The following is a 112,715-nucleotide window of genomic DNA, read 5'->3' on the forward strand; positions in this document are numbered from 1 at the left end:
AAGTAACCTGGCAGCCTAGGGGAGGACTGGACAGAGTGGGGAGGACAGAGGGGAACTGATTCACCACAGGGAGGGCACAAAGTGAGTGAATGAATGAGTGAACCAATGAATGAACAAGATGGAATTGGTATCAGGAAGGAATGAGACCAGATGGTATCAGATAGTATCAGGGAGCAGAGACCAATGGGCCCAGTTTGTATACAGTCTTACCAACCAGATCAAGGAGGTAGGATCAACGGTGCTTTCCTCTAAAGAAGCACATTTCTGGCCAGGCGCGGTGGCTCACGCCTGTAACCCCAACACTTTGGGAGGCCAAGGTGGATGGATCACTTGAGGTCAGGAGTTCAAGACCAGCCTGGCCAACATGGTGAAAACCCATCTCTACTGAAAATACAAAAATTAGCCAGGCATGGTGGGGGGTGCCTGCAATCCAAACTACACGGGAGGCTGAGGCAGAGAGAATCGTTTGAACCCACAGGAGGCAGAGATTTCAGTGAGCTGAGATCACACCACTGCACTCCAGCCTGGGCGACAGAGCGAGATCCCGTCTCAGAAAAGAAAAAGAAGGAAGAAGGAAGAAGGAAGAAGGAAGAAGGAAGAAGGAAGAAGAAGAAGAAGAAGAAGAAGAAGAAGAAGAAGAAGAAGAAGAAGAAGAAGAAGAAGAAGAAGAAGAGGAGGAGGAGCAGGGGGAGGGGGAGGGGGAGGGGGAGGAGGAGGAGGAGGAGGAGGAGGAGGAGGAAGAAAATTTCCAGGAAGAAGCAGGCTATGGAGATCAAGGCAGGCAAAGGACAGAATTTAGGATAGTGCATCAACTGGGTCCAGCCAGGAAGACACATGTGTTTATCTCCTGCAGCATCAAAAGCCACCCAGGAGACAGCTCAGTGGACCCTAGCAGTGGATTCTACATGTCTGCAGAAAATGAGCAGAAAACAAGCCAGAATTACAGCTATCTGCAGAGAGACTACATCCAGGAGGTCTGACGACTCAAAGTAATCACTGCAGTCTGACTTCTACCACTGACAGCCTTCCCATACATAATTTAAATGCGTAATTATAATACCATTGCTTAGTTAATGGACACCAATTCGTGCAGGAGCTGCCACAAACAGTAATAAACCAGCTGTGTTAGAAATGGATCACTTATCAGTGCGTGCCCAAGCCTCCTAATGCCTCATGATGTTTAATAATTAAATTGTGACACCCTTGAACCTGCAGCTGACACCATGGATCACAGTGGAATTCTCCAGATGGAACGCAGCCACACCTCGGCTTCCGTGCTGTGCGCTGCCACTGAGGACGCTCAATACCATCGAAGCCGTCAGATAGAGGCGGGTTATTTCCCTGTGCCCTGCACCTCCCTTCTGGCAAGTCCCCGGGAAGCAGTGGCCACAGATGAGCTGCTGCTCTCTTAAAGACTGAGATCAGGCCAGGCGCGGTGGCTCACGCCTGTAATCCCAGCACTTTGGGAGGCTGAGGTGGGTAGATCACCTGAGGTTGGGAGTTAGAGACCAGCCTGGCCAACATGACGAAATCCCGTCTCTACTAAAACATACAAAAAATATTAGCTGGGTGTGGCGGTACGCACCTGTAATCCCAGCTACTTGGGAGGCTGAGGCACAAGAATCACTTGAACCCAGGAGGAAGAGGTTGCAGTGAGCCGAGATTAAGCCACTGCACTCCAGCCTGGGTGACAGAGCAAGACTCCATATAAAAACAAAACAAAACAACACACAGATCAGGTGGCCGGGCATGGTGTCTCACACCTGTGAGGCTGAGGTGGGAGGATCGCTTGAGGCCAGGAGTTTAGGACTAGCCTGGACAACATAGTGAGACACTGTCTCTACACAAAATATAAATAAATAAATAGATAGATAGATGATAGATAGATAGACAGATAGATAGATAGATAGATGATAGATAGATAGACTAAAGTAATAGTCACAGATCCACTATCTTGGGGGAGGAAAGACATTCACACAGAGAATCGCTGATACATACTAGACTACACAGAGATAACCACAGCAGGTGGCACCATAAGTTCTGCAGTGATGGGAGGACAGGGTCATTTCAGGAGATGAGACCGGCAACCTCGTGGGAGAAGATGGCCCTGAGCTGGGCATGGCAGAGGGGCTGAGGAGGAAGCGTACATGTGTGTGTGTGTGTGGTATGTGTGTGCACACGTGCACACCTGTGAGTGTGTGTGAGAGAATGTGTGTGTTGGGGATGATTACCAAAGCCTTCCTGGCACATAGTAGGTCTTTTTTTCCACAAACAGTAATGTGATTATTGGGAGTAATGGTGACTGTCACCGTGCTTCTCACAGGCCATATTTCAAAAGGTCGACGGTGGCTCCGTTTCTTCTCTGAGACTTCAAAAGTCCTTCGAGAGTGAGTTCCCGTCTCATTCCATGTCCAGAATGAAGACAGATGGCCTCTTGGCACCCATCTCTTTGGCATGAATGATGTGGGGAAACATGAATGGAAATGGGGAGCTGTTGCTGGCACCTGGAAGTCATCTTGTCCGGATGGAGCCAAGTCACATGGAAGCGCCTCCAGTTATTCTTTATACATTCTTCTGAGGTTTCACTGCTTGTCCGCACAAGACTTTAATAAAATGTGGCATCTAACTGAATAAAGACTATCCTCTTGGGTGTGTGTGTCATGACAGTACTATTTATGGAGGACCTCCTATGTAGAAGTTCTTGCACTGTTTTACGTAATCATCCCCTTTCATCCTAACGATCACTCCTGTGAAGTATGTGTCCTTATTTTCATTTCATTGTAGAGAAAACCAAGGCTCTGAGACATTAAGCAATGTGCCCAAGGCCACACAGCTAGTAAGTGGCTGGGTTTGAACACAAGCCTACAAAACACGCAGTTTCTTATTTGTATTTATTATCTCATCATACTGTCATTTCTTCAAAATGCAACTCAATCTCATAAAATGTCGGTGGCAGAATCTAGGTGGAAGGTGCCCTGGTAGTCATGGTAAAATTCTTTCGACTCAGCTGTATATTTGAAAATTTCCATATTACAATATTAGGGGAAAAAATACTTGATTTCCAGGTGTTTTTTCACCTGGACAAACTTGAGAACTTTGGAAAAGCTGGCTTCCCTCCTCGAGTTCTAGTTGGTTGTGTTGGCTGGGTGGGTCCTGGCACCCTCCACTCAACATCCGCCTGCATATTAAAATGGGTCCTACTAGGACCCTGGGTGGCCCAGGCGCTTCTGACACATGCCACAGACTTCCTCTGTACAGTAGAATAGATTTCCTTTGGGAATTAAAAAAAAAAAAAAACACCAGGAGTTTTCTGGTCGAATACCACTCTAGGAGACCTTCTGGAATTTTCCTTCCAAGTTTCTTCTACCAGATCAGCAAGAAGGATTCAACTTGGTGTCTCTGTGTGTTTGCTGTCTCATGCTGCTTATAAACTGCTTTGCCTTTAGCAATTCCCCTCAGTTATCTTGTTCTAAGGCTACCATTAAGAAGGAATCACTGTTGTGGAGGAACTCAGAGGCACCTCCAGCTCCCGTTAGCTGGTGCCTTAATGCCGCTGATGCTAGGCTCTGACAGTAATTACTTTGCAAGTATAATGAGATACTTATGGGTCCATCAGGTGCCCAACCCATAGCATGATATGAAATATGAAGAGTTAGGCTGGTGGGTAATTTACACAACTGTCTACCAAGTCTCTCCAGGATGATTAAGAAAAGGAAATGCCGGATTGAAAAGATGCCAAGCTTCCAGAGCACATTCATGTGGCTCAATTGACAGTGACAACCATTATCGTCATCACCATCATTGCTGCTTTTAACGGTTAATGACAAAAAGCCCTCACACACGAATGCAGCACTTTGCAATGCACAAAACCCTCTTGCACTCATGCTCTCCAGCGCTCCTCACTGCCATCTGGGAATCTCCACTTTGCAGATGGAGAAACTGAAGCTCAGACGATGGCAGGGACTCGCCCTGCTAGCCCTGCCGAGAGAGGTCTGCTTTTGCCTCCCTGATTCTGAATCAGATACGGTCAGAACTTCTTTCTTCCCCTGGGCTCCTCAACCTGGCGCCCTCACCGCCCACTTGCGGGCCCCTCCTGCCCTCTTCCGCTGCAGACGGACACTGAGGCAGGGCTCTGATTGGACAGCTTGGATCATGTGCTCATTCAAGAGCCAATCAGCAGCAGGGGGCTTGGCTCGGCATTTGCCGTCCTCAGGGCAGCTGCCTTATTATTATTATTTTTTATTATTTTGAGACAGAGTCTCACTCCTGTGCCGAGGCTGGAGTGGATCTCAGCTCAATGCAACCTCCACCTCCTGGTTTCATGTGATTCTCCTGCCTCAGCTTCTCGAATAGCTGGGACTACAGGCGCCCGCCACCATGCCCAGCTAATTTTTGTATTTTTAATAGAGAGGGGGTTTCACCATGTTGGCCAGGCTGGTCTCGAACTCCTGACCTCAGGTGATCCACCCGCCTTGGCCTCCCAAAGTGCTGGGGTTACACGTGTGAGCCACCGTGCCTGGCCTGCCCTAGTTCCTATTGGGAGTATGGGAAACTCTTTTTCCAAAGCAGCTTGCACCTTGGTCTTCGCACCCCGCCCTACTGAAGAAGGCTCCCAGAAACCAACTTTGCTGAGCCCAGAATGGCCTGGCTCTGGCAGATTTGCCCCCAAGACTGCAAGTGGGTGGCAGCGCTCCCCCAACACCATGTCCCTTTCTGTTTCCTGCTCCTCGCCCTGAGGCTTCCTTGCATTCCTGCAGTCAGTTCCCAGCCCTACTTCCGCGCCAGGACCCCAATTCCCTAATTCCCTGGCACGAAGAGCTGCGTGGATGTTCCCTGCACTGGTCTTGTCCCCAGATGTGGCTCCTTGGACCATCCAGCCCCACACCCGGCCTCTTCTTTCTCACCAGCTGCAGCGGCCAAAAGGCTCCAGCAGGCCTTGTACCTGGTTGGCCCAGGCTTGGCTTTGATGGACCAGTGACCCAAATAAGTGACCTTGGAGAGGTCTTCCCAAAGGTGGCGGAGACCATGTTCTTGAAAGTTGGGAGTGGTGTTGGCTTGAGTGTGGGGCTGAGATCTCACCAGTGCTAGGGTCCAGGCTGTGAAATGAGGCATAGGATGAGAGAGGTTCTGAGCCACAAATGGGGTCCATACCTAAGAGGATGGGAGCAACCCAGGGAAGGATTTGGAGGAGAGGCATGTGTGGAAACAGAGCCTGGATGCTGAGTCCCTGGAGGTCAGAGTGGGCCCTGGGGCACTGGGAGCTCCTGGCCCTGCCACTGATGCCAATTGGGGTGTCAGTCTCCCAGTAAATTCAGTCTGTCCACATCTATTGCTGACACAGCGTTTAGAGAGGGCTCAAATTCAGATAGAATTTGAATTCCCTCTTTGTCTCTCAAATGTGTGAATTTTGGCAACCGAGTTCCTCTCTCTCTGAGCCCAGTTTGCCCATCTCAATATTGTGTGTGATCATACCCACCTCACTGGGCCACCAGGAGGAATGAGTGAAGCACCTCATGCCAGATGCCTGGCCCCGGCCTGTGTCTGGCAGGGACTCACGGCTGCTGAAGGGTCATTACTTCCCCCCAGGGATTTCTAGAGAGGATCAGGATGCCACGAAGGATGCTACTGGAAGCAAGTCACACAGAAGCCAGAGCCCTGGGCTTGCCTAGCAGCACTGGACATGGGGCAGGGAACGAACCTGAGCCGCACTTCTCAGAGGGTGGGCATGGTGTTGAAAACGATGTGTGTAGGAAGCTGGGCCCCGCCCCAGAACCTTGAGGGGCAGGAGGAGCATTGAGACATCCTTGGGTGGGGTGAGGCAGGGGGGCGGGAGGGGGGAAGATGTCCAATCCCTTAGCTGGTGGCAGACTCCTGAGCTGGCAGAGAGCCCTCTCCTTGAAAGACTGTCATGCACAGGCCATCAGGAGGATCACAAAGTTGTTTATTTCCCCACCTATAAGAAAAGATGGATGATGCAGAGTGCCGAGAAATCCCAGCCATTCCCCTGGTGAACGTACTGGAGCCCCACAGGAGCCTAACAGGCTGCGTCTTTAGCAAGGGATTTTCCTCTATTTCAACAGAACTGCAATTTCCCTTCCAAGTGCTCCCCGCGGCATTCGGTCACGCTGCTTCTGGGGAGAATGTATCGTCCACTTCTGTGCTATTCTACAGCAGCCATGTCCTTAGAACACAGAAAATCTGATTGGCCAAAAAAAAAAAAAAAAAAAAGTACCAAAATGTCAAATTTCATACAATCAGGGCAAGAATTGGTCTTCTTTTGGCATTTGGACTGGCTGCCCCCTAAAAAATGTCTTTCTTTCCTTGGCCCTTAGCAAGGCCCAGCCCAGAGGCAGAGAAAGGGGGCGACACTTAGCCTTTGCATTAAAAAATGAGCAAGGTTTTCAACCAAACAGTTGAGCAGTTGGACTCATTTTTTAAACACCAAAAATACGTCAGATGGACTTACTCATCTGGCTCAGCTTAATACATATTGGCCTAATGCTACAAACAAATGCCTAACATTAAACGAGTCTGAGAGTACAAACAAGCAGAGGCCACAGTCACTGGCAGCAATGATTTGGCCTGGAGGTGCACCCGTGGCTGTGATGCAGACCAGCCCTCAGAACCAGTACTCAGAGACGAAGATGTGGACGTTGACAACATTTCGGTGGGAGACCACGCCCCCGACCACATAGTTCATCTCCAGCTTCAGGATGGCATGAAATGGGCCCACGATGGGCCGTACCTGGCGCACAACACCTGCGGAGAGAGCAGAAGGTGTGCCGGAAGTTAGAAGGCACTGCAGCAATGTAGAGATCTGGGAAATGGTTTCCCTCAAGGAGTTTCAGAGCTAGAAGGGGGCTTAGACCTCGTGGAGCCCCATTCTGTGCCAGATGCTTGAGTCCCCTGAATAACATCCCCTTCCAAGTGGTCACTTCAGGCTCTGCTCCCGCCTGCAGGGACTGGTGAAAGTGAACTCACTACTTGCTAAGACAGCCTTTCCATCACGCACTGCCCAACCCGGAGGAAAGCTGTGGGTGTGGGCTTGGAAACTGGATGGCTCTGGGGTCAATGCCAGCTTCTGAGCCCAGGTTTTCTGCTCTACCACCATTTACCTGACAGGTGTTTTTTTGTCTGTTTTGTTTTGTTTTGTTTTTGCGACGGAGTTTTACACTTCTTGCCCAGGCTGGAGTGCAGTGGCGCAATCTCGGCTCACCGCAACTGCCACCTCCTGAGTTCAAGCCATTCTCCTGCCTCAGTCTCCCGAGTAGCTGGGATTACAGGCATGCACCACCATGCCTGGCTAATTTTGTATTTTTAGTAGAGACAGGGTTTCTCCATGTTGGTCAGGCTAGTCTCAAACTCCTGACCTCAGGTGATCCACCTGCTTCGGCCTCCCAAAGTGCTGGGATTACAGACATGAGCCACCACACCCGGCCTACCTGACAGGTTTTAAGGGAGCCTAGAAAAGGGCCTGGCATGGAGTGAGTGCCTGACAGAAATCTTTCTCCCTCCTTCCAACCCACTGTGCCCAGTTCTGACCCCTGAGAAGAAACGAAGCAGGTATATCCTCTCCCCTAGGACATCTGAGGATTGCAGTGGGCCTTGCATCCTTCTGCAAGCAGAGAATTCCCAGTTCCCCATGGGACATGCCTCTGGACCCCCTGCTGTGCATGCCTCTGTGGAGGGTGACACCTGAGCTCACTGTTCAGTGTTTGTGATAACATGGAAGCAAGAAGTGGCTGGAGTAACAGAAGATCAGAGCAGCAGTGGAGTCCCCAGGGCAGTCAAAAGGAGGATGGGTGGTGGAGGGAGACTGGTATCAGTTCTGGGGAAACAGCTGGGGGTCACAGGGAGCTCTGCCTGTACCAGGGTAGGGACCAGGCAAACACCATGGCCAAAGGACAGGGCACAGACAAAGCTCAGCCACGCCAGGGAGGAAGAGGAGCAACCCCAGGCATTCTGCAGATTCCAGGGGAGCAAGAGAGTGGGTGCCACAAATCTTCCCCAGCCTGGGCCTGCCATCTCCATGGCCCCCGGCCAGGCCTGGCTGGCACTGCCTTCCCTCTGCAGGGCACCCACAGGCTCACAGAGACTCTCCCATACTCTGTACGGGGTGAGAGTATGGGACAGTCTTCACTGCACTGTGGAGAGGCTGAGGCCCTTTTGAGGCCAAGGTTCCCCGGCAAGTCAATGGTGCCATGCCCCTGCACTGCATGATCCAGATGCCCAGCATCTGCCAAGGCATCAGCTCCAGCTGCGCAGGGCGGCCTTCCCGCCAGAGCAGAGTGCTCAGCAGATCCCCTTCGCATGCACACATGTGCTCAACAGGCGCTGGGACAGTTCCCAGGGTTCCAGACATCACGAACAGGATGCTGGCTTCAAAGCTGCTGGAAGATCTAGGATGAAAGGTACGCGCCATTCTCTGATGAAGGGTTTGCACTGTCCAGCGGGGGTGGGAATGGAGGTGGGGAGGGCTGGGGAGTCAGGACAGGTTTCTTGGAGGAGACTCCCCTTTTGCAGAGGAAGCTGCACAAGCCAAGGCTGCAGGCTGCTCCCCAGTGTCTGCGGCCAAACAGGCAGACCTACGGGTGCTGACATTTGTGAATGAGCCGCCAAGGCCCCTTCTCTGTTCCACATGTTCTGACAGTAGGATTTGTCGAAAGTGGTGTGAAGGGTGCGGATGTGGGGTAACTACCTAACAACTGGTTCTCTGATCATACCATAGGCCAATTTCTATGGCCAATTTCAGGTACCACGTGGCATCACTGAAAGTGGACTCGTGGAGAGATGTGCGCAAGCAGCTGTCCAGAGCTGGTGTGAGCGGTGTGAACCGGTGTGAGCTGGCTCTGAGACACCTGCTTGGATGCTCTGTGAAGAGCAAATATGGAGCCTACAGCTTCACAACCACACGTTGAGAAATAGCTACCGGCTGTTTGCCACAAACGGCTGATTCCAGGCTGGATTCCGCGAACAGTTCCTCTGCAGGCTTAGGAAACGTGCACGGGGACAGCCTATCTCCAGCTCTTGGTGCCCAGGACACAGCAAAGGTTCAGGGGAGAACTGAGAGGTCAGGAAGGCCTTCGGTACGAGCGGCTGGTTCCTGGTCGGGAACATAAGTTCACGCTCAGAAGGAGAATCTGAGCGCAACGTTCCCTCTTTCGCTCTCTGGGCTTATGTTTCAAAAGTGAAAGGCCCAGCAGCCGGGGTGGAATTTCAGGCTGTTCCCTAAGCAAACACGGGCTTTAGCTCCGATGGAGAGATAAGCGCAGGCTTCTGCAGGCTGTCAGCACCCTTGCTCTGCCTGCTACGCGGTGATGACATGGCAGCTTTGTCCTGCTTGAAAGCCCATGAACATCTTCAGCTCCCGGCAAAAGACGCGGACTTGTCACCACCCAGGGCTTGCCAGCAGGCCCTGGTGACCGGGTCGCTCCCGCCCGCCCCTCCCTGCGCTCGGTCTGCCCACCAGGGTCAGTGTGGGCTCACGGGGCTGAACCCAAACACACCCCCGTGGATCCCCTATATGTCATATTTTTCTCTCCCCAGGCCTGAGGCCACCAATGGCGCCCCCGCCGCCACAGTGACCTGCCAACTTCACTGGTTCTAGGCGCAGAGATGGTTCTTACCACCTTTCCTGGCATTCAGAGGTTTGGGGCTTGAAGGAGAAGGGCGAGAGGCTGGGTGAGCCTGTGAATCACTGTAGGGAGGAATGGCAGGCGCCGCCACAAACTACACAGTCAGATACGTCTTTGTTTCAGCTGGGTGCGGTGGCTCACGCTTGTAATCCCAGCACTTTGGGAGGCTTAGGCAGGCAGATCACGAGCCCATGAGTTCGAGACTAGCCTGGGCAACGTGGCAAAACCCCGTTTCTACAAAAAATACAAAAATTAGCCAGGCATGGTGGTATGTGCTTGTAGTACCAGCTACTCAGGAGGCTGAGGTGGCAGGATTGTTTGAGCCCGGGAAGGTCAAGGTTGCAATGAGCCAAGATTGTGCCACTGCATTCTAGCCTGGGTGACAGAGCAAGACCCTGTCTCAAAAAAAAAGGGATCTGTTTCTGTCATTATTATATTTCTGTATATTATGTAGTTTCATACATGATATATAACTATTATACATATAAAACATATTATAAAACACTAATATATTATTTAAAATATAAAGTATGTCAAATTTATATAAATGTATTTTAAATAGTTTAGATAAAGTGTATTTTACAAATTTACATATAAATTTATATAATTATTTATATATAATTATATTTACACATAAGTGTATTTACATGTAAATATAAATGATATATAATATCTATATTCTTATAAAATGTTTATATTTACTCTAAAATTTATATATAAAATATAAACATGATAAAATATGTAATAATACCATATTATTAAGTTGATATATGTATACATGTATCTTAAATGTCTATATTTAAATATACCTTCCTGGCTGCATGTGGGATCGTTAATATTATCAGCAGTTCCGATGCACAGAGGGTCTGCGCACACGATGTGTGCCTGGCACTGGCTAAATAAGAATGTAGAGAAACCGAAGCTCTGTCCTCGGGGGTCAGTCTGGGACAGAGAAAGAAAGAAGAAAGTGCTCATGCAGTGAGCTCCGTGTGGGACGGGGACCTGCCACAGATGTTCTAAATAGGCCCTTTGAGACCTGCAGGATACAAACTGACCTGGCTCCGTGATAGGACCCCAGATGGGTTATTTGACCTTCCTGAGTCTCAATTTCCTCTTCTGTGAACAGGGATTAAAAACAACAACCTTTGGCCAAGCGTAGTGGCTCATGCCTGTAATCCCAGCACTTTGGGAGGCCAAGGCGGGCGGATCACAAAGTCAAGAGATCAAGACCATCCTGGCTAACACAGTGAAACCCCATCTCTACTAAAAATACAAAAAATTAGCCGGGCGTGGTGGCACATGCCTGTAATCCCAGCTACTAGGGAGGCTGAGGCAGGAGAATGGCGTAAACCCGGGAGGCGGAGCTTGCAGTGAGCTGAGATCCGGCCACTGCACTCCAGCCTGGGCGCCAGAGCGAGACTCCGTCTCAAAAAAAAAAAAAAATCTAGCAACCTCAAAATCAGAAACAAATCAAACTCAATATCATCCTTTTTCTCTCCACTGAGAAATGACGACTGGCTATCAAAAAGCATTCCGATATTTAAAGTGATCTGACTCCCAGTCAAAGCGTGGCTGAATTCTTAGAAACATACCGCAGGTGTTAAGTATTTCTCTTGGGCTGATTTATGAGAGGGAAGCCCTGAACGTATAGAAAATGGTTGTCCCTAAATACATCGCACCAGGGTACTTCATGAGGTTTTAGTCTCTACAATGGCTGAAGACTGGAGCTCCAAGCTGACTGTAAACAGCTGCGTGGTGAAACAAGAAAGGAAGCGCTAGGGAAAAGGGTGCTGCGCAGGGGAGGGGAGGCACTAGGCTGAATCACTGCTGGTCAGATTCGGGGCCTGGATTTTCTCGGGTTCTTTGCATTTAACAAGTTATTACGGTAGAACAAATAGGAATGCTGCGAGGGTCAAACAGCAGACTGTACGGGTGCACACAGCGGGCACTCAAGGAAAGTGCACCCCTTCCTGCCCTTCCCAGATCCGCTTCTCTATCCCTCCCCTCTGACCTGAAGTCCACATTGCATCTCCCAGTCTGTGCACAACCCCACTCAACCCAGGACCCCCTTTCCCAGGCCATGCCCTATCGGTGGACCTGCCCACACTCTTCCAGCCTAGCCACATTTTCCTAGCCTTTGGTTTGGGGAACAGGTTTCCTCCATCCCCAGGCTAGTTCGAGCATGACTTACACCTCCTTGCCCTCACCTCGACTGAACCCAGGCCAGTGGCCAGGGAGGACTTCATGAAAGAGGACTTAAACAGTTCAGCTGGTCCTCAGTGCCTGACACATAATAGATGCCAAATAAATGTCTGCAGAATCTTTCTGATACCGCTTTTATTCATAGCTTCCTAACCACCCATCAACCCATCCATCCACTCACCTATCCATCTATCCATCCATCTTCCCACCCACTCACCAATCCATCCACTCACCTACCCATGGATCCAACCATCCATCCATTCACCCACCCCTCAACCCATCTGTCCATCCACCCACTCATCCATCCATCTATCCACCCACTCATCAACCCAACCATCCACTCACCCATCCATTTATCCATCCATCCATCCATCCATCCATCCATCCATCCATCCATCTATCCATTCATCCATCTATCCATCCATCTATCCATCCATCCATCCATTCATCCATCTATCCATTCACCCACCCATCAACCCAACCATCCACTCACCCATCCATCCATCCACCCATCCATCCATCCATTCATCCATCCATCCACCCACCCAACCATCCACTCACCCATCCATCTATCCATTCACCCACTCATCAACCCAACCATCCATCCATCCATCTATCCACCAATCCGTCCACTCACCTACCCATGGATCCAACCATCCATCCATTCACCCACCCCTCAACCCATCTGTCCATCCACCCACTCACCCACCCATGAATCCATCCACCCATCCATTAAAGGCTACCCACCCATGGATCCACCCATCCATCCATTAGAGACTACTCTGCATAGAAGAGCTTTAAACAGGAAGCTTTAAATTGGGTTTTGAGGAATAAATCGGAGTCAACGAAGCAGGAAGGACATGTGCAAAGCCCCAAAATATGAAGGTTCAGGCCAGTTCTGGGAACAGTATCAATCTTGGGGAGAGGCAGGCAGATGAAGCTGAGCCATGTGCCTCATCTGGTGCGGGACTGCCCCAGGACCTCACTTTGTCAGTCTCAGAGAACCAAGTAACTGGGTCATCTCCTGGCTGCCTCCCCATCACCAATTCTATACCACTGTTCTTTCAGAACCACCACCAACTTCTCTATCACAGGAGGCAAGGGAAGGAGGAAGAAGTAGCAAGGAACACTCACTGCCCATATGCAGTGCATCGCAAATGTGAGAGAGCTGCCACCAGGGGCCCAGTTCCATCTATCCATTTGATCCTACAGACTCTGCTTTGCCATGTCTCATGTGCCAGACACTGGGACCAGCTGGACTGCTTCATAGAAGTCTTCATAGAAGTCTTCTCTGGGTCCCCTGTGTCACCTGGCACCTGGTCTCTTTCTGCTACAACACTGCATCTGCTTACTGCAGGGGATGCTCACAGCCCGCCTGCCTGTTTAGGGATAGCGTCAGCTCATTTCTGCCCCACCAACCCCGTGGCCTTCTGCCACGATCGCATTGTAAGATGACGGCAGCAGAAGAAGAAAAGAGAGTGAAGGAAGAAGGAAGAAGGAAGATCAGTCCCTGAAGCCTCACAATCTAGGAACGAAGGCAACACTTTGTCCTGAAGGAAAGGGGAGCCACTGAAGGCTCCAGGCGAGAGCTGTTTCGTTGGAAGGACCACCCCAGCAGTAAAAGGCAGGACAAAGAGGTGCATTTTCATCACGCCTGGCTTGTCTGTCTTACCTGCAGGGGTGTTTGCCTCCCACCTTTCCGAAGCCCCAGAAAGAAAAAAAGGCCACGGTGCTGAGTTCAATTGTGTTAATCTTCCAAATCCTCATCCCTGGCATTTCTGCTTCAGGTCTCAGACGCTGCTGGTATCCCTTGGCGTGTCTGTGCCTCTTAAAGATATAATTAAGCAGTTTTTTTTCCCCCGTTGAAAAATGTAGGTCCCCTCGGGCGCTTCACTTTCATGTCTTGGCTCTGCTTTGTAAGTTGCAGCTGATGTGCTGGGGATCCAGGATCCTGAACACGAAATGCTTAGGTCCAGTGAGGAGACCTTCGCTGCCTCTTGGGCTCTGTGGTCCACATTCTCTGCCCCATCTGGAAGGCATCTTTCAGCTCTGCTATTTGACGTTGCACTTGATTGCCTCTCCATTGTTTGAAATGATGAAAGTCAGTGGCGGCGGGGTGGGGTGGGGGGCGGTGTCTCTCTGCCTGAGTCCCATATCTCTGACTTTAGACATCGGTCTATAAACAGACCTAGAGTTACAGCCTCAAGTTCCTAGGTGGCTCTGCACTGACCAGCTGTGTGACCTTGTGCAAGTCATCTTCCCTTCTAAAGTGCAGCCTCCAACATGAGGCTTGTGATTCTAGCTGACAAAGTGTAATGGAGTGTACAGGGCTGTCAAAGAACATTTTAGCAAACGAGATGATGAATCAAGAGACGGTACAATATCTCATACCAGTGGAAATTAACTGTGGCCACCATGTGGGGCCAGCCATGAGCAGAAAGGAAGGGAAGTGTAGGGCTATGTGGACAAGGTACTGGAACAGAGAGGCCAGGAGCTCAGAGGAGACCCAAGCAGGCTTGCCCATCACAAGCACCATGGGCAACCGTGGTGCAAACAATCACCAGGCCTCAGTAATTCACCCCAAGAGGCTCCACAGTTCCTGCAGGCGAGGATGAGCAGCATAGACCAACGGCAAAGAGGAAACATTGAGAACACATGGGGCCGGGCCTGTCATCCCAGCACTTTGGGAGGCCAAGGAGGGTAGATCATCTGAGGTCAGGAGTTCGAGACCAGCCTGGCCAACATGGCAAAACCCTGTCTCTAAGTAGCTGGGCATGGTGGTGAGCGCCTATAATCCCAGCTTCTCGGGAGGATGAGGCAGGAGAATCACCTGAACATGGGAGGTAGAGGTTGCAGTGAGCCAAGATCGCACCACTGCACTCCAGCCTGGGTGACTGAGCGAGATTCTGTCTCAAAAAAAAAAAAAAAAAAAAACAAAAAAAAGCATGTGGAAATACTGTCAGCACTCACAAAGCCACCAACTAGAGTGTGGATGGGCTGGAAAGAGGCCACACAGCAGGGGACATGGGAGGAGACAGAGAGACCCTACGTGCCCACAGCCGCATTCAACCCCCATCGCAGTTAGTGATGAGACACGGTCGCCCTCCTTTTCCTGGGGAGAAAAATGAGTCTCTACGGGTAGCACCTTCCAGATCACGGAGCAAACAGGCCACAGGTTTCTGTCCGGCTGGGACTGACCTCAGAGCCCAGATCTTCCCATCCCACTGTATCTCCTTCCTCCTATCTGCAAAATGACGTGCAGGACACTTCCTGACTGTACTGCCCTCAGCAGAGTTGTAAACACACGGCAAAAACAGCAGAAAGCAATTAGAGAGAATCGCATCAGGAGCTGGTGGTGCAGTCGAAACCTGGTCTTCTCTGCTTGCCTGAGAAACGCCGTAAAAGCGGGGAAGCAAGGGGGACAGGTGTCTGGGCTGCATATTTAAAATACCAAGTGTCAGTCAACATGTCTCAGCAAAACTCATCATCCGTATTTCTTGATTGTTATAAGTGTGCTCCTTCCGCAGGTCTCCCGTGAGCTACATCAGACGGTTTGGAGGGGGCAGCTGCAGGTAGCTGAAAGAAAGACACAGCTCCCAGGGTGCAGCTTTCCCCTCGGGGAGAAATATGAAGGGAAATGTCAGCTTTGGACTAAAGCTCTTCAGCCTTCGCCTGTGACGTGGGAGCTAACATTTCTGCAGTGCTTCGTCATCACAGAGCTCGCTCACATCGACTGTCTCTCCCCTCATCGCAAACGCAGGCGGCGGGGGCCCACGGGGGAGAAAATCTGGCTCTGTGTGGTTACATGAGTTGCTGACAATCACACAGCCAGCAAGCAGTAAACCAGAACTGGAGCCCAGGCCCTGGACCACTGCCCCTTCCACCAAGCTCTGTGGCCTTGCCAAAGGGAGACAAGGTCTGGGAGAGTTCTGGAAGGATCTGCTGTCTGAGGCACCTCCTTTTAGGAGAAATGAACATGTGACTGAGACAAGCGGGATAAGAAAGCATTTCCCTCTGTGTGTCTCCTGCGCCAACCTCAGCCTCCATCCACCTACTTGCTGGGTGGGGTCCTCCTGGGCCCCAGAGCCAAACTTTGGTCAGTCCACTCCAATCTCTGCAGACGCCTCTCCCAGACGGACAATTCAAACCCAAGCACACCGAACACTGACCCACGCTCCTCCCCTAAACCCACTTCCCTTCCTCCCCTACCCCCACCCTCCAGGCAGCTACCCCCAAGCCAGGAACTTGGAGTCGCCCTTGACAGGCCCCTTGCTCCCATCCCTCAGGTTAAACCATCACTGAGGCCAATGGATTCTATTCTCAAAGGTCTCTAGACTCTCCTCCCTTCTCTCCCCACAATCCCGCCCGGCCTTAGTTCCGGCCTCATCGCATCTACCTGAATACGTGTACCACCTTCATTTTCACCCCTCCCATGCCCCTTCCCACCGTGCTCAGAGCCGGGAGGCAAATCCAACCATGGGGCCCGCTGTGGCTCTGCAGGGGGCTCTTCTCACCCTCCACCCTACCCCCACCCGGGCTCACAGCAGGTGAGACGCACCTTGCTGAGGCCCATGGCCCCGTCCAGCCCAGCTCTCAGCACACTGCCCCAGCCACACTGAATCCCTCGCAATCCCCCAAGGTGAGGGGGCCACGAAGGGCAGGATGAGTTCAAGTCTTGCCAACTTGACTCAAAGACCTGGGCACACCAGAGGGGCCAAGTCCTGCCCTCTGCCTTCGGGAGTGAAGGCTACTCTGCCTCCTTCTACAGACACAATGAGGGTCTGGAGGGAGGGAGGGGAAGACAGGCCGGCCTGGCGGGCAGCCCTTGAGTGCAGAGAGGGGGTCCTGAGCCCCACACCTGCAAGTCAGAGCAGAGCCCTCTCTTCTCTGTTTATCTGACAAGCACGGAGCGCTTGCTGTGGGTGGTTGCAGCATTGGGTGCTGGGGTTACCAACATCGCCCGGCCCTGGTCTGGCTCTTCACGGGCTCTCAGCCGCTGGGAGAGCAGGCACAGGGGATTGGGGCCGCAGAGGCTGATAAAGGTAAGCAAAGCTCCTTTGGGAGAGCTTCAGAGAAATACGCACCCCAAATCAGGTACTGGTGCTCACGGAAGCTTCCCCAAGGGGTTAACCTTGAACTGACTGAAGAACGAGGTGCCCAGCAAGGAAAAGGTGGTGGGAGGGTGCTCTGTGGGGAGGGGGGAGAGACACGAGGCCGCTTGGTGCTCTCAGTTTCCCTGAGCAGATGAGTAAAGGAGGGAGGGCGAGGGGAGAGGCTGAGGAGAGGGGCAAGCCAGCCATGCCCCTTCTCTCTCCTGGAGCCATGGGAGCTACTGCTGGAGTTCAGCAAGGAGGGGACAGGTGAGGTTGGCGGAGAACCATCACTTTCTTCTCCTTTTCTCCTGAGAGGCCCCATGAATGAGCCAATTCAGGACAGAAAGGGGCCCCCTGCTGCAGGGCCACGGCGCAGAGCCCCCCCAGGCTGGAGCAAGGCCATGTCCCCAATGTCCCTTTTCCAGGCTGTCATCCCAGAGGCTCGCAAATCTTCAGAAAGATGACTGTCTGCACTGCCACAGACTGAACACTGATGGTACACCTACGCTATGGACCATGCTCCACGTTGTCAGGATGCAGAGGCGACAGCTGAGATTTCAGGACCGGGTCAGGCCTCACAGAGTAGAACTCTGCCCTCTCCGAAGTTGCTGGGGAAAGTCATGACAGCAGGAACCCCACAGAGTCCCAACACGATGTGCACATTCCTAAGTCATGTCACCTGAGCCTGGAAGCTCTTGTGTGCCTCAGTTTCCTCATCTGGAAAATGGGGATAATGATCTACAGGGTTGCTATGAGGAGCAAGTTATATATATACACACATACATGCCCAGAAGGGTGCCTGGCACACCACAAGGGCCACACAGGCTTTGCTGTTAATTGAAGGACTGTGATAGCTGGGGTTCTAGCCTTGGCCACAGACGGAACGTTCCTAGCAGAGTCCGCCTGGAAACACCTGACATCCGCCCCACCCCCACCCTGCCCTGTGCTGGCTGGGTAATGGCAGGCACTGAGGTCCTTTCACGGATTTAAAGACAGTCAGGAAAGACAGTCAGGAGAGGCCGTCAAAAGATTCATACCATCATCATTCTTGTTTTTTGTTTTTTTTTTTTTTTTTTTGCTAATTTTGCACAACATGCCTTTACTGCTGTTTGGCTAAAACATTTCATTTTTTAAAAAGAATAATTTATGAATGTGCCCAGTGATATTAAAAGCTTTTCAGAAGGTGCAGACCAGCAGCCTAAGAGGGTCACAAATCATTCCTGTGGGAGGCTCTGGAGACTAAGAGGCTGTTCCCAGCTCCTTTTAACCCCTTGGTGACTCTGGAAGTCAGCAGGTGTGTGGGATCCTGCGGCCAGTGATGGGCACCTGCCGGGGGCTGGGTTGGGGTGACCCCAATGGGTGCATCTGTTCTGTGTGTGTAAGAAACAAGGACAAACAGGGTAACAAGAGGGCAGCCTTGCATGAATGAACCCCTGGAGGCTCTTCCGTCCAGGAATTGTTCGGTGGAATCGAAAGTCAAGCAGAAAAACTCCCAGTGCCACAACTGCTGGTGTTTCCCTGTTTACAACACCCCTCCCCCGGCACAAGCACGGCAGACTTTCTAGAAGGAGTTCCCCAGGCACGGCCACTCTGGCGCTCTGCCATTCCCTCTGCCCAGAGCCCTCTTCCTCCAGATCTCTGTATGGGCCACTTCCTCAACTCCTGAGTCTTTGACAAATGTCACTGACCACCAGATTTAAAGCTGTACCGCCATGCTGCACCCCGCCTCCCCATCCCCTTCCCCTGCTCTGCACAGCCCTCACTGCCATCTGACCGTGTATATATTATGCTTGTTTCTCATCTGCTCCTACCCTCTGGAATAAAAAGTGTATGAGGTAGGCATTCATGTCTGCCTTAGTCACTGCTGCATTCCTCAGAGCAGGGCCTGCCCCCAGGGATACACACATTACTCGTTGGGAGAATGAATATGAGGAGAGTTGCAAAAGGGGTTCATCCGGGGCCGCAGGAGCACAAAAGAAGGAGCTGCACACTCTGCATGTGGAGGGCATCCAAGAGGAGGTGACAGCTGACATGGGCTTTGAGGGATGAATAGGAGTTCACCAAGAGGAGAAGGAAGTGAATGTCATGGCTACAGTCCAGGAGAGGGGAGAGGCCATGGAATATTTGAGATCTGAGGCATGGGCTGGAGTGGCTGAAGCAGAGTGGAGGGAAGAGGAAGGAGTAAGATGCAAGTGGCTCTGCAGAGCCAGAGGGCCAGTGGGCGGATCCGGGTGCTTCTCTCCAGCCTGGAGCCCAGGCACCCCTGAGCGCTGAGCCCCCAGGGGTAAGCCCCACTCTAAGAGATGCAGCAGTAACCACAACTGGCAGACAAGCACAAATTCCCTACCTTGTACACTTTTTATTCTGGAGGGTAGGAGCAGGCGAGGGAGATGGGAAGCTCTGGGCTGAGGACATCTCTCTGGCCAGGCAGCAGGGATGGATGTGAAAAGTGGGGCTTAGAACACAGCAGTCACAGCAACACAGGCTGTGGGTATGGGAGTGGGTCCACGCCTTCCAGCACCAGGAACCAGTGGCCAGGCACATTTCGCTGTGATACGCACGCGGATTACGAGAAGGGAGATAATCTAGTCAGGCTCTGTGATGTGCTCGTGAATCTCACATCCCGGTGACGACATCTGGGAGGCGGGATACCTGCAGGTCTGAGAAGCAGCCCACATGCCTCGCAGGAGTCCCCCAGAAGCTTACAAGAGCAGCAGCACATCAAGGTCCCAGAATAGGGACCTCTGTCCCTGCACTGTCCCTAGACCCTGTCCACATGGCCTGGCCCAGCCCTGCCTACTGGCTCCCGATGCTGTGGTTGGCCTGATGTCACCCACCATCAGGCATCACTGGGACACCATCCTGCCTGGGCCCTTGGGCTGACTGCAGGGTGAGCGGATGCCACCCTTGCCCCGCTCCGGGCCCTCCCCTACTCCTTCCGAAACACCTGCTTATCCCCCACCACCTTTCACCTGCCCAGCGTGCAGCCCTGTCTTCCCGCCCCTGATGGCTCAGGCATGTGTCCGTGGGGACCAAGCAGGCACAGGGGATGGAAATTCTCAGATGCCCGCCAGGTGCTAAGTCTTCCAGCCCAAACCTTGATGAGCACCACTGCCTTTGTGCAAGGCAGGTGTCTCAAGTTTGGCTTCCTTCCACCCTCCCGCTGGGGCCATGATGGTCCCGTCCAGGGTGACACTGCAGATGTGGAGCTGTGTCATCTCCCAACCTCTTTGGCTGCATCGTCTCACCTGAGCTGCACCAAAAAGGTCTGTAGAGAGGGGTGTAGCTGACCCCTGGGGGTTCAGCGGAGCAAGATGGCTCCCTCTCCCCACCACGCTGTCTCCTCCTGCAGGGGCGGCCATGGCAGGGGGTGCTGGGCAGGTTGTACCCCACCAATCCTTCCTAGCCAGGTCCTGGGCTGGAAAACCAATCAGGGGTGTGGAGTGCGGCACTCATGTGGACAGAGCGTCTCCTGGGGCTGAGGCCTAGAGCTCTGAATGAATGCTGTCCGTGTCACTGCAGGTCCAGCCCAGGCCGTCCGGGAGCCACCCACAGCAGGGAGGTTTCCGGGACTGGTCCCTGGGTCCCCCTGTGTGTCTCACTGAGGTAGGCTCAAAAGCAGAGGCTGTGCTCCATTCAACACAACCAAGCCCTCTGAGGAGTCTGGCCTGAGCCCAGGAGCTGCTGCAGGGACGGTCACTAGCTTCGTGACGGGGGTGACTTCTGAGAGTTTTGGTATCTGGGGAATTGGGGGTTGATAACCTCAAGGAGGGATAACAGCAGCTGTTTCAGAGGGGCTGTGCGCAGTCGTGCAGGGCACGGGGCCTGATGCCTCAGAGCCCACCTCTGCTCCATGGGGTCATGACATAGGGAGCAGAAAAGATGTGTGTTCTCCTTCCATCTCCCAGTCTCTGAGAGACCCTCCTCCCCATGCCCTTCACCTCCTGGAACCCTTGGCGACACCCCCAGCTCAAGATGGAGTCAGGCCGCAGCTGATCCCAGCCCGGAGGAGGCCGGGCCCGGCATCCTGGGAAAGAACTTGGCTGCCGGCCAGGGTGTGGCCCCCGGGGTGACAGGGCTGTGCCTCCCAGAATAGAGAAAGCGCCTAATCCCTGGGATTTGCCGTGAAAGCCAGGACAGGGCAATCACTCATCGTCAGGCAGGGACGGCTGTGCTGTTGTTTTTAGGTGGAATTTCTGAATCTCATTTGTAATGTGTACTGATCCCGGGCCAAACTCTCCACATGGGTTGCAGGATGCGGTCAGCAGCGCACATTTAACCCCTTAAGAGGTAATCATTTTAACGAGGTGATCTGGGCCCTGCTGGCTGGGACACTGGATGGTCTCAAGCCTTGACTGAGGCCTTGCCTGGCCAGGGGGAGAGGTGCAGCTAGGTAGATATCTTCCTTCACAAGCCCTTGTACTGGGGCTGCTGCATACAGTTGAGCAGGTTGTGCGCTACAAATAGACTCACCGGTGAATGGTGCTCCCTAGGTTTTGCAGTGCACAACACATTCAACTGTACATAGCAGCCCTGCCACATACCACTTCTCTCTCCCTCTGAGACATGAACAGGGATGACACCCACTCCTAAACCACAAGCACTTTCAGCTGTGGGAACTCTGGCAGGATGCTATGGATGCTGGTGGGGAGCTTCTCAAAAGCAGGATGCGAAGTCGGGATGTAGATTTGTTCTCCAGTACCCAGTGCAGGGCCTGGCATGGAACAGTACCCCAGGATGTTCTTGTTGAATGAATATGATAATTCAAGGATGATAGGACTTGGGAGGCCTGCTTGCTGACCTGCTTCCGGCCAGGCCAGCCTCACCAGCCCAGGCCGTGAGATCTGCCTATTAAATAGGTCCTGGGCAGTTGGAGCCACTTTGGGCTGGACGGTCCTGGCCCTGTCCCATGATCCTTGCTCTGGCCTGTTGTCCCCTAAGGAGGCTCCGGGCTCCCACCAGTCCTCCAGTTCCAAACTACTTCCTCCCAGCGGCTCACTTATCCTCCAGACTAGACCACTCTTATGTTAAAATAGGTACAAACATCAGTCCTTACTACCCTGCAAGGCAAATATTATCATGGCGATTTTACTGAGAAGAAAGCTGAGGCTCAGACAGGTTATGAAACTTGCCTAAAGTCACAAAGCCGGAAACAGAGAACAAAGCCGCAAGCCCAGGGCAGTCTGCCGCGGCCACACCGACTCAATCACGCTTTGCCTAAAAGGGGTCACCCAAGCCATTGCTATTTTTCAAATGGTAAACTTGAAATTGGGTAATAATCCTTATACACCCACAGATGGAATTTAAAATGCGATTTCCAAACATAAACCGTGGTAGTTCCCCTTTAAGCGGGGGTGTGAGTGCTGCAGGAGCGTGTTGACACGCTGGCCAAACTCAGAGGCTCCCACGACCCAGCACAGACAATGCGGGAAAGCGGCTGTCAAGTTCACTTTCACGGAAAAGCCTGGGTGTCGTGCCGGCTTCTCATTCTACGTCGCCTCGGCATGCATTCTGAATATGCGTTTAACTCTCACACCAGAGCAGGGTTCAGTCACCCTTGCTACGGGTTCCAGTTCTCCACCTCCTCCCAGTTCCTCAAGGTGGCTGACCCAGATGACTGCCTTACACCACCACCTCCTGGGGGCCCCTGCCTTATGGGACAGCTGGATACAACCCAAAGACCCTCGCACCTACCCCGACGGTACAGGTCTATGCAGCAGTGACTCCCATCCGCCACCGCATGACCTCAGGAAACTCCTGCCTGCTCCAAGCCCCCTAGTTGGAATTCCTCACGGGAAACCCGCCTGGATAACACCCTGGACCCCAGTAAAGGCTTTGGTCCCACAGGTCTCTCTCTGTCTCTCTCTCTCATTCTCTCTTTCTCATGCTGCAGGCGCTTCCCCTTCCCACTGGCCCTGCAAGGGGTGCTCCCCACCTCTCTAGGCCCTGAGAGTAACAAGCTGCTTCTGTTACTTCCTGTGTTGATCGCGCTGTCTTCTCTGCGTCTCACCTGACTGGCACACCAAAACCCAGCTTCCTTCCTGATCAGGGCTAGAATGTACAGCCACTCTCAAGACAGACAGCAAGGCCAAATTAGGAAGAACTGATATTTACAAAACATTTAGGTTTCCATCAGTATTTACATCCTGTGCACCCACTGTGTGCCAGGCACTGCTGGGAGCTTTCACATACGTCGTTTCATCTGATTCCATTAATGAGATGCAGAGTCTCCAATGAGGGCATTTCCTTCCTAAATGTAATATAGGTGACCATGTCTAAGGTGAGCAGCTGGTCATCCACCCTTCAACCGTGTGGCCTTCATCGCTGCCATGCTGCTTGGCCGGCCTTGCCGCTCCCAGGAGCTGAGGACCCAAACCCTTCAGCTTCTCTGAGGAACCCTGCAGCAGCTGAGCCCTTAGAGCTGCCTGGGGGGCTGAGAGGCTGGGGGGACGACACAGAGCTGACTTAAGGACCTGCTTGGGAAGTGCAGCTCCAACTCGCTGGCTGTGGGGCCCTGGGCCAGCGCTTCCTTTTTTCTTACATAAATGGCGATGCCTGCCCCAGGTGGCTGTCCCCCAAGGCTGCTCAAGGATCTAACAGCATATGGTGCTTGTGAAGGGCCTCTGGGCACACGATGGGTGGACGTACAGGGAGGCACCAGGTGATTCCAAAGCAAAACTGCCAGCAATGTCTCCAAATACTGTCCCTGGGCCCAGGGTAGCCTTGAGCTGAGGACACAAGGTCTGGTCTTGATACTACAGGACTGTCCTTTCTGCAAGCCAGAGAGTATAAAACATCTCAGAGATCAAACCCTGTGCAAACGCACTCACCACTCACACGCACCCACCCACCCACAAACACACACACTCCACACCCAGCCACACATGCACTAAGTCACACCAGAGGGCTTGCCCAGAAGCAAGTGTGCAGAGTGCAGTAGGTCTGGATGTCTTCTAAGACGTGTAGGTTGTCATTAAAGCCCATTCCCAGCCGTGAAGCTCCTGCCCCAGCCTAGAAACAGCCTCCCTAAATTGCAGCCAACCCCAGCATCTATCTGCACGGAGTGTGGCTGTGGCTGTCACTGGGGAATCATTGAGGCTGGGAGGGCTCCTGGAAAGGAGGCAGGTCTGGGGGTCCCAGGGAGCAGCCTTGTGAGTCGCCTGTGTGACCAAGGACGAGTAGGCCCTCGGCAGGTAAAGAGCCGGAGAGAAACCCTCCAGGACCCCGCCATTCCGCAGAATGGTGACATCTGAACCTCATCTTTTGACTGCCTGGACATACAGGGAGGTCTCTCCTCATCAAGGACTGGCTAAGGACCCAAGACCCCATGGCCGGGAGCACTGGGACTGTGTAAAAGGAGGTGCTTCACTACTTATCCTCTATGGCTGGGACTCAGACTCAACCACTGCTGACAGATGCCAGCCAGTGTAGATACCAGCTGGTATAGACCAGAATCAGGGCTTAACATAGGCCATGGGGATGGGGAGTCCCGGAGCTGGACAGTTCAGGTCTAAGCCCTATCCTCGAACACTTCCTGGCTGGGAGATCCTGGGGACTTAGCTCCTCCAGCCTCAGTCTTCTTACCTGCTGAGCGGGTACAACCTCAACCGCAACCTCAAGCTGCAGGAGGCCTGGCGGGTTAAATAAAGCAGCAGGATCTGGAAGCTCCATGGGCAGCACAAACCTCCCAGGGGACAGCACAGACCTCCCGTGGCTCCCATGGCCCCCAGGACAGCATCCACCAAGGCCGGGCCCTGCAGCCCCTTTCAGCCTCCCTCGACCCTCCCTGTACCCTGGATGCTCCAGTAGCCCCAAACTGCATGCTGTGCCTTCCCTTCCCGGCTCCCTGCCTCTCGTCATGCTGTTCATGGGCCAGCCACAGACATGGCTGTGAGTTTGGGTGTCCCACTTGTCTGGCTCACTCCTCGGCCTCAAGACCCAGAACGTGTGTGACCTATTCCAGGAAGCCCCACAGTCATGTCCATGTGACAGGAGGGGCTGGCCTGCAAAAAACTACAGACAACTCTGTAGCTGCCTGCAACCTGGTAGGCCCAAGGGTCAGGAGGTCCACGTGCAAAATGCATCCGTAGGCCAAAGAATTACTTCACCTGCAGGCCCTCTAGCGCCTCCTGGCACTGGCAGGATGTTAACAGAAATGTGGCCACAACCAAGCCTCATGGCACACAGATTTCCCGCCCTGGAGAAAGAGCGAGGGCGTTTTTGCAGGCCAGGCCCTCCTATCACACAGCCATGACCCCAGAGCAGTCAGGGGGGGCTTCTTGGAAGTGATCACACACATGCTGGGTCTTGAGGGTGAGTGGAGTGAGCCAGACACTCACGTGGCTGGCCTGAGAGTTCAAAGGAAGTAGAGATCTGGAGGCTGGAGGGGAGGTCTGAGGCTCAGACAGCAGCCACAGCCCAGGGGTCCGGGGATCCCGGGTTGCCCCGAGTTGCCTTTCTGTCTCATCTGCACACTGATGATACACAGCACGCCCCTGCTGCAGCCAGGGCTCCCCCATTAGTCATCACTCAGGAGATATTACCTGAAAGCTCTCTTCCCAGAGCACCCCGGATTACAGGCTACAGAGCTGAGAATGAATCCAGAGCCGGATAAGGAGGCTTTGTAGTGGCCTGAGAATCCCTGGGGCATTAATGGAGCATTTTTGCACAGGGCGAAAACGCATTCTTCATCTTTCTTTTGACAGCCGGTTAAAGAGGAATGCAAGGGGGCTTTACAAAGACAGCGGCGTGGGCTCTGCTGCGGGCTCCTCGATCCCCGCCAAGAACGGGTCTTTCAAGGCTACATTAGAGGAAGACCCGGCCCTTGCAGGCTCTTAGTGGACTCGGGGCATTTCTCCCTCTTCTGTTACTTTGGGAGGACCGAACACGGCGAGTCCCGGGGGCCTGTGCACTGATTGTTTTTCTGGGACATCCAAACTCACAGCAACTTTGCCCACGACAGCACCAGTCAACCCTGGGCACCTGCTCTTTGGCGGGGGCGGGGGTGCGGTGTCTGGGGAAGACTGGGCTCCAGGCCCGTTCCGGCCCCAGCTTTGAGTGGCCTCGGGCAAGTCTCTTGCCCTCTCTGGCCCTCGCTCTCTCCTTTGTTAGAGGAGATAATCCCACCACGTCACAGGGTCCTGGCGATGATGAAACCCTGGCTCCTGGTCATCGCGGGTGCTCACTAAGTGTCACTCCCTCACGTGCAAGGACACTCAGCTCAGTCCTCGCCTCCTCCAGGAAGCCCTCCTGATCCGGTGCCCAGTGTCCACACAGGGCATGGCCTAGAGCAGACAAGTGTTCAGCAAGCACCGTGAGTAGGCGGCGTTCCCTGCCGTGCGCTGCAGGCAGCACAGAGCTGCACGGGGCTTCCCAGGAGGCTCAAGAGCCTCCCACGCTCCCCTCAGGAGCAGCAGCCCTGGAAGCCGCTTTCCTCCTCTCCACCACCATCAAGAGTTTCTGTCTAAGTCACTGCTTGAAATCAGAACCGCACTGCTAAAAACAAGTCTGAAAACACCCCAGGCCCTGCGGTTTTTCAGTTGCACAGTCTCAGGCGGTCATTTAACTCAGCTCCCTCCTTTGCCCAAGGGAGACAATCATGACCCACTGTCGCTGGCAGTGTCTGTGAGGACTGGGGAATGCGGGGGTGAAGGTGCCCAGCAACGGTAAGGAGCCGGTGAGGTTTCAACCCCACATTTCCAGGGCTTCTTCAGGCTGGGCTCGAGTCCAACAGCGGAACCATCTATTGCCAGGTGGACAGGCCAGGAGCCATGTGCCGGGATGGCTGCCCCTAGGGACCAGGAAGCTCCTAGGACGTATGGAAGTTATTCTGGGCAGAAGAGGAGCGAGAAGGAAGTAGGGATATGGAAGCTCGGGGAAGAGATCCCAGACGGAGAAATAAGATCAGTGCAGTGGGGACAGAGAGAGGAGCCAGCCAGCAACGCAGCCTACGTCCCAATACGCAGGGCTTGCCCCGCTAGTCTCAGTCCTCCACCTGAGATGACATGGGCACCAGGTCAACTCCAGGAGCCCAGCCAGGTGGGGCATCCTGCACACGGACCGAGGCGCGGAAGAGGCAGGGGCCTCCCCAGCACACAGGGCTACAGGCACGACAATACCAAGGGCCAGGCTGGGGCCCTCCCTCACGCAGCCCCAGCCCGGAATTCCAAAGACCAGGGCACCCGTGACCAACTGTGCTGGGGGAAGCCGCTGGGTCCTTGTGGCCTCATCCACATTCCGTTCCCAGAAGCTCGCTGCAGGGACAGTGCCTGCGATCATCTCTCACACCCTGGCACTCTGTTCCATTGCCCACTGTGTCCCTGATTCACTGTGAGAAGACTGGAAGCCCACTCGCCCTTCCGGGCCTCGGTTTCCCCTCCTACAGAAGAAGAAGTTGGAAGAGATGGTCTCTAGGAGCCTCCAGGCTCTGACATGCCAGGATTTTCTGCCCCAGTGGATGGGAAGCTGAGAAACAGACACTCCCAGGTTGTTTCTGTCTGGAGCAGATGCAGCCAGAGAAAGGCACTGGTGGGCACTGGTTCCAGGCCCAGCAGCTGCCCAACCTCTTGGCCTGGATCACCCCAGGAAGGATGTAGGTGGGAACTAAAGACGCAAAACTTGCCAGGAGACTTCCCCTGAGAGAGCCTCCACAGGCCGTCAAGGCCTGTCTCTCTGTGCATGCCTATTTTGGCATCACATGTTGATGATCTGATATGGGGTGGCTTCTCCCTGCTGCTGAGATACAAAGCCCACAGGGGCTACGTGGTGTTTATCCCTCTCTGTATCTGCAAGGCTCAGCCCAGGGTCAGGCGCAGGCAGGGGCTCAGGAAGAGTTCAGAAATGGAAAGAATGAGGGAGTGAACTGGAAGGTCCTAGGATTCCACACTCCCATGTTCCAAGATCTGGAAATCACCTGAGGGCTGGGCCATGTCCCAGCCAGACCTGCAGGCCCAGCATCAAGCACAGGGCTGGCCCCTTTGGGCCGGGGGGTGGCTGTGGGCCAGTGTCAGGGTGCATATTCTACCCACCCAGTAGGGCAGGACGAACCCCTGATCCAACCTCCTCCTGCCTGCCCTCCTGCACAGGGTCCTGGAGGGCCCTCAAGGCTCTCTTCATCTAAACTCTCATTTCACAATGGGGGAAACTGAGGCCCAGAGTGGGGAGTGACTCAAGGGCAAGCAGCAAGTTTCACAACAGCCGATAACCGAACCATGTGCCTTCCCCTTGGAATCACGCGAGGGCTAATGCACCATTAATTGTAATTAACTAATTATTCCTGCTGCCAGTTAGCGCAGGAGGAGGCTGGCGTGGGGAGCCCCTCCAGTGACTCAGTCATGTTTACAACATGCAAACCCATTTAAAAGCTTGTAAAGGTGCTATAAATGGCTCTTTGGCAAGAGGGGAATAACGATTCCCTTTCTCCAGCTGCCGGTTTTAACAACCGTCACGGTTTGGCCGGCAAGGGCTGAGCTTCCAAGGTCCAACAGCGCCACCTGGAGGCCGCGCCCCCAAACGCTCTGCGCAGTGCGCACTGCCCGGTCGCCGGCTCTGGTTAGGGCCTCCCGGAATCCAGCGCCTAAGGGACTATGAAGCCCACTCCTCTCAGTTCACAATGGGGAAACTGAGGCCCAGGGGAGGGCAGGGACTGTCCGTCCGTTGCTCAGCTGCTTTGAAAGTGTTCAGAGTATAAATCTAAGTCCAAAATGGCAGATGCCACCGTTTTCATTTCCCATGACTGTAAATCTTTTCAAATGTGACGGTTCAGGAGAGGGGCTGTGAATGACAGAAACAAGTGTGCGGAGTGGAGTGGGCCTGGATATTTTTTCGCATGAGTACGTTGTCATTAAAGCCCATTCCTAGCCAGGGAGGGCCCTGCCCCAGCCTGTAAACAACTTCCCCAGCCTGCATCCATCAACAGGACTTCCACAGTCCCCTCATGCCCCAGCCTCCCTTCCCGCTCCCCAAACACCGGATCTCCAGGGAGAAAGAGCAGTGAGTTCCCCGTTCCGATGGGCTGTGCACACAGAGTGGCCTTGGTCCTCTTACCAACTGATGCGTGGGGAGGGGACGACTACTGCTCAAGGCCACATGGTGAGTCTGGCTAGTTCCAAGGCTGAGAGACCAGAGCTCAGGTCCTCTGATTCCTACTTTGCTATCCCTCCCATTGCACCCCAAGAATGACAATCCTCTTAGCTCCCACTGACCGCGGGACTGTGCCAGTCCCAGGACAAGCACTTTACTTGGGTGGTATCATTTGAAATTCATGGCTGTGAGAAGCAGAGCTCTCTGGAACCCATCCATTTTATAGGCAGGGAGACCGAGACCCAGAGGGGTCACCTAGAGAGCGGGTGGCACAGCTAGGGTGGGATCCCAGGCAGGAGCCCCCACTCTGGCCGTTCCTCCGGCTGAGACCGATTGGGAGCTGTGGTGGCCTCGGCTCTGGGCCCTGAAGGTTGGGTGGGCTTGGATCTGGGGAGGGGACTCAGATGGGAGTTGGGCTGGGCCAGAGAGGTTTGGGGGTGGACGGGGAGGGGTGCCTGGATAGAGCTGATATTCCCGGCCACTCACCCACGGTCATGCCGTCCATGTAGCGCTTGATGATGTCAAAGGAGTCCCGCAGGTTCCCTTCCATTATGTCAAAGATGATGTTAGCCTGGCTGGCAGGCTGCGGTGGCGTGATGGCCCGGAGGAAGATGATCTCTGCAGAGGCACAGCATGGAGAAGGGCTCAGCACAGCCTGGCCCCAGCCCCAGTCCCAGTAACTCCGCCCCAGGAACTTGCCCTCAGGGAATGAAGACCTAACCCAGGGCCCTTTCATGAGGCAAATTCAATGAAGCCAGAGATCCCCCGTGCGGGGAGGGTGGAGGGGGTCTGGACCTTCCTATATCATAGCCTATCCCTGTTTTATCGAGGTGGAAACTGAGAGATTTTGGATCTTCCTTGGGGACCCAGAGCTAATCAGAGGCAGGGCTGGTGAGAAGTCATCAGTCACTGTGAATATTCATGAAGGTGGGGGCCAGAGGAGGGAAGCGAGTGGGGGGACAGAGGGAGAGAGCAGGAAGGCCAGAGGAGTGGGCCCCTCTCCCATCTATAGTGCTGCGGGTCAGGGGGCCACCGCTCAGGGTGGCCTGGGCTCTCTGGGGGGTGCGTCCATCTCCCAGATCAGACAGTGAGGCAGGGCAGCCCCAGCTCTGGGCTGTCTGGGGGGAGTCCTCTCTGTGGGCCTCAGTTTCCTCACCCTGTAAGGTGAGGAAGGAAGCCAGCGGGGATCCACTAAAGGTCCTTTCAGCACTTAGGGTCAGGGTCTGGATTTCCTGGGCCCGAGATGCTAACAGGTGTCCCAACGGCACTCAGCTCCCTGCGATAACGAACACTCAGATCGGGGCTGGCCCGAGAGGCCACAAAACCAGCCACTGGGGATTTGGGAAGGATTTGTATGTGGTTTGGTGAAACCCCATCATTTTGCAAAAGGCAAATACCAGTTAGTTATTTTCTCTGACCCAAGTCTGTGCCACCCTGTGGCGATTCAGTGCCGTTCCTTTTCGGGAGGGGCAAGCCTGGGGGGCTGGGACTGGGGACCGCTCCTTGGGCAACCACGTGCTGGGGGAGCCTCTCCTCCCCCATCCCCCACTGCATGGTTGTGTCATGGTGTAAACACCGGTGTCCTCATGGCTGGCTCCGTTGCATGCCTCCCCTGAGAGGGTAGGAGGACCCCTTCTTATCGCCATGTCCCCAGAGCCTGACGCAGAGGGGCTCCGTCCACAGCTGCTGAATGAACTCATCATGGCAAACTTCTCTACAGGCCAGGGATGGGGACTCCCTAGAGGGCGGGGATGGCTGGGGACCAGGCACATGGGCAGCACAGCCCGAAAGCGAGGTGAACAGGGCAGTGCTCCATCCATAGCCCTCTGCCAGGCTTGGGAGCACGCAGCCCTGGCCCTGCTCCAGAGAAACGGTGCACTGATGGCAGGCTACACAACATGTCTACACTGCATGCCAGGAGCTTCCCAGAGAGCCAGGCCAGGGTGTGGGAGCACTGACTGGGTTACACCTGAGCTTCCTGCTTCCAGTCAGGCCCCTCCAGTTCACCTGGCCCTGGGTCAACAGGATGATGTTTCTATATGCAAACCTCACCCACTGCAACCTTCCGATGGTTCCCCCAAGCCTGGGGGTTGAAGGCCCAACTCCAATTTTAGCCTCCTGTTTATCCTTCCAGCCCACCTCCTGCCAAGCCTCTACCACTCCAGCAGAAAACCTTGGCTGAGTTCCTCAAACGCCCACACTGTCCCCCATACCTCCAGACCCTTCTGGCCACGTCCTGCTCCACTAGGCACCCTCCTTTCCCCTTCTCCCCCTTTCACTCGAATACCTCACCACCCAGGACCCAGCCTGGCCGTCACTCCTCCGGGAGGAGGCCCTCCCTGATTCTCCAGTGCTGGTCACAGAATCAGCGCTTAATGGCTCGCTGCAGAACAACTGTGACCCACAACAAAGACCCCTGAACGGAGAGCTGAGAAGAGGCATTTAGAGAGCGGAGAAGGGGCCAACAAATGCTGCCGTGCCGGTGGGTGCAGGCAGCGGGGGGCGATAAGCAGACGCAAAGAAAGTTCTGCATTTCCAAGCTCGGGCCACGTCTTACAAGGAATGGCTCCTGTAGGCCAAGCCCTCAGCTGAAGCCGAGGGGGGCCCTAGGGGGCCCTGGGACCCCCAGGCCCATTCCACTCACCTTCAGGGCGGGTGAACTCGCGGAAGGTGGGCAGCGAGATGACGGTGTGGGAGATGGTGTGCACGGGGTCGAACACGCACGTGACATCGTTGGGGCGGCAGGACTTGATGCAGCGGACCGTGTCTGTCTTCTCTTGTTGGAGCCTGAGGGGAACCACAGCACACGAGGCTGAGGGGGAAGCTGGGACAGCAGCTCCTACAGGGGCCGAGGTCCAGAGAGGAGGGGCAGGTGGCCAGGCCAGGGGCATCTGTCCCTGAGACAGCTCTGTCAGAGAACGACAGTGGTCTCTGCAGCCTGGCTGCACTGTGCGGAGGCTTCATGGCCCTTCCTGCAAACTGGAGCGGGACCTAAATGCCAGAAACACCCTCTGGCTTCCGTGGGCCCTGGCGGAGAAGCACAGCTCGGGAATTTGTCAGCTGCACGAACTGAGCATCAATAGCCACAACCGCAAAATAGAGTCACAGGTTCACTTGCCCAACAAATATGTTTTGAGTGCCAGGCGCCAGGTGCTAGGGACAGCAAAGTGAACAAGGGACACATGGTCCCGCCTTCTCAGAGCCCACAGTGAGGCTGGGCAGCAGGGTAATAAACGAAGGAGCAGACAGCGTCAAGCATGGTGCCCAGCACAGGAAAGTCGATTCCACATCACCAGGCGATGGGGAGGCAGAAGAGGCTAAAGTCTCAGAGGTCTGGGTTCCAGCTACTGTGCTAGATAGATTTTTAAAACCTCTTGATCATAAAATAAAACGCGGATACAAAATTACACAAAACGAAAGTATAGTTTAACGAGTTATTATAAGGCAAACGCCTTTATAATGACCACCCAGGTCAAGAAAGAGAACTTGGCCAGCCACCAAAGGCCCCACGACTGCCAGACAGAGCTCAACTCCTCCTGCTTCCCAAAAGTGACCCCTAGCCTGAGTCCCACGGCAGTCCCCTACCTGGGTTTCTTTATAGTTTTCTCACATAAGCGTGCATCTCTAGACACAGTCATTCAGACTTCTCCATCAACAAGTTTTTGCTCTGCCTTTTAAGTCCATTTTAATCTACAGGTTTCTTCTCCATTCCTTTATTTATTTATTTATTTATTTATTTATTTATTTATTTATGACGGAGTTTTACTCTTGTTGCCCGGGCTGAAGTACAGTGGCTCAATCTTGGCTCACCGCAACCTCCACCTCCTGGGTTCAAGCAATTCTCCTGCCTCAGCCTCCCAAGTAACTGGGATTACAGGCATGTGCCATCATGCCTGGCTAATTTTTTGTATTTAGTAGAGATGGGGTTTCACCATGTTGGTCGGGCTGGTCTTGAACTCCTGACCTCAGGTGACCCACCCGCCTTGGCCTCCCAAAGTTTTGGGATTACAGGCATGAGCCACCGTGCCCAGCCTCCTTTATTTTCCATACAACTTATCTATTAAAGAACCTGAAGAATTTGAGCTGTTGCGTCCTACAGGCTGGACTTTGTTGATTGCATCCTCATGGTGCAGTTCAGTGTGGTCCTCTGTTCCCTGGATTTCCTGGACATTGGCAGCCGAATCCAGAGTCCTGATTCCACGCAGGCCCAGTCCCTTTTGGCAAGATGGTAGGTGGTAGTGTGCCTTCAGTGAGAGCCACACAGTGACTGGCTGCCTGTCTGTGAGGACAGCATCTACTGATGCTCAAGGCTTATGCCCACTGATTCATCAAGGATTGCAAAATGCTGATAGTCTGGTTCTACCATTTCATTTCCATTTATTAGCTGGAATACTCCTGTAAAGAGATGCTTCCCTTCATGTGCTATTGTGATTTTTTTTTTTTTTTTTTTTTTTTTTTTTTGAGATGGAGTCTCGCTCTGTCGCCCAGGCTAGAGTGCTGTGGTGTAATCTCCGCTTACTGCAACCTCCTCTTCCCAGGTTCAGGCGATTCTCCTGCCTCAGCCTCCTGAGTAGCTGGGACTACAGGCACACTCTACCACGCCCAGCTAATATTTGTATTTTTAGTAGAGATAGGGTTTCACCATGCTGGTCAGGCTAGTCTCGAGCTCCTGATGTTGTGATCTGCCCACCTCGGCCTCCCAAAGTGCTGAGATTATAGGTGTGAGCCATAGCGCCCAGCCTGTTTTTGTTTTTAGTGAGAAATGGCTTATCAAGATCACAGTCTGGTTACTAGGGAGGCTCAGTGCTAGGGGGTTGGTCATTGTTTCTAGACCTCTTCAGTGGACATTTAAAAAAATAATATACACCAAGAGTTCATATTGATATCCAATTCAAAATAAGCACCATATGGTTTTTAATTAATCTCTTCTGTATTACAAAGGCATATTCTTTCTTCCACATCAGAATCCTGGTCCTCAAGGACATAGAGTATTCCATCATTATCCCACATTACCTCCACAGTAGTCTCAGGATGACCATTCTAAAGCTACCATGACTAACATAATTATTGAAAATAATTTTTGATATACTCTCCCTATTCAGCTCAGAGTTTTAAAAAAATGTGCTATGTCTACATTGACTGAGTTATCCAGTAATTCATACTATACTCTTTTCCTTATAACACTCATTTAGCTGTAGTTTTAGAAGTAACTGAAAGTTTAATGCTTGCATGGCCATAATAGTTTGTGCTCTTTGTACATGAAAGTCAGTTTTGCTAGGTATAAAATTCTGGCCTTACCTTTTCTTGAGTGTCCTTAATATGTTATTTATTTTATTTTAGCATAAAGTGTTGCTGTCAAAGAGTCTAATGAGAACATATTTTTTTTCCCTTGTAAGTCACTTACTGTTTTTGTTTAAATGTTCATAGTTTATTTTTCCCTCCTCTTCTTTCTTTTTGCTTTTTTTTTTTTTTTTCTGAGACTCTTGTTGCCCAGGTTGGAATGCAGTGGCGTGATCTCGGCTCCCTGCAACCTCTGCCTCCCAGGTTTAAGCAATTCTCCTGCCTCAGCCTCCTGAGCAGCTGAGATTACAGATGTGCACCACCATGCTAATTTTTTGTATTTTTACTAGATACTGGTTTTCACCATGTTGGTCAAGCTGGTTTCGAACTCCTGACCTTGTGATCTGCCCACCTTGGCCCCTAAAGTGTTGTGATTACAGGCTTGAACCACCACACCTGGCCTTCCTCCTTTTCTTTAAAGTACAATAATTACACAAGAATGTGTCTTGGTGTTGGTTGTTCTTGTCGATATTCTCAGGTGTGCTATATGTTTTCTCAATGTGAAATTTCAAATCTCTTTTTTAATTTATGGGAAATTTCTTTGAGATCATTTACAGTACTTTCCCCCATGGATTCAGCTTCTTCTGCAGGGAGTCCTATTATCTAAATGTCAGATCTTCTTATAGATTTTGAATATTTGTTACTTTTTCTTCAAGCTTTTCATCTCTTGTTATTTCTCCCTTGATTTCTAAAAATTTTGGCCTTTTCAACTTATATTTATCTGTTTATTCACTTTTGTGTTCCGTCTAGTTTAGTATTTACACCTAAAATGTTTAACTTTTTGTTCCTTTGGTCTATTACTTTATTTCTCAGTTTTCTTCTAATTCTGACTCAATTTTTCTTTTTTTTTTTTCTTTTTTTTTGAGACAGAGTCTTGCTCTGTCACCCAGGCCGGAGGACAGTGGCATAATCTTGGCTCACTGCAACCTCCGCCTCCCGGGTTCAAGTGATTCTCCTGCCTCAGCCTCCTGAGTAGCTGGGATTACAGGCACCTGCCAAACCATGCCTGACTAATTTTTGTATTTTTAGTAGAGACAGGGTTTCACCGTGTTGGCCAGGGTGGTCTCGAACGCCTGACCTCAGGTGATCCACCTGCCTCAGCCTCCCAAAGTGCCAGGATTACAGGTGTGAGCCACCGCACCCGGCCCCATTTTTCTTCTATGTTTTGTTTATTTTCTTAACACTTTTGGTTTCTTTCAAGATAGAATATTAGAATTTTCATTTAGTCTGGGCATGTCTTTCTGGTGTACTTTCATTACCCAGAGGGATATCATTCTGTCTCTTATTCTCTTTTTTGCTTATAATAGCTGTGCATTTGTTTGCTATACAACAGACTGTGTGGCTTAACCAACAGAAATGGATTGTCTCATGGTTCTGGAGGCTGAAAGTCCAAGATCAAGGTGTTGGCAGGTTTGGTTCCTTCTGAGGCCTCTCTCCTTGGTTTGTAGAAGTCTGACTTCTTACTGTGTCCTCCTCACATGGTCTTCCCTCTGTGCATGACTGTGTTCTAATCTCTTCTTCTTCTTCTTCTCTTTTTTTTTTTTTTTTTGAGACAGAGTCTTGCCCTGTCACCCAAGCTGGAGTGCAGTGGCATGATCTCAGCTCACTGCAACCTCCGCCTCCCAGGTTCAAGCGATTCTGCTGCCTCAGCCTCCCGAGTAGCTGGGATTACAGGCACCTGCCACCATGCTCAGCTAATTTTTGTATTCTTAGTAGAGAGGCGGTTTCACCATGTGGGCCAGACTGCTCTCGAACTCTCGACTTTGTGATCCACCCAGCTCGGCCTCCCGAAGTGCTGAGATTACAGGTGTGAGCCACCACATCCGGCCCCTAATCTCTTCTTATAAGAACTCTTGTTGTACTGGATTAGGGCCCATTCATATGATCTCACTTTTACCTTAATTACCTTGTTGAACGTGACCACATTTGGAGATAGGGACTTTAGAGGTATTAGGGATTAGGAATTCAACATATGAATTTGGGGGGGACACAATTCAGCCCCTAACACTTTGCACTGGTGTCATGGTTTGCATTATGTCCTTCCAAGAAAGATGGCAAAGTTCCATCCCCAGTACCTCAGAATGTAACCTTCTTGGGAACTAGTCATTGAAGATATAATTAGTTAAGATGAGGTCACACTGGAGTAGGGTGGGCCCCTGATCCAAGATGACCGATATCCTTATAAGAAGAGGGCTATGTGATGACAAAGACACACAAGATCATGTGATGACAAACGCAGAGATTGCAGCAATGTGGCTGCAAGCCAAGGAACACCAATGATTACCAAAAAACCTCCAGGAGCTGGGACAAGTCATGCTCCTACAGGAGCACTCTCCTACAGAAGAGGCATTCCCCTACAGAAGGAGCACTCCCCTACAGAAGGAGCACTCCCCTACAGAAGGAGCACTCCTCACCAGAAGAGGCATTCCCCCGGTGGTTTCAGAGGAAGTGCAGCCCTGCTGACATCTTGATTTTGGACTTCTGGCCTCCAGAACCACAAAATGATACATTTCTATTATTTTAAGCCACCCAGTCTATGGTACTTTGTTATAGAAACTCATCCATGGAATTTGAACTTGATGCTTTTGGGTTGATCCTCTTTAGAGGAAATTAGTTTCCCTGGAATTTGGGAGAGAGTTTCATTCACAGTTATCTTCCTGACTTTGCAGAGCTCACCTCCTGACATTCTTCCACATTTACCTGGCCCTTCTCTTCCCACAATGGTCTCTTTCCTACACAATTTCTGTTCCATTTCCAGCAGTCTCTCCCTCGACCTTAGGGGGAGCTGTGGTGGCAAACATTCAAAAGCTTCCAAGAGTGAGCCTGCGCCAGCCCCTCCCTCCCTCCCACTGGCTCTGTGCACACTCTGGCCCCTGGAGTGAGCAAAACGCCCCCCAGTTTCAGCTGCTGTTCCCTCAAAGCGCCTAGTGCACTGTCTGAGGATACCTGTTGATTATTTTGGGGTTCTGCCACTGTTTTTTCCTGCACAGATGCCAAAGTCATGCAGGTGGGCCTGAACAGTAAACCTTGTTTAGTTGTACATATTTTCCATGGAGGTTTATTTTCCTATCTAGTTGTCTGGGCGTTTTTTGGTTGGGATCCAGAGAACTTCAGAAATAATGCATCAGCATCTTTCCAGAGTCTCTATGCTACACGTTTTGCATATCTTTTTTTTTGAGATGAAGTCTCGCTCTATCGCCTAGGCTGGAGTGTGGTGGCACAATCTCGGCTTACTGGAATCTCCGTGTCCCAGGTTCAAGCAATTCTTCTGCCTCAGCCTCCTGAGTACCTGAGATTACAGGTGTGTGCCACCATGCCTGGCTAATTTTCGTATTTTTAGTAAAGACAGGGTTTCATCATGTTCACCAGGCTGGTCTCAAACTCCCAACCTTCAGTGATCTGCCTGTCTTGGCCTCCCAAAGTGCTGGGATTACAGGCATGAGCCACTGCGCCTGGCCCATTTTGCATATCTTATTTCATTGCAGCCTCACAGCCCTTTCCTCCTTACCACACTGCCTCCTCTAGCTAGTAAGATATCCTGTTCTGGGTTTGGGAATGGCAGAGCGGGCTCTGTGAGATGGGGCTAGAGCAACAGTCTCATTCATTCCAGGGATGCTGCCTCTCCCCAGCATTTGCTACAGTGCAGGACAGGGGTTCAGAGCACAGATCCCAGCCCAGGTTGCCTGTGTTCGAATCCCAGCCCCACTGGATACCAGCCGTGGAACTTTGGGCAAGTTCCTTCACCTTTCTGTGCCTCCCTGTCCTCCCTGTGGAATGGGGATATTAACAGTGCTTGCCTCCCTAGGCTGCTGTGAGGAATAAACGAATTACGTGCTTGGAACAGCACCTGTCTCATGGTCAGCACTATAGCTGTTGGAGTTGTTATTATTATCATTACAACTAAAATCACTCTTATTACTGTCTTTTCTCCTCAGGAGCTTGATTTACTAGTGACACAGCCAGGAAAGCACAGGTCTAGGAATCAAAAGTGATGTCAGTTCCACATGTGACCTTGGATCCCTCCAAACCCTCTGAATCTTCATCCCCGTTTCAGTGAAGAGCTACACGAGCACCCAGTTGCCTTCCAATGAATGAAGAAACCCACATTCACACTTACGGAGTGCCTACTCTGTATCAGGCGCTGCCTGCTGGATTATTTCAGGCCATCTTCAAAATCAACCATGAGGTGGGCCTTGAGGCTCTGAAAGGCTGACCGATGTATCCAGGGTCACAGAACTAGCAAATGGCAAGACGGAAATTCAACCTCCTGCTCTTATTTTGCTTTTCCTGCACGGTGTCCTCTCTCAGCAGCATGAGCTGGGAACATGGCTAAGGAGCCCCAAGGAGCTGCGGGACAGGGGTGAGGACTCAGGCCATTCAGCGGTCACTCCCACGGTGCGCTCAGGCACACACACAAACCTCGGTGGGGTCCCAAAATGCAACAGGACCCCTCAGGAGGCAGGGAGTTCCACCCACACAGGAGAGCCCCTCAGTGGGAATGTTGCAAAGGAGCTTCTGGAAGGGAGGAGCCACAGGAAGCTGTGGAGGGTCACTGGGTGGCCTCCAAAGCTCCTGAGAGGTTCCCCTCACCTCTTCACATTCCCACGCACATGAAGGCAAAGGTGTTCCTTCCGGCCTGAGTGATCCGGCCCATGACAAATGGATGACTGAATAGGACAAGAACCCCTGCTGTGGCTTGCTGGCTAAACAGAGGAGACCATTTTTATTTATTTATTTATTTTTGAGACAGAGTCTCACTCTTGTTGCCCAGGCTGGTGTGCAACAGTCCAATCTCGGCTCACTGCAATCTCTGCCTCCTGGGCTCAAGCGACTCTCCTGCCTCAGCCTCCCGAGTAGCTGGGATTACAGGCACTCGCCACCATACCCAGCTAATTTTTGTATTTTTAGTAGAGACGGGGTTTCTCCATGTTGGCCAGGCTGGTCTCAAACTCCTGACCTCAGGTGATCTGCCCGCCTCGGCCTCCCAAAGTGCTGGGATTACAGGCGTGAGCCACTGCACCTGGCCGAGGAGAAGATATTTGAACTAAGCCTTAAAAATGCTATCCATCCATCCATCCATCCATCCACCCACCCACCCACCCATCCATCCATCCATCCATCCATCCATCCATCCATCGGTCTGTCCATCCATCCATCCATCCATCCATCCATCCATCCATCCATCCATCCATCCATCCATCCATCCCCATCCATCCATCCATCCATCCATCCATCCATCCATCCATCCATCCATCCATCCATCGGTCTGTCCATCCATCCATCCATCCATCCACCCATCCATCCATCCATCGGTCTGTCCATCCATCCATCCACCCACGTTTATTCAGATGTTTACTGAGCTCCTTCTTCAGGCCAAACACTGCAAAGTTGCAAAGAATACAGAAATTAATCAGACACAATCCCCGCCTTCAAAGAGCCCGTCTAGAGGGGATGTTAAGAAACAGCCACAACACAATGGGGTAAATGCTCTGACGGAGGAGCCCGGGGCCAGGGGAGCTCAGGCTAACTGCATTGAGGAGGTCACTTCCGAGCCAAGTCTGCAAGGAGAATGGCAGTCCCCGAGCCGAGTCTGCAAGGAGAATGGCAGTCTTCAGGAGAACAGCATGGCACATGCTGAAGCCACAAGAAGGCAGATTCAGGGAAGCGCAAACCCCCCCGTGGGGCCAGGGCACAAGCACATGGATGAGCTGGAGCGGGGCAGGTGCAGCTCAAAGGGTGGGCAGAGGCCAGATCAGGCCAGGCCTCCAATGCCATTCCAAGGAGGCTATGCTTCATCTGCTAGGAAAAGACAACCACGGAAGGTTCTAAGGAAGATCAGACCATTGTAACCAGACTGGTCCTTCAGAGAGGCTCCTGGACTGCATCTTGGAGAATGCGTACTAGAATATGGGAGACTCGAGGCTGGTGCAGACCAGGCATGATCAGAGAGAGGGCCGGGAGACAAAGTGGCGAGGGCCACGGGGAAAAGGGCTTGTGCTCCCATGGCACAATCACAGCTGCCTCAGCACAAGGTGTGGGGCTATCTGTCTGTCCCGGTCCATCTTCCTCACTAGGCATCAAGGTGGGCATCCCCCAATCCCTGCTTCCATAGAAGAACGCTGCGGTCCTCTTTACTTGACCCCGCTGGGGTGTCTGCCTTCCCCGCTTGGATTTCTGCCTGGAGACGGTGTAAGCACAGTGTCACAGCCACAGAAATGCTAGTGACATAAGCCAGGGCTGGCAGAGTCATCTGTTCCCTGGACAGACATTGACAGAGCACCTTCGGCACGTCAGATGTTTTGCAAGGAGCTGGGAACACCGCACTGAATGAGACAGACCTGGTCCCTGCCTTCACAGGGCCTTCTGGAAGGTGGGGAAGACAAACGTGAAACGCAAGTCAACAGGAACCGCAGCCTGTCACAAGCACCACGAAAGAAAGGGGTCATGAGAACGACGGACAGAGAAAACAGAAGCCAGGGTGGCAGCGAAGGCCTCTCTGAGGAAGGCACATGAGCTTAAGCAACATTCAGGCCAAGGGTGCAAAGCACGGGCCAGGAGCCCGAGGCAGCAGAGCTTGCAGCACGGCTCAAGGGACGTGGGCAAGGACAGAACAAGTTAAGACCAGGCTGGAGATTGCATGCAAGGACTAAATTAGGCACGGCCTTCAGACATCTTAAGGATCTGGAGGCCTTAACCCAAATGGTAAGGAAGCCAGGAATGGTTTTAGGCAGAGGCTAAAAGATCATTCCAGCTGCAAAGCAAAGAATGAGCTGTAGGGGAGGTGAATGGACGCTGGGAGCAGCAGAGGCGGAGAGGTAACTGGCTTGGCTGGACCATGATGGAGGAGACGGAGGGAGGAAGGGTTGGTTAAGGCCCTCAGTGGAGGTACTGTGGCAGAATGCAACAGCCAGATCTGTGGAGTCAGTAAACCAGGGCTCGGATACCAGCTGTGTAATCTTGGGCAAATCACTTGCCCTCTCTGAGTCTCCATGAGGACGGCCACTTGCCTGGTAGGACTGGTGTAAGGGCCTTTGGAGGGTCCTGTGAGCACCACACGTATTGTGTGGTCCTTTGCCTCCCCCGGCACAGGGCCAGCATTCTCAGTGGGCGCAAACAACTTCACCGAGGCAAGAGCTGCATCCTAGAAGCCACAACCGCATTCCGTGTTTCTGCACTGCAGATTTGGGCTTCTGATCAAGACAAACAGAACACGAGGCTTGAATCTCAGGAGAGAGCTTTCTTGTCTCAGTGAAACGCTCACCTCCGGGGATACAGCAGAGAATCGGGCAGGGGCCAGCAGACCCGCTTCCTCGACCTAGCGTGGCCACAGCAGGTCAAGCAGCCTTGGCCAACCCTTCCCCTTCTCTCTGGGCCTCAGTTTCCACATCTGTAAAATGAGAGGGGACTGTGCTCAGCAATCTGAGGGCCCTTCTCCACCACCACCTTTATTCTTTGGGTTCAACACAAATGAAGATGAGTTAACACATGTGAAATGATGTGCCCGGCCCGGCCTCCCTGTCAGTACAGACAGTGGGCTCTGTGAACAGGGACCCCCGAGTACACACCCGCTAATGGGGAGCACTCCCCTCGGGGGTACCAGGCGGCGGCCAGTGCCCAGCTCACCCCCAGGTAACAAGCGGCACAGACTCCCAACCATGCCAAATAAAACCAAGGCACGCGAGGCTCACTGTGTGGGACGCTTGCTAAGACTTTATTAACGCCCCGGAGGGCAGGGTTAGGAAAGCAACAGGAGGGAGACCCCGCGACGCGAAGCGAGTGCTCAGAGCTCTGCAGACACAAAGATGAAAAGCTTGGCCACAAAGGAGCTGACGGTGCCGTGGCGATAGAGATCCATCTTGACGGTCAGGAGCAAGTCCCTGGGCTCGGGGACAGGCTTGGTGAGGGCCACCACCCCGCTGTGGGGGCTCACCTTCCGGGTGGTGAAAAAGCCCTCCTCATTGCCGCCGGTGATGGCCAGCTGCATGCTGTCCCCGGGGACAGCACTGGAGGGGCCCATGCGGAAAACCACCGCGGGCGCTTGGATGTTGGTGGGGAAAGAGAGGTGGTAGTAGGTTATTCTCAGAGGCAGCTTGGAGCACTCCCGATTCTCATGGCAAGGCAAGCGCTCACAGCGGCTGCAAGAAAAGTGGGCAGAGAGACAAGAAGAGGGTTAGGGCCGGTCCAGCAAGCGGAGAAACGGCAGAGCGCAGGGATGCGGGGCTGGCAGGCGGGGCCTCCCGCCGCCCCTCTGGCTGATTCAGCCAACACGAAGGGCGCCCCTCACTCACCTGCGGGAGGCGCTGTGGACCTCCAGGCTGCTGATTCAGGCACTAGCCTCTTCCAACACCGTCTGGGGCACTGGGTGGCTGGGAGACCAAGGGCTGTGCCCGGAGTGAGGTGCGTCCCCTCCTCACTGGCAGAGCCCCACCCCACGGGCACTCCACAGGCACACCTTTGCCCTTCCCAGGCCCTCACCCAGGCAGTGGCCAGGGCTACACAGGGATCTTGGGTGGGTCTCGGAGGTGACCCGTGAAATGACTATCTCTGCCACTAGCAAACAGAGCTGCTGCCGTTTACCAAGTGCTCAGCTTTTCCTCACCACATACTCTCTAGTGTGATCACTGCCACTACACCATGACAGTGGCTTCGGTGACATTTTTCACATGAAGACACTGAGGCTCAGACAGAATGTGGCCTTCCCACTTCCCAAGGTCACAAAGTGAGTGAGGGAGCCATATCTATGCTCAGCCAGTGAGGTCGGCTCCCAGTTTCCTGTCACTAAGCCCTTGTGTTCCAGGCCAGTACCTCTGGGTCCATAGGGCCAGTTCAGGGCTTGGATTGGAAATGGGGACAGATCCCAACTTCCTGCAATAGAAACAGAGACAGGTCCTAACTTTCTGGGTGGAGACAGGGGTGGGTCCTAACTTCCTGCAGTGGAGACGGGTCCTGTGATGGTTAATACGGAGTGTCAACTTGATTGAATTGAAGGATACAAAGTATTGATCCTGGGTGTGTCTGTGAAGGTGTTGCCAAAAGACAGTTACATTTGAGTCAGTGGGCTGGGAAAGGCAGACCCACCCTCAATCTGGGTGGGCACCAACTAATCAGCTACCAGTACAGCTACGGCACAAGCAGGCAGAAAAATGTGAAAAGAGAGACTGGCCTAGCCTCCCAGCCTACATCTTTCTCCCGTGCTGGATGCTTCCCGCCCTCGAACATCAGACTCCAAGTTCTTCAGTTTTGGGACTCGGACTGGCTCTCCTTGCTCCTCAGCCTTCAGATGGTCTATTGTGGGACCTTGTGATCATGTGAGTTAATGCTTAATAAACTCCCCTTTATATATACGAATTCCATTAGTTCCATCCCTCTAGAGAACCCTAACTACTACAGATGTGGGTACCAGGAGTGGTTCTAGAGGAACAGAATATTAAAGATGGAGTTCTTTCATTGGTTTTGGGGTTTCTGGAGTTGGCTGGTTAACGATTAGACCCAAAAATGCTAAGGACTCTACTTCTAACAGTATGGAGAACACTGATAGTCCTTGGCATGAACTGTTTAGAAAGTTACGCAAAATAAATGCATTTGAAACTCCTGATTCATCGCTCATGAGAGGCAAGTTTAGTGACTCTATACATAATACTTTTGATCATATGTGGAGAACCAAGGAACTTAATGAAGCTGGTTGTTTGCTCCTAAGTTCAGTGGACAAAGTGATGAAGGAAAATGATGAACTCAGGGATTCTATCTCCCGGCTTCAGAAGCAGATACTGAGCTTCAAATCTGCTAAGATTGCCCTGAGTGAGAGTCTTATCTCACGTAGAGGAAGAGCTGAAATTGTGGGAAAACAGACACCAGCTCTTATCATGCGAGTGGCTGATCTGCAATGAAAGATGCATGCACAGCCTCGCCAGGTGTCTACTGTTAGAGTGAGGGCACTGATTGGAAAAGAATGGAACTCTGCAACTTGGAATGGGGATGTGTCGGAGGAGCCAGATGAAGCTAGGGACACTGAGTCTGTAAACTCTGATGAACCTTTTTTGCCAGAAGAAATAGCTTAACAGCTTCCCCATCCCCAGTAGTGGCAACATCCCCTCCCCTACCCATCAGCCTTTCCACTTTTGTCCTAGAAGATAAACCCCGCTGCCTGAGGCAACAGTGATGGCCTCCTGTGAGGCAGTTGCCAGGGAAGATAATGTTGATTCTCCTCAGGAGCCACCCCTAACACCCCCGTTTGCCTCTAGACATATAACTAGACTAAAGTTGTGGCGGGCCGCTAGAGATGAGGTTGAGAGTGTGACCCATGAGGCAGTGAGCTACACTCAAAAAGAACTGCTTGAGTTTTCTAATTTATAGAAACAAAAATCTGGAGAACGGGCATGAGAATGGATAGCAAGGGTGTTGGAGAATGGTGGAAGGAACATAGCACTGGATCAGGCTGAATTTACCGACTTAGGCCCACTAAGCAGGGACTCTGCATTTAATGTTGCAACTCAGGGAGTTTAAAAAGGTTCTAACAGTTTATTTGCTTGTTTAGCAGAAATATGGATGAAGAGATGGCCCACTGTGAGCGAGCTGGAAATGCCTGGCTTTCCTTGGTTTAATGTAGAGGAAGGGATCCAAAGACTTAGGGAGATTGGGATGGTGGAGTGGATTAGTCACTTTAGACCTACTCATCCAAGCTGGGAGGGTCCAGAAGATATACCCTTGACCAATGCCTTTCAAAATAGATTTGTGAAGGCAGCACCTGCATCTTTGAAGAGTCCTGTAATTGCTCTTCTTAGTATGTCAGATCTAACAGTGGGAACCGCAGTCACTCAACTACAAAATTTAAATACAATGGAAATAATTGGATCCTGAGGTGGCAGTGGCCAAGTGGTAGCACTCAACCGTCAAAGGCAAGGTGGGTGTAGTTACTGTAATGGACAGCAGAGGCAAAGCGGCAATTGGAATAGTCTGACTCATGTAGAGCTCTGGCATTGGCTAATTAATCACAGTGTTCCTAGAAGTGAAATTGATAGGAAGCCTACTGCATTCGTACTTGATTTGTATAAGCAGAAAACTTCTAGGTCACATGGACAAAAGACTAATTTGAATTATAAAAACAGAGAATCATGGCCCCTCAATTTCCAGACTTGAACCAGTTTACAGACCCAAAACCCCTTAAATGAAGGGGAGGCCGGGTCCCCTTGAGGAAGGACCCCACTACATTACCAACAATTTATGCAGTGAATCTTTCTCCCATCTTTCCCCAAAGAGACCTCCGGCCTTTTACCAGAGTAACTGTGCACTGGGGAAAGGGAAATGATCAGACATTTAGGGGAATACTAGATAGTCTCTGAGCTGACGTTGATTCCAGAGGACTCAAAACGTCATCGTGGCCCTCCAGTTAAATAGGGGCTTAAGGAGGTCAGGTAATTAATGGAGTTTTAGCTCAGGTCTGACTTACAGGGGGTTCCTGGACCCATCCTGTGGTCATTTCCCCAGTGCCAGAATGCAAAATTGGCACAGACATACTTAGCAGCTGGCAGAACCCCCACACTGGCTCCCTGACTGGTAGGGTGAGGGCTTTTATGGTTGGAAAAGCCAAATAGAAGCCATGAGAGCTACCTCTACCTAGAAAAACAATAAATCAAAAACAATATCGCATCCCTGGAGGGACTGAGGAGATTAGTGTCACCATCAAAAACTTGAAAGACTCAGGGGTGCTGTGACTCCCACCACATCCCCATTCAACTCTCCCATTTGGCCTGTGCAGAAGACAGATGGATCTTGGTGAATGGCAGTGGATTATCGTTAAGCTTAGCCAAGTGGTGACTCCAATTGCAGCTGCTATACCAGATGTGGTTTCCTTGCTTGAGCAAATTACCACATCTCTTGGTACCTGGTATGCAGCCACTGACTTGGCAAATGCATTTTTCTCCATTCCTGTTCCAAGGCCCACCAGAAGCAATTTGTCTTCAGCTGGCAAGACCAGCAATATACCTTCACAGTCGTACCTCACGGGTTTATCAACTCTCTGGCTTTGTGTCATAATCTTATTCATGTCATAATCTTATTCAGAGAGACCTTGATCGCATTTTGCTTCTGCAAGATATCACGCTGGTCCATTAAAATTGGTGGCATTATGCTGATTGGTTCCAGTGAGTGAGAAGTAGCAAACACACTGGACTTACTGGTGAGACACTGGCATGCCAGAGGATGAAAAATAAATCCGATAATAAAATTCAGGGACCTTCTACCTCAGTAAAATTTCTAAGGGTCCAGTGGTTTGGGGCCTGTTGAGATATTCCTTCTAAGGTGAAGGATAAGTTGCTGCATTTGGCCCCCACTACAACCAAGACACAACGCCTAGTGAGCCTATTTCGATTTTGGAGGCAACACATTCCTCATTTGAGTATTACTCCAGCCCCTTTATCAAGTGACCTGAAAGGCTGCCAGTTTTGAGTGGGGTCCAGAACAGGAGAAGGCTCTGCAACAGGTCCAGGCTGCTGTGCAAGCTGCTCTGCCACTTGGGCCATATGATCCAGCAGATCCAATGTTGCTTGAGGTGTCAGTGGCAGGCAAGGATGCTGTCTGCAGCCTTTGGCAGGCCCCCATAGGTGAATCACAGTGGAGGTCTCTAGGCTTTCAGAGCAAGGCCCTGTCACCTTCTGCAGATAACTACTCTCCTTTCGAGAGACAGCTCTTGGCCTGTTACTGGGCCTTGGTGGAAACTGAATGTTTGACTCTGGGTCATCAAGTCACCATGTGACCTGAACTGCCCATCATGAACTGGGTGCTTTCTACCCATCTAGCCATAAAGTTGGTCATGCACAGCAGCATTCCATCATCAAATGGAAGTGGTATATATGTGATCGGGCTTGAGCAGGTCTTGAAGGCACAAGTTAAGTTACATGAGGAAGTGGCTCAAATGCCCATGGTCTCCACTCCTGCCAACTTGCCTTCTGTCCTCCATCCTGCACAGATGGCCTCATGCAGAGTTCCCAATGATCAGCTGACAGAGGAAGGGAAGACTAGGGCCTGGTTCACAGATGATTCTGCACGATATGCTTGCACCACTCAAAAGTGGACAGCTGCAGCACTACAGCCCCTTTCTAGGACATCCCTGAAGGACAGTGGCAAAGGGAAATCTTTCCAGTGGGCAGAACTTCAAGCAACGCACCTGGCTGTGCACTTTGCATGGAAGGAGAAATGACCACATGTGCGATTATATACTGATTCATGGGCTGTGGCCAATGGTTTGGCTGGATGGTCAGAGACTTGGAAGAAGCATGATTGGAAAATTGGTGACAACGAAATTTGGGGAAGAGGTATGTGGATAGACCTCTTTTGAGTCAAAAACTGTGAAGATATTTGTATCACATGAGAGTGCTCACCATATCACTTAAAAGTGCTCAGCAGAGGAGGATTTTAATAAGCAAGTGGACAGGATGATTCATTCTGTGGACACCACTCAGCTTCTTTCCCCAGCCACCCCTGTCATTGCCCAGTGGGCCCATGAACGAAGTGGCCATGGTGGCAGGGATGGAGGTTATGCATGGGGCTCAGCAACATGGACTTCCACTCACCAAGGCTGACCTGGATATGGCCACTGCTGAGGGCCCAATCTGCTAGCAACAGAGACCAACACTGAGCCCTCGATATGGCACCATTCCTCGAGGTGATCAGCCAGCTACCTGGTGGCAGGTTGATTTTATTGGACCTCTTCCATCATGGAAAGGGCAGAGGTTTGTCCTCACTGGAATACATATTTACTCTGGATATGGGTTTGCCTATCCTGCACACAATGCTTCTGCCAAGACTACCATCCGTGGGTTCACGGAATGCAAGCACTCACTTTACGGCTAAAGAGGTACGGCAGTGGGCTCATGCTCACAGAATTCACTGGTTTTACCATGTTGCCCATTGTCTTGAAACAGCAGATTGATAGAACGGTGGAATGGCCTTTTGAAGTCACAATTACAATGCCAACTAGGTGACAGTACTTTGCAGGGCTGGGGCAAAGTTCTCCAGAAGGCCATGTATGCTCTGAATCAGCATCCAATATATGACACTGTTTCTTCCATAGCCAGGATTCACAGGTCCAGGAATCCAAGGGTGGAAATGGAAGTGGCACCACTCATCATCACCCCTAGTGATCCACTAGCAAAATTTTTTCTTCCTATTCCTGCAACATTACGTTCTGCTGGCCTAGAGGTCTTAGTTTCAGAGGTCTTAGCTGCCACTAGGAGACACAACAATGATTCCATTAAACTGGAAGTTAAGATTGCCCCCTGGACACTTTGGGCTCCTCCTACCTTTAAGTCAACAGGTTAAGAAGGGAGTTACAGTGTAACTGGGGTGACTGACTCAGACTATCAAGATGAAATCAGTCTACTACTCCACAATGAAGATAAGTTAGAGTATGCAAGGAACACAGGAGATCCATTAGGGCATCTCTTAGTATTACCATGCCCTGTGATTAAGGTCAATGGGAAACTACAATAGCCCAATCCAGGCAGGACTACAAATGACCCAGACCCTTTAGGAATGAAGGTCTGGGTCACTCCACCAGGAAAATAACCGCGATATGCCAAGGTGCTTGCTGAAGGCAACGAAATACAGAATGGGTAGTAGAAGAAGGTAGTCATCAATACCAGCTAAGACCCATGTGACCAGTTGCAGAAACGAGGGCTGTAATTGTCATGAGTATTTCCTCCTTCTTTTGTTAAAAGCATGGCCAGGCGCTGTGGCTCATGCCTGTGATCCCAGCACTTTGGGAGGCCGAGGTGGGCGGATCACTTCAGGTCAGGAGCTCGAGACCAGCCTGACCAACATGATGAAACCTCGTCTCTACTTAAAATAGAAAAATTAGCTGGGTGTGGTGGCACACACCTGTAATCTCAGCTACTCAGGAGGCTGAGGCGGGAGAATCACTTGAACTTGGGAGGCGGAGGTTGTAGTGAGACAAAATCACACCACCACACTTTAGCCTAGGCAACGGAGGGAGACTCTGTCTCAACAAACAAACAAACAAAAAACAAACAAAAATGTTTGTGCATGTATACACTTGTACTAACAAAAATGTCTTCATTTTATTTCCTTTCTCCTTTATCAAGTGACATAAGATTTACTGAATTCACATCAGCATTTAAATATCGTTAACTTTATATAATAGTATTTAGGTTGGGGATTGGTGAGTTTCTGGTTGTACGAAGGATAGTTGTGTTATGTTAGGCATAATTATGACCTTATTATTGTCTTTATTTGAAGATTTTATATGATCTCAGGAGATGTGCATGGGTTCAAGTTGACAAGGGGTGGACTTGTGATGGTTAACACTGAGTGTCAACTTGATTGGATTGAAGGATACAAAGTATTGATCCTAGGTGTTTCTGTGAGGGTGTTGCCAAAAAAGATTCACATTTGAGTCAGTGGGCTGAGAAAGGCAGATTCATCCTTAATCTGGGTGGGCACCAACTAATCAGCTACCAGCACGACTACAGCATAAGCAGGCAGAAAAACGTGAAAAGAGAGACTGGCCTAGCCTCCCAGCCTACATCTTTCTCCCGTGCTGGATGCTTCCTGCCCTCAAACATCAGACTCATTTCTCTTCATTTTTAGGACTCAGACTGCTCTCCTTGCTCCCAGCCTGGAGATGGCCTATTGTGGGACCTTGTGATCATGTGAGTTAGTACTTAATAAACTCCCCTTTGTATATATAATGGAATATACATATATATGTATATATGAATATACATGTACTATATATATACACACACACACTAGGAGTTTCTGGGCTGGTTCCTTCTGGACAAAGAACAGGGCCTGGGGCACCTGCTATGTGCTTAGCAAATGACTAATGCACATATAATACATATACATATACATATACACACGTATATATATACATGTATATATAATATATCTAATATATATATTAGATATATGTGTGTGTGTATATATATGTGTATATATATGGATATATATGGATATATATAATGTGTATATATGTGTGTGTATATATATATAATGGAATATACGTATATACACACATATATACGTATATTCCATTAGTTCTGTCCCTCTAGAGAACTCTAAATAGTACAGGTCCAAACTTCTTGCGGTAGAGACAGAGACGGGTCCCAACCTCCTGTGATGGAGACAGGGACAAGTTCCAACCTCCTGGGGTGGAGATGGGGATGGGTCCTAACTTCCTTCGGTGGAGACGGGGACGGGTCTTAACTTCCTGTATAGGATGAGCACAGATTCCAACTTCCTGTTACAGATTCTAACTTCCTGTGACAGGATGAAGATAGGTATTATCTTCCTGCTACAGGATAGTAACAAGTTCTAATTTCTTGTCACAAGATGGGACAGGGGTCGTCTCCTGTGTCCTGAACTCCTAGCCCATCACACTCTGAAGGTGGCTGCCTTAAGAAGCAGGGCCCAGGTGCAGAGCCCCAGAGGACCTGGCCCAGGTGCTCCAGGAAGTCCCGCCATCTGGGCTGTGTCTGGATTCTGCAGTCAGGATCATCCTCTCGTCCTGGCTTTCCATCACATCTCCCTTTTGGCTTTTTAAGTTTCTGTGTCTCGTGCTGGGTTACTTGGACTTGCTTGAGGCATTTATTGAGACTGTCTCCTTTTACCTCCTCTTTCCAGGTTTGTCGGGACTGACAGGAGGCCTTGCATTTACTTGGCTAATGACCATTCCAAGCTCTTAGAAAGGACTGGCCTGGGAGTCAGGGGCATTGAAGGGGGAGTCCTGCCTGGGAGGGGCCCAAAGCAGAGGCAGGAAAGAAGGTGGGCACGGGTGCTGCTGGTGGCAGCCTGCCCCAGAGATGCCCAGGTCCAGGCCAAACAGGAGTGCTCCAGGTGATCTGAGAGCTCTTCCCCAGAGGGGCCTCTGAGGAGCTGCGACCGAAGCGTCCATGAACTGGGGGAGGAGCATGGGACCCGTGAACTGTGCTTCCGGTTGCAGGTGAACCGTACTCGCTCCTGCCACTGTCTCCCATCGTCCTCCCGCTCTACTGGCGGGAAGACAGATGCCCAGTGAGGACGCAGAACTTGCTCATGGCTCCATGGTGTGTAGTAAGGGGCAGGCTTGGCTTTCAAAGTCAGCCTGTCTTACTTCAAAGCTTTTACACACACAGTGTACACGCACAGGCACGCGCACACACACACACGCGCGCACGCGCACACAACCCAGCAGCTTCGGGACCAGCCTGGATGAGGCTGATCAGCAGGTGGCGCTAGAGTCGCCCTGGTGGGATTTCAGCTTCCCTGCGTCTCTCAGCAGGGCCGGTACTAATCAGGGGTGGGGTTTTGTTTTGCCACAGGGAAGCGTTCAGCCAGCACGCCGGAGGAAAGCAATGGGAGGTGTGCGTGATGTTCTGGTGCAGCTCACGCCGTCATCACACACAGCGAGCTGGTCACTCCTCCCTGGAGGCTCCCCCTCCAACCCCACACAGTCATTCCTCAGAGTACCCCAAAACCTTCTCTACACTAGGAGTTTCTGGGCTGGCTCCTTCTGGACAAGAACAGGGCCTGGGGCACCTGCTATGTGCTTAGCAAATGACTAATGCACAAAAATAAACACGTCCTTGATTTTCCTGGTTAAGTCCTGGCTTCAATGATCCTACTTCACTCTACTCGAACTTAATAAAACACCAGAAACATAACTATCTGGCAAACTGCCTGTCAGACTGGGAACGGCCCAAAAATCCCTTTTAGCCAGTGTGTCGAGGTCAGGGACGGGCTGTCATCACTGAATCTATTACAGAGCTGGGCACAGGCGAGCCCGTCCCGTCCCCGCCTGCCATGCAGGCCCTGGTTTCCAGACATGTCCCCTCGGCAGGCCACGCTTCCTGGGCCATGTCATGTGTTAGAGAACAATGTGCTCCAACTTGCCAGTTCAACATATTTGACCCTAACACCCCAAGCTCTGTGGAGATGATCCTAAGCCACCACGTACCAGAGAGAAAAGGCCGTCTAGGCCCCCTCCTTCTCCTGGGAGGCACAGCAGTTCTGGCCACCCCAGGTGCTTGTGGACATCCCTGCCGGAATTTTCGTGACTTTCACATGCTCGTCGTCCGGGAGACAAGCCCCAGAACTGGCCAAGGCAGGGGGGCCATCGACGGCTCTATCTCCGCCACCGTCACCGTGTTACACCCTCAGGCCCACAGCTGTTCACTCACGTCCCATTCCCAAGAAGCGGCAACCAAGGCCACCCGGCTTTGCTCCAGCTTTCTAGACCACAGGTCATCAGGGGCCAGCCCCACTGAGGGGATAAAGAGGATGTGTCCGGCCCCATCAAAGGCTGTGGGACAGCTTTGCACACTTCCTCCTGCGGGCAGGAGGGAATTGTATGGGGAGGACTGTAACAGCTTGGTCCTGTCCACAAGGCCGAGCCCTGTGGTTTGCGGCCCAGCTTCCTGGGTCATGCTCCAGTTACCAGCCCTCGGCCTCCGGGATGTTCCCCAGATGGAAGCCGTGTGACTGGAGAGAGAGAGAAAGCCGCAGAAGCGGACTCTGCAGTCCTGTCTGTCAAGGCTCCTGAGTGAGGCAGTCTTGCTGAGTTGTTAACCACAGAAGCGCTGGCCACAGATCCCTCCTCAATATGGCTCTTTTAGATTTTAAAAATTGCTTTCTGAAGTTTAGATGAAAAAACGCTTTAAGAAGTTTGGGTTTTTGATGAGCAGGAAAAGGGGCTGTAAAATACAAAACTCCAGTCTGAGGGGTTAGCAGTGCTGAGCGGCCGTGGCCCCTCCTTGCTATCAACCCTGGGAGTCCAAAGGCTGGAACAAGCCAGGCGCCCGGCAGGTCAGTCCCTTACTACACAGCACACAGGGCCCAGGTCTCCGGCTGAACTCCCCATTTCACCACGCGTGTCCATACTCCCGCCCCTTCTGCCTGATTCGATTCCCCTTCCACCTTCATGACGGCATGGCCCACTCCAGACAGCCCCCTGCCCACCCTCACACCCAGCCACGTCGGGGCCCCTCCTCCCTCTTAGCGCATGCTCCAAAGGCCGAGCCAGTGCGGGGACAAAGGCCTTTGTGGGCTCACTGTCTACCCAGGTGCCTGCACACAGTAGGTCCAGGAAGAAATGACTTTCTCCAGCACTGAGGGGTGGCAGAGGCTTCCACAGCCAACATGAGGGGTGGAGCTGGGTTCTGCCGATTTCAGCCATGACCTTAGCAGACATGGCCAACCTGCCCACCCTCGGGCTTAGAAGGCGCCAGGGCCCCTGTGCAGGGCAGCCTCCTCCTTGTCAAAAGGTGGTTTCATGACTGTGTGCAAGCTAGAAATCGAGGTCACAACCACAGCCAGCCTCCTGGAATCCTCAAGCCCAGGCACTGACAAAGGCTGGGGAGAGAGTGAACTTACAATGACAGACGGCTGCACAGCCTCCAGCTGAGGCCATGGAACTTTCTTAATGGCTCAGAGAAGCACTGTCACTGCCTGCCAGGCTGTTGCATAACCATGAGCTCTTCAGGATGCTACAGACTTGCAAACCCAGTTTTGGGGCAGCTTTTTCCTAACCCAAGCTCAGGAAGGAAACAAGATGTTGGGTTTTCAAGCAGACAGAAACCCATGCTGGGAAACAGCAGATCAGGGAAGCGGCCGGGCCAGCCAACGGGCCATCCCAATGCCAGGAAGAATATGGAGGGCTGCCAGGGACAACGGGGCCGCTCGGTGACCCAGAAGTCTTGCTATGCCATGAGCCAGGGCAGCTGCCCCTCGGGTCAGGCGGTGAACACTACCACTGACCCTCAGGTGGTGGGGGCAGCTGGCCAAGAACCCAAGGCAGGCTGAAGGTCAAGAGGCCAAGGCCTGGGAAACGGCTGGCTGCCTGCACTGCACACTAAGAGTGCTGGGGGAGGTCACAAGTCCACAGTCCTGAGATCTGTCCCAGCGTGGAGCTTTTCCTGAAGCAACTGACAGTAGCACTAAATGAGACTTGACGAATACAATTAGGGGTAAGGGGGATAGGAAGTGGGAACCGTGGTCTCAAGTGGACGCCGTGATGGCCTAGGAGTGAGTGAGCTTACAAAGACATAGGGGCACGCAGCCCCCCGTTTAGGATCTGGAATCTTTGATGCTGTTCCCACAGTCACCAGGCTGGATGAATTCTGGCTTTCAGGGAGGCACCTAACAACAATGTCCAACAAGTCACATCGGCTCCCTGACTTTGGACTGACATGGAGACTCTGTTACCTACGCATCTGAGTCAGAGCACGTTCTGACATCTGCATGTTACAGATGAGAAAACCGAGGCCCAGAGAGCTTGCCCAAGGCTCCACCTAGGAAAACAGAGGGCTGTGGTTTCTGCCTGGTTCTGTGCACAGCCTTGGCCTGAAAGCATGACTATAGACCCCAGATTCATTTGCAGTTACTCCTTTGACTTTCTGAGACCAGTGTCACTAGCATTTAGAGGCTTGAGGGCCAGGGATCAGGTGAGTGCCCTGTGTCCCTCATGGGAGGACACTGAGGTCACAGCCTGATAACCCATCCACCCGGGAGCTGGGTCACCAGGAAGGCCAACACAGACAGACGATGGCATGGTCCAGATGACTTACGTGGCTGCGGAGCGGCGATAGTTCTCAGGGCACTCGAAGACCAGGCAGCGGAAGCCGCCCTGGATGTTGAAGCAGGTCTCATTGATGGAGCAGTTGTGGATGCCAGTCACACACTCATCAATGTCTGCAAGAGACCCCCACAGCAGCACAATGAAGGCAGAGGCTGCAGGAGCCATCCCCATCTGGACACGGAGGAGCCCAGGCCTCCCATCAACTAGGGTTAGGGGTGGCGATCAGGCCATCCATGCCCTCCACTGGCTGATCTTCAGAGCAGTGTCCTGTGCCAGTTCTTACATTTATAGGATATTTACATTTATAGAGTGTTAACTTATCATTTGCAATCCATGGAGGGAGTGTGACAATGGTAAAAGTAAACACTGCATGACGGGTCCTGGGAGTGCCTCGCAAGGCAGGATAACTCACTGAATCCTCCTAAGAACTCAATGAGGCAGATACTGTTATGATCCTCATTTTATGAGGAGCTCACAGAGCTTTAGAGACCTGCCTGAGGTTACATATTTTATAAATGTCAGAGCCGAGCTTTGAACCCAGGCGGGCTGGTGCCAGAGTCCATGCACTAACCACCCAGGGCCTCTCTGTGGCTCCCAAGCCACAGCACCCTTACCCGAGGTGTGACTCAACCTCTAAGGAGAAAAGGGCAGGAGCTGCTAGCTCCACACAACAATGAGAAAAACAGGCTTCGAGGGATCATACGTCTTGCCCTGTATGATGGGGTTGGTGGCTGTTCAGGGGGGACTGGAACCACCAGGACTGGGACTCCTGAGATGGGGCCTGGGGCACCACACCGAGAGGCCCCTGGAGATGGGTGAGCAGCCCAATCCCCACAGACTCTGGAGCAGCCAAACAGCGGGGCTCAGGGGCTGTCACCAGCCCTGGGAGACGTCCATTAAGAGGTGCCAAATGCCTGAGCATCGGTGGCAAAGACAACACTCCCCAGCCTCAAAGGCCCGGCTCAGGAATGTGTTTACGCTGAGTCTGGGCGGGACCCCAGGCTGCGGTGAGGGAGCCTGGCCAGGAGAAAAGTCATTTGCTCCGTCAGAAATGCAGACACAACCGGGCTCAGGCCCGGGGCAAGCGGAGGGGGCCTCCCAGGAAACACCGCAGCTCCTGTCTGCCTTTCATCAAAGTCACCCACCTTCCTCATGACCAGAAGCTACATCTGTGGGACCCAGGAGGCTTCTGGAGCCCCAGGATCCACAGCCCTGTGTGGGGCTCCCGAGGCACTGGCTGGACAGCCCCACCTCCATGACTCAGCTTCTGGGCCCAGCGTGTACACTGGGGATCACACGCTCACAAACACCCACTCAGCACCTGCTGTCAGTGACTGAATGGATGGTCGTCGGATGGCTTTGGGTGGCACACACAGCCCCCTAGAGCGTTCATAAAATGGGGGCTGAATGCAGAACCAATGCCACTGGCCCCCATCACTTAGTCCATGCTGGAGCTGACCCACAGTCATGAGTGTCCCTGGGCCATCCCACACCAGGCCACACCATCCCCTGGCCTGGACTGCTTCCTCCCTGGTGGGCATCTTCCTAAAGAACTCTGTTCCAGCCTTTTAGGGGCTGCTGAGGAGAGCATAGGAGGGCTCAAGTGTTCCTGCTGGATGCAGCCGTCATGGGGCTCAGACAACCCAGAGGACAAGTATGCTGGGGCCTGGGTGTGGGAGACCAGGGTGCTGCAGACCCCAGGACACCCCTCGGATGGTGGGAGGGCCTCCTTTTCCTGAATGCATCTGTGCTGTGGCCCTTGGGTTGGGGAAGTACAGCCCCCGAGCCCGGCCTCAGCCCCACCACACTGCAGAGCCCCAAGCACAGCATGAGGGACACCAGGGCATTCCGCTTGCTCACCTTGGCAGTTGCGGCCGTTGGGGGCCAGCCTGTAGCCAGACGAGGGGCAGCTGCACTGGAAGCTCCCAGGGATGTTGATGCAGCGGTAGGAGCAGATGTGGCCCCCGGTGGGCAGGGCACACTCGTCGATGTCTGCAACGGCAAAGCCCACCTCAGCCTCAGTGTCCTGGCACCTGGCCATGGCTGCTGGCCACGCTACATTGCCCTGGGGGCTGCACTGGGGCCCGGGAGGGCAGCAGCATGGGACAAGCTGAAGACAAGAAGCCTTAGAGACCATCACGCTCAGAGAGGCGATGGGACTAGCCTAGGGTCACACAGCAAGTTCATGGTGTGAAGTATGCATGTGGCGGGTAGGGGGAAACATGGACCGCAGTTCAACAATAAGAAACACAGCTCAGCTGGGCGCACTGGCTCAGGCCTGGAATCCCAACACTGTGGGAGGCTGAGGCAGGAGGATTACTTGAGCCCAGGAGTTCGAGATCAGCCTCGGCAACAAAGTGAGACCCTGTCTCTACAAAAAATCAAAAAAATTAGCCAAGCATACTGGTGCATGCCTGTGGGCCCAGCTACTCAAGGAGGCAGAGCTGGGAGGATTGCTTGATCCCAGAAGATGGAGGCTGCAGTGAGCTGTATTTGTACCACTGCCCTCCAACCTGAGTGACAGAGCTGTCTCTGTCTCAAAAACAAACAAGCAAACAAAATATACACACACCTTACGCACGAAAACGGTAATCATCATAATTGCCCTTAATTGCCCGTAATTGCTATCATCTGGTTTAATCCTCCAATGATCTGGTGAGGCTGGAGTTAATCCCCATGTTACAGACGAAGAGTTAGAGCTCTGAGTCAGGGATACAGGTGGTCCGTGAGACCTCCCCTACCTCTCGGCCACACACCACCACCAAGCTCTGAGATGTGCAGCCCAAGGTCCCAGGGCACATCGCAATCACCACCATGCACATTATTAAACAACAAGTCAGGAGTGGTTTGCTGCCTTCCCACCCTCATGCTTAAGGATGGGAAAAGTATATTAGAATTTCAGTTGGGGGCCGGGCACGGTGGCTCATGCCTGTAATCCCAGCAATTTGGAAGGCTGAAGCAAGAGGATCACTTGAGCCAAGGAGTTCGAGACCAGCCTGGGCAACAAGGCAAGACCCCGTCTCTAATTTTTAAAAAATAAAAAAAATCAGCCAGGCGTGGTGGTGTACGCCTATGGTCCCAACTACTTGGGAGGCTGAGGTGGGAGGATCACTTGAACCCGGGAAGCTGAGGCTGCAGTGAGCAGTGATTGCACCATATCACTCCAGCCTGGGTAACAGAGCAATACCCCATCTCAAAAAAAAAAAAAAAAAAAAAAAAAAAATCTCAGTTGGAGGGAAAACAGCAAACTACCCACTAGCCTCCAAGGGTGGACATGGAAGGTTTGCCAGGTGACGAAATCCCAGCTGGCTCTTCCCGTGGATTTGAAAGTCAGAGGCCGTGCTGCTGTGTCATGGCGGGTGTCATGGCGGATATCATGTCAAAGGCCACAGGTGGTTTTCCCCCTCAGCAAGCAGGGGCGTCCGCACCTTCACAGGTGACTCCGTCCACATCACTGAGCTGGTAGCCCCGCCGGCAGTAACACTGGTAGGAACCGTAGACGTTGGCACACTCCTGGCTACACGGGCTGCTGCTGCACTCATTGATGTCTGAAATACAAAGCGAGGGTCACTGCTCAGAGCGACATCACATGTCCCTGCCTCCACAGCAGCCCTCAGGGTCAGTGAACAGAAAACCTCCTCTCCACCTCCCTCAGGTTAACACACTCGGAGAGGCGGAGGTCCTGGGGTGTGTGGCCGAGGGAGAGGTGTCATCACTGGTGACTCCAGACCCTCCCTCCCTGCCCCTGCCTGCTTTGACCACACCTTCTCCTGTCAGGACGGCAGCTATAGCCTCCAGCCTCAGCCCCTGGAAGCCAGCCCCCACCTGGCTGCCAGAGTCCATTCTAGTCCTCAAATGGAAATCTGATCCTGTGCTCCTCACTTCACCTCCAAGATGGCATCCTACACAGATGACGGCACTCAAGGAACGCCTCAGCCATCCAGCCCATACCCCAGTACTCCTCATACTCCAATGCACAGAACTCACTGGGCCACCCAGCAACTCTGAACTACTGCTCAACTGTCCCCTCTACCTAGAGCAGAGGTCAGTGAACCACAGTCCATGGGCCAAATTCGTCCCAACACTTGTTTTTATAAATAAAGTTTTATTAGAACACAGCCAGGCCAGGCATGGTGGCTCATGCCTGTAATCCCAGTACTTTGGGAGGCCAAGGTGGGTGGATCACAAGGTCAGGGGTTCAAGACCAGCCTGGCCAGCATGGTGAAACCCCGTCTCCACTAAAAATACAAGAATTAGCTGGGCATGGTGGCACGTGCCTGTAGTCACAGCTTCTTGGGAGGCTGAGGCAGAAGAATTGCTTGAACCGGGAGGCAGAAGTTGCAGTGAGCCAAGATATACCACTGCACTCCAGCCTGGGTGACAGAGAGAGACTCCGTCTCAAAATAATAATAATAAAAAAATAAAGAATACAGCCAGATTAATTTTTTTTTTTTTTTTTTTTTTTGAGACAGAGTCTCTGTTGCCCAGGCTTGAGTGCAGTAGCTCAATCTCAGCTCACTGCAATCTCCACCTCTGGGAGCCCATTATCCACTAACGTGGATACGAATTCACGCAACTCTCCCGCCTCAGCCTCCTGAGTAGCTAGGGGATTACAGGCATCCGCCACCATGCCCAGCTAATTTTTGTATTTTTAGTAGACACGGGGTTGCACGATGTTGGTCATGCTGGTCTCGAACTCCTGACCTCAAGTGATCTGCCTGTGTCGGCCTCCCAAAGTGCTGGGATTACAGGTGTGAGCCACTGCGCCCTGCCACACTCATTCTTTTACCATGGTCCTCTGGCCCCTTCTCTGCTACCACAGCAGAGTTGAGCGGTTGCAACCGAGATTGTGGCTGGAAAAGCCTTAAATCTGTGGCTGTCAGAGAACGTCCAATAGCCTTCCAGCCCGTGTTTCATCTCGGTGGCCCCCACACACCAGACCTGGCCTCCACCTGCCCAGTGGGGTCTCTCATCCCCCACTAGAGACACTCCCCAGTGCAGGACCTAGTTCTCACTACACACCCGCGGCAGGTGCTTAACACATGGTTAGTAAGGTCACGTGGCAAGGCTGGCCAGGCCCTGGTTCTGTGTCCACAATATTGTCCACTAATGTGGATATGAATGCCAACTTTTCAGTAATTTACGAGTGACTAGAGGAAGCACAAGCCAGGAATCCCACTACTTCTACTAAATAATAATAAAGCCAGCAGCCTCCACACTGCCAGCTCTTCATCCTGTGCTCAGCCCTGCGATAAGCTCTTCACATGCGTAATCTCGTTTCATCCTCACAACCCCCTATGGGGTTGGTCCTACTATGCCCATTTTACAGATGAGCACACCAAGGCCCAGAAAGACTGAGTTACCTCTTCAAGGCCATAGAAATGGCAGAAGTGAGGTTTGAACACAAGCCTGAGAGACTCAACTCGTGAATCTTGTTCCTTGTCCATACACGTTCTTGTGAACTAATCCCAGGACCCCCTCACACCGTCCATCCTCCGATTGAAGAATTATGCACACCACAACTTACCCTGGCGTATCTAACCCCTGTGACCATCTCATCACGAAAGAAAATTCTCATGGCAGAATTTTAGGACCTGCCACGTTTGAGTCAGGCTACAGAAGCCGTCCTCTGGGTCAGTGCACCGCACTCAACAGGGTGTCATGGGCAATGTGGACAATTGTTGAGGGCCGTCCAAAGCTCTCAGTGTCTGCTCAGCTCAGAACCTAATCCCTGCATAAGACACGACATCTGCCAAGCACCTAGTATGTGCCAGGCCTTGGGCTGACAGGCTGTTCATGTGACCTTCCCATCAGCCCAGGAGGTGTTATCTGAGAACCACAAGACTGTTGGCAAGAACAACTTTGTCCAACCCCCACATACCAAGAGACTTGACCCAACTTCAGCATGGCTGCCACTGGCCTAAGACCACGTACCCAGGATGCAGACCCAGCCCCCATGGCATGCCTGCCTGAGAAAGATCAATGCTGCCAAAAGAATTTTCTCTTGGTTCCAGCCCAAACCTGACTACAGGCGCTGACCTCCATTTTCCTTAGAAGCATCTACTTTAGAAAAACTTGCAAATGTAAATGGTTTCTCTGTCCCTTTGAGATGTGCAACCCAGAAGTGTCTTTCTCGAGGGCTGGGGACGAGACTGGGGAATGTCGTCATCGGGAAGGCCAGGGTGCTTCTCCCTGTCTCTATCGGAAGGGAAAGCCTAACTCCAATAAGAAGTTAGAGGCAGGCCGGGCGCGGTGGCTCACGCCTGTAATCCCAGCACTTTGGGAGGCCGAGACGGGTGGATCACGAGGTCAGGAGATCGAGACCATCCTGGCTAACACGGTGAAACCCCGTCTCTACTAAAAATACAAAAATAAAAAAATTAGCCGGGCATGGTGGCGGGCACCTGTAGTCCCAGCTACACGGGAGGCTGAGGCAGGAGAATGGCGTGAACCCGGGGGGCGGAGCTTGCAGTGAGCCGAGATTGTACCGCTGCACTCCAGCCTGGGCAACAGAGCAAGACTCCATCTCAAAAAAAAAAAAAAAAAAAAAAAAGTTAGAGGTAGGTTGGGTGCGGTGGCCCATGCCTGTAATCCCAGCACTTTGAGAGGCTGAGGCAGGTGGATTACGTGAGGTCAGGAGTTCGAGACTAGCCTGGCCAACATGGTAAAACCCCGTCTCTACTAAAAATACAAAAATTAGCCAGGTGCGATGGCGGGCACCTGTAATCCCAGCTACTTGGGAGGCTGAGGCAGGAGAATTGCTTGAACCCGGGAGGCGGAAGTCGCAGTGAGCCGAGATCGTGCCACTGCACTCCAGCCTGGGTGACAGAACAAGACTCCATCTCAAAAAAAAAAAGAAGTTTGAGGCAGGTGCCCTAATCAGTGACCCATGCCCTAAGGACCTCAGTACTTCCTCTCACGGCTCATTTACAAAGCCTCCCTCCTTTTGTTTGCGTGACTTGAGATCAATGGACACAGAGGCCTCTCTCCCCTAGGCAGCATCTGATTAAAATCCGCACACGGTCTTTGTGCAAAACAAGTGTCCAGTTTTCGCTGCTCTTTCAAACATCAACCCCTCTCCCCTGTGAGGACATGGAGGCAGGGAGAGGTTGGGCAAAACCAAGGCCCTGTGACTGGTGGGTCTCATGCTCCAAGCCCCACAATCCTAGCCACATCCCACATGGCCTCTGCCGCAGCCTGTGAACCCTGACACGGCCTCGGAGGGCGGATGTCATCAGGAGACATCGGGCTGGCAGGCGGGCAGTCCCCTCTGATGAACAATATTTTACAGGCGCTTCCCCTGCTAACATGTCACTTAACACGTGCTGGGGAAACCAAGGCAGACCTGCTCCAAACGGGGCTGCAGGAAAACAGTGGCTTCCCCAGGAGGAAGCTGACGTGGCGGAAGTGAGTGGACGGGGCCCCAGCCTCACCTTCACACGACCTGCCGTCTACAGAGAGCCGGAAGCCCACGGAACAGCTGCAGACGTAGGAGCCCAGCGTGTTCTCGCACTTGTGGCCACAAAGGCGCCCGGGATAGCGCTGGCACTCGTTGACATCTGAAAGTGAGGGGTGGGTCAGCTCAGGGCAATGTCCAACACAGTGGCGCCACATTCCACCCTCCTAACAAGGTCAGCTCATGTCCTTTGTCCTCCACCTCCTCCAGCCTCCTTTCTTTCTTTTTCTTCATCTTTGAGACAGAGTCTCACTCTATCTCCCAGGCTGGAGTGCAGTGGCACGATCTCGGCTCACTGCAACCTCCGCCTCCCAGTTCAAGTGATTCTCCTGCCTCAGCCTCCCAAGTAGCTGGGATTACATGTGCAGGCTACCACGCCCAGCTAATTTTTGTATTTTTTATAGAGACGGGGTTTCACCATGTTGGCCAGGCTGGATTCAAACTCCTGACCTCAAGTGATCCGCCCACCTTAGCCTCCCAAAGTGCTGGGATTACAGGCACCAGCCACCACGCCTGGCCTCCAGCCTCATTTCTCACACAAGGAATGTAAAGTGACTTGTCCCAAGCACGCAGGAAGTCAGTGGGAGAGCCGGGACTGCCGCGGTGTGCCTGCCCGCCGGGCCAGCCTTGTGCTCCTTCCGCGGCAGCACAGCTGATCTTGTGCCCTCCTGCCAGTCCTCCTCCCCAGGGCCCACAGGAGGGTCTGTCAGGATCTAGCAAAGTGCTTGCTTTGGGGGAGTGGGGTGGCAGCTGCCAGGCTTCCCTGGGCACCTAGGTTTGGTGACAGCAGGCACTGGCTGGATAGGACCTGACCCCACTCCTGGTCAACTTTTCCCCTCACTGCCCTGGGCTAAAGGCACACTCCAGCTCCGGTGGCTCTGCAGCTCAGCGGTGAACCTCCAGGAAATCACTGACGCTGCCCGCATGTGTAGACCTGGCTCAACAGCACTTGGAGGTCCTGGGTCGAGCAGAACCCCTTTCTACAGGTGGGGAGCAAGCTCACATACAGGGGGCTGTGCCACCGGCCGCCCGGCTGGGCAGCAGCACAGCTGAGGCTAGAATGGGGTCTCCTGACTCAGGGTCTTCTCTTGGGGTCTGTCTGCACTTGGGATTATCTGAGATGAGGATCAGACCACATCGCTCAAGATGCCACAGAATGTGTCCCTGGTGCCACGTGGCCGGGTTCCCCCAAGGCCTGTGGGCCCCCCACGCACCCACACACATCCTGCTGATGCCGTCAAAATAGTAACCCGTCTTGCACTCGCAGCGGAAACTTCCGGGAGAGTTCACACAGCGGTGCCCCCTCCCACAGGGCTCGGCAGGTGGTGCGCACTCGTCCACGTCTTGCAAAGGAGAAAGAAAGCCATGATGAAAACCTTTAGTTTGGGTTTTTTCCCCCCAAGATGATCAGAAAGGAAAGCAAGAAACGAGCACATGGAAACGGGCATTCCATTTCAACTAGACTTCACAGAGCACCTAATGTGTGCGAGTCCCAGACTGTGGAGACAGCTGACCCAGAGGCAGCCCTACCTGGCTGGCAGGCCAGGAACCCAGAGAGACACTGAAGAAGTGTCCTGGGGATTATGTGAGGAAGGCTCCTTCTCTGGCAGGATCTAGGCAGGCTGGGTGCCCTGGATCCAAAGGAACGTAGGAGCAGGTGGGCAGAGGGAATGACGTAAGAGCAAACACCCACACAGAGAGGAAAGGACAGTGCTTGTGTGGTGAGTGGCAGGACCCACACTGCCTGAATTACAAGGTTTGTGGAATTGGCCCAGCTCTAGGGGACTGGCCAGTAAGCAGAGGCATCTGTCCTTTGTCACCAGTGGGGAGCTGATGGAGTTGTAAACAGGACGGGGTGAGAGAGCTTTGGGCTCAGGACAAGCTGGACAAGGTTGAGGCAGTAGACGGGCTGGTGTTCTACTGCACCAGTCCAGGCAAGACAATGAAGCCCCATGCTTGGGAATTGACAATGGGATGGATGGGCTGATAGAAACGGCTTTGCTTTGGGGATCAACTTTCTGCTTCCAGAGAAGGGAGGGTGTGTGCTGGAAGCAGACAGGAAAGTGGATTTCAGATTTGGCTTCTTAATACCAACCAACACAGCGAGTTCCCTCCTCGTTGAGATGGTAGCCACGGCCACAGTTGGGCACGTTCTTCTGGCACGTGTAGGAGCCCTCCGTATTGATGCATGTATGCCCGGTAGGGCACGGGGCACTGATACTCAAACACTCATTGATATCTACGGCGGGAAAAGATAGAGACCACGTGGTTAAACCTGGAGGGTGTCCCAGAACCCAAAAACTGGATCTCCAAAGAAATTCCCCTTCCCACCTCTTTGCAAAACCACAAATGGAGGGGCTCAACCCCCTCACCCTGGACCACACAGCCGTCTCCCAACTGGCTCCCAAATTCTATCACTGCACACTGCCTCAAACACCACCTCTCTGGGCCTTCTTCCTGTCCCTAAATCTCCAGCACCTCCACCGTTCGCTGTGCCAAATCGGGACCTGCCTGCCTGGCTTTTCCTGCATTCATCTACTCCACACACTGGGCAAGGTGTTAAGGAGACAGGTGATCGTCCACGTGGTGCCAGCAACTCTGGCTCCCAGCGAGGCTCTAGGCCCCCCCTAATGACTGGGCTTCACAGGGCCTATGCTGACCCAGGCCCACCCGGGAGGTGCCATGGCTCCGAGCTCACTGCATGGCAATCTCCTTCCTTGAGTGGACATACCTCTGACATGAGGACCGTAGGGCATTTATCTTTGATGACATACAATGAGCAAGTGTGAACCCGTGAATGGTCCAGGAGGACCATGCCACACATGGATTCCCTCCTTCTGCTCAAATTCGGAGGAAGAATGCACAGATTGCACTTCTTGAGAGAGGGAGTGGAAAAGGACCTCAGTGTCTAAACATCACCTTGGAGAACCTTGCTAAGACACTTACAAAGCATCTGGGGCCGGGGGACAAAGAGAGGGAGTGATGGTAGAAGACCCCTGAGCGTAAGTCAGAAAGGAGGACAGCTGTACCCCTCTCCCTGCCAGCCAAGTCCACCCTCCTCAGTCAAATGAGTCCGTCTTCGCATTGACCATGCAGCAATTTACAGTTTACAAAAGCTTTTATATCCATTACTGCTCTCGAGCACCACAGCCAGCCTGCAAGTGAGGTGATGCCGGTATCACTATCATTACTGCCTGCGCTTTATAAACAGGAAACCAAGGTCCAGAGACTGAATGGGTGGAGTCAGGAGCCAACCAGGACCTAGGTCTAGAACCAGGATCTCCTGCTTTCCAGCTCCCTTAAATCAGTGGCCAGCAAATGATGGCCCTTGGTTCAAATCTGGCTTACACCTACTTTTGTAAATGAAGTTTTATTAGCGTGCAGCCAGGCCCACTGTCTTACACATTGCTCAGGGCTGCTTTTACACTGCAACTGGCAGAGTCGAGTGGTTGCTACAGAGACTGAAGTTGTTATTTACCATCTAGCCCCTCTAGAGAAACAGCTGGGTGGCCCCTGCCCTGTAACATGAATAAATGCAGCGTTTAGCAGAGTGGTGGCTGCCTTCCCCCAGGTGCTGCAGGCTCCTCACTCAGACTGCATTCCCCAAACTCTGTTCCCCAGAACAACAGTGTCCCTCAGAACATCGTGTGCTCCACAGGGGTAAGACCTGGCTATCAATGAATGAATGAGTGAATGAATGACTGAATGAATGAATGGGAATGAATAAACAGAGAGAAAATCAATGTAAAACATCGGTTGAGTTTGGGAACATGGCGCCCGATCTTTCCCTCTCAGGGATTCACATGGGAAAAGCCCAAGCTGCCAAGGTCCCTGTTCACTTGCTTCCCTACGTGCTTCCTAGATTCAGCGGAACCCCTTCCTGCCCCAGGACATGCCGACATCCCAGGCACAGGTCAGCCGGGGCATGTGGGAAGTCCTGGCCCATTCCCTCCTCCCCACTCAAGAAGAAAGGAAGAGGTCGGGGGTGGTGGCTTATGCCTGTAATCCCAGCACTTTGGGAGGCAGAGGGGTGGATCACCTGAGGTCAAGAGCTCAAGACCAACCTGGCCAACATGGCGAAACCCCATCTCTACTAAAAATACAGAAATCAGCCAGGCATGTTGGTGGGCTCCTGTAATCCCAGCTACTTGGGAGGCTGAGGCAGGAGAATCGCTTGAACCCAGAAGAGAGGAGGTTGCAGTGAGCCAAGATTGTGCTACTGCACGCCAGCCTGGGTGACAGAGCGAGACTGTCTCAAAAAAAAAAAAAAAAAAAAAAAAAAGAGAAGAAGGAAGAGGAGGAGGGGGAGGGAAGGAGGGGAGGGGAGGAGGGAGAGGAGGAGGAGGAAGAGAAAGGAAGACAGCAGCAGCAGGAAAGGATTCGAAGAAAAAGAGCAAAGAAAACCCAACAAAGCCATGCTGGTCTCAAAGCCCTCAGTGACCCAACCTTAAGGTCCTAGAAAATTCTCCATGTATGATAGGGGCAGAGACCTCTGCTTCCTGGAACCCTGACCCACCCCTTGTGCTAGCTCTGCAGGAAGAGCTCTTCTGCTACAGGCAGGAGGCTCAGAGGGGCTCTTGGGATCCCAGGATGGTTCTCGGAGCTCTAGGAAGATGGATTCTGGCTACACAAGGGAATCGGCGCTTCCCACCATGGACCGTGCTATTCCTGGGTGAGGGAGCGGGTACCACGGGCAGAGGTGTGGGAGCAGAGGACCCAGGGTGTGTGCTGGGGGACCAGGACCTGACATAGAACCTTTCAGCCCTCTCCCAGACGGCCTGAAACTATCTTCTATCTTGACGTATTTCCTCGTTAGAAAGAAATATTTCTGCTGATGCAGTCGTTTTTTAAGAGAAACGTTTTTTAAGAGTCGTTTTTTTTAACATAAAGGTGTTGACATGAAATGATTTCTAAGTACCCTGTCAAGAGGGGAAAAAAGCAAGTGACAGAACAGTCGGGTCCCATTTTCATAAAAAACAAAACAAAACAAAACAAAAAGTGTCCAGGGAACAGAGCCCATAAGGGCTCACAGACTCTGCCAAGAGGCAGGCAGGATCGCGGGGGAGGAGCGTTTACTTCCTACACTTAGGTTTGGTTTTGTTTGCTGATTTGTACATCAAGACGCACATAATTTTTGAAATAAACAGAGATCTTTTAAAACAACGAATCCTGAGCTTGACTGCAAGGATTGAGAGTACATGAAAAGGGGAACCCCACCCCCATCCCGGCATCCCACGCTGAGGGGACCCTGAGGGAGATGAACATTTGGCTTTTGATGCCGTCACTGAGGACCCAGGGAGATGGCAAGGAACAGCTCAGGGCTGCCAGGCTGGCCTTCAGCCCACAGCCTGCTTGCCGGTCCTGGAAGGACAGTGAGGGGGCGGCTCCCGAGCCTCAGCCCCTACACAGTGCTGCACCCTGTAGAGAGGAAAGTCAGGGCTAGGTTGAGACTTGCAAACGCTGCCTCGGGGCTGATTTTGCCATGAGTCAGGGTTTCCGTCTGCAGTCCACGCCAGCCTCCTCCGGACCCCCCTTTGGGCAGGCTGCAAGTCTGAGCAGGACTATCCTCCCCGCTGGCCCTGGAGAGCCCATGGCTTCCCTACTCACCACCCCCTGCACTGAGAAACAACCATCCTTCCCTGCTGGCAGGGGACTGGCAAGGGGCCAACTGGCAGCCGAGCCACAGCCCCCAGCTCAGAAGTCTCCCCCAGGGAATGACAGGGAAGCTGTAACAGTGGAAGGCTGGGGCGGGTTTCAGATACGGCCCCTGTCCTAAGGGCTCACTATTCCACTTGTCTTTTTTTTTTTTTTTTTTTGGTGAAACAGAGTCTTGTTCTGTTGTCCAGGCTGCAGTGCAGTGACGGGATCCTAGCTCACTGCAACCTCCGCCTCCTGGATTCAAGCAATTCTCCTGCCTCAGCCTCCTGAGTAGCTGGGATTACAAGACGCCCACCACCACGTCCGGCTAATTTTTATATTTTTAGTAGAGACGGGTTTCACCATATTGGTCAGGCTGGTATCAAACTCCTGACCTCAAGTGATCCACCCACCTTGGCCTCCCAAAGTGCTGGGATTACAGGCATGAGTCACCGCGCCCAGCCACATCCACTTGTCTTTAAATATCTCGGTGATTCAAAAAATGCAGTGGGGGAAGAGCTCTCTCTCCAAACCACTATTTCAAATAAACAATCAATACAGATTTCTCTAAGAAAAAGTTGAGTGGCCGGGCGCGGTGGCTCAAGCCTGTAATCCCAGCACTTTGGGAGGCCGAGACGGGCGGATCACGAGGTCAGGAGATCGAGACCATCCTGGCCGACACAGTGAAACCCCGTCTCTACTAAAAAATACAGAAAACTAGCCGGGCGAGGTGGCAGGCGCCTGTAGTCCCAGCTACTCGGGAGGCTGAGGCAGGAGAATGGCGTGAACCCAGGAGGCGGAGCTTGCAGTGAGCTGAGATCTGGCCACTGCACTCCAGCCTGGGTGGCAGAGCGAGACTCCGTCTCAAAAAAAAAGAAAAAAAAAAAAAAAAAAAGAAAAAGTTGAAATAGAAGTAAGATAGAAATTTACACTCCCTTGCTCCGGGCAGGGAAGAGGTGATGTGGCCACCCCAGATGGAGCGGTTCTGACTAGTGATCTGTAGCTGGGATTCCTCATCTTTTCTCCTAAAAAGTCTCTCTGACCTCAAAGGCAGGACCCAGGAGCGTCTGCCAAGCAGAGGCCGAGGGAAAGCCGGTGGAGCGGGACTTAGGCGCTGACCGCAGTGGCCTAGCCAGGCAGTTAACCTGACAACGGCAGGGGAAAGCAAGAGTCACCTCCCGTCTTTCCAGAACTAGAAACCCAGGCCAGCCGGCTCCCCGCTCGCACCCCATGCCGCTCCTCTAGCGTAAGCGGTCTTTCCCAGGCCTCCTGCATTAACACTGAGTTCACATGAGAGTCTCTCTTTTCATATTAGGATTTCTCTGATATCAGCAGAGTTTCTTTTTTTTTTTTTTGAGATGGAGTCTCACTCTGTCACCCAGGCTGGAGTGCAGTGGCGTGATCTCACCTCACTGCAACCTCCGCCTCCCGGGTTCAAGCAATTCTCCTGCCTCAGCCTTCTAAGCAGCTGGGATTACAGGCGCCCACCACTACGCCCAGCTAATTTTTGTATTTTTAGTAGAGACGGGGTTTCACTATGTTGGTCAGGCTGGTCTTGAACTCTTGACCTCAGGTGATCCGCCCGCCTCAGCCTCCCAAAGTGCTGGGATTGCAAGTGTGAGCCACCGCGCCCGGCCAGAGTTGCTTTTCTTATTGTGGTAAACTACATGTTTACCAAATGAACTACATGTGAACTACAAATTTTACATGCCATCGTAACCCTTTTAAGTAGACGGTTCAGGGGCATCAGTGCATTCACACTGTTGTGCCACCATCTCCCCCATCCATCTCCAGAACTTTTTCATTTTTCTCAAACTGAAACTGCACCCATGAAACACTCACTGCCCAGCCGCTGGCACCTTCCATTCTACTTTCTGTCTCTATGATTCAAATACTAACACAGACTATTTTTTACTTTTATATTTTATTTTATTTTTGAGACAGGGTCTTGCTCTGTTGCCCAGACTGGAGTGCAGTAGCACGATCACAGCTCACTGCAGCCTCGACCTCCCTGCTCAAGGAATCCTCCCACCTCAGCCTATCAAGTAGCTGGGACTACAGGCGTATGCCACCACACCCAGCTAATCTTTTGTAGAGATGGGATCTCACCATATTGCCCAGGCTGGCCTCAAACACCTGGGCTCAAGCAATCCTCCTGCCTCGGCCTCCTAAAGTGCTAGGATTACAGGTGTGACCCACTGTGCCCAGCCAAGTATTTTTTAAAACAATTTTTTAATAGGCTAAATGCCTGTGGCAAGGAATCACCACTCGCCGAGTGCTTCCTGTGTATCAGTACTTCGCAAGGACTCGCCTAATCCTGGCCTCAAATCTATAAGCCAGATACTATGATTACTCCCATTTTATAGAGGAAAAAATTAAAGCTCAGAAGAAGTCATTTTCTTGGGTCACTCTGTTTAAAACCAGATGTCTCTAACTCCAAAACCCAAGCTCTTTCATCTAAACCCAGATCAGCCAACTGTGGCCCTTGGGCCAAACCCAGCCTGCTGCCTATTTTTGTAAATAAAGTTTTATTGGAACACAGCCACACCCATTTGTTTACAGACGGCCCTTGGCTGCTTTAGACTATAACAGCAGAGTTGAGTATCATGACGGAGACCATATGGCCCACAACGGCTAGGGTATTTGCTCTATTTGCTGTCCAGCCCTTTACACAAAAAGTTTGCCAACCCCTGTTCCGTACACCATGCGGCCCCTCAGATTCCAGAGGCCTGCCCCAAGGCTAGATCGCTGGCCCCTCCTGGAATAACCCACTAGTCCTGGCAGCACACGTCTTACCAATACAGTTGCCTAGAGCATCTTGTATAAAGCCACTCTTGCACTGTAGCTTGGGTCGGCAGCGGAAGGATCCCAGAGTATTCTGACAGATAAAATCGGGGAGGCAGTTATGAATACCACTCTCACACTCGTCAATATCTGGTACATCATAAAAAAAGGAAATTGTTAGCAAGAGTCCTGCCAGAAGCATCTTACAACACTTTAAAATCACAAGAAAGATTTTTCTAATGCTCATTACTCAGACTATAACCCAAAACATTCTAATAGGGAAATCATACACAAAAAGGACTTCACTGAGCCAAATCGTGCTCCAGTTGCTAAAGACTTAAAAAGCTGACTTCTTTCCCAAGGCTCTTATGAGGCAAACTGTCTGTTATAATAAATCACCCTGGCATTTTCCTGGCAGGTATATATATATTAGTATTCATTCAGGCTAAGTGTATGTTTAGTTTAGATCATAAAGCAATTATCTTAGTGGCAACAAACACAGTCTCTATAAACATATTCATTCTGAAGCCTTCACAATATTCCAAATATTAACAAGGGTTACGGTCATGACAGGATGTGATGGGCTGCCCTTCCCTTGAAGTTCATGGCTGTCAAATGGTCACATGTGTATACTCAGCTGGCTTGGCCACTGGGCTCTTGGGGTCCAAACCACCCAGCTGGTGTGCGGGGGTGGGGAGGACAGAACTTGCTCTGTGGCCCTCAGATGTCAGAAGGGATGTGTGCTTTGAAGTTACTCTCATGATACAGTGAGTGACACTTTTACACAAGGGGATTTGTCCTTCTGAAAGGCTTGAAACCCTCTGCAAAAACTGTGTTCTAAACGATCCTCATCAGAGCCTCCCCATCTGCCTAATAACACCTAAGGCTTGGCGGGGAGGGCTGGCAGCCAGAAATGCCATGTGTTTACGCAGTGGAAGGGGATATGCTTTGAACTTCAAGGAAGCCTGGATTCGGATGGAAGGCAGCTGTTGTGCAAAAACAGTTGTGGGGTTTTTTGTTTGTTTGTTTTTTGCTTTTTTCTTTTCTTTTTTTTTTTAGAAAGTACATGTAAGAACCTGAAATTCATCTCTGGTCTTGATTTTAAATAATCAGGCACTGAGCCTTTTTAGAAACCCAAATCTGCCATCATTGACTCCACACCGTAAGAACATAAATCTTTCCTAATAGCAGAACTAACCGGTACTGGTGCACTACTGTCAACTTTTTCAGTGTTCTGAACATTACTGGCAAGCACTTTCACTTTCCATCCCACCCGTCCAGACACCCTGGTGGGTATAACCAGCTCCCTCCTGCAGATGAGCAGGCAGTGGCCCAGGCAGCCACACAGAGCGCAGGACTGCGGGAGCCCAGACCCCAGAGCTGCCCTTCCCACCGCACCGTATCTACACCCGGGAGACCAGGTCTGCGGACTCGGAGCGCGTGCTGTACCTTTGCAGCTATTGTCTTCGGTGAGCTCATAGCCAGTCCCGCAGCTGCTGTCCCGCTGGCAGCGGAAAGAGCCCACTGTATTGATGCAGGATTCTCCAAGCCGGCAGCTGTGGCTGCCCGTGATGCATTCATTGACATCTAGGAGAGACCGAGGCAGGGCAGGGGTGACCAGCAAGAACGACCCATCCTGATACATCCTCAGGAGGAATGTGCCGAAGCCGCGGTGGAAGTGGTTCCCTGCACCCTCACAAACTGAGCTGAGGCCCACCATGTGCACATCTAGGCTGTGGACCACATGGAGCCGAAAGCAGTGATTTCTCTCCCAGGCTAACCTTCTTATCTACTGCTTTTTCTGAGACTGGAGTTATGGGGTCCTCAAGAACCCCGTAAGTGGAGGCAGCATCTTCTCCATCTCCCCCATCTCACAGACTGAGGGATGTGCCCAAGGCCACTCAGCAGATCCTGGAACCAGAACCTGGTTAGGCCCCAAATCCGTCCTCTTTCCCAACCCCGGTGCTTATATTGCCTTGGAGGGGAGTCTTGGCAGGGGCCTCTGCACTGCAAACTCCAGGGTACGAGAAAGCGAGTCCTGGGCTGCTCTCCACCCCTGAATGGGGTGTGGGCTGTACAAGGCAGGCTCTGTTCAGCTCTCCAGCACAGGCTCCCAAGCACAGTGACCTGCCAGTCCTGCTGGCACCTGAGACAGAGACATTTACCTTCACAGGAGACACCATCAGAGAGCAGCTGGTAGCCCACGAAGCAGGAGCAGACCACCTCATCACCCGTGTCTCGGCACTGCTGCTTGCAGGGCCCGCCTCCTGGAAGGACAGCGTGTGTGAGCCAGGGCTGGACGCACCCCAGGCACTGCGTGGTTTCTAGCTCCGTTCAGGCTGGGTCACAGAAAACGCCTTCTGGGCACACGAACCCAGGAAGGCAGGCTGACCTGGCTGGAGCCCACCTGCAGCTCTCCTAGGAGACCCCCAGGATCTGGCTCTGGACACCCCCCAGGGGCTGCTGCTTCAGGTCCCAACCTCCCCATCTGGAAAAATCAGGTGGTGTGCAGAGTGCCCTTTGTAGGCTGGGGTAGACCTGGAAGGGGCGAGGCAGAGAAGAGCTCACCGCTGGCCACGGACATGGCGGGTGTGGGCTCCACGTGGAAGGTCAGGCCCCAACTAGGCCTCATGTACCTGCTCCTCACTGAACTCTCGAGCTGTCTCGCTGCTCCAAGCCCACTACCATGGCCTGAACTCCTGCAGCTGCCCAGCTGGCTGTGGCCACAGCCTCCTACCTGCATAGCCCAGTAGCACCCCACAACCTGTTCTTCCTACAGGGCGGCCAGAGTGATGCTCAGAGTGCAAATCTCATCAGGATAAGCCTCGACCAGGGAAAGATTCTACAAGACACACTTCTAACTGCTGCCAGTCTGCCTGCTTCTCGGGCCCCTCCCTCTGGCCCTCTAACCCCACCTCCTTCCCCGGACCACTGCCACCCAGAGCCCCGCTACAGTGGGTCCGTGCCCTTTACACGGTTTCAGGTCTCCCTGAGGACCCTTTCGGGGTTATTTTCCCAGTTAATCCTGCCTCCTCCTTGCAGACCAGCTCTCCCCTCCCCAGAAAGCTCTTCCCATAGCCCTGAGGCTGGCTGGGGCTCTCGGTCACTCCCCTCCTCCCTCTACCAGGTCCCTGGACCGACTATCAACGTGCACTGACTGCATCATTTGGGGATTAAACTGGCTCCTAATTAACACCCTCACCACAAGGCGAACCACTGAAAGAGCTTGTGGGGCAGATCTGCAGGTCTAGACATGCCGGAATGTTCCATGAAAGAAAAACACTTTTATCATATGAAAAACAAACCTGCAAGGCCCTTACTTAAATGTGCAAACATCTCCTTGTGAGGCAAATGAATATCACCAATGGTGACAGAACCGTGGCTGGGGCTCCAGGGGTACAAAGGCAAGGAACACTTACCCCCTCCTCTCCCCTGAGAGCCTGGGGGAGGCCCCTGTCACCTTCGCAAGGCCTGGGGACTCGGTAATGTGCAGGCTTTCCACACCAGCCCTCACCAGGGCCCCTCCTCGGTAAGCCCACCCTTCCCCTCCCCAGCCGGCCCCAGATCTGGAAGGGGGAAGGGAAGGAGGAGCTGGGAGTCCAGGACTCCTCAGGGCGGAAGTGGCTCACGGCTGGCTCCCAGCCAAAGGGCACTTTGCAGGGTAAACCGAAGCAAAACCTGGGTTCCAACTTCCAATGAGATCAGCATTGAGATTCCTTGGCTTTATTTTGGTTGGTTGGTTTGTTTTGAGACAAGGTCCAGCTCTGTCGCCCCGGCTGGAGTGCAAAGGTGCAGTCATACCTCACTGCAGCCTCAACCTCCTGGGCTCAAGGGATCCTCCTCCTGCCTTGGCTTCCCAAAGTACTAGGATTACAGGCCTGAGCCACCTAGCCGGCCCCTTGGGGTTTTGTTTAAATACCAACTTATGGGAGACGCTGGAGTCTCACCTCGGCAGCGATCATTCAGGTATGGGTCCTCTTGTTCCTCCTGCACCTCAGTGATCTTATCTAAGGGGGAAAAAGACCAAGTCAAACATTTATCCAAACACCTATCTTATCTTAAAAGAAACTCCCAACATTCTCTCTTCTTGTCACTATCAGGCAGTAATGCCCATCTGAACATCTTACATAAACAGCTAAGTATTAACTTTATCCTCTTTAAGATAGAATTACACTTGTAAATGTATAATTGATCTCTGATCCATTATAGGCCAGGCGTGGTGGCTCATGCCTGTAATCCCAGCACTTTGGGACGCCAAGGCGGGCGGATCACCTGAGGTCAGGAGTTCAAGACCATCATGGCCAATCCAGTGAAACCCTGTCTCTACTAAAAATACAAAAATTAGCCGAGTGTGGTGCCATGTGCCTGTAATCTCAGGTACTCAGGAGGCTCAGGCAGAAGAATCGCTTGAACCCAGGAGTTGGAGGTTGCAGCAAGTCAAGATCACACCATTGCACTCCAGCCTGGCCGACAAGAGCGAGACTCCGTTTCAAAAAAAAGGGATCAATTATAACAGAAAGAGCACAGACACAAAGGCCTGTAATCATTGACTTCATGCTGGGTGCTGTTGCCATAGTCCAGATTACTCGACCAGCTCAGCAAATGCAGTCACAGCCTTGCTATAACAATTAACACGCGCCCTCCAAGTCTAAAGCGATGCACGCAGTAAAAACTTGTGTCTCCTGACTGATTCTAGCAAATGCTATTATGTGTTTGTAAAGGGTTACTCTCCATTTCGGTACTTATTTGTCGCAGGCCAGCACCGGTCTGGGAACCTTCTGCATGGCCCCGAGGAAGCAAACAGTGGGTCCACGGCACAGGTAGCAGTAGGAGGAAGGTGCGGCTGTGAAGACAGGAAGCGCTCCCAGAGGAGGGAGCATGCGAGGAAAGTCTGGGGCAAGGACTGAAGCAGATAAAAGATGGAGAGATAAAGCAAACATCTGGAGCTGCAGAAAAGCCCAGAGATTGCTCACGCTGCAGACACAAATCAGTGAAAATCCGCCCCTGAGACGCAGGAGAAATCCTCCTCTAGCACGAAAAGTTTGGGTTTGTTTAAAGTGAAAATGTCATCTCTGATTTCAAAACCCAAGGAAAGGAAGGAGGCAGAATGTGGCCCCAATCCCACTTGATGACTGTGACATCTGAAATCATCTCAGTGGCATCCATGGGGCCCTGGACTTGAAAAGCTAAGAACAAGAAGTGAAAGATGAGTCCCAGGTGACCCGGGTCCCCTGTGTCCCGGGACCCTACAGCCTAGACTTGAAAAGCTAAGAACGAGAAGTGAAAGCTTCCCTGCGTCACCTGGGATCCTACAGCCATCAGCTTGACTTAGAGACTACAGGTCTGAGAGTTCTTCCCTTTCACCCCTTCAGGCACCGCCCCATTGCTTTATTTATTTTATTGTATTTATTTTTTTATTTTTTTGAGACTGAGTCTCGCTCTGTCACCCAGGCTGGAATGCAATGGTGCCATCTTGGCTCACTGCAACCTCCACCTCCCGGGTTCAAGCAATTCTCCCTGCCTCAGCCTCCCAAGTAGCAGGGATTACAGGTGCCCGCCACCACGCCCAGCTAATTTTTGTATTTTTAGTAGAGACGGGGTTTATCCATGTTGGTTAGGCTGGTCTCGAACTCCTGACCTCAGGTGATTCGCCTGCCTCGGCCTCCCAAAGTGCTGGGATTGTAGGCATGAGCCACTGTGCCCGTCTTGCGCCTCTTTATTTCGTAAGAGAGTGGGGGGAAAACTCAGAGAGAAGAGGGAATGGCCTGAAAACCACACAGCAAGCTTGGCCCAGGCAGAGTCCTGCCTTCTTCCAGGTTAATTCTGTTACAGCACGAAACCATGGCGTAAGTGTAAGAGACTACTGGACAGCCACGAAGTCTCCTGAACCCTATAACTGAACCACACAGAAATGCAGGGCGAGGACACAGAACTGGGGTCACACAGCTGAGAGTGATCTTGAAGCTGCTCTTGGGGTCACATGCCCCTTTGCTGAGTAAGTGTCTATGATTTGACAGAGCATAGCCAGCTATTAGCCAGCGATGGCCCCCAGCTGCTCATTCATACGTCATCAGCTCCAGATGGAGAAGGCACTGGCCGGGAGGTGGAAGGCCAGGGTCTCCCTCCTCCACATGCTGGCCGTGTGATCTTGAGCATCAGACCCTCACCCAAAAAGTGAGAGCAAGGCCAGCCACCCACGCTGCCCCAGGCAGCTGAAGGGACAAGGGGAGATAGTGAGGGCAGACGCTTATGGGGCCAGGTGCTGCACTCAACCCTTGATACCTAATCTCACACTCCATCCTCCCAGTATCTGATGAAGTAGGACTGCAACTATCCCCACTTTCCAGATAAGGGGACCAAGGTGCACATTAGGACTGGGATGGGAACACGCATTTGTCTGATCCCGGACTCCACGCAAGCAGCGTCACTCCAGGATGGCGGCTCTCAGATAAGGTCACAAACATGAATGTCTCTGACAACTGGAGTCAGTCCATGCGGGGTTAAGGCAATGGTGACATGGATGCACATGTTACCTGTAATGGTTCATTTTAAGTGTCAATTTGGCTGGGGTATGGTCCCCAACTGTTTAGTCAAACACTAGCCTGGACACTGCTGTGAAGCTATTTTTTAGAGATTAATATTGGCCCGGCACAATGGCTCACACCTGTAATCCTAGCACTTTGCGAGGCCAAGGCAGGTGGATCACCTGAGGTCAGGAGTTCCAGATCAACTTGGCCAACATGGTGAAACCCCGCCCCTACTAAAAATGCAAAAATTAGCCAGGCGTGGTGGTGCACACCTGTAATCCCAGCTACTCGGGAGGCTTAGGCACAAGAATCACTTGAACCCAGGAGGTGGAAGTTGCAGCGAGCCGAGATCACACCACTGCACTGCACTCCAGCCTGGGTGACAGAGCAAGACTCTGTCTCAAAAAAAACAGAAGAGATTAATATGTAAGTCTGTTGATGCTGAGAAAAGCAGATCATCTTCATACTGTGGGTGGGCCTCACCCAATCAGCAGAAGGCCTTCAGACTGGCCTCCCCCGGGGAAGGCAGCATTCTGCCAGCACACTGCCTTTGAACTCCAGCTGCAAGGCCCCTCCTTCTCTGGGGCTCCAGCCTGCAGGCCTGCCCTGCAGATTTTGGACTTGCCAGACCCCACGATCACATGAGCCAAGTCCTTAAAATCTCTCTCTCTCTAATCTCGTTCTATATACATATCCTGGAGAACCTTAATACACTGCCCACAAGGGAAGGAAGGGGGAAACTTACCTGTTTCTTGGAGGCTCCTGACATCCAAGTCTCCAGTCTCCTGGCTCTTGACACAGCACGCCCGGAAGACCTGTCCACACTGGTAGCCGACCATGAGGCTGTACTCGCAGCTCTGGCCCTGGGCCTGGGCCGCCCTCCCCAGCAGACAGCAATGGCAGCACCTCTGCAAACACAGGTGGAGATCCCAGATGGAGGAGCGGGACAGACAGCCCAGTGGGGTCCATGAGAGGCTTCAGGGGATGCCTCTCTGAGCCCCTTGTCCACACAACCTGGAGAGTGGTGACCCAAGTCTGGCTTAGATACCACTTCTAAATGTCAGCAACAAATAGCAAAGCAAGCCGATCCCCCTACCCCAAACCATCTAGGCCCCAGTTTTGAAAGGAACCTTAAAGGGCCTGGCATCCACCTCCCCTCCCCACCCCAACACGCAATTGCACCCCTCAACATCCCTGCCCTGCCCGGCGACCACCTGGCTCTGCTCACACACCTCCAGGAGGAGGGAGCTTCTTATAGCACCGTGCACCAGCTCCAAAGTTCTGTTCCCTTTGCATGGTCTGAGGTTTCTCTACCATGCCCGGAAGAATGACACGCATGCATCTTGCCTCTCCGTTTTTGAGTTAGGGGGGTTCAGGCAGCAGGAATCGTACCGTGCATTTGAAAGCACAGGAACTTCAAGACGAGTCATCAAGCAAGGTCCAAGGACAGGGTGGCTCTCTGCCACCCAGACCCAGGTCCCCATAGTTACTTCCAAGTCCCTGTGGCCTCACACCTGAGTCCCAGAAGCAACATTTGCCCTGACACATGAAAAGCCCTGCTTCAGTCTTTATTAAGTGGTTATCCTAAGAAGGAGCTCAGAACTTTCCAAACAGTCCCCAGCAGGAGCCGGGAGGTGTCTGCCTCAGTTACGTGGCGTTGACGGGTCTTCCAGGCCGCGTATCCTACGCCCTCTGCTGCCAGAAAGTGTAGGGAGCATCCGTTACCTCGTCCATCTTTTGGGGTGTGAGTAATCCTTCCCGGAAACACAAATCGCTCATCTGTCAAAGCGATCTGTTCCCACTGCTGCTAGAATGTTCTGTGGTTTTTACACACCTCTCAAGTCTGGGGACATGGGCACAGCTGTGCACCGGACAGACGGCATCCGCAAGGCCCAGCCTTGCATTGGGTGCCGGGGGTGGGGGCAGTCATTAAACGTCCAAAGTCCTGGTTCCCAGGCACTCCCACCCTCACCCCACCCAGCTCCCTCCTGGGCCAGAGCCCTGCCCTGTGAAAGCCCACACAGGCCAAGGTGGGCAGGGGGCTTGGGACCCCCAATTCCTCCACACAGAGGCCCTCCACAGCCCCGTCTATGTGGAGAATCCCCACAAAGGAGCTCCCACACCCCCTCCTGGAATCCAGACTTCATTCAGATTCTTGCTTCTTAAAATGATTCCAACACCTTCCTAAGCAGGAACGGGAAGCTTCTTCCAGGGAATGTATTTTCGTCATCTGGCGCCTCCAACAGGAGCCCAGCTTCCCAACCCGAGCTCCTCCAGGCCCAAGTTCCTCCTGGCGGGGTTTGTTTTCCTTGCTGGCGGGGTGGTGAAGGAGGGATGGCCTGGACACCTCGGGTTTACTGCCAGTGTTCAGACCGGGGGTGCGATCACGCACCTTTCCACCTCTTGCAAAAACGCAGCCCTTCCATGGCCATAGCGGTCCTGAGTGACCGTCCTGAGTGACCTGCTAGCACGTAGGGTCCTAGGAGCACTCAGGGAAGAGGACTCTGCCATTTATTCACAGCTTACCTTCAGGGTAGCATCCCGTCTGGGTCCCTGACAGGACTGCAGAGAGGCCATTTTGGAGGATGGGCCTCTCTGAATCTCAGTTTCCTCTTCTAGGGTGGTTATAGAGGTCAGATCTTATCAGAGGTCTTAGTGAGGGCCCATTTTTACCTCTGGACCCTGACTAGTCTGTGGGTAGAGAAGCCTGAGAGCCTCCTGGGTAGGTGAGGGTGCCTACCCCGAACTGAGAAGATGATTCTGAAAGCCCAAGAGGAGCCCTGCTTTGACTTCCGCGTCTGCCCAAAGCCTGGAGACGGGCAGTTCTCAGGGCAAGGCCAGATCACTTCACCCCCACCGCCTCGTGGGAGGCTCGGCCCAGGTGTCCACCGGGGTTTACGGCTACAGGGGAGGGGGAGAAATACTGGGGTTTTCCACCTCCCTCCTGCCCCTACACCCAGCTGCTCACAAAGAAAGGTGGCCTGAGGCAGGGAGCGCTGACGGACAGTGTCGCTCGGCTGGGAGGGCCTGGGTCTGCCGACTAGTGAGGACAGGCAGCGACCCCACACGGTCTTTGGCTCTCACCTTCACAAACGTGGCCTCCAGGCTAGCGTTGTCACCACGGGGCGCGGCACAGTGGTCCTGCTCGTTGGCCAGCCTGATGCCCGTGGCACAGTGCAGCTCCTCCAGCTGGCTGTGGCAGCACTGCTCCTGTACCATCCTGTGGGGGAGGGGTGGGCTGGGCCAAGGCTCTGTGGGCAGGGGGCCCAGGGTACGAGGTCCTCGGGGGTGGGGGTGCTCTCACCTTTGAGCCTCCCCTTCCCTGCTCCCACAGACACAGAGAGAAACACACAGCGCCCCAGTGTCACACAGAAGGAGCTCAATTAGCATTTAGTTAGAAAGGCTGGGCCGGGCACAGTGGTTCACACCTGTAATGCCAGCGCATTGACAAGATGAGGCGGGAAGACCAATTGAGCCCAGGAGTTTGGGACCAGTCTGGGCAACATGGTAAGACCCTGTTTTTTTCTTTCTTTCTCACTTGTTTTTTTGAGATGGAGTCTTGCTCTGTCGCCCAGGCTGGAGTGTAGTAGTGTGATCTCGGCTCACTGCAGCTTCTGCCTCTCAGGTTCAAGTGATTCTCCTGCCTCAGCCTCCCCAGCAGCTGGGACTACAGGCATGCGCCACCACACCTGGCTAATTTTTGTATTTTTGTAGAGACGGGGTTTCACTATGTTGGCCAGGCTGGTCTGGAACTCCTGACCTCAGGTGATTTACCCACCTCAGCCTCCCAAAGTGTTGAGATTACAGGGGTAAGCCACCGTGCCTGGCCTCTTTTTTAAAAAAAAGAAAGACAGAATGCAGCATGGTGTCTGGAGTCAGAGTCAGGAGGCCCAGTTTTGTCTCCAGAGCGGCCATGTCACTCCTCTGAGCACTAGGCTTCACCCGCAAAATGTTCCTGCTGATTTGAAAACCAAAAAGCGGCGGGGGGCTGACTCTGGGCCTGACCTTCCATCCCTTTATCAGGTCGAACTCTTCTCAGTGCTCATCCATATTCCAGGCTCAGAGCAAACAGCTTCTGAGAGTCCTGTGGGGTAGCCTGCCCAAGGCCCCAGAGGGAGGGATGGGGGCTACAATGGCACCTGGCTGCACAGCCCACGCCTCCCAGCCGTGCCGGGGCTCTGGGGAGAGGTCCTCGACCTGCCAAAATCAGCTTCTCTGACACAACCACAAGGCTGTGACAGCTAGGGGCTGGTGTGGGTGGGCTCCAAAGGCAATGAGCAGAAGAGGACTGTGTCACCGGAGAGTCACCCAACCCGTGCCTCCAGGAGAGAGGGTGGGGGCCTCCCCAGCTTCCCTGCACTGCCAACCAGGTCACCTCTGCACAAAAATGGCAGCTGCCAGCGCACCTTCCCCCAACCTTCCCTGGGGGACTGGAGGTCTGCACCCGGCTGCCCATGCGTCTCCAAAACTGCCTTTAGGCTCCGGGATGGAATTACCGAGCTGAGCTAGCCCACGTTTCACTCATGCTTTCGGTGGATTTGCAAATAACAGGCATTTCACGAAACTGCCAGAGCGAGCCACTAGACATGCATGCATCCATTCAAAAAATCTTGGCTGGCCAGAAAATCACAAGTGTTGGTGAGGATGTGGAGACATTGGAACCCGTGCGCATTGCTGGTGGGAATGGAAAAGGGGCAGATGCCGTGAGGCACAGTTCCTCACAAAATTAAAAATAGAATAATCATAGGACCCAGCAATTCCATTTCTGGGTATATATCCAAAGAACTGAAGCAGGGTTTCAAACCGATACTTGCACACCCATGTTCACAGCAGTTTGTTGTTGTGTTTTGTTTTGTTTTGTTTTGAGATGGAGTCTTGCTTTGTCGCCCAGGCTGGAGTGCAATGTTGCAATCTGGGCTCACTGCAACCTCCGCTTACTGGGTTCTAGTGATTCTCCTGCCTCAGCCTCACGAGTAGCTGGGATTACAGGCGCCCACCACCATGCCCAGCTCACTTTTTATATTTTTAGTAGAGATGAGATATTGCCATGTTGGCCAGGATGGTCTCAAACTCCTGACCTCAAGTGATCTGCCCACTCCAGCCTCCCAAAGTGCTGGGATTGTAAGCGTGAGCCACTGCGCCCGGCCTCACAGCAATATCATTTACAACGCCCAAAAGGTGGAAGCAATCAAGTGTCCCAGGCACCTCAGGGTGTCCAGCTGCCTCAGACTCACCTCCAATCCCCCTGGCCTCTATCTCACGGCCCCCTCAGCCACCTGGTTACCCTTGTATCTGGTGCTTTCTCCTTGGGACTGGCTCTTGCTGGCTCCACTCCAGCCACCCCGATCCCCTTGCTGTGCTGCCCAGCACCTGCACACCCTCTCCTCTGGGCCGTTCCCTCAGCCTGGGATGCTCTTCCCACTTTCCAAACTGCCCACTCCCTTGCCCCATTCAGGTCCTGGCACAGTGAGGCCAACCCCACAGCTCTAAAATTGTAAACCCGCCATGCAGAAGCCCCATCCCTCCCTGTTTCCCTCACGGCACACCCTGCCTTCCTGCAAACCATCAGACTGGCTTATGACTTTCTTTGCATTCGACATCCCCTGTAGAATGCCACCTACACGAGGTCAGGGGACTTTGCATATTTCGTTCACCGATTTATCCCCACTCACCAGAACGGAGCCTGGCACCTAGCAGGCCCTCAGTGAGATTTGCAAGATAAAGAAGGGGTTAGAGAAATGCTGGGCTGGAAAATGTCAGCTTGGGACCTGCTTTAGGTTTCATTGGGTGTGTTCAAATTCCTCCAAAAGACGCTGAAGGGCATGTGGGTTTAACCTAATCCAAGGTTTTAGGTGGATTTAGATCTGGATCCCAAGGAATGTCGGGCCTTGGTGGAGACCTAGAGTCAAGATGATACATGATGGGAAAACATCAAAGCTGCCATCTTCTGACCAGCGCAAACGTGTCCTTGTTGAAGCTGCAGGCTGCTTAACCCCTGCTTGGCCAGAGCCCACGGCTGCAGAGAGGTCGGCCTCTCCCTGCAGTCCTCTCTGAGCCTCTCACCCACTCGGGGAGCTGACACCCCCTCCTTTGGGCCCCGCGGACCCTCAGGGCCTCACACCCTCGACTCTTGCCCAGGAGGGCTGCCCTGGGCTCTCCTGCCCCTGGCTTTCATCCTGCCTCTTCCTGAGCATCAAGAGCCGATACAGCTTTGTCAAATGAACAAAAACTGATTTTACTTCAGCTGGTGAGCCTCACAGGACGCCACTTCAAAAGAAGAGAACTCGGCTGGGCGCAGTGGCTCACACTTGTAATCTCAGCACTTTGGGAGGCCGAGGCATCAGATCACTTGAGGTCAGGAGTTCGAGACCAGCCTGGCCAACATGGTGAAACCCCGTCTCTACTAAAAATACCAAAATCAGCCAGGTGTGGTGGCGGGCGCCTGTAATCCCAGCTACTCGGGAGGCTGAGGCAGGAGGATCGCTTGAACCCAGGAGGCGGAGGTTGCAGGAAGCTGAGATTGCGCCACCGCACTCCAGCCTGGGCGACACGCCCAGACTCCATCTCAAAAAAAAAAAAAAAAGGAACTGGCTAACACAACAGGCAAACCAGGTGTCAGTGACCCCTGTTTCTTGCATCTTTTAAATATCACTATTAAGAGGATTCTTGTAAATCAGATTTGATTCCTGATCTGCCCTATCCCTTCCCTGCCTTCACTAAAAATGATAATCTGTACAAAACTCATTAGAAAGTCCCTTCATTAGCATCACTGCACTGCTGGCCACGCCCTGCACCCAGAGCCCTTGCCTCACCCAGATAGGAGCTCTGACCTCCCTGGGTTGGGGAGGCTGGGGCAGGGTCCTGCTCACCTGGGGACCCCCACAGTCACATCAGTGCCTGCCTGCTGAACCCTTACGTGGGCTTCGTCTCACTGTGAGCTGGAGTCCAGGCGCGGCCTCTGATTGGCACAGGCTGCATGAGGTTTGGACCCCAATGAGAACAGCGTAAAGGGGAAGCACGCAGGAAGGGCTGGAGGGCAGCAGACAGCACCTGGGGCCACAGGGCAGTGACGTAGGCAGAGCAGGGTGGCTCAGTGGCTCACTGGAGGGGCAGCCTAGGACAGTATGTGGCCCCTGGTCTGTGTGTCCACTGGATGAGTCAAAGGGCCAGTCACTTGCATCCGGTGACCTTTGAGTGGTGTCCCAGGCATTAAGCCACATTTCAGGGACACTGTCATATGGAAACTCACGATACCCAGGAGTCTGGACTTGAACGCGCACTTAAAGAGAGAAGGAATGCCCTCTCAGCCATTCTGATGGTATTTCTTACATTTCAGGAAATCTAATGAATGTTTAAAATTTACAAGAAGGCAATGTGTTTGTCCTCTGGGACCCAAAGGAGATTAAAGATAACCCCAAAATTGGCCGGGTACGGTGGCTCACTCCCATAATCCCAGCACTTTAGGAGGCTGAGGCAGGAGGATCACCTGAGGTCAGGAGTTTGAGACCAGCCTGGCCAACATGGTGAAACTCTGTTTCTATTAAAAATACAAAAATTAGCCTGGTGTGGTAGTGCGTGCCTGTAATCTCAGATACTCGAGGGGCTGAGGCAGGAGAATCGCTTGAACCCAGGAGGCGGAGGTTGCAGTGAGCCAAGATCGACATACTGCACTCCAGCCTGGGTGACAGAGAAAGACTCTGTTTCACACAAAAAAGAAAAAAGATAACTCCCAAATTTATCAAAGACATTGGTGAGTAAAAAAGTCAGAATACATTTGATAGTAACTAAAATCCCCATTCACAAGCAAGGCCCAGAGAGTTGCTGAATCTGTGGCCTCAGTTTCTCTGTCTGCACATAGAGGGGTTACACGGGCTGATGCCTCATTTTCTTTTATTTCAGTAAGTATTAGTAACAGTGGCTCCCTATTATGGGCTAAACTGTGTCTTCCCAAATCCATCTGGTGAAGTCCTAACCCCCAGTATCTCAGAATGTGACTCTATTTGGAGACAGGGACTTTAAATGGGTGATACAGTTAAATGAGGTCGTTAGGGCAGGCTCTAAACCAATAGGACTGGTGTCCTTCGAGGAAGCGGTGAGTAGGACACAGACACACACAGAGGGAAGGCCGTATGAGGACAAACGGAGAAGAGGACATCTACAGGCCCAGAAGGGCCTCAGAAGGAACCCACCCTGCCGACACCTCGGTCTCAGGCTTCTAGCCTCCGGAACTACGAGGAGCCAGCGGTTGAGCCGCTCTGCCTCTTGTACTCTGCTCTGGCAGACCTGGAAAACCAATACAGCGCCGCGGTCTGGCTTTGTGGTGCTGGTTTCATAGACGATCTCTGATTTTTTTCTTTTGGTGGTGGGGACACGGAATCTCACTCTTGTCACCCAGGCTGGAGTACAACGAACGGTCTTAGCTCACTGCAACCTCCGCCTCCCGGGTTCAAGTGATTCTCCTGCCTCAGCATCCCGAGTAGCTGGGATTACAGGCGCTCGCCACCACGCCCAGCTGATTTTTGAATTTTTAGTAGAGACGGGGTGTCACCACGTTGGTCAGGCTGGTGTGGAATTCCTGACATCAGGTGATCCACCCGTTTTGGTCTCCCAAAGAGATGGGATTACAGGGCTGAGCCACCGCGCCCAGGCGATCTCTGATCATTATAACAACCCCGAAAAGGAGGTATCATGGTGCCTCTGAGCTGGCTCAGGTCACCCAGCCAGAAACCCACCCAGGTTGGTCCACCTCCCCAGCCCTTGTCCTTCCCAGGGCCAGGCTGGCTGCTGTCCGTGCAGATGGTACACAGAATGCTCAGTGCTCATCACCCAGCCTCACTGCAGAAAGGCCAGCGGCCCCTACGACACTTCCAGCACTTCCTGCACCCGCTGCACGCCAGGATCACGGCTCCCACTCATCAGATGTCCCATAAATCCCGACTGCATGGTCTCCCAGTCAATTCAAGCCACGCGAGTTTCCTATTTTCCTTTGTTTGCTCTATAATGCTTTCGACTTTTCAAGAATTTCCTTCATCAGGATCTACGTTCTTCATCACGCAGGAAGGCAGCAGCCCACACACACCGCAGCACAAATGCAAATCTCCGGGATGAGGCCGGCGAGCCGTCCCCGTGCATTCTTCCCGTGACAGCTCTCCAGCCCGCGCCCCTGGCTCCAAGCATCACGGCTGCTTAGACTCGGACTTGAGGCAGAGAAAACAAATGGATGGCAAATGCCGGCTGCTTCCACAGCCTCGCCTCCCAGGCGCGTACCCCGAGTTCAGATCCTCACATCATTGCTTACCAGCTGGACACCTGGGGAAAGCCTGGTCTCCTGCTCTGTCAAATGGGGTTCATAACAAAGTTCAATGAGATCATGTACATCAAAGGCTCCACATAAAGCAGGTGCTCCAGACGCTTGCTGGGGTTTTCACTATTATTTTTATGATGATGACCAGCATGACCTAATCTCATCATTTATTCTTTTTTTTTTTTTTTTGAAATAGAGTTTCGCTCTTGTTGCCCAGCCTGAAGTGCAGTGGAGCAATCTTAGCTCACTGCAACCTCCGCCTCCCAGGCGAGTCTCTGGCCTCGGCCTTCCAAGTAGCTGGGATTACAGGCACCCACCACCCACGCCTGTCTAATTTTTTTCGTAATTTTAGTAGAGACGGGGTTTCACCGTGTTGGCCAGGCTGGTCTCGAACTCCCGACCTCAGGTGGTCCACCCACCTCGGCCTCCCAAAGTGCTGGGATTACAGGCGTGAGCCACCGTGCCCGGCCTCTCATCATTTATTCTAAGCTTACATGGTCTCAGAATTTTCAGAGAGCTGGAGTCAATGTAGGGAGAGAAGACTAAAAACAGTCGATCCAGATGTTGGTTAGTGCGGAAGGTGAAAAACCGGCTGGTGAAACGCTCCACTCTGTGCCGGCTCCCCGGCATTCTGGGGGTCTGTAGGTGGTCCGTGTTTCCGTTCACAAGGCTCTTTAGTCACATCATCTCCTCTGCTCCCCCACAACTGTCCCCCCTTTTTTTAAATCCATCCAGCCTGGATGGATCCGGGCCTGGTGTCCAACCTCTCCCGAGAGGTCTGGCACACACTGTCCTTTCCTCCCCCACTTTCCTCTAAAGGAACACTGTTCCAGTCAAACAGTGGCCACTGGCAAACGTACCTGCATTCTTTGGATTCCGTGGCATATGGCAGCGAGCAGTCCTTCTGATTAGTGGCCATTCGCTGTCCATCTGCACAGCAGGCCTCCAGGAGGACATCCGCATCCACTGTGCAGGGAAGAGAACAAGCTGAAGGTGGCTCACCACTCAACGGGCGGCGGGCCCCTCCCAGGTGCACCACCAGGACATGCACGTCCTTCTAACAACAGCATCAGGCTGGGGTGATGCTAGTGACTAACATCCCTTAGTCACTCTGCAAACCAGTACTGAAAGCCCCACCAGGCCCCAGCTGGGAGCCCACACCCCACTCCTTCCTAGAAGAAAGGCCTGAATCCTCCCCTGTCTGAATCCAACTGGGACAGGGCTGCGGCTCAGCCCTGAGATCCAAGCACACATGATCCCTGCTCCAGTCACACGCTGGAGATGCCGATGCCACCCCTGTCCAGCCGGGTCCCTGCCTTCACAGTCCAGCGGGCAAGAAAGCCCCTGCTGACAGAGGCAGGGCCACGCTGCCGGCCCGCCCAGCCCAGCAGGTCAGGGAACAGCCGACACCACTCTTTCCAGAGGAGAGACTGCAAACAGGGAGGGGGCTCAAAATGCAACGAGCTGAGTCAAGTAAGAGTTTCTCGAGCTGAGTCAAGTAAGAGTCTCTCGCCCAGGCTGGAGTGCAGTGGCGCGATCTCAGCTCACTGCAACCTCCACCTCCTAGGTTCAAGTGATTCTCCTGCCTCAGTCTCCTGAGTAGCTGGGATGACAGGTGCCCACCACCACACCCGGCTAATTTTTTGTATTTTTAGTACAGATGGGGTTTCACCATGTTGGCCAGGCTGGTCTCGAACTCCTGACCTTGGGTGATCCGCCCGCCTTGGCCTCCCAAAGTGCTGGGATTACAGGCGTGAGCCACCATACCCAGCCTAAAAACCACCAATTCTAAACCAGCTTCTGTGACCCACATCTGTGTTTTCTCCTTTAATCTTGGGAGCAAAGGGGCAGGAGCCAGGACATAAGCCTCAAGCTACAGATGAGGAAACCAAGGCTGGTGATGGTTTCTGCCCTTGACCTACCACAAGACCCCCTCTTCTACAGAAACGGGGACCTGTGAGAAGACTGGTGAGGACAGGACTGGCAAAGCAGAGAGCACAGGTTCAGGAGGAACAGCAGTCTGGCCATCTTATCTCCCACTCACAAAAAGGGCAGATGAAAGGGTCACGCACCAAGCAGCGGGCCCGCACCCTCAGAGCCAGACCACAGCCCAAATGAGCTGGGCGCGTAGGCCCTTGTGCCCCATGCCCCAGCCCCAATGGGCACCCTCCCAGCCCCTCAGCTCATGGAAGGGAGACAACCCCATTGTGCCCCGAGGGAGGAGCAGCCGGGTGCCAGGTGCCCACATACTTGGCCCTCAGTCTAAAGGACTCAAACGCCAGAAAGCATTAGCACCGACAGCCTCAGTTGCTGGGCAGAAGGTCACCTCTCGGCAGGACGTTACAAAACTGGGCTTTAAGAAGCACCACTTTTCCTTCCTAATGGCTTTCCAGACCCTAGAGGGTAAATCCCACTGGGCCTGGCAGCATTTCCATTTCCGCACATACAACTCTGGGTGCTCTGCCTGAGCGCATTCTTCTTCCAGGCCGGGCCCTCGGGGTGGCCCGGAGGGAGGCTGCTGTCTGCTCGGTGAGGCGGCACCTTGCTAAACCACACAGGGTGCTGTTGGTCATCCACCACTGTAAGCACTTCTAGACTATGCGGCCTTCAGATGCTCCATCCCGATCTCAGCAGGGGAGGAGGAGAAACTTCCAGAAACATTCCAGAATGGATAGGGTCCGTGCACAAATGAGCTGGAGCTCAGCCAGGCCATTCCAGACGGCCACGAGGAGGGGGTCTCACCTAGAACCATGCCCCCCAGTGACAACTTCTGGGCTTTCCCTTTTCCCCAGGGCTTCCAGGAAACTCAGAGCTGCTTTCTGCAGCGCAAGGTAGACCCACCCTTCTTACTCTCACCCGGCTCCCCCAGGCTGGCAGGAACAGCCCTGCAGTGGTGTGGGTAAGCGTGAAGGTCCGTCCCACAGCAAAGCCCAACAATGTCCATCAGCCTGACCACTCAGCCCATCCCCCACCTCAGGTGTCCCCTCTCCAACGATGGAACGTGAGATTCACCAGGAGCCAGAGATAACGTCAGATTGTCTGGAGTTGCGGGCCTCCCAGCACCAAAGCGTCATCCGGAGTGACAGCCACGTTATCATAGGGATAACCTTGAATGTTCCCATTCATTCATTCATTCATTCTTGCTCTAATTCATTAAGAAAAGCAAAAGCGGCCGGGCGCGGTGGCTCAAGCCTGTAATCCCAGCACTTTGGGAGGCCGAGACGGGCGGATCACGAGGTCAGGAGTTCGAGACCATCCTGGCTAACACGGTGAAACCCCGTCTCTACTAAAAAAATACAAAAAACTAGCCGGGCGAGGTGGTGGGCGCCTGTAGTCCCGGCTACTCGGGAGGCTGAGGCAGGAGAATGGCGTAAAAACCCGGGAGGCGGAGCTTGCAGTGAGCTGAGATCCGGCCACTGCACTCCACCCTGGGCGACATAGCGAGACTCCGTCTCAAAAAAAAAAAAAAAAAAAAAAAAAAAAGAAAAGCAAAAGCACTCACTAAGCCAATGACCTTATCTGTTACAGATGAGACAGGCCGTGGTGCACTCCTGGATGAACATGATGTGATCCAGCCATGTGTCCTGACAGCGAGGCTGCTTTCCCCTGTGCAGCCAAGCCCAGTTCCCATCTGTCCCCACTCCCTTCATCGCTTCTGCAGCCAAGCCCGGTTCCCATGTCTGCCCCCACACTCCCTTCACCCCTTCTCTGGCCAGGCCCACTGAGCCCCCGCCTGCAGTTTCACCCTCATGTCTTCTGCAGCCTGTCTCCTGTCCTAGCCCACCTCCCATGCCCTGTCACCTTCTCCTGGCCTGCCCCCCCGCATGGCTCAGGTGCCCCTCTGCTCCCACATCACCCTGTGCCTGGCGCATGTCTCTACATCCTCCAGCACCCTGCCTGCCTGCCCTACACTCATAGCCACAAATGTCTTGAGGGCAGGCTCTGTCTCCTGTCCTTGTATACCCCCAGCATCCATGCCAGCACGTGGCAGCCACAGAGTTGAGTGAAAAGAGTGTAAGCTTTGGAGCCAAACAGCCTTTGGCTCCAGCACTCTCTTGCTCTCTAACCCTGGGCAGGCGGCATCGTCTCTCTGAACCATAGCTTCCCCAGTGGGAGAACGGGGCTTGCACTATCTTCCCAGGGTTGCTGAGAAGAGGGATGCACTTTATAAAGTTCCAAGCACACAGAAAGCTCTCTGTAAACTGGCTGGAGGATTAAACCATCGAAGGGGACTGACTTATCGATGCTCATAAGAAATGGGGAAGACACAGCCGAGTGCTGGTGTGCGGAATCCCCCGCGGGTGAGCTGCGGCCCCGGAGCCTCCTTCAGACTCTGAGAAAGGAAAACACATGGGAGGGCAGGCTCCCATGGCCCTGGGAATTCTGCACCCAGAGCTGCAGAAATGGTTTGGAAATGCTTCCTGCTGGGGAGCCTGGGCACTGTGAACCTTAAGCTCAGCAGGACGATGAAAATCAAATGTGAAGTCCTTCGGTCTTCCAGAAACTCGGAAGTTAGCTCCCATGTTCTGAGCAGCCCCAGAGCTGGAACTCTGCAAAGCAGAGCCGTCTGGGGGCTGTGCCCGAGGGAAGCTGAGCTCACCCCATCATTAGCCAAGGGAGAGCTCCTGCACAGCCCCATCAGAGAGTCCACGACGAGCCGAGCAGGGTCCCTGGCCAGGCTGGATGGTGACGAGGCAGAGGCATGGGGAGGGGGCCTGAGAAGGGGACGATCATCCTCACTGTAACACTCACCAATCAACTGCCAGGCCCTGACCCACATGGGCCTACAGACAAGGCCACTCTCATTCACCGGCTCTCACGCCTCGACCCCTTCCATTCATTCTGCTATCATCCTGCCTGGGCTCCACATGGAATTAAGAACAGAGGAAGCTGAAAAGCGTCAAGTCACCAGTGACATGAACATAAATATTAAGGTGTCCCTGTTCCCACCCAGGCTGTGCTGCACCCACCACAAACCAGTGTGCGGCCAGCTCCTCACAGGGCTCAGTGGCCTCCACGCCCTCCTGCCCACTGCTCTCACCCACGGGTCCTGGGCCCTGGGTTCTGGCATCAGGCTCAGTCCTGGCAGCCTCCTACACTGTTCTTTCTTGCTCCTCCTGAATTAAAACCGCCTTTGGGGGCCAGAGATGGTGTCTTCCTCCTCTCACTGTCCATGTCGCACCTGCCCGTGCCCAGCACACACATCATGGCTCAGTAAGCACCGGTTAAACAGAGCCAGGGGAAGGGGCCCCATCAGCAAGACCACTCTTGACATGCAAAGGCTGCTGGGGCAGGATCCTCTGCCCCACAAACAAGCCTCCTCCTCCTCCATCATCCCAGGGGATGGAGGCAGTGACCCCCAGGAAAATCCTTAGGGGTCAGAGCCCACCCACACAAAATACGGGGCTCGTTAGAATTTCGGCAAAGGCCAGGGATGAGCTGGGGGTCGGGGAGTGGCTGAGGCTACAGAACTGCGTTTCTTAGCCTTGGAGATATGCCTCGATTTCCCTGGTGGGCTCAGCACTGGTTACCTCCCACCCATTCGAGGAAAACTGAGCTTCAGGAAGAGGGGCCTGGCATCATGGCTCCAGATGCCAACAAAAGTACTATCAGCAGCAGGTTAGAGATGTGTGTAGCCCACACAAGAAAAGGTGTGTCATTAACTTGTGTTCCAAAACAAGGGCACCGACCTCTTTACAAGCTTACCGTGGGACAGGGTGGGAACAGTTTCCCTCAAGCACAAAACCAACCCCACTCCCATCCCTCAGACATATCCTTTCCAAGACACATTCTGATTAGAAAGGAAAAAAAGTTGTCTCTGTCCCCTTTTAAATAAACAAGCTTGGCCGGGTGCGGTGGCTCATGCCTGTAATCCCAACAGGTTGAGGTGGGTGGATCATGAGGTCAGGAGTTCGAGACCAGCCTGACCAACATGGTGAAATCCTGTTTCTACTAAAAATACAAAAATTAGCCGGGCATGGTGGTGCACGCCTGTAGTCTCAGCTACTTAGGAAGCTGAGGCAGAAGAATCACCTGAACCTGGGAAGCAGAGGTTGCAGTGAGCCAAGATCACACCACTGCACTCCAACCTGGGTAACAGAGCAAGACTCCGTCACAAAATAAAATAAACAAGCTTTACTCTGGTTATGAAAATCAAGAAAGGCCAGTAAGGCAGGTACAGTGACCCAGGACAAGAGTACCTATGAGGTCCCTAGAGGAGTTAAATCTGTACGGAATTTGTCAAAGACAGGAAGTAGAAGGATAGGTGCCAAAGGCTGGGGGAGGGAGGACGGAGAGTTAGTATTTAACAGTTTGGGAATGTGAAAAGTTCTGGAGATGGAGGGTGGTGATGACTGTACAATAATGTGACTGTGTTTAATACCATTGGACCGTACACTTAGAAATGGTTAAAATGGGCCGGGCGCAGTGGCTCATGCCTGTAATCCCAGCTACAATTAGCCGGGTTTGGTGGGGTGCGCTTGCAATCCCAGCTACTCAGGAGGCTGAGAGACAGCAGAATCACTGGAACCTGGGAGGTAAAGGATGCAGTGAGCAGGGATTATGCCACTGCACTCCAGCCTGGGAGACAGAGTGAGACTCTGTCTCAAAAAAAAAAAAAAAAAAAGGAAATGGTTAAAATGGCACACATCCTATGTGACACATATTTTACCACAATAAAAAGTACATTTCTTAAGCAAAATAATTTAGTGTTTGTTGGCCATCTTGTAACATCCTGCATTATGAAAGCAATCAGATGTTTTGCCCATTGATTTACTTGCCTTCTTCAATCAATGTTGTTTTCATGCAGTAATCTGAACAGTGTCAAGTGAATTAATTTAATAGATTGTATTTCAGAATGTTCTGTACCGCAGTTTGACCATGTATGCAATGGTTTACATGGCAAGCTATGAAACTTCAAATGAGACTTAAAATGTTCAGTAAAAAACAGCTTGCAACTTTGCAACCAAAATAAAGATGACTTAACAACTTTAAAAGAACAACAACAACAAAAGGCCAGGCATCGCGGCTCAGGCCTGTGATCCCAGCACTTTGGAAGGCAGAGGTGGGAGGATGGCTTGAGCCCAGGAGTTCAAGGTTGCAGTGGGCCATGATTGCAACACTGCACTCCAGCCTGGGGGACAGGGGGAGACCCCATCTCAAAACAAACAAAAATCCTAAAAACAAGGATCTTAGCTACCCGGTGTGTCCTGTGAGGGTGGGGAGATGGGGGTGGGGAAGGGCCTGAGGTCCAGCCCCACCCCGGCTGTGCCTCCAGCATCCCTGCAGGCACTTCCAGTTGCTCATTTACCTGGGGATCGGGTCACCTGTGGATATCCAAACACCGGATGTCCTGAGCTTCACTGCCCCATCACACAGGCTGGGGACCATCTGAGGCCCACGGAGGCACCTCCCACCTCACTCTCCTACCCACCTGCTCATCAAGTGCTACCCCATGTGGTGCCTTCTCAGTGCCTGCCCAGGACCCTCAGCCAGGCTGGGGCGGGGGCAAAGAGGGGACTGGGGCTAAAAGATCCCCCACGCCAACTCCACACCTCATGGCTACCAAGAGTTCTGCAGGGGTCGACAGCATCCAACCAACTGCCTAATCAGTCAGACCCCCCACCTTCAGAAGGGTGTAAAGTCAAGGCCATTTGTACACAAACCCTAGGGCATCCGAGCAGCCCTGGAACACTGTGAGTCAGGAGGGTAATGTTGGCCAAACGAAGCCACGCCTGCTTCTTCTATCCCCGACCACCGACAGCTGTGAGCAGGTCTGAGATCCAAAAATTACCTCTGACCAGTCCCACAATGGACACCCACCCAAGCCGAACAGGCACTCGCTGGAAACTCCACGCTGGGATGTGGGGGCTCAAGAGAGAAGCAGGGCCTCAGGGGACCTAGAATCTTCTCTCCCAGACCATTTCCTGTTGTTTCTTAGGAGTCTCAATCAACCAGTCTCAATCTGACCCTGCCTCTGACCACGTGAGTTAGATCCAAAGCATAATATTAGATATAAACCAAGAGCAAACTCTCTCAAAATCTTGTTAACCTTCAACTCGAACGTTCCCAGGGAAGGCAACACTGCAGGTTAAAACTGCTCAGCCTTGAATCTGGCTCCCTCCCTTACTAAGACTCAGGGTGCCTCATTTCCTTCATCTGTAAAAATGGGGGAAGAAGCCGGGAGCGCTGGCTCACGCGTGTAATCCCAGAGCTTTGGGAGGCCGAAGTGGGCAGTCATCACTTCAGGCCAGGAGTTCGAGACCAGCCTGGCCAACATGGTGAAACGCTGTCTCCACTAAAAATATAAAAATTAGCTGGCATGGTGGCAGGCCCCTGAAATCCCAGCTACTCAGGAGGCTGAGGCGAGAGAATCGCTTGAGCCCGGGAGGCAGAGGTTGCAGTAAGCCGAGATCGAACCACTGCACTCCATACTGGGTGAGAGTGAGACTGTCAAAAAAAAAAAAAAAAAAAAAAAAAAGCCAGGCGTGGTGGCTCACACCTATAATCCCAGCTACTCGGGAGGCTGAGGCAGGAGAATCACTTGAACCCGGGAGGCAGAGGTTGCAGTGAGCTGCAACCTCCAGATCCAGAGGAGGCAGGAGGATCACCTGAGGTTGGGAATTTGAGACCAGCCTGACCAACATGGAGAAACCCTGTCTCTAATAAAAATACAAAATTAGCCAGGTGTGGTGACGTATGCCTGTAATCCCAGCTACTCGGGAGGCTGAGGTTGCAGTGAGCTGAGATTGTGCCATTGCACTCCAGCCTGGGCAACAAGAGTGAAACTCTGTCTCAAAAAAAAAAAGCATGGGGGAAGACTGATGAGACAATCCAGGAAAAGTACTTACATCAGCGCACTGACCACAAGAAAAAACAGAAGCTTCACAATTAAACAAAGGGAAAAGTTACCGCGCCAGGATAGGGAGAACATTCTTTTTCAAAGGAACCGCACACTCCTCCAGGCTGACACGGTGCCCAACGGCCAATACGCCACCACGTCCACCACCTCTCTTCAGGAGAGAGACATGCCTGCCAGAGTAACTGGATGGAGATGGCTCAGTTCACAGGCCTCAGATACCGTTTGTTGCCTGGGACAGCTGCTAAAACTACATTTTTTCCAGGTGACTTAGGCGTCCATAAAGATTATGGTATAGATCAGTGGCATGCCCCAGGTTCCAAGGCATGCAGAGAAACAGGTCACATGGCCTGCAGGGACCATGCCCTAGAGGCCTGGGAAGGATATGGCCACGTGCTCTTTCTAAGAATACAGATGCTCAGAGAGATTCTGTACCACTCCTTGGGTGGAAGCTTCCAGAACGTCAGCCCGCTAGCTGTAAACATCGCAGAAGCTTTGGGCAATGTCTGATCCCATTCCTGGAAGCCCGTGAGCCACTAGGATCTTAATACCCAGGTTGCTGACCATGCAGATTGTCACAGAGGGGAGACTGGGGGCTGGGAACCCAGAGGCCTGGAATCTGCTTCTGATCTCACGGCTGAGAGTTTTCCCACCTGGAGCAAGTCCGGGCCTCAGTTTTTTCATTTACAAACGGAATGGAGTTTGGGAATATGAAAAGTTCTGCAGATGGAGGGTAAATGGAGGAATGGAGGATTTCGCCTGCAGTTAAGAGCAGACTTCCCAAATCCCACCCCGTGTACAGGCATTGCTCTGACAAAATTTCCACTGGGTTGCAACAAAATAGGGTGAAATCAAAGCAGGACCCAGGGACCTCTACAAAGCCTGCCCGATTCCATCTACAATGCTGTCTTTTATTGTGAGACCGCGTCCTTCCAAAATCCGGGGCATCAAAATGTTCCCTACCTCTATGAAGTGGTGACGATACGAGATGGTGGTTGATTAGGTGTCTATTTTTTTATTTTAATATCCTCATCGGGCAAACGAGGATATTTTAAAAGTTGCAAAGCTCCGTGAATAGCTGGGGATGAAGAAAGGGCATGTGATGAGAAGCCAGCCTCAATTTCCTTGATTTCCTCTGCTCAAGCTCAAACACTCAGAGGCAGCCGAGGGCATCAGGAGTTTTGAAAAGTGAATGGGAGCTTGAGGCTTTGTTCCCTGTGCCTCCTGGACTCACCACCCAAAAGGATCACGCCCCCGCCCCACCTGCCCCATAGCGTTGTCTAAAGCTACAGCAAAGAGTTGGAGTGGCCTCCGTGGTGTCCAGAACCAAGGTACCAAAAAGCCTGAAATGCAACGAGATGTCAACCACAGAGATTCTGATGGAAAGTTCCAGCCAAACAGGACTGGGCGACTACTCCCAACCCCCACCTGCGCCCTGCCCCTCCAAGCCTGGGAAGCCAGCAGGGATCCAGCCAGATTGGCCTATGTCCCTGCATCCCTTACAGGTCCAGGATGAGGACAGACTTGTGTGCCCTCTCCAAGGCCACCTGGCCTCTGAAGGAGGAAGCAGGACAAACTGGAGCCTGCTCTTAGGGCTCCTGGCCCCATACTCAACACAAGACCTGCCTGTGTCCACTGCTGAGCCTGTCCCCAGCATCTGTCACTGAGATGACAGGGGTCTTGGGTGGTGAACCAGCCGGGAGAAGGCAGCAAGAGGGGAGGAGCAGAAGGCACCTCTCTGGGAAAGTGAGAAGCATTCTCCCCACAGCTCCCTCCAGGCAGCTCTGGCCCAGGCAGCAACTTCCTACATCAGCCCAGTGTACAGAGGGGCATCCTCATCCTTCTGCAACATCCCACCCTGCTCCAAGGGCCTCCTGGGCTTCCAGGACGCATCTCCCCCGGTGTTCCTCTCGCTGCTCTGGCCACCTGTCATGCATCCTACGCACCTGGCATTTGGAACCTGGAGCGTCACAGGCTGGAGGGTCTCAGGACACTTGCTCTCCTCAGGCCAGCTTGTTCATGCCACACCGGCTCAAAGATCCCTTCCTCCAGGAAGTCCTCCCTAACTACCGCCAATGCACACACATATGCACATACACACGTATGCACATGGGACATATATGTTTTCTTTCTTGCATGGTCTCTTTGTACCCTGAGCTGCCCAGCACTTGGCACAAATAATTAACTCTGTACTTAGTGCCACGAGGCTAAGCCAGACAGTCTCATTCTGCATCCTGCCCCCATGCCTGCCCTGAGCAGTCATTCAATAAACGTCTGTGAATGAATGAATGCACAAATGAGCTCACGTGATCCTAGTTATTCTATGAAAGGGGGCAAAGAGAGAATCACCGAGTTGCCCGAGGCCATGCAGCCTCTGCAAAGGCAGGCTTCAGATCCAGCTGTGACTCCAAAGCTCACACACACCCCACCATCACACTCCAAAGGAAATAGGCTTCCCCCTGAACTAGACTTAAAGATTCAAGTCTTCTAAAGGTGCGTGAGGCTGGCCGGGCGTGGTGGCTCACACCTGTAATCCCAGCACTTTGGGAGGCTGAGGTGGGCAGATCACGAGGTCAGGACCACCCTGGCCAACATACTGAAAACCCGTCTCTACTAAAAATACAAAAAATTAGCTGGGCATGATGGTGGGCGCCTGTAATCCCAGCTACTCAGGAGGCTGAGGCAGGAGGATTGCTTGAACCTGGGAGGCGGAGGTTGCAGTGAGCCGAGATCGCGCCCATGACAGTGCGAGATTCCATCTCAAAAAAAAAAAAAAAACAGATACATGAGGCTGTCCAGTGTGCTGGTGAGGGGTATAGCATCAGGGCCAAGCTGCCCAAGCTCGAATCCTGGTGCTGCCACTTAGCAGCTGTGCGCCCACGGGCTTGCTACCTGGACTCTCTGGGCCTCCATGTCCCCCCATTGATGAGGGGGACAATGACAGCACCTCCTTTGCAGGGCTAGGGTGAGGGCATAGCTAAGTAACACAGGTGAACTGGGGCAGGGGTGGGGCATGAAGGGGCGATTCCCCATGCTGTGGGGAGACCACGCTGGGTGTACAGGTGTTGGGTTTCCATCCTCAACCCACCACATGCATCAATGGCTCTCAGGAATGGCACTGTGTGGGTCCACAGAGGAGTTCTAGGCCAAAACAAGAAGCCAGGCTTCATACCTAGGTAGCAAAACTCACAGGACCTTTTCACTCAGTGGGTGACGGGATCCAAAAGGAAAAATAGGGCCAGGCGCAGTGGCTCACACCTGTAATCCCAACACTTTGGGAGGCCGAGGCGGGTAGATCACTTGAGGTCAGGAGTTCGAGACCAGTCTGGCCAACATGGTGAAACTCCATCTCTACTAAAAATACAAAAATTAGCCAGATGTGGTGGCACACGCCTGTAGTCCCAGCTACTCAGGAGGCTGAGGCAGGAGAATGGTTTGAATCCAGGAGGTGGAGGTTGCAGTGAGCCGAGATCACACCACTGCCCTCCAGTCTGGCCAGCAGAGTGAGACCCCATCTCAAAAATAATAATAAAAAAATAAAAACAGGTTCAAAACAACACTGGATCACCTATTTCGTAGGGCTGCTGAGAAGACGACATTCATTACTAAATGGAAAGCATTTCACCTATAATAATTACCCAGAGGACCTTCACATCTCATAGTGAAGGAAAAAGAGGCAGAGAGTTTGTGGGTGTCATCGAGATCTCTTCAGGCACTTTCAGAATTGGGACCAACACACAGCTTCCTAACCCCCTTCTAAAGTTGGCTCCGCACAGTGTAGTAACCCGCAAATAACCTGTAAGCAGCTAGGGTGACGGGCGTCCCGCTCCCTCCCACCCTAGCCTCTAGTTAGGACCACTGTGGGGTTAAAGGAGGTGGGGCACAGCCCAGCTTTAGGCCCAGCCCCAGCCCCGCTCCTCGCTGGGTGACTTGCGGCAGATGACTTAGCCAGCCCTGAGCTCCCCTCCAGCCTGAGGGGGTCTCCGATCCCAGGGAAGTTGACACAATGGTTCCCCACTCCCACCCTGTTCAGTTATGGGGCCACATGTGAGATCATTACAAGGAAACTGGAACCATATGGGGCCTACAAAAGGATTCATTCATCAAATTGTTATGATTTGCTATTCTGCAAAAGGAAAATCTTGTTGTATAAAATATGCTGGCAAAATAACTACATGCCTTCTTAGAACTGTTCTAATAAACTTCACCTGAAAAGCGGCCCTGCCCAGGTGCCCAGTGCTCAGAGCCCAGCTTTAAAGTCTCGCCAGGTCGGGGAAGCTGCTGGAGAAGTCCCTAGACAGCACAGTCCCCCCAGTGGTGAGGAGGGGGTGGAACTGGAAGGAGCTGGAAGGAACTGGAAGGAGCTGGAAGGAGCTGGAAGGAACTGGTGGAACTGGAAGGAACTGGAAGGGGGTAGAAGGAGGGGGTTTCCCTGGAAGTCTCATGTTTTCTGTTCCTTCCAGGTCTTTGGCCCTGCCATTTCCCCTGCCAGGAACACCCTTTCCCCCATCCTCCCAGCCCCACCCACAGACTTAGCCACTGCCTTTTCCTCCTCAGGTTCCCAGTTTGCATGCCGCTTCCTCCAGGAAGTCTTCCCTGACTCTGCCAGTAGGGCTCAGTTCATTTTTCTGGATCTCCTAGGGAATGTGAGTTGCATGGGCGGTGGGGGGCGGGGGGCGGGACCAGGTATCTCTCCTTTCCTGCCATAGCCACAAGACATAGAGCAGTGTCTGGCACTGAGCTTTCCCTTTGTGAATGAATGACCGAACGGCTAAGAACACCACCTTTCCCGACAGGGGTTTGGCACTGACAGCTGCCAGTCCTGTAGCCCCATGGGGCCTTCTTCTCAGCGCCTGGCTGGGAAATTCAGCAGTAGTAGAACATTCAGAGGCATCTTGGGGAGAATGATTCTGGGGTGTTGGCAGAATCGTGCTCTTCCCGTGCTCCCCTCACATCTAGCCCCATCTCCTCCAAAGAGCTTCCAGGGAGCCCCCAAGGCCTGCGAAAGCACCTGGTGCCAACACTTCCTAGGGAAGGGGACAACAGGAATAATGGCTAACATTAATAATAGAGCTGCTGGCCAGCACGGTGGCTCATGCCAGTAATCCCAGCATTTTGGGAGGCCGAGGCAGGTGGATCACCAGAGGTCAGGAGTTCGAGACCAGCCTGGCCAACATGGTGAAACGCTGTCTCCACTAAAAATACAAAAATTAGCTGGGCGTGGTGGCGGGCGCCTGTAATCCCAGTTGCTGGGGAGGCTGAGGCAGGAGAATTGCTTGAACCCGGGAGGCAGAGGTCGCAGTGAGTCGAGATCATGGCATTGTACTCCAGCCTGGACGACAAGAGCGAAACTCTGTCTCAAAAATAAAATAATAATAATATAGCTGCCATGGTAGACACCATCCTAGGTTCTCTCTCTTAATCCTCAAGGCAACCGAAGAAGTAGGTTTTTGTTCTCTTCATTTTACAAATGAGAAAACCACCAAAGCATATCGTGGCTTTTTCTGATGCAAACTGATTTCTAGTCTCACAAGGCCTGTGGAGCCTCCAGCACCTGAACGTGAGTCAGCCGCGTGCCCCTCCTCCTGCCCCACACACCTGCAGGGGTGGCAAATGCAGCCCTGAGTTGGGGTCCCTCAGCAGGGCCAGGAGCGGGGCTCAGGAGCAGGGTGTGAGCTAGAGCTGTGGGTGTGGCAGGAGAGGCCCCAGAGCTGACCCCCAGGGCACAGAGTCTCATCTTCACGCATTGGGTGCCCTGAACCCCACCTCCTGACTGGGAAATTTCCAGGAGTGGCGGCACAGACCACATGTTTTCAAGCCAAGTCCTCCCTGGTCTTTGTTCTCCCTCCCAACTTTCTTTTAATCAGTTGGAAATGCTGCCCAGCCGCAGCCAGAGGCCAAGAAAGCTTTGGAGAAAACACAATCGTCTTTTCCTAACACCTCCTCCTCTCCTCTCCCTCCCACCCAGCTCTCAGTAAAGCCCAACGGGACCGACAGACGCAGGACAGACAGGCGGCTCCTCTCGGCCCTTTGGCAAGAAAGATCAGCGCCCTTCTCCATTTAAGTGGCCGTCACCAAAGGAGTTTCTGCAGATCAGCTAACAGGCTCACCGTCTGCAGCCCCACAGCTCTCGGAGAGCAGGGGTGGTGCCACTTGTGTCCTTACATACAGGGCTCCGGGGGCCTCACAGCTGCACACAGGGGCCAGGCAGTCTCTCAAAGCCCCTTCCCAAACCGTACCAGATTAAACCTGCTGAAACTCAAAGACACTCCTTCCCAAAAGAAACAAAAGGCCCACAGGACATCCAGCTGTTTTTATCGAACTGTGCAATTAGGAGGCTTTTTGAAACCCTTCCACTTACAAACTTCTCTGTGGAAAAGGATCAGCGGCGCAGTGAGCCACTCCTGCCCGCAAGTCCTGGGGTGTTCATTCAGTCACACACGCACAGGGAGAAATTGTTCGCAAACCGTAGACAGAAAAGAACAGTGAGAGAGAATGCAGAGACTCGCGGGCCGGGGAGAGTTTTACCACGCCTTCTCTCAGGCCCTCAGCTTCCTCATCTATACAATCAGGGGTCTCTGAGCCTCCTTCCTTTTCTAACAGGGGTCTCCGATGTCCCACCCGCCCACCACCCAGGGCCCCTCTGGCTTTTCCCTCCAGCTGGCAGCCACCCGGCCGCTGCTGCTTGCTGGAATGCCCTCTTCCCACGCTCCCCTTGCATCAAGCTCCATCTCTTCTAAGGAGCCACCAGGGAGACCCCAGGGGCTGAGAAGGCTCCTGGTGCCAACACTGAGCTCTGCGCCTCCCCACACCGTCTCCAACCCCAGGAGGTGCCCAGGCCGTGCCCAGCACCGCCTGAACAATCAGAGCTCCACGGGGCTCTGCTGCAGCGAGTCCAGAAAGCTCTGTAGAGCTCAGCTCCCCGCCTCCCCTCCCCCTCCAGCCCCTTTCAACCCCCTTCCTGGAATCCCCCGGTGAGCACTGATCGGGACAAGTGACCCCTTTGACTAACAAAGGCGGTCACCAGAGGTTAAAAGGAACTCAACTAAACCAGGGATTAAGACTCAGGATTCCGAGGGTGGTCTGGGGCACTCCCCTGGACCGGGGCCCCCGGAGAAACAAAGACGCCATGAGTGCTGGGCCTGGCTAGTGGCCCTGAGAAGCCATGGGTCAGCAGAGAGGTCACAGGTCATGGCTCTGCCACCCAGCAGCTGCTCTGATCACAGCACCTCGTGGTGGTCCCCCCAGGGACCAGGCCTTGAGGGTTAGCAGGGAGAAAAGCGCAGGCTGGGTGGGCACTGTCCCGGAACTGTCAGTCCCAGGATTGAGGCCTAAGGTCTGGGCCATCGATCAGATCTGCTATTGGAAACTCCATCCCCCTTGCCACTGGTGGAAGTGACCTGTCCTCAGTCCCCGCTGAGCACCGCCCGGCAGAACCACTGCCTTGGGTCCTCTGTCCCAGAAGGGAGGCAGCGAGGAGGTGGCCAGGTCCGCAGCCCCTCGATCCTCCCAGCTATGGCCCCCAAAACCTCCAGGTTGCTCCCCGGCTTTCTCGTGTCTTCCTCTCCAGCCCCTATCCCAGGACTGCCAGTGTCTCCTGGGGAAATGACTGCTTCCCACCCAACAGGCTCAATTTTCACATCCGAAAGCTGGGTACAACAGCCCCTACCTGGGGGAGGAGGCGGGAAGCAGTGAGGAAAGATACCCGAGGGAGCTTCCAGCGCCAAGTGCAAGGCGCCCTGGGCTCGGTAACCCCCAGCCAGAGGCCCCCAGCCCAGCCAGCGCCCCTGAACCCCCAGGGCCCGGGGTGGGGCCCCCGGAGACGGCTGGATTTGTCAGGATTGGGGTAGAAGCGTGTGTTTGAGAGGTGGTGGAATCCGGTTTTGAAACAAGTCCCCAGGCCGGGGAGGAGATGAGGGCCGGAGCTGGCCGTGGGGGAGGGGAGGTTGTCGCCGGGGCCTCGGCGGTGACTGTCCGGGGGCGCCACGCAGGGCAGCGTACGGACTCCGAGTCCCCGTGGTTCCGAAACTCGCAGGGAGCGCGAGGCCGAGGGGGTGGGGACCCTAAGTGGGGTCGGCGGACCCGGGACGCCCCTACCTCCGGCCGCCAGCAGCGCGAGGCCGCCGAGCAGCAGCAGCGGAAGCGGGACCCGGCGCGACGGCGCGGCGCGCTCCATGGGCGGCGGGCGGCGGGCGGCGGGCGGCGGGCGGCGGCGGACAAAGGCGCGGGCGCGGTCCTGGGGCAGCGGCGCGGGCTCCACGCTCCGGCCGAGCCTCGGCAGCCAACGCTGGGCCAGGGCCGCGCCGTTCAATTATCCCGCCCGGGAGGAGGGCGCGGCGGAGGCGGGGCCGCGGGTCGCCTGGTCCTCCCTCCCCGGCGCCCCCTGCCGCGGCCCTCCGGGACCCTCCCTCCCCGCAACCCGGCTGCGAGGGGCGCGCGCCCACGACTGGGGGCGAGGGCCTGGACCCCAGACTTCCCCGGATGGGGCACAGAGGGGGAGCCTTCGGGCCGAATGCCCCCATCCCTATCCCCCAACTCTCCGTGAAACCTGATCCCCTCCTCCCCCCACCCCCTCTCGATGGGCGGGCTCAGGACCAAAGGTTAGCCCCTGCCGACTCTGCGCGTAGGAGCGGGGACCTGGGCCTGAAGTAGAGACCCGGCTGCTGGGGGGACAGGGGTGGGCCCTACCGCCAAGCCCGCACCCTCGGCCCGGAGGCTGCAGGTCGGTGAACCCAGGCGTGTCCCGGGGTGGGACCCGGCTCTGCCCTCAGAGACAGGGACAGTTGGGCCAGGCCAACAGACAACCAAAATCCCAACGTGTGCTGGGCTCACCCGGGACACCAGAGCCTGAGGGAGAGACCTGGGAAGTCACCGAGGCTGCAGGGGGAGGCAGCTTTGGCGCTGGGCCTGCGGGAGCTGCTTCTTGTGGAATTCATGGCTGAGGGGGTTACTGAGGGTGAATTAGTCTTTGGAACCACAAGTAGATTTATTTTCCAAAGAAGAAAAATAAAATGGTGCAGGTGAAGATGCGGAGGAACGGGATGAGACGCATAGGAATGCCACCGAGCTCGAAGCGGTGTTCCTGTGAGTTCACGATGGACCCCCTTGAGCCACCAACGCCCCTCCCAGCCTTACACTCAGCAGAAACGCACACAATGTGTGCTCCAAAAGACAGAAAGACCTGTAGGAGAACGCCCATAGCCGCGCATTCATCATTCTTCCAATTGGGAAGCCCAACGTCATCAAAACAGATGAATATCGTGGAGTATTCGGGGTTAGGAGTACGACAAACTGAACAGGAATGAATGATCCACACCTCACATAACGGGTAAATCTCACAGACATAAGTCAGAGTAATAGAGTCTGCCACAAAGGAACACTCTCTGCATGATTCAATTTACATAAAAGGCAAGAACAGGCCGGTGGTGGTGGCTCACACCTGTAATCCCAGCACTTGGGGAGGATGAAGTGGGGGATTGCCTGAGATCAGGAGTTGGAAACCAGCCTGGCCAACATGGTGAAACCCTGTCTCTACTAAAAAATAATAATAATAATAATACAAAAAAATTAGCCACGCATGGTGGTGCACACCTGTAGTCCCAGCTACTCGGGAAGCTGAGGCAGGAGAATCGCTTGAACCTAGGAGATGGAGGTTGCAATGAGCCAAGATCTCACCACTGCACTCCAGCCTGGGCGACAGAGTGAGACTCCGTCTCAAAAAAAAAAAAAAAAAAAAAAAAAAAAGGCAAGAACAAGTCAGAGGTCAGGAGAGTGAGGAGAGTGGTGATCCTGGAGTGGGAGCATGCTGGCCTTTCAGAGGCTGGTTAGGTTCAGCTTTTGCACTCTGGGTATTGGTTACAAGGTTGGGCTCAGTTTGTGAGAATGTATTGAGCTGTTCATTTATGGCATGTGCCCTTTTCTGAATACATGGTTTTTTGTTTTTGTTTTTGTTTTTGTTTTGAGATGGTGTTTTGCTCTTGTTGCCCAGGCTGGAGTGCAGTGGCAAGATCTCAGCCCACTGCAACTTCCACCTCCCGGGTTCAAGTGATTCTCCTGCCTCAGCCTCCCAAGTAGCTGGGACTACAGGCGTGCACCACCACGCCCAGCTAATTTTGTATTTTAGTAGAGACGGGGTTTCTCCATGTTGGTCAGGCTGGTCTTGAACTCCCAGCCTCAGGCGATCCACCCGTCTTGTCCTCCCAAAGTGCTGGGATTACAGGCGTGAGTCACCGTGCCCGGCCACATGTTAAATTTTAAAATGAAAATCAAAAGGACAAGAACTCATCTCCCCACAGGGCGTCTTACAAGTCTGAAGTTTGCAGAGAGCCCAGGAAAGCTTACCAAGGGGACTGGCATGCTCACTGCCTCTGAGGTTAAGGAGGCCCCCCAGGAAGAGGTGACATGCGACTGGCCAGTGAAAGGTGAGCAGGGGTGGAAGGGTTTCCTTGGTGGTGCCAGCTTTCCTGATGTCTCTGCAAAGGTTTGGAGGCACCAGAGATCCTGGTTCGTTTTGACTTTGGATGGTGTGGGGTGTGGAAACACAGCACATCAGCAGATGGCCCAAAGGAGGCATTTCTGAGTTGGAACAGGTTGGGCACTCATTACTACTTTAGTATTAACTTAATTTGCTTAAGCCTTCAGAGACTAGGGATGCCCTGTAAGGAGTCTAGATGACTAAGAGAAGGTGGTGGAGGGGGAAGGGGGAGCCAGGGGACCTGGGGGATCCAGAAAGAAGAGTGGTAGAAACAGGCAGAGAGGTAGGAGGAAACCAGGAGAAGGCAATATCCAAGAAGGAATCAAAAAGTGATTCTGGGCCGGGCGCAGTGGCTCACGCCTGTAATCCCAACACTCTGGAGGCTGAGGTGGGCGGATCACTTGAGGTCAGGAGTTCAAGACCAGCCTGGCCAATATGATGAAACCCCATCTCCACTAAAAATACAAAAATTAGCTGGGCGTGGTGGTGCGTGCCTGTAGTCCCAGCTACTCAGGAGACTGAGGCAGGAGAGTTGCTTGAACCCTGAAGGCGGGGGTTGCAGTGAGCCAAGATTGCACCACTACACTCCAGCCTGGGTGACACAGTGAGTCTCCACCTCAAAAAAAAAAAAAAAAAGTGATTCTGGCTGGGACCACCCAGTGTGGCCCAGTGCTCAGTGAAGCCAGGACTGAGAAGTCCCAATGAGGTTGGAGCAGGTGGCCCCTGGTGATGTGATGACTGGGGCCCTTTCTGGGGATGGGGAAGGAGCGGCTGTGTTGTGGGTGGCCGAGAAGGGAGTGGGGATGAGGAAACAGTGACTCTCCTTCATTCAGCTAGGCACTGACACTGCCCCTAGGCAGGCAGAGGGACTGCTGGGAGGAGGAGGGCTGAGCCAAGCCTGCAATAGCTGGAGAGGGAGGCTGGAGCCAGGAGAGAGGACATGGAAACCTGTCCTCCCCAAGCCTTTCCCGAAGCTTCGAGAGTTTACTCCTGTTCTGAGGCGTGCCCCCAACCTTTTTTTTTTTTTTTTTTTTTTTTTGAGGCGAGTCTCACACTGTCACCCAGGCTAGAGTGCAATGGTGCGATCTCAGCTCACTGCAACCTCTGTCTGCCGGGTTCACACAATTCTCCTGCCTCAGCCTCCAGAGTAGCCGGGATTACAGGCACACACCATCACACCCAGCTAATTTTTCGTACTTTTAGTAGAGACGGGGTTTCACTGTGTTGGTTAAACTAGTCTCGAACTCCTGACCTTGTGATCTGCCCACCTCAGCCTCCCAAAGTGCTAGGATTACAGGCGTGAGCCACAGCGCCCGGCCAAGGAGCCCCCTTTTTAGGCGCTCACTCTGGTCCTCGTCCCAGGCCTGTCCTCCATGGCCTCTCCACATCCTCTTGTCCCTGTGGCTGGTGACTTTGAAAGTCAGGCACTGGGTGTCAGGAAAGTAGGCACCACCACGGACCCCTCTCCCCCAGGACCAGCTAGAGGTCCTGACAGCCTGGGACAGGCTCTGAGGCCGGACCACCTGGGTCCCAATCCAAGCTCGCTACTCTCTGGCTCTGTGGCATTGAGCATTTGACTTCTTGGTATCTTGTTTCCTCACCTGTCACGTGGGGCAAGGATTAGGACTTTGCACGGTCGTGAGAATTGAAGGAGATGCTGATTGCCATCACATGAGCCCCACAGAGAAAACTCGGTAATTCAATCCCTGTCAGCTGCTGTGCTGGTGGTGCTGGTGATGTGCCCTCAGGACCAGAGCAGGGGAGCACCAGTCCTGACCCCCTCCTCATTCACTGTCTGGCTCTGGGCAAGTCCCTTTCTGGGCCTCAGTTTCCCTATCTGCAAAATGCAGGAGGCGGACCAGGCTGCTTCTAAGCATGCTTCAGACCCCAGAATCCAGGCTGACTCTTGGCCCCCTTCTCCAGTTCTCAGCACATCCAGCTTCCAGAGGCCCACTGGAAGATCACAGGCCCGAGATTCTTGCAGTCCAGGTGAGCTACACCCAGGTGTTGGGAGAAGAATCTATCATGGGCACGGGCGTTCCTGCACATTCGTGCTGAGTATGCCCCAAATGCAAAGCCCTGGTCGCTCCGTACCCGTGTCTCAGGGTCGTGTTTGCAACGAGCAACCTCAAAGGAGGAGGTACCATCTCCCTCTGGACAAGTTTGCCGTAAAAGCAGTAAATTCCCCAAACTCAGTGTTCTGCTGTGTAATGCAGCCCATCGTGTGTGCAGGCATCCATCATCCATGATGGGCCCTTGGCCTCGCCCACCCCACACTGACCCTAGGCCTTGGAAGACACAGGGAACTTGTGTGAACTCCATGCTGAAACTCCAGCTATTATTTTACTTCAACTATTAAAGTCCCTGTCTCTGACCCAGGAGTCTCAGAACTGGAGGTTGGCAGCACCTCTCTTTGAATGGAGGTCATCTGACTCCCTCTGTATCTCGGGTTCTGTTTTTCACTAAACATTACAGCATTGTAACATTTCCCTGTCTCATTAGAAATCTCCATTACATATCCAGTGAGTGGATATGTTTAAAAGTCACATACACATTTACTTAACCACTCACTCTCCTATTAGGGGACATTTTGGTCATTTAAACTTTGCAGGGTTAGAAAGTATGCTGCCGTGAAACCTGTGTGCTCCAGGTTCTGCTGTACCTCTGTGGCTCCTAGCAGGGACGGCCTAGAAGAGTAAGTGCTGCACCAAGAAACTGACAAATTCACAATCCAGAGAGAGACATAGCAGCTGTGAGTCTGTCCACTTCCAGCCAGCATTGTGTCACTTCATTGTTTAATCTGAGCTATTTCCACAGGGAAAAGAAAGCCTTATCTTCTTTCAAAGTATGTTTTTAATCATCAGAGAGGTTGAACCCTTCTCATATGCTTATTAGCCGTTTCTATTTCTCTCTTGATGGCTCCCTTTGTAACTTTTACTCGTTTATTTTTGTAATAGAATTATTTAGAACAGTGAAAATCTAGGAAAAAAACAGAGTTCAACAAAATAGCCCATTTATGGTATGTACAGTTGGATTCAACCCTATTGATATTTCATGATTCAGTGGGATATTTGTGCCATTGTTGAAAAGACAGAATAGGATACACAAATAGAAATATGGTATTTTTGAACTAATATTATGTGAAAAAATAGAAAACCAAATTGAGTGTGAGTGTGCAGTGAGGACTACATAAAAGCTGTATTCATGTGGCTAAAGACTAAAGGAAACTAAAAGAAAGTGGATGGTGTGTTTGACTAGTGAAAAATTTTTGTTGTTGATTTTTGTTTCAGGAAACAATTGAGTCAGGGAGGAATAATTGTGCCAAAAACCTAGAGACATATATAGTCACTGCACTTCAATCTGACACTGAGTTTCTTGGCAACCAAAGCAAAATTCAAATCATGATCAAATTATGATTATACTGCTCTTGTTTCCTGACCAAAGACAGTCCACCATTAGGAGAGACATGGTTGTTTCTGGCATTAAATTATCATCATTTTTCTCCTGAGTCTTTTTTTTTTTTTTGAAATGGAGTTTCGCTCTTGCCTAGTAGGCTGGAGTGCGATGGTGCAATCTCAGCTCACCACAGCCGCCACCTTCTAGGTTCAAGCAATTCTCCTGCCTCAGCCTCCTGAGTAGCTGGGATTACAGATGTGCGCCACCAAGCCTGGCTAATTTTTGTATTTTTAGTAGAAATGGGGTTTCACCATGTTGGCCAGGCTGGTCTTGAACTCCTGATCTCGGGTTATCCACCCGCCTCGGCCTCCTAAAGTGCTGGAATTACAGGCGTGAGCCAGCTTGCCCGGCTCTCCTGAGTCTTTAAGTAAGAGTCAAGAGACTTGATGAGCAGCAAATTTGCTTGTAGTTTGCAAAAAATGAAACTGGTCTTTGGAAAAGTTCCATTAGGGGATTTAGGGGCGAGGGAGGCCCCCCCACCCTTTGATCCCTGGGTCCTGGGCAAGATGACACACACCCCAAGGAATCTGCTCCAAGCAGGAAGTCATTCGTTATGTCCTGCTGTGACAGTCCAGCTTTTTTCCATCCCAGAGAAGCAGAACAACAGGTCACTCTCCCCTGATAACAAATAGCCCTCCGAATGTTTGAAAGATCATTATTGGCACGCGTGGACTGTTTTTCCCTGAGTCAGGATACAGACAGCTTTGACGCTTCCCAACCTCTGGAGCACAAGCCTCCATCGGTTTTTGCACATGGTGCTGCTGCTGCTACGCCCCGTCTGCTCCCTCTCTTGGCTTTTAGAGAAGAGCAGCTGCCCTGGTCTCTGCTCACCCCTCCGGGCGCACCTCAGCCTCACGTCTCTTGCACACGTGCAGCAGCCCCCGGCCTTTGCAGGGCTCCTAGAGCACCCAAGCTCCAACCTCCCTTCCTTGCCTCTTTGCTCACCCAGGCTCCTTCCTGTCCTTCAAGTCTCAGCCAAGATGCCGCCTCTGCAGAGAGCCTTTCCTGCCCATCATCCTGAACAAGTCCCTGCGCCTTGGTGCCCTACACCCAACCCCCTCTTTATGACACATACCCCCTTCGCATTCCTTTATTTCTTTGCTAATGTATCGATTTTCTTCCTCTGCCCATTAGTCTTTGGGCTCCCTGAGGGCAGGGACAGTGCCAGCCCCGTTTGCTGCTATGCCCTGGGTTACTGAGCGCATCTTTGATGCCCAGTACATTTTTGTTGGTGCATGAATGGAGAGGGCAATGCCTGGCAGCTGGCAATGCCATGTGTTTTGAGTCAGAGCCATGTGTGACAAGACAGCCACTGCTGAGATAGGCATTCTCTCCATATTACAGCAGGGGAGACTGGCTTAGAGAGGTGGCAGAGTCCCTGTACCCAGTGTGGCTTTCCAGATACACCTGTAATCCCAGCACTTTGGGAGGCTGAGGTGGGTGGATCACTTGAGGTCAGGAGTTTGACACCAGCCTGGACAATATAGTGAAACCCTGTGTCTACTAAAAATGCAAAAATATTAGCTGAGCATGGTTGCACATGCCTATAATCCCAGCTACTCAGGAGGCTGAGGTGGGAGGATCACTTGAACCCAAGAGGCGGAGGCTGCGGTGAGCTGAGATCATGCCACTGCACTCCAGCTTGGGCAACAGAGTGAGACTCTGTCTCAAAACAATAAAAAAAGCTTTTTGGAGGAGGGACCCGACACTGGCACTGTCACAGTCTACGGGATGAGTAGGAGTTAAACAGATTCAGGAGTAGGAGAAGTGGCCTCAGGGAGGGTGACGAACATCCCAGATAAGGCAGCAGCCTGTGTACAGGTCTAGAGGAAGGATGTTGGGTTAAGTAGAGGTGTAGTTCAGCAGAGGTTGGGGATGAGGGTGATGAGAGGAGGGGCTGAAAGGTGGGTGGGGCTGCCACAGGAAGGGTGGACAGTAGGGAGTGGTCCCATCCCAAAGGCTTCAAAGAGGGTTAAGAATTTAGGCCGGGTGCTGGGGTTCACACCACTTTGGGAGGCCAAGGCGGGCAGAACACGAGGTCAGGAGTTCAAGACCAGCCTGACCAACATGGTGAAACCCTGTCTGTATTAAAAATACAAAAAATTAATTTGGAGTGTTGGCACATGCCTGTATTCCCAGTTACTCGGGAGGCTGAGGCAGGAGAATCACTTGCACCAGAGAGGCGGAGGTTGCAGTGAGCCAAGATCACACCATTGCACTCCAGCCTGGATGACAGAGCGAGACTCCATCTCAAAAAAAAACGAAAGAAAAGAAATTTGGCAGAAGCCAGCTGCCCTCTCAGCTCCTGCTGGAGGCCCGTCTTGCACTTCTATCTAAGGATGTTAATTTCCATGTGTTGTACGCCCTAGCGTGTGCCAGGCCTTCGGTCTCATTTCACTTACACAGTCAGCCGTGAGAGACGCATGCTCTCCTGTCTCACAACAAGGGAGGCAGGATCATAAAGGAACCGGCCAACTTCATGGGGACACATGGCAGGGACAGGATGCAACCCAGGCATGCCTGGGACCTGAGCCATTTCTCACCACCACACCGTGCCCACACAGCACACTGCCAAATGATTGCTTAGTGTTAGGAGCTGAACTATGTCCCCCGCAAATTCATCTGTTAGAATCCTAACCCTAGTCCTTCAGCATGTGCCTGTATTTGGAGGCAGGGTCTCTGCAGAGGTATATGAGCGGGCCTTCCCTAGTCCAATAGGAAGAGGATTATAAGAAAAGGGGGTGAGGACACAGACACACACACACACACACACACACACACACAGAGTAGACCATGTTATAATTTATTAGGAAATTAAGGTTTGTACTGCATGTTGCTGTGTGATTTCTATGTGAAGGGGCAACAGATTAAGGAGGTTATCTACACACTGTAGATGTTATCCCCCCTCAAGAGACTGCTCAGTTAGATTTCTTCCTAGGGCTTGTCTGAATAAATGCGGGCTATTTTTAACCCTTGGGACAGGACTATCTGGGTTGAAGTTTTGGTTCAAGATTTAGGTAGCTTTCTTGGGAGAAATAGGACTACTAGAGGGAAAGATGAACTCAGAGGTTGTGTAAATATGAAGCAGGCACCTATCCTGGAAAGTATATTTTTGGCCGGAAGGGGTGTGAGGTATTTAGATATTACCAGGGACTGGTGGAACAATGGCAATTGGTCCCTTAAATAATATAAAGATATATACATTTTTTCTTTTGGAGTCAGGGAGTGCCGCTTGTTCCCATTACCCAACAGGATTTGGAGGAGAGTTGCTCCGAAAAGCAGACTATTATAGAATCA

General features: G+C 52.8%; 1 protein-coding gene across 2 annotated transcripts; it reads right to left on the reverse strand.

The window, feature by feature from the left end:
- Nucleotides 1-5,920: 5,920 nt before the first annotated feature.
- Nucleotides 5,921-103,836, reverse strand: FBLN1 (fibulin 1). 2 transcript variants are annotated; one of them, XM_050805852.1, is made up of 17 exons: nucleotides 103,586-103,836; nucleotides 87,492-87,597; nucleotides 80,412-80,547; nucleotides 78,073-78,235; nucleotides 74,748-74,807; nucleotides 72,966-73,067; nucleotides 72,250-72,387; nucleotides 70,813-70,950; nucleotides 64,475-64,618; nucleotides 63,594-63,722; nucleotides 62,357-62,482; nucleotides 58,352-58,471; nucleotides 56,784-56,915; nucleotides 54,913-55,036; nucleotides 31,656-31,798; nucleotides 29,498-29,629; nucleotides 5,921-6,759 (listed from the first exon to the last, which is right to left on the reverse strand). In XM_050805852.1, exons 1-17 carry the CDS (start codon nucleotides 103,662-103,664, stop codon nucleotides 6,620-6,622), a joined length of 2,112 nt encoding a protein of 703 aa, XP_050661809.1. In that variant the 5' UTR covers nucleotides 103,665-103,836; the 3' UTR covers nucleotides 5,921-6,619. The 2 variants fall into 2 exon arrangements, with proteins under 2 accessions (XP_050661809.1, XP_050661810.1); XM_050805853.1 differs by lacking the exons at nucleotides 5,921-6,759; nucleotides 29,498-29,629; nucleotides 31,656-31,798 and adding an exon at nucleotides 42,036-42,486 and having other exon boundaries at nucleotides 103,586-103,795.
- Between the last annotated feature and the right edge of the window lie 8,879 nt (nucleotides 103,837-112,715).

This window comes from Macaca thibetana, chromosome 10 (assembly GCF_024542745.1).
Source record: "Macaca thibetana thibetana isolate TM-01 chromosome 10, ASM2454274v1, whole genome shotgun sequence".
NCBI lineage: Eukaryota > Metazoa > Chordata > Mammalia > Primates > Cercopithecidae > Macaca > Macaca thibetana.

Excerpts from the sequence above, each read along its gene's own strand:
- FBLN1 (XM_050805852.1), bottom strand. The coding sequence starts at position 103,664 with ATGGAGCGCGCCGCGCCGTCGCGCCGGGTCCCGCTTCCGCTGCTGCTG. Across the intron at positions 78,236-80,411 it reads TGGAGGCCACGTTTGTGAAG|AGGTGCTGCCATTGCTGTCT; the intron begins GTGAGAGCCAAA and ends CTGTGTTTGCAG. Across the intron at positions 73,068-74,747 it reads CCTGAATGATCGCTGCCGAG|GAGGCGGGCCCTGCAAGCAG; the intron begins GTGAGACTCCAG and ends CTGTCCTTCCAG.